We start from the raw sequence: 144,179 nt of genomic DNA, 5'->3' as shown, positions 1-144,179 counted from the left end.
CAATTCATTAAGAAAAGAAATCTTTACAATGTGAACAATTTCTCAATTAATTTGCGGTTTCTCTATTAAATTACAGCGGAAAACAAAATCAATTTGCATCATCTTTTGAAAAAAGTGACATATGATCGGCTGCTAGCATCTCCCATTTTGTATAAAAAAAAAAAACAAGCACTACAATTTTCAACTTGCAAACCAAAAATTAGTATCCAAACAATGTTCTTAACTTCAATGCGACTCCTCTTCTTTTATGTATTCTTTGTGTGGCTTAAAGCTTCACTAGCCACCAACATTTTAGGAAATGAGACCCATGTTATAGCATTGCTTCAGTTTAAAGAATCAATATCCAATGATCCATATGGAGTTTTAAGCTCATGGAATACTTCAAGCCACTTCTGCAACTGGCATGGAATCACATGCAGCATTAAGCATCAAAGAGTGCAACAGTTGAGCCTTCAACAATGTCAGTTGCATGGCACAATATCTCCATACATTGGAAATCTCTCTTTCTTGCGAACTCTCAACCTTGCAAGCAATAGCTTCTATGGAGAAATCCCCGGGAGATAGGTCGTTTGTTCAGATTACAACAACTCTACCTCCCGGATAACAAACTGACAGGAGAGTTTCCTGTCAGTTTGGCTAATTGCTCGGAGCTAAGGCTTCTAAACATGTCGAATAACAGTCTCTACGGCCGAATACCAATGGAGATTGGAACTCTTAAGAAGCTTCAAAAAATGTTGAGTCTTAACAAGAATAACTACTCTGGAGAAATTCCATCTTCCATAAGGAATATCTCTTCTCTAAGTATTCTTCCTATGGGTTATAATTACTTAGAAGGGAAGATACCTGAAGAAATTGGAAAATTAAAAAGCTTATCAGGTTTTGCCATTGGTGCCAATAAACTGTCCGGGGAGCTTCCTTCCTCGCTTTACAATATGTCGTCGCTCGCTATTTTCTATGCTGCAGATAACCAGTTTCAAGGCTCTCTTCCATCCAACATGTTCTCCAACCTCATCAATCTGCAAGAGATTGGCATTGGAGGGAATCAAATTTCAGGTCCAATTCCAACTTCTATTTCGAATGCATCTTCCCTTCAACTTTTTTATATTGGCTATTGCCGTTTTGTTGGAAAAGTTCCAAATCTAGGAAACCTGAAGGATCTTTATTGGCTAAATTTAAACTACAACAATCTTGGTAGTGATTTAGCTCTAGACTTGGATTTCATAACATCTTTGATTAATTGTACTGAATTGGAAAGTTTGGTTTTGAGTTCCAACAATTTTGGAGGTGTTTTACCCAACTCCATAGGGAATTTATCAACTCAACTCACTGAAATTAGTCTTGATTTTAATCACCTACATGGAACTATCCCTGAAACTATATGCAATAACATAAACTTCATTACCTTGAATTTGGAATATAACCACCTTACCGGGTTTGTTCCAAATTCTTTTGGAAAGTTTCAGAAAATGCAACTATTGAGTTTGGGTGCAAACCACTTATTGGTGACATACCTTTCTCCTTGGGTAACCTCACTCAACTGGTTGAAATAAGAATTTCAAATAACATGTTTCATGGGAAAATTCCACCAAGTATTGGAAATTGGCAAAACTTGTTGTACTTAGATTTTTCAGGAAACAATTTTAGTGGTGCTATACCAGTGGAAGTTTTTAGCCTTTCATCTTTGTCCACAAATCTGAACTTATCTCATAATTCACTGAATGGCACTCTTCCTGTTGAGGTTGGAGCTCTTGGAAACCTTGGAACTTTGGATATCTCCAATAACTATCTATCTGGCCAGATTCCTATGACTATTGGAAAGTGCACAAGTATGGAATATTTAGACTTACATGGTAATTCTTTCAGTGACATGATACCTTCATCAATAGCTTCATTGAAAGGCCTCTCTCATTTGGATCTCTCGCAAAATAACTTATCCGGATCAATTCCAACAGATATGCAGAGGCTTTCTTTTCTAACATATTTGAATGTGTCTTTCAATATGCTAGAAGGGAAGGTACCATTAGAGGGTGTATTCAAGAATGCAACTGCAATTTCAATTGTTGGCAATAATAAGCTTTGTGGAGGTGTCTTACAGTTACATCTTGCACCATGCCCTGCCAACGTTATGGCAAGAACAATCACCATAATTTGAAGCTAGCCATAATCGTAATTTGTGTGGTTGTATGCCTTACTTTGCTTTCAATTGTTGTTGTTTTCTTGAGCAAGAAGAAAAAAAGAACATCATCTTTGACAGCATCAACAAGTCAGCCATCAATGGTGTCATACCAAATCCTACATCATTCAACACAGGGGTTTACTACCAGTAACTTGATTGGATCTGGTAGCTTTGGTTCTGTGTATAAAGGATTCCTTGAATCTGAACACAAGTTTGTCGCCATAAAGGTGATAAACCTTCAAATGAGTGGAGCTCACAAGAGTTTCATTGCTGAATGTAATGCTCTAAAATTTATCAGGCATCGAAATCTGGTGAAGATTTTAACATGTTGCACGAGCATAGATTATAGCGGCCAAGAATTTAAAGCATTAGTGTTTGAGTACATGCCTAATGGAAGCTTAGAAAAGTGGTTGCATCCTAGTGCTGAAATCACAGATAGGCTATATACATTAGACCTTACTCAAAGACTAAATATTGTTATCGATGTGGCATCTGCATTACATTATCTTCACTATGGATGTGAACAACCTGTTGTTCATTGTGATCTAAAGCCAGAGAATGTGGTTCTTGATGATGACATGGTTGCTCATGTGACTGATTTTGGATTAGCAAGGCTTCTCTCAATGACTAATGGTGATCCTCATAATCAATCTAGCACAACTGTGTTAAAGGGAACTATTGGATATGCTCCTCCAGGTATAATCTGTTTCATCCAATCTTATAAGGACTTTTTTAGTTTAAATTTTTATTCTCTCTTTCCATTTTCAATGTTTTTAAAATTGTGAAAAGGAAATTCTAAATGAGGAAGTGAAAGCGAAAAACATAATCTTATTGTTTTCACTTTTTAAATGTGATATTGGCATGTTGTTTTCACAGAGTATGGAATGAGTTGTGAGGTGTCAATGCAAGGTGATGTGTATTCTTTTGGAATTCTAGTATTGGAAATGGTGACCGGAAGGAGGCCAATGGAAGAAATGTTAAAAGATGATAACAATCTTCATAACTATGTGAAGATGGCATACTCACACAATCTTCTAGAGATTACGGACTCAACTCTTTTGCCAAAACAAATTGGAGAAGAAGAAAACTACACAAAGAAGCTAACCATGTGTGTATTTTCTCTAATTAGAGTTGGACTTGCTTGTTCAGTTGAATCACCGAATGAAAGAATGAACATGGCAGATGTCACTAGGGAGCTAAACCTTACCAAAGATGTATTTCTTCGAGATTGATATATAAATGAATGCTACTAAATAAATCTGTTCAATAACAAATAGGGAAATGCAAAGTTTGCAACTTATTAATAGTAGATTTGTATGTTTTTGGTTGGAATTTCCTTTATTTATCTGTAGATTTGCCATAACTTTTGTCTTCATTGTCAACTTATTAATAGTTCCATCTTTATTCAACTCATGAATTATGATAGTGTATTGGAGCATTTTCAATTAATTAAGCCTTTTTACAAACATAGGAAATTTTCAGCCCAATTATTTGCTTAACTTTCAACAATAAAGTTTGCATTAAAGCACTAGGTTTTGCATAAAATTTGAATCTCAAGATGCATCTCCAAGCACAAATAAAAAATAAATAAGCCAACTTGTTCTATGATGCTACTCTAGATTTTCATTCGTATCGTCAATAATTCTGAGCTACAAAACTGCCAACTCCAAAATCTTTTTCTCCATTGAAAAAAAAAAGAAACCACTAGATGAGAATGAGGCAACTGTTAAGCAATGATCTAAAACAAAGGAATCATATGTGATTTCGCAACCAAATCAATGATGGTACAATGATATATTTTCCTAAAAACTCGGTTCGCCAACGAAATTCTACTTTTTTTCCTCAAACCTTGTGTCGTGATGCTTGAGCCTGAAGATTCTGGTTGTCTTCCAAGAGCCTGTCGTATTCGAGTAGTAGATCCGCGGCTTGTTTTTGAAGCGACTCAACGTGAGCTTCGGCAGTTTCGACTCTTTTGTCCTTCTCTTCGGACTCCGCCTTTATCTTCTTCAAACTCTCCGAAAGAGTTGAAATTTGTTCCTTTAGCTGCTTTATCTCCTTGGAAGCTTTATCTTGCTTTTCCTTAAGCAGCACGTTTTCTTTCCGAAGGCTCTCCAGTTCTTCTCTAGAAGCTCCTGCATTACTCCGTAACTTACTAAGCTTTTGCATATAATGGTGGACACGATCAATTATGAATCCAAGGAACAATGTAAAACCTGCAACATCGAATTATCGCATACATGCAGATTCAGCTTTGTAACAAAATGTCAATATATATTTAACTTGGCGAAGGTTAAAAGATGAAACTTTGTATGCTGTTGAAAATCAAAGAACCAACCATGAAAATGGGAATTTCATCAAGGATTCAGTTCTAAGCAAGTTTCTGGCTATTGAAAAGTATAACTTTGGCTTTGTCCACAACTCCGAAGGAAATCAGATAGTGACTGAAGTTTTTGAATGTATAGTGATAAACTGAAGATTGATGGACTATAATTGGTAATTAAAGGATCAGCAAGAAAAAGAACATACGTGTAGCCAAACTTAGAATGAAAATATAGATGATAAGATTGAGTAAGAATCATGGCTAATCAAAATGATCATGAAACAAACAGAAACATTACTAGTCCTATAGACACTTTAGTACATCTGAAGACACACCTAATTCCTTATTCTTTTCCTGCCCAACTAATACACAAACATTTGGTCCTATGTCTTACCATAAACATATTCATAAGATTTACACAACAAAAGAAGTAGGAGCTCTACTCAATGCCTACAAATTGGTACTTCCATTTAGGGAAATGAGTTCTCAGTGAAGCATGGAACTACAAGGTACATCTATGCGCAAAAGTAGCAATTTAAGAACTATCAATTCAACTTTAAAATTTCGAATCCAATATGCTTTATGAGAAAGCATTCAGCAGTTAATGCTCCCAACATGGTAACAACCGGTATCTACATGTCTTACTAGGGAGTAGGGACCAACTAATCTGGTTCAGGGTTTAGTCACAATTAAGGCTCTTCGTCCTTCAAGGGAGTGTGTTTAGTGGGGATCAAACCCAGAAGCTCTTCCCACGTACCCATCTTGCATTGCCAACTAAGCCACACCACATTGGTATGTTCCCCACTCCTTTAACCACACTAGTTTATCCACCAGGTCCAAAACCGATAAAAACGACTGTGTTGAAGCACACCCGCATCAATAATCACCATGAGTATACCTTCACTACCACCACTCTTTTCATTTTTCAAAACTAATGCTACAATAGATTCTACTTTGTGTCACCATCTCATTCAACTTGTAAATACCAGTACTACTTATTCCATCAGATTTAGTACCACTTAGTACTTAACAAGACAATTATTATTGTCAATTCTATTGTGACTTGTGTCAGTATAATTACATGAATATTCAAAACAAATTGAAGAGAAAACATCAACAATTTATAAAAATTTGAAGTATATGCCGTATACTTCGATAATCAATGAATGAACACACACCAACATAACAGAAGATCCGACTTTCCATTTACCAAGTTTGATCCTAAGGCAAGAGGCTTGATCATATTTCAATTATTCATCAAGCTTTTTCAAGTTATTCAGTTACCTTAGTCCTAAATTCTCAGTATCACAGCTTAGGCAAAGAAAAGCTAAACCAAGTTTGAATACAGAACCAACTAGTTGAATTTAAGGAAATCCTCTCACAATCTATGAAGTACTACAATACACAGAGTGGAGTTTTATAGGAATCACATTCAACTAGGGAACAAAATAAGCTGCAATTGGTTTAATTTCCTTAAAATTCAACCACAAAAGAAATGTGCCAAATTTCTACACAGCCATTTTTAACCATGGAAGCCCTTTCTTTTAAGGTATTGATACCGATGTAGATTACTTAATGCCGACTCCAAAAGGAGCTTCCTGTTCTTCCTATTCTCTCTCATTCAAACATTTTCCATATAGGGCTATGTTAGGCCTGCGACAGCCAAGGTAAAACTTCGTCGCACCCCAATGCATGGACACTACTCAATGACGTCTTTGATCTATGTAGTCGACCCCACCTAGTGGGAAAAAGCTTTGTTAACTAGTCACTTATGATAACAACTACAAAAATGCTATTTGTACACCAAAATCAGCCACTAATATATTTGTGTATAAATATATGTGTAATTTAATTTATTTTCAACATGTATTTGTATTCCAGCATGTATTTTATACTGGTGACGGACTTTTTTCGACTGATTTTTGTATACATGTAGCAAAGTCCTAAGAACTATGTGTGTTAGACAAACAAACAAACAAACAAATAGGATCACATGAGCTAAAAGAACAAGAAGCAAGAATGTTCATACCCATAAGTGAAGCTTCAAGCACATGAGTCCTCCAGAGAACTTGATCCATGGGTGACATGGTACCAAGCTTAGCACCTTTATTCTGGATCTTGACAATACTCATGAGGCTTGAAATCAGAATAACAGACATTGTCCCAGCAATTGTCTTCACTGTAGCTGGACCCTTCCCCATCTTCACTTGTTCAATTGTCTTCATCACAAGCTCCCTCAATGGCCCAACTTTCACTAACAAAAGAAACCCCATCACACACTCCACAAACAGAACCATATACAACAACTGAATCATTCTCTTTCTTTTTCTCTATAAACACACCAACCCCACTGCAAAGAAATCAGAGAAATGGAAGGAATCTACTACCCCAACAACCACATATACTTTCATTAAAAGGTACCCTTTATGCCAACCAATGAAAACAAGAAGGAAAGGAACACATGCGAGTTCAGTGAGTTAGTAATGTATGAACACTTGTCTGATTAAGGAGTGTATTGGGTTGCAAAAAGGGTTTTGCTTTGTTTGAAGGAAGAGGAGAAGAATGAAGATCATGAAGTTGAAGCGCTTAAGAAGTAGGAAGAGGCGTGTGAGTCACTGTGTCGCACTCAAAAGGTAAAGTACATTACAAGACAAGGATAACACAATTTACAACAAAAGAGAGACCAGTCTGGGATAAAATAAAATAATGGAATTTAAAATACAAAAAAGAGTTGAAATTATTTTCAAATTTGTTAAAAATTCAAAACATATTCAAATGTCACAAAATTACACTATTGGTAAATGTATACTCTGAAGTCTGAAACAAATTAGAAAATATGATTTTGGATGTCGTGTTTTGAAATAATAATTAGAAATGTGATACATTATTCTTCTCCTTATTTTAAATTTACTAAATATAAAATTTATTTACCACTTATAAAAATAGCATTTTTTATTTTTTTAATTTTAAAATATTTTAGATTATTTTATCATTAACAATTTTAGAGAATATTTTTGTCAATGGCTTAGTAATTTGAAAACAAAAATTTTCAATTTACTTATGAGAGCGCATTTGAATTTCCATTAAAATTTAAAAAAAAAAGTTAAAATTATTTTCAAATTTGTTAAAAGTTCAAAATATTATAACCTTATAGAAGTTATATATTCTAAAAAATTATAGAAGATTTTGATGTTGTTTTGTTTTCTATTATAATTTAAGAAAATGAGATATTACTGTTCTGAAAATTTAATATTTTATATTCAGTGATTTTTTTTTTTTAGAGAAAAATCTAAAATAGTCTCTGACAATTATTTCGAGAGACAACGAGGCATTTGATACAAAAAAAAACTCAATCCGGCCCCTGACAATTATCTCGAAAAAACAACGAGGTCTCTGTGCAAAAAAAAAAGATCACGAGTCGAATTGGGTGTTTTTTTTTTTTTGGCCTCGTTGTCTTTTCGAGATAATTGTCAGAGGTCGGGTGGAGTATTCACTCTTTTTTTATAGCTTTTTGTCAATAATAAAAATAGATGGACTATACATCTATATAATTTTCTATCCAAATTCATTTAAACTGCCCAACACAAAAAAAAAAACTCAATTCCATTAAATGAGTGTGTATTACACGTGCCTAAACCCCCGAAAACGTTTAACATTCATTCGCGCATTTACTATGAAACAGCGTTCCTTCTTCAATCTTGAAACTGCTACTTGAGAACTTCGAATCTCGCTCAAAATCTCTCAAAGTTTCATAGCTTTTTGTCAATAATAAAAACAGATGAACTACACATCCATATAATTTTCCATCCAAATTCATCCAAACTAGACCAACACAAAAAAAAAACCAATCCCATTAAATGAGCATGTATTACACGCACCCAAACCCACGAAAACATTTAATATTCATTCGCGCCTTCACTATGAAACATCGTTCCTTCTTTAACCTTGAAACCGCTACTAGAGAACTTCGAATCTCTCTCAAAATCTCTCAAAACTTGATCGTTTTCTCTGTGAAAACTACTTCTACTCAAGAATCGCGAGAAGATTTCGAAAGGAAGAAGAAAAAACAAACAAAAACAACAACAGAGATTGCGAAAGGTATGATAAATTAAAAACTACTATTCATTTAAAATCTCGCAATTTCGCGTTTCTCCTAGTTGCATTTTAGGTTTACTGAATTGAGTTGCTTTATTTAGTAGATCAACTTATTCTTAATCGATTTTTTTTTTTTTGCGTAATTAGGGCATAGGAATGGAAATGTGTTCTTATTTTCATTCAATTAAGTGGAGTTGGTCATTTTGATTCACTTGATTGTTAGTGTGTTCAGTTAAGTCATTTTGCAGGCAAAAATGCTTTTGTTGCTGATTGAATGTTTATCAAATTTATTCAAAACATGAATGGTGTTCTGTTCAGTGGAGTTGGTCATTTTCATTCATTTGATTGTTAAGTGTTCAGTTGAGTCCTTTTGTATGCAGAAATATTTTTCTTGATGATTGAATGTTTTATCACGTTTTATTCAGAACATGAATGGTGTTCAGTTCAGTGCAGTTGGCCATTTTGATTTACTTGATTGTTAGTGTATTCAGTTGAGTCCAGGGGCAGAGCTAGAAGAAATATTAGAGGGAGGACAAAAATATTTACACAATAAAATAATACTAAAATAAAATTTTAAGGGGGGCTAAACTGAAATTTACATATAATTTACATGTAAAAAAATTAAAATTAGGGGGGCGATTGCCCCCCTTTTTATGTATGTAGCTTCGCCCCTGGTTGAGTCCTTTTGCATGAAGAAATATTTTTCTTGATAATTGACTGTTTATCACATTTTATTCATAACATAAATGGTGTTCAGTTCAGTGGAGTTGGGTATTTTGATTCACCTAATTGTTAGTGTGTTCAGTTGAGTTCTTTTGCATGCAGAAATACTTTTGTTGCTGATTGAATGTTTATCACGTTTTATTCAAAACATGAATGGTGTTCGATTCAGTGGATTTGGCTATTTTGATTCACCTAATTAAAAATATGCATACTTATGCTTGTCGGTGTATTGAGTGAAGTATTGACCAAATTTTTTTGTGCTTACAGAAAAAATAAAAAAGATGATGATGACAAAAAAGCAGAAGTCGTGCTATAATGTAAGCATATGTACACATTAAATATATTTATCCCTTTCATTCAAATAAACTAATTCCTTTCAATTGAAATTTAGGAAGAAATTGATGCTTTCAAACTCAAATATGGTCCAAATATTATATTGCACAAACTGTACAAAATCAGAAATCAAGTGATTCGGGCATCTAAAGCAATAAGATTTCCAAAGCCATCTGCTGCCCTCTCCATCCCTTATTGTAAATTCACATCTGGGGATATAGATAGTAAATAAGATATACTTTATTTAACTGGTTGTAGTTAACACTATTTTGTTTAACTTATTTAAAAAAGCAAACACGGCTTCTTTCAATGTATATAAGTGAATATTAATGTAAATGTTATTAAAAATCTAATGTTAATGTATATATCTGATTCAAGATGGATTAGTCCTTGTCCTGTTGGTATGAGATATTAATGTATATATCTGTTAGAACTGTCTGGCTGTTGTTTTGTTCCATGTTCACAGTGAATGGAATAAGGGTATTTATCAAACATTAAGAGCCCCAAAACACAAATGAACCGAAATTAATACATTGAATGAACCAAAAAAGTGCATATATCAATATAGCAGAAAGATCATTTTAAAAAAAAATGTTGCTATCAGTATTTAGTTTTAGAAACATTTGAACTCTTTGACATAACAGAATAAATTGACTATTCAATAAACAAAAAAGTGACTATTCAATAAAGAATTTCAAAAAGCTAATATCAAACACACACAAAAGTGACTATTCAATAAAGACTAACACTAGTCAGAAGTTAACCTTCCTATAACTTCAGTGAACCGAAATTTGCTCATACATCAATGGAAATTTATGTTAATAAAAACTGAATGATTGGTAATTTTTGCTCAGTCTGATTTCAGTTTCCTCGTTGGTTTCGATGGTGCGACGCACAAACATGCTTAGCTCCCTGTGTTGTTTGAGCATCTCTGTCCAATCTGGAGAGCAGGGGTGTGAATGATTCAAAACAACTTTGGAAATTGTCCAAAGACCGACGTCCTTCAACATGTGTACATAGATCCTGGCTGGACAGTTTATGCTGGCTGAGGAATTTGTCTTCAGAGTTGGAAATATCTTAGATTTCTACCTCCCCTCTCTGCTGCATACGATTAGTTGATTCTTAATCTCGTCTCCCTTCCGAGTCGTGTTCCTTATTTCAGTAGAAAAACCGACAAGTTTAGAATAATTTTTGTAGAACTTTCCAACTTCTTCTAGTATCTTGAAAGTCATTCCGACCTTTGGGGCAATTTGTTATCCACAACACACCTGATCTGCATAATGAACAGAACATGCATGTTATTATGGTGAAACAATCATATAGTACTAAATGAACGGAACATTATCTATTATATAAATTTAAATTCAAACAGCTTTCTGCATAATGAACCAAACACGTTATTATGGTGAAACAATTGTATAGTACTAAATAAACGGAACATTATCTATTATATAAATTTAAATTCAAATAGCTTTCTGCATAATGAACCGAACACGTTATTATGGTGAAACAATTGTACAGTACTAAATAAACGGAACATTATCCATTATATAAAATCAAATTCAAAACACGTATGTCTATAATTTAGAGATTATCAATACAATTCAATTCAATTCAATTCAGAACACCTGCGTCCATTCAATTCAATTTAGTAATTACATTCTATTCAATTCGATTAAAAAATAATCCAAACCTCGTCACCTTGATTCGTTTCAGAAGAATAATCCAAATCGCTCTCATTCAACTTATTTGAAGTTGAATCATTCATTTTTTTTTATTCAGAAGATAAATACTATGTGCAGATCGAAGAAGAATGGGAAGAAGATAAATGCAACGTAAGCAAATTGAAGAAGAAAACGAAGAAGATGGACGCGAGCAAAAAAGAACGACGAAGCTTATTACGTTGAATGCAATGCAAATCGATAAAGAAAACGAAGAAGAAGAACGCGAGCAGAGAAGAACTAGGAGAGCTTTACGTTGAGCAGAAGGTTTAGGTTGCAGCAGAGAAGGTTTACGTTAATATATTAGAGCGCGTGTATCACAAATGAGTTGGGGGTGGGGGAGGCGCGTCTAGCCAAAACTGCTTGGATAGCTTGGATGTATTTTTTGCATGGATGTAGAACATTATTGTAATAAAAAATATTTTTAAAACATAAAATTTAAAAATTAAATTTTAATTATGTATTTTGTATGCACTTTATTTACCAAAGAAATCGTATTTTTTAATATTTTAATAAATTTAAAAATATTTTTAAAATATTTTTATTGTTAACAATTTTAGAGGATATTTTTATTAATAATTTAATAATTGAAAAATATTTTTTTTAATTTACTTATGATAGCATATTTGAATCTTCATTTAAAAACAAAAGATTTTTGTAGTTTTCACTTTTTTTTTTCTTCTTTTAGCCACGGTTCTACTTTTTTAGCAGCATCGTCGTCCTCCTCCTTTTAGCTCTTCCATCGATAGAAAATTAGTACTAATAGCAGAGAGGAATATGATTGCTAGTATAATAAAAAGAGATCGTAAATATTGGTGATTAACAATGATAATAAATATGCAATAATTAGCAGATGTTTAGTGTTTGAATCTTCAATAATCCATGAGTTTTCATAAGACGAAAAAATTTTATTTTGTCTTTTTATCTTTTTTATTTTTTCAGATAATTATTGTATTATCCTTTCGTTTATAGAGAATCAAAAAAGAAAAAATTCTTGGTATATAGGTAGTCTATTTGATACATATTTCAAATGTTCGTGATATAAAGATATTAAAGATTATTTAAAAGTTACTATTCATATTTTTAAAATATTCAATTTAATTTGACATATTTTTATTTTATTTATCTAGTTACTAAATTGGGTTTTATATTATGGGTTTAGAATTTTTTATTTTAATCTAATAAGAGATTATAAATATTTTATAAATGATTGTAGTTGTAATTCAAATATTAGAGGTGTGAAAACTCTCCTTTTAATTTTGTGATGAAACCATAATGTAGACAAATAAAATTCAGTGAATCCCTCTACTGAATAAAAGGTTGAAAAGTCCCTTCGATTTAATTTTCAAATTATGGCATGGACAAATTAGATTAAAAAATTTCTTTCTTGTTACGTCAAAAAATTAAGTAAAAAGTAGAGTAATTTTTTTTGTATTCAACTTTTAGTCTGTCTCTTTTATTTTCTATTTTAATTTTAATGTATTTTTTTATTCTGTTTAAATTCTTGTGTTTTTGTTTACACTTTTTTCTTATCACTATTAGCTCTCCTTTAACAACTTTCATTCTCCTATTCAGCATCTCATTGTTGCTCATATGTTCTTTTTCTAACTTGTCACAAATACATGAACAATATTCAAATAAATAAATAAACAAAATAAAATAAACACCCCCTACTAATTCAAATCATAGAACTTAAAAATGTTGAGACTACTTTTTTTTGGCTCATTTTTTAAATTGTTCTTTTATCAAAAAATTTCTTTTCACATTATTTTTTTTTTAAACTAAACAAATTCCTAGACATCTTAAATTCTAGAATATAAATTCTAGAAATACTCCCCTACTAATCTCAACATTCGAATCAACGACCACAATTAATTTTTTTCCATAAGCAAATAATCACATTTAAAATATTCTACAAGATGATAAAATTGAAAAAATTAAACAATTCAACAAACAACACTTCATCCACTAAAAATATAAGCTATTCATGTTTTTCAACCATCACTATTAGGATATCAATCAAAAGACAACAAATATTTTCAAAGTGTTGATTTGACTTCTGTCGATAATTTTGTTAAGTTGGATCTCATAGTTAGTATTATTGACGCATCGAGGCGTGACAACGACGATCATCCCTAAAGAATGATTGACATGGCTAGTGGTGGAGGTCGAACAAAAATAAAAAAAAAAGAACAAAGGTCAAGAGTATATTTTTTTCTGAATTTTTTTCGTTAATTTTTGTAATCAAATTGCTTCCTTATAAAATTACGTAGCTGCAATTGCGATGTATTTATCTCGTAAGTAATCAAATTGCTTCCTTATAAAATTACGGCGTCGTTTTAGAGTGAGAGGACTAATATGTCCTGTTTTAAAAAGTTACACGTTTTGTTGTGAAAGGACTAATACGTCTTCTTTTCAAAAGTTCATCCCACGTGGCAGCCCATAACGGCCACGTCAGCACCACGGAAGCCACGTCACCGTTTTTTATCAGGGCAAACGGAGCGACTCTAACGGAGGGGTAAATATGTCCACTTTTTCAGAGGGTCAGGGACATTAAAGTATTTTTCAAACCTTAGGAACAAAAATGTCCGCAAAAAAAAAGGTCAAGGACGGATTTATTCTTTACTCTTATACCTCCTGAATTTTTTGATGTTAAATTTTGTTTCTTTAATTATACAACAATTCAAACTTTTGCAACAAAAAATTAAGAACTTAAAGGTTTAATACTATTTTTTATGTTTGAGTTCCTCCATTCATCTTGGCACGCAGCTAAATTGTTTTCTTGTAAGATTAAGTACCCATCATATATTCATCTTTTAAGAAGCAATTCTCATTTATTAAAATTGTTTTAATCTTCAATTTTTTTTTTAAATATTCATATTGAATTTTTTATTTGTAATTTTAGTTGTGTTATTCTATCTTTTTAACTCTTATACTGGTAAAGTATAATAAAAAAAGTTTGTGAAAATATTTTTTAAAATATTAAAAATATAAAATAGGGTAAAAAACGTAAATAAGCCAAGGGAGCTGAGAAATTACGTAAATCCGTCAAACTGAAAATTACTTCATAAATGAGCCAAAGTACATTACTATATAATTCGAACCAGGTTAGTTCGAACTACGAAAACACATAATTCGAAACCAAGGTAGCTCGAATATTGATGGAACAAGTGATGCATGTAATTCGAACCTAGTTGGTTCGAACTAGGATTGAGAGTAATTCGAACTAGGTGAGTTCGAATTACACGTTTGGACGCTTCAGCAAGTAATTCGAACTTAGTTGGTTCGAATTAGTCAAAGTTTGCCTCGAATAGTAATTCGAATTATGCTGTTAAAAAATTAATAATTTATTAAAAAATTTATTAAAAAATTAATAATTTAAAAATTAAAAAATATATATTTTATTTCATACGTTAAAAAAAAAGCTAACAAAATATTTAATTACGAGACTTTTTTAAAATATTAATGAGCTATCAATTCGAATTCCATACAATACTTTTCTATCCATTTTTAATAGCTCATGAATATTTTTTAATAATTTTTTTAATAAATTTTTTTAAATTATACTACAAATAATATTTTATCCTATGCAAAATAATTTTAAAAAATGGCTTAAAAAATGTTAGGAGTACTATAAAAATTTGTAATGTTCTAATAACTTAGGTAAATACATGAATGTACTCAAATTTTAAATAAAATATTCTACACAGTCAATAATAATTTAGAAATGAAAGAAAATATTTTATTTCATACAAAATAATTAAAAAATATATTTTATTCTATACAAAATAATTTTAAAAAATGGCTTAAAAGATGTTATGAGTACTATAAAGTTTGTAATATTCTAGTGATTTAGGTAAATACATGATAAAAATATTTTTTCTTTAATTTCTAAATTATTAGTGACTATGTAGAGTATTTCTTTAATGTCCTAAGTCATTAGGACATTACATATTTTTATAGTACTTCTAAAATTTTTTAAGCCATTTTTTAAATTATTTTGCATAGAATAAAATATTTTTTTTGTGGTATAATTTAAATAAATTTATTAAAAAATATTCATTAGCTATCAAGAATGGGCAGAAGAGTATTGTATAGAATTCGAATTGCTCACCATATAATTTGAATCATTCGAACTTCCACATGCGTAATTTGAATCATGTAATATCTCACCATATAATTTAAATAATTTTATTAAAAAATTATCATGAATATTTTTTAATAAATTTATTTAAATTATACCACAAAAAAATATTTTATTCTATGTAAAATAATTTAAAAAATGGCTTAAAAAATGTTAGAAGTACTATAAAATTTGTAATGTCCTAATGACTTAGGACATTAAAGAAATACTCCACATAGTCACTAATAATTTAGAAATTAAAGAAAAAATATTTTTATCATGTATTTACCTAAATCAATAGAATATTACAAACTTTTATAGTACTCATAACATCTTTTAAGCTATTTTTTAAAATTATTTTGTATAGAATAAAATATATTTTTTAATTATTTTGTATGGAATAAAATATATATTTTTTAATTTTTAAATTATTAATTTTTTTAATAAATTATTAATTTTTTAACAGTATAGTTCGAATTACTATTCAAGGCAAACTTTGACTAATTCGAACCAACTAGGTTCGAATTACTTGCTGAAGCGTCCAAACGTGTAATTCGAACTCACCTCATTTGAATTACTCTCAATCGTAGTTCGAACCAACTAGGTTCGAATTACATGCATCCCTTGTTCCATCAATATTCGAGCTACTTTGGTTAGAATTATGTGTTTTTGTAGTTCGAACCAACCGTAATGTGCTTTGACTCATTGTAAAACAATTTTCAATTTGGCGGATTTACGTAATTTCTAAGCTCCCTTAACTTATTTACGTTTTTTACCCTATAAAATACAAGTTACAGAATATTGTCACGAAAAAAAAAAAAAAAAAACACTTTAGGTATAAGTCATTCATTTTAGATTGACGAGAGATCTATAAATTTCTTTTCTGTGGCAAGTAGCTGGCATTTGTTTTTTAATTTTGAAAAATGGATCATGAGCTTTAAGGCTTTATAAGTCCTTATTATTTATATCCTTATAAAATATATTTTTTTTCTTTTCATTCATTTTGTATTTATATATTATTATAATTTTTAAAAATTTTATTGTAGTTATTTATTTTGTAATGAATATAATTAAAATTTTAATAATAATTTTAAATTAAATATTTTTATAAAATTTTATATTTTTTATTATAAACTTTTTTTTGTATTATTATAAATAATTTTGTAAAATTTAAAAATTATTTAAAAGATATTATGAGTATTATAAAAATTTATAATGTATTTGTTATGAACTTATTAGATAATAAAAATGTAATTATATAGACACGTATTATTAAATTAATTTAATTCGATTTAGCATTGGTTTCGTATAGATATAAATTGAATCAATAGACTTTGATTTATTTTTTTGTGTATCAAAATACAGTAAATCGAAACAATAACTTCAATTTACTTATGGTGTATCACATTCAGTAAATCAATATTACTTGTTTCAATTTATCTTGTGAAATCTCTTTTTTCATAAATCGAATCTATTTAATTCGATTTACTAATAATTTATCTAAATCGAATCAATTATATCGAATCAATTATATAGAGTAGGTGTAAATTGAATTCGATCTACATAAATACATTAATAAAATGAGACATTTATATGTGTTTTTGGTTTTAACACATTAATATAAAATTAGATGCTATTTTATTTATTGATGTAAATTACCAAAAGATTATTATTAACGTGCATTTGTCTTCGCTCTTCATACTAGAGTTTATATATATAGAGAGAAATATATATATATATATATATATATATATATATATAAATCAATTATTATATATTAAAATTAATTATTAATATAAAATATATATTAAAAATAAATTAAATAATATATATTTATATAAAAATATATTAATGATTAATTTTAATATATAAATAATATTTAAAAAAAAATAATGAAAGTAAAGAACGAGAGTTGGAAGTCAATGCAGAAAAGATTGTACACAAGAAATCGAATAGCAGGGACCAACTAACACACCGACAATAGCCACATCCCGCAATACAATCTATCCTTTTCTAGTTCTAGGTTCTAAACTCCCAACGCCTCAATTAATTTACCTGCTAGGCCCGCCACTAGTGACTACTCAGTCCTCACTATGTCGTCTTCTTTTCTTTTATTTATTTTTTTTTTTTTTTGATTAGGCCATGACTATTTTTAGAGGTGTTTAAGATCCATCTCAGTCTGAGATTCGATCCGAATTCAAAATATATTTTGTCGGATTTATTTTTTTTATTTAATATTTTTTTTTGAAAGTAGAGAACTCAATACAGTACAGTGGAGCAATCAAACAAAAACAAAATAAAACAAACAAATTACAATAAACGCAATAACATTAAAAAAAACCCCTTATCATTTTCGACATTGCCATCAACAACTAAAAGGGTCCACACCTCTCTACTCGTTGTGGCTCAACACAGTCATGTGAGTGATTTCTTCAACACTTTTGCTTTTATTCTGAAATATCATTTTATTCTTCTCCAGCCATATGTTCCAAACTACCGCACAAAAGCATCTCAATCGTTGCTCTTTATCCTCTTTCCTCCTTGGCCCCTCCGTCCAACACAGAAAATGTTCCTTCATTGTCCCTGAAATAGACCATTGTTGGCTAATCATCGATAATCAAGCACTCTACACCTGCCAAGCAAATTCACAGCATAGAAACAAATGGTGCACATCAGCACATGTTCCGCACATTTATTACATAGAACACAGACGTTATCTTCCTGGTTAATGATCCCTAGCCGGCTTAATCGTTCTTTTGTATTCACTCTACATACCAGGACAAACCAAGCAAATATCTCTACTCTAGGTGGAACCAACCCTTTTCAGATGGTCTTTGTGAAGCTGTAGCTTGTCACCTCATCGGGAGTGTCGCCTCCTGCAAAACCTGAACAAATGAGTTAGTTGAATAAACTTCTTGTCTATCATATTTCCATACTACCCTATCCTCTCTGTTAACTACTAGTTGCACAGGTCTCAATGCCTCATGTAATTGACCCAGTAGTCCCAACTCCCATTGAAAGAGCTCTCTCCTCCACTGGAAGTTCCAAATCCAATCTAGCCCATCCCAAAATCCACAATCCCCTATAACAGACCCACATTGGTTTGAAACAGAGATGAGCCTGGCAAACCGCTCTTTTAGAGGCCCACAAAGCAGCCAAATATCCTCCCAAAACCGCGTATGCCGCCCATCACCAATCTCCATAGACAACCCTGTAACCATCTTATCCCTTATATGGTCATTCATTATTTGTAACTGGCAGATATCCTTCCACGGTCCTCCCCTAGTAGGTAGCACTTGGGTTGACAGCAGCTCATGAGGATTCAGATTATAATAGGAACAAACCACCTTCTTCCAAAACGGGCAAACCTCCTTAGCAAATCGCCACCACCACTTAAACAACATAGCTGTGTTGCGAACCATAGTATCCCCAACTCCCAACCCGCCTAGTTTTTTGGGGCCAGTACCACGTCCCATTTTACTAAAGCCATCCCATTACTACCATCGTTCTTACTCCACAAGAACCTTCTTTGCAGTGAAATCAATTTCTCAGCAACAGCTTTCGGCAACTTGAACAAACTCAAATAATACACAGGCAGACTGTTTAATACTGATTTAATCAACACCAACCTTCCATCTTTATTCAGAACTTTAGCCTTCCACAGACTTAGTTTCTCCTCCACTTTGTCTATTATAGGCTTCCAGGTCTTCACCAACCTCGGATTTGCACCTAAGGGAATACCCAGATATTTGACTGGAAGGGACTCACCCTTACACCCCAACAACTGGCACATATTCAGGGTCCACTGTTCTTCACAATTTATCGGAATCAAGCTCGATTTGTCAAAATTAATACTGAGACTTGACATCAACTCAAAACATCTCAATAGTTGCCTGTAATTCTTGATAGTGTCCATCTCTGGTGGGCAGAACAGAATTGTGTCATCAGCAAACTGAATATGTAACAGCGCTATACTATCTCTGCCAACCACCAAAGGTGATATACGCCCATTCCTGACTGCCTCTCCCACCAATCAATGTAGAACATCCACAACCAGTACAAATAAGAATGGAGAAAGCGGATCACCTTGTCTCAGACCTCTTTCCATCTTGAACAGCTTAGATGGCAACCCATTCATCAAAACCGACATAGATGCTGTGGAGACACACTCCATCACCCAAGATCTCCATCTATTGCCAAACCCCATCTTTTGCAGCACTATGTCCACAAAGCTCCACCTGACTCTATCATATGCCTTTTGAAAATCTAACTTGATTATTGCTGCCTCCTTTTTCCTCAGTTTGAGCCAGTTTACCGTTTCACATGCGATGAGCGCCCATCATGTATTTTCCTGCCCCTTACAAATACACTCTGGGTTTCTCCTACCAAAGCTGGCATCACAGGTCTCATCCTCCTAACCAAAACCTTGGAGATAACCTTGTAAACACATCCAACCATGCTGATAGGTCGCAGATCTTTAATCACCTTAGCTCCAATGAACTTAGGTGCCAACGCCACCCAAGTGATGTTAGAGTCTGTCGGCAACCTTGACGTCTGAAAGAACCCCATCACTACAGCCGTGAATTCAGGCCCAATCTCACCCTAACACCTATTGACAAAATTCATGTTGTACCTGTCGCACCCTGGTGCCTTAGAGGACTCACAATCCCACACAGCTTCTCTGATCTCCTCAGCTGTCGGCAGCGCCTCCAGATTTACAGAATCTTCCTGCTCTATCCTACTTACCAGACCATCTCTGACGTTCATCATAGGAGACTTATCCTAGTGATATAACTCTTTGTAGTATTCCTTAATAGCAATTTTTATTTTAGCTTGGTTCCTGACTAGCCTACCATTGATTAACAGTGTATCAATCCTATTATTCCTCCGTCTTGCTGAAGTTATGTTGTGAAAGTATCTTGTAATTTTGTCCATCTCCTTTGCTTGCCTAGACCGGGACATTTGTTTCCAATTGACTTCTTTTCTGACATACCACCTCTCACAGCAGGTAACCAGTGCCTTTCTTCTAGCCTCCATCATTCCGTCATACACCCCATTGCTTACCAAATCATCAATCTTCTTAATTTCTTCTTCAAAACTCGTAATCTTCTTGTCCATATTCCCAAATTTAGTCTTATGCCAATTCCCTAACGGGACCGTCAGAGCCTTCAACTTGTCCGTGAACTGCATCTCCCACAATCCTCTCCACTCCTCCTTCACGAAGCTAAGGAAGCCTTCATGTGTAAACCATGAGTCTAGGCTTCGGAACAGCCTTGGCCCTACCCTCTGGCTCATGTAATCTAAGATGACAGGACAGTGATCTAATAAACCCCTTGGTCCACCGCGTATCTGAGTCTCAGGAAACTCTTCCAACCACTCCACGCTAACCAGAGCTCTATCTATACGACTGCAAGAGCGTCCCCGAAACCATGTGAACTTGCGATCTGTGAGCGGCAGATCCACTAGATGCATATCTTGTATCCAACTCCTGAATTCTTCTGCCGACCTAGGTAGAACATCAGTACCTTGCCTTTCTTCCACATGCACTATTTCATTAAAATCTCCCATGTAGCAACTAGGAACCTGATATAACCCAGCCATGTAACTCAACTCTTCCCACACCTGAAGCTTCGCATCTCTATTATGTGCACCATAGACCAAGAAAATATCACAATTATTATTATTCTTTACCAGGACCCCTTCAACACACAACCATCTCTCCCCCTTATAACATTTATTCTTTTTAAACACTAATTCATCCCATATTAATAATAGTCCACCTGCTACACCATCAGAGCCTACAAAGTCCCAACCTGCACCACCTTGCCCCCAAAGTCTTGTAAGATCAAATCTGGTCACAACCTGTTTTTTAGTCTCAATCAAACCCAGCATATATAATCTATGTTTTTTCTTTAAATCCTTCACCATTCTTACCTTGCCATCACTCCGTAACCCCCTAACATTTTAAGAGCTAAATATCATTTAAAATTCTTTTTTTTATGTAATATTATTTTTGAGTCGGATTTGAATTTTGTTTCAAGTCTTTCAGTCCAGTTCGAAGTTGCTTTTTATAATAAAAAATATATATTTGAATTAATTAGTAATGTTATATTATACTTTTATAATTCAGTTAATATTTTTTATATTATACTATATTATTTTTGTTTTAAAATAGTTTATTTTGATATAAATATGATATAACATTTGTTAAATTTATTTTTTAAAAATAAAATTTTATTATTTTAATATATAAAATTTATAAATTTGTATATACTTATATTCTATTGGGTTGACCCGGATTAACTCAGTTTCTTTCGGGTCAAGTTAAAGTAGACTCATTGCCTTTTTAGAGTTAGATATAGATCTGTTTAAATCCAACATGATTCGACCCGATCCATGAACGCCTTAACTATTTCATATAACATGGTTACATAATTCCTTTTTTTTTTTTTCAGTTGTAGTTCTCTTGTTTTGCATTGTAGTATTTTATATTTATTATTTAATTTCACATTATGTTTATTAAAATTTTATATATGTCAATTAATGCTTCTAGTATTGCCATGTTGATATTTTTTATAACTATTTTAACCTTAAGAGAAACAAATAAAAGTTGAAGATTGTTAGATAATTAAATAAAAAATATTCAAAAATAGTATAAATACAACATGTTAGAACATTAAAAAAATTCGAAATCAAATTGAATTGGAATTAGAACTAAATTGCAACCTAACTTAAAAGGCTATAGAAACTACATGAATGCAAGAGAAAATTATGAAAACTACATGAATGTAAGTTTTTAGTATAAGACACCAAATTTAATAAGTCAAAAAAAGATTAATAAAATCAACTCACAAGATAGTGAGGCTAGTGAGCAATCTAGAATAGACGTGCAATTTAAAGCAAATTTTACAAGTTTTATCGTGCCACCTATGTATATGACTAAGTATTAGTTATTAAAAAAATTATTATTTTATTAAAAAATTTTGCCTATATAAAGATATATATTTTTATATAATGATCATCTCTCCATGAATCAAAATGCTTAGTGTTTGTTTCAAAAATTCTCTCTTATATTCTTATGATTGTTGGTGAGTTTGAGAGATAAAAAATATGATAATGTTATTTATGTAAGTGAGTGATTTTGAGGCCAATTAAGTGTGAGTATTATATATACTTACATTTGGTATCAGAGCTAGTTAATCTAGCATCTGGTATTTGAGAGTTTATGAGGTGTGGGATAGTTCTCACATAGTTGTTCATTCATAGAGTTGGTATTGCAAACACTTTTAATATTGTGTGATCTAGTTCCTAGTTAGATGAAAAACTTGATTATAATTATTGGAAGACTTTGATATCTATCCATTTGAAGGCCCAAAATCTGTGAAATTTCATTGAACTGGGTTTGCAAGAAGAAGCAGATGCTGCCCAACAGAAGAGAGATCAATTGGCGCTATCTCAAATTCATCAAGGAATAGATTATACTTGGCAAAATAACAAATGCCAAAAGTGCAAAAGAAGTATGGAACACGTTGAAACTGTCATACAAAGGCATAAATAAATCTTAGAAAGTAAAGCAACAGTTTTTGAGAAGAGAATATAAAAGGTACGAGATGTTTAGTGAACTGTTGGGCAATATTTTACTCGTGTTACAGATCTTGTTAATAAGATGAGAGTCTATAGAGAAGATATGCCTAATAGCAAAGTGGTGAAAAAAATTCTTTGCACCATGCCAATGAAGTATGACCATGTGGTGACTACGATACTAGAGTCCCACGATATGGATACCCTGATGATTGAGAGTTACAAGAAACTATGGAAAGTCACATTAGTAGAATACTAGAGAAGTCATGAGGAAGCCCTGAAAAGTCGGGTGAATTTAAACAATGTTGTAGAATCAAGTCGTACACAAAAAGAACGAGGTCATGGTTTCAATTTTCAAAATAGAGGTAGAGAAAGTTTCAGAGGTAGAGGTCGTGGCAATTATAACCAAGGAAGTGAGGTCGAGACAATTTTTATCAAGAACGAACCAATTTTAACTATTTTCATTGTGGAAAGTATGGACACAAAGCAGTAGATTGTAAATTCAAAATGATGAATAATAATCAAGCGCACGTTGCAAAAATCAGCATCAGAATACTGATGATAATCTAGATACTCAAACTTTATTTTTTACAAGTAATTCATGTGTTAAAGATGAAAATATCTGATATTTGAATAATGCTTGCAGTAATTATATGTCTGGTAGAAAAGAGTTTTTTTTTTTTCACTAGATGATTCAGTTAAACTATTATTAATATTTGGCAATAGTACAAAGATCTCTATTGAAGAAAAAAAGCGAATACCAATTAGATTAAATTATGGTTCTCTGAGTTATATTCTGATATTTTCTATACTCCTGAACTTGACTATAATTTATTGAATATGAGACAGTTATCTGAAAAGGGATATAAGATGATAACATATCATGGATATTGTACTATATTTGACAACAGTGGAAGGTTCATAGATAAAGCAAATATGACTTCAAATAGAATGTTTTCATTAAAAATTCAACATGTTAATCTCTCTTGCATGAGTTCTATAATACTTGATGATAGCTGGTTATGACATATGCGATTTGGGTGTTTTTATTTTTCTAACCTAAACTACCTGTCAAGAAAAAGACTTATTTTTGGTTTACCACGAGTTCATATTTCTAATTGTGTTTGTGAGATTTGTCAACTGAAAAAGAAGTACAGAGATCCATTCCCTACAGAAAAGTCATGGAGAGCTAGAAAATTACTTGAAATTGTGCATTCAGATCTTTGTTTTGTAGAAATTCCAACAACGGTGGTAGCAGGTACTTTATCATTTTTATTGATGACTTTAGTAGATATATATGGATATATTTTCTGAAGCAGAAATTAGAAATATGTGATATTTTTAAGATATTCAAGGCATCTTTCGAAAACAAAGTCGCTGTAAAATCAAAATTCTCATAATAGACAAAGGGACAGAATATCTTGCGTATTCAGATTACTTTAAGCAACTTGGAATTCAATGCCAACTAATAACCATATATACTCCTCAACAAAATGGAGTTGCTAAAAGAAAGAATAGAACCATAATGGATATGGTCAGATGCATGCTCAAGTAAAAACAAATGCTTAAAAAATTTTGGGCAAAAGCTGTCGCAACAGCAGTTCATATTTTAAATAAGTGTCCAATGAAGAGTGTTTCATTCATCATTTCAGAGTCTTTAGGTGTATTACTTATGCCCATGTACCATACCAGTTAAGGAAGAAGTTAGATGACAAAGACGAGAAGTGTATTTTAATTGACTATTGCATAGAATCAAAAGCATACAAATTGTATATCCAAAATCAAAGAAGGTGATCATTAGGAGAGACGTGATATTGGAGAGAAAGGTGTAACACCCTACCACACACAGAGGTTTATGCTTAAGCCATAAAACAGAGGTGGTGTGGTATTACGACCTCTAAAATAAAATATATATATATATTAATAATAATGAAAAGGAGATATATACTAGGAGCCTTGAAAAACGGTAAAAAAATCACAAAATAAAAAGCACAATGCTCAGAAATACGGATTACTTGTGTGCGAAGAAATCTAAAGATTATAGATATAAATAAACAGAAAGTGGGAACAGAGGACCAAAAGTACAGAATAACAAGCTCCTAACTCAGCCTGCGAAGATAAGGCTGGCCGGAGAATATTTATATATGTATATACATAATCCAAAATCCAAAATACATAGCCAAAATTCTATCTCTCCATAAACCTCTAGGAGGAGCAAAATAAACAAGTGTATAAGAAGAGATCTATATACACTACAAAAAAAAGGCTATAATATAGAAATTTGTTAACGGAAGTTTTAAAAAACTCCTGCAAATTTAAATTTGAAAATAAAATATTTTCTTTTATTTTATTAAAAAATTAATTAACGGGAGTTTTAATTTTAAATAATAGGATTTTTAACAATCCCCTTCAATTAAAAAAGATTCGTTAACACAATTTGGGAGACGCAAAATCCTCTTCTTCATGCAAAACCCAATTCCCTTCTTCCCACCCTTTTCTACCCCCACTCTTCTAACATTGTAACTGCTTCGTGCTTCACATTTTTTCATTGGTTGCTGTTGTTTGCCATTGTACCTCTGCTGCTCGTGTTCGTTTTGTTCTGCTGTTCGCGTTCGCGTGTTGCTACTGCTGTTCCTATTCGCATTCCGGTTCAGTTCGTGTTGCTGGTGCTGGTCGCGCTCCATTGCTGCAGCTGTTTGCATTCATAGTGGCAGCTGTGCTTCTATGCAAAGGTAACAATTTGATAGCATATACATATGGAAATGATTAGGGTTCATACACTGATTTTTGAATTGCATGTGTGGTAGAAAACAAAAGAGGGATTTGTTGCGATGGTTATACAGAGCTTTGTTTATTTATGTTAATGTGTCCTCCATTTAAATGAATTGTTGCTTGAGTCTCTCTTCAATGCTGACTCTGAATCAGTGTTCTGTTTTTTCATTTTTTATAAATTTCATATTAAATCGATAGAAGTTTTTTCAATACTTTCTAAATTTTTAAATTTATTGAGTACTATATACATACTCTTATTAGTTTTATCGACAAATGGTTTGAGACATGTACTGAATTAAGGTTGGTCTTAATGGCAAGGCAGCACAAAGAGGTCTATTAAATAGAACTAAAAATGATAAGTTGATAACATGCATGGTTAATGTAAAGTGATAAATAACTTAGTAATAGTGATAAAAGATTTGTAGAATGATAAGACAAAAACTTAAATGAGTTATATATTAATATTCAGGAGATTATTTTAAACTCCCAATTATTATTGAATGTCTAATTGTTTATCCTTCGAAACCTTAGAAAAAGTTGGAATTCTTATACTGTGATTAGTAATGGATATTGGTGCTATAATAATTGGGCATAGGTTTAAAAGAAACTTAGTAGAATATAATCAAACATATATGGCTTTTATTTTCTTGTTTTCTTTGCATCCACTTCTGTAACACTCTAAAATTCAAATTCTTATGCTCGAGTCATAATTCAATGATATTACGGTGGTACGACTCTCAGGTAGATTTTTAATACATATTTATAAGTATAATTGAAAGGAGTATTAATCGAGAAGCCTAAAAAGAGTAAAAATAAAATCACGAAGTCGTGTCACTCACGCATCGACAACTAAAAGATAAAGCATGAAGCCAAAAGCGATATAAGGAATAAGCCATAAAGGAGAACGAGAGAAGGACAATATATAGATATATAATATAAGTACATAGCCACTAGTCGCGACCCACAAAGTTTAGGCTGGCTAGAGTACAGTATGAAAGTAGTTGACAACAGTATCTCCTAATCTCTCCCAAAAGAAACATAAGAGCCTCTATAGGCAAGATCAAAAGAGTTCAATACATAATATAAACTTTTCAAATAAAGGTGGAGAGATTCTAAGCAAAATATAAAGTAGAGAATATAAATTTCATCGCCATCTCTAAGATGAACCACAGCTCACTTCTGAGCACCTGGACCTGTATCTGAAAAACAAGAGATATATACGGAATGAGAACCCCCGACCCATAGGCTCCCAGTACGGTAAAAGTGCCAAATAAATACAATGCATTGTAATAAAAACTCACTAAGTATCCTAAACTCCCGTTCACCAATATTCACCCTATGTTCTCGCTAATCCGTAAACAGGCAACTGTCATAAGGGAATGCTAAATCTAAATTATATCTTTCATGCTTCTCAACTCTCTCTAACACTCCAACGAATCAGAGTCAGAGTCATAAACAAAACTATCACCAGTTATTCTGTCTCAGCAGTTCTATATCGTTACATCATATCCTCACCTGGAGCAAGTGAAATCACTTCACTGCATCTACCCAGGGAGCCCAATTCATCTCATTCAATAGTCATTGTCATTATTCAATTACATCATCAACTCATCTCATCAAGCACAGCCCTCAGCGTCCACCGACACCAGCATGAGGGACCTCTCAATTGTACAAACACAAGCAATACAGACAAGTAATACACAATTAAAGTACAAGTAGAGCAAGTAGTACATAATCAGGTAGCATAGCATATATGATATAGCAATCCAAAACAAATAGGCAAACCCAAACAATTCAAACATATGCAAATAATGTATGCCTGCCCTATGCTGATGAGTCTCATCTATCGGTTATAAAGCCAACCCGACAAGTCATGGTAGCTAACCATTGGACTGTCCCTCTGTCGTGCATCCCCAACTCGAGTTATTCTCAATCATAAACATGATCATAATCATAATCATACAACACTCACACTGGTGTTTATTCACGGGGGCGAGCTCATCCGGAACTTTCAGTGTCCGGCCACACTTATGACATAGGTTCAGTAGAATCTCGGATCTCAACCTGAAGCAAGTGGAGCTGATCCAATGCATCTACCCAAGGAAATCTGAGACTCAGATAGTTTCAATATCAAATCATACTCGACTGGGAGCAAGTGGAGGCTAACCACTGCATCTACCCCAAGAGTCTCAAAACTAAACCTGGAGCAAGTGGAACGAACCACAACCCTTACTACTACCAAGGCGTCACAATCTCTGACCCGGAGTAAGTGGGACGAACCACGACCCTTGCTACTACCCAGGCATCACAATCTCTTACCCAGAGCAAGTGGGATGAACCACAACCCTTGTGTCCACCCGAGGAGCCTCTATACTAACCAACCTGGAGCAAGTGGGGTGCAACCACAACCCTTACTACTATCTAGGAGGTACGTTCTCATATGCCCAGGAGGAACCAAAGAGGGGATCCTAACCTCCCACCATCTCGCTGGGGGCGATTTTACAATACCAGGAGGAATAAGGAAGGGGATCCTCCCCTTCCTCCATCTAATTGAGGTCGCACTTCCGAGAAAGAGAGCTCAAGATAAAACAATCGTTCAAGCCATACTTTCATTTTCACCCATAAATCAATATTTATCATAGCCATCCGGCTCATGGTATATCCCATAACCAGCCAATAATTATTATCAAATACAGCCCTTTGGCTCACGGCATACACCGCACTTCCATCATCACCCTCAGCAACTCATACAATCATCATTTCTCATCATTCATCATTAATTATCCCCTTACTTCGTCCACAAGTTACCACATCTCCTAGCCTCTTCTCATCACTAGGCATACTATAAGTATTTAGGACATAAAGGGTGAGAATGGAGACTTAAAAGTCTAAATTTTGGCTTGGAAACTCAAAAATCAACTTTGGAGTGAAAACCGGGTCACGCGTGCACGTCGCCCACGCGCGCGCGTGGGAGGCAGCAAGATACAGCGACACGTACGCGTCTCCCACGTGCACGTGTGGATGGGAGAAAATCCAAGTGACGCCTGCGCGTCAGCCACGCGTACGCGTGGGTGCGTTTTGTGCCTCAGGCACAAAACCAGCACAACTCAGGCACAACTCTCGAGAAATTTGGCTGGGCAACTGATTTAGCTCATAGACGCGTACGCGTCGGCCAGTCGCACATGTAAGGAGTGAAAATTTGAAAACTACGCATGCATGTCGGCCACGCATACGCGTGGGTGTGCGTTCGGCCAAAAATTTTACTAAGTTAAAAAGCTGCAGAATTCATTTTTAAACCTCAAATTCCCACCACACATAACTTCTTCTGTAAATTTTTTTTCAACCATTTCTGAACTGTTGGAAAGATCTTTGAATAGGCTTTCATAAAAATCCATTTTTGAAGAATTCCGAACTCCGTGGACCGAGTTACGGACCGCCAAAGTTGGTCAAAAATCAGTTTTTACCCAAAAATAGAAATCACCAATTTTTCTAATGTTCACAAGCCAAATTCATTTTCACCCATCCAAATGGCCACAATCCAACCACATTCATATAATTACACTCAACCAAACCAAACCTACCTCCTCTACACAATTTCGTCCAAAACTATAAAATTCCACACCTCAATTCTTTAGACCTTATTATTCAATAACCAAACCAATTATTCACACATTCAATAACTAAAATCCATCCAATCTCTTATATCATTACACAATACACATATCAACTTATCTTCCTTACCTCTTTCCGGCCTCCGGCCCAAAATTTACGGCCTCCGGCCCAAATTCACAATTTAAAAGCATATTCCACAAACCAATATTCATTATTCAATTTATCAAATTTTCAACACACCAAACATACAAATTCACACAATTCTCAACTCAATCATCAATTCTCATTACATAGCAACTATGCATATTAGTAAGGATGGCAATACCACCTGAACCCGCGGGTACCCACCCCGTCCCTACCCGCTCGGGGCGGGTTTTTAGTGGGGCGGGGTCGGGTTTAGGTAATACCCGCCCCTACCCGCCCCGCTATATATATAATATATATAATTTTAATATATAATATGTATAATATATGTAAAATAATTAGTAAATAATTAATAATATTGTATCATATTTAAATTTTTACTTTAATTTATGTTATGTATGTGATGATGGTTATATAAATTTTGAAATTTAATTTTATTTATTGAATTTTAATAATTATAGGGGCAGGGCGGGTACCCGCAAGGGCGGGGCAGGTATTCGCAGGAGTGGGTTAGGGTTCAACGTTTTACTACCCGCAGGTAGAAGAGGGGCGGGTTCCATGCAGGTTGTTGTACGGTGGGGCGGGGTTGGGTAGAGCAAAAACCCGCCCCTACCCGCCCCGTTGCCACCCTACATATTAGTACCAACCATTTGCACAATCCAAACTTAATCCTAGGGGCATCTAGCCTAGGAATTCTCATCACACCACACGGTACTTAAATGAAACTTAAATCGTACCTCTTGTAGCCAAAATAATTGAGCTTCTTCTTGGGAGTCTCCACCAACCTCCCAATTGTCCACAAAAATCACCAAATACACTAACATAACCAATTTCACATATATACATCAACCTAGGGTTCATGAAAATGATAAATCACAAGGGTTGGAGGGTTTCTTACCTTAACCCACTGAAGTTTGTGATGAATATCACCCATGGCTCATACTAGAGCACTCCTAAACAACAAAAATCACAAGATTTCCTCAAAACCCAAACCAAATTCGAATTTAAAGAGAAAAATGAAAGCTGGACAGAGGACAGTGGGATACTCACCACAAAACTTAGATAAAACTGTAGAGGATGAGAAGAGCAACGCGTGGCCATAAACGGCTCGTCAATCGGAGCTCCGTAGCTCAAGTTATGTGGTTTGAAGATTGAAATTGAAGTTGGAACCTTCCCCTTTCACCTCTCTTCTTATTTCAGCGCCCCACACCCCCTTCTTAGGGTAAGTGAGCTGAAATGCTCATAACTAATGTTTATATATGTTGGGTCTTAGGCCCACTTGGGTCCGATTCACTTATTTTTGTCCGTTGGTCTAATTTTGGGCCAAAACCTTTAAGATTAGAGTTTTAAATCGCATTTTAAATATTTCTACATTCCCTAATTATAAATCCTAATTTCTTAACCTTATTCACTTATAATTAATTTTCTCAAATACAGTACCAGACAGATCTCAGCCGGTACTGCCGGTCAAAATTTCAGTGCGCGTTTTTACGCAAAAAACTATGTTTTTCAGCTCAGAAAAATCCACTGAGTCCAAATATCATATTTAAATTATCAAATTCCGATTGCTAAATTTTCTAACCATATTCGCTCCTATTTAATTTATTATTTAATTAATTACGGTTTGACTGAATTTTACAACTTCACTGGTATTTGGCTAATTGAAGTTGATAAGAGTGGTTGGAGGGTCTTGATAACTTAAGTTAGTTCAATCCATTTGAAATTGAAGTATTTAAAAGCACTCTATATAGTAGCATTGATTAGTTTCATGCATGATTCCTGATATTGTACTGATTCAGTGTTATGTTTTTTCAATTATATGCATGACTCCTGATATTGTATTGATTAGTTTCGTGTTGCATATAATTGAGTCTATTAATTTGTTAGGTGTTATTGAATTTTTTGAACTTGATATTTGGCTTGTTAAAAAGTGAAATAATATTTAGCGATTCTAAACTCATTTGAAACAGAGAATGCTTCATGCTTCATTAACTTGGACCTTCGTCAGTTTCCAATTAAAATCTGATGAGAAAATTTAAAACAAATCTAATCTTGGAAAATTTAAAGCTTTCAATTTTTATAAATTACCATTTTTTTTCTTTTTCCCTCCTCTAATCCTATCATGATGTTTTAGACTGGTAGAAATTATTTTTTTTACTATTCAGTATCAGTTTCTACCTTCTACAATAGTAACATACTAAATTTTGAGGATATAATATTAATGCGTAATCACTTTTGTAATCTTCATTTTTCTTTTTTAATAGGAGATGTGTAAGAGAAATAAAGAAGTTCGTAAGAAGCAAGCAATTTCTCATACTGGTGGCTCGAAACCCATCTCAAGAAAAAGACATGAAATAGTGTAAACCATCACTCATTTTTTATTTTTACTAAATTATCATATGCTCTTTAACATTTTTTAATATTCTTTTGCATAGTTTTTAGAAACTAGACGAAAAATTAGCCGTAGAGAAATGTACATAGAAACTCATAAGAAGAAAGATGGGTCGTTTGTGACTGATGAAGCAAGGGATATAGCGGTAAGTTGTACTTTTTGGTCTATTTTAGTAAAAAGTGTAACTTCAAAAACTGCCAAACTTTAATGTTATTTTGTTAAATTTTTGTTGTTTAAATCTCAACTGTAAGAACAAATTGAAGTACTTATGACTCAAAATGAGAAAGATGAATCTGGACCATCTACAAATGATGCTATTGGAAAAGTGTTTGGAGAGGAGCATTCTAGTAGGGTGCGATGCATGGGAATGGGAGCAACACCTACTAATACTTTTAGAAATGCCAATCATCCTAGCCAGTTAGCTAATTCTTCAACTTCAATGTCATCTACTACTAATTACTCCCAAACTGATTTTAAACGTTTAGAGTCTAAATTTGATGGGACATTGATTGCATTCAAGGCTTATTTTCTTGCTAAAGAAGGAAGAATTCCTGTTGAACTTACTAGTATATTTGACCATAGAGCTCAGGTAAATTGCCTTCTCTTGTCGATTTTATGTTGCACTAATAATTTTGAAAATTATGATAAATGATAACTGTTATATTATGCTAATGTTCTAGCATGGTATTAATCTCGTATATTCTAACCTTACATCCCTACTCTTACTAATTTGTTGTTCAAGTTTTTGACACAAGGAAAGGTTAATGCCTTTTTAAATTATTTTTTATTTGAATTGTCGTTATAGTATCATAGATGTGGCAATTTTTATGTTGACATTTCTATTTTTAATTTATTTTAGGCTAATAATGTTAAGAACGAAACTATTACACCAACAACAGGAAGAACATCATCAGACGGAAGCAATGAAAATCGTGAAGACATTGTTTAGTATTGCTTTAAAGATTGATTAGTTGTGTATTATTGCACATTTGTTAGGGTATTATGTTGCACTTTTTTACTAAACAAACTTATTCAAGTAGTGAACTCATTAGTGGTAGTTATGAGTTTATATTATTTTAGCTTGTTTAATTTTAAGGATTAGACATATAGGATGTGTTTGTTTCCGAGAACAGGACAGGTCGACAAGACAAGACACTGAGAACAGGACACGACAAGACACTGATGGACAGAGACACAAAATTTTGTGTTCTTGTATTCTGTTTGGCGATAAACTAGAACAAATTATGAAAATCTAATTTATTCTCATTTTTTTCATTCAAAAAATTTGAGATGAAAATTATAATAATAAAAAATATAATTATGAAAAATTAATAAAAATAATGAAAGAAAAAATAAAAAATAAGTTGTGTCCCTTGTTAGTGTCTCCGTGTCCTTACTGTCAGGATGGACACAAAATACACTAATTCAGTGTCTCTGGACACATTGTCTCTATCCATATCTCCTCTGCCAAAAACAATTTTGTGTCTCTGTGTCCCTGTCTTAGTGTACTGTCTGTGTAAACAAATGTAGCCATAAAGACAGTGAGAATTCAGATATTATGCATTTTATTATAATATAAAAAGTTATTATTTATTTTAATGGGTTATATTTTAGATTTATACTTTAAAGAATTTTACTTTATTAAATTTTTCATTCTAATTAATATTTATAAAATAAGAAAAAACTATATATATCATAATAAATCTTATTTTGGTGTTACATTATAAATTGCAGGAGTTCACAACTCCAACAAAATAAAAAGTTATTTTAAGTATAAGATATTTGCGGGGGTTTAAAACCCCCCACAACCTGAATCAAAACTGCTGCAACATAGAACCGTTGGAGGTCTTTAGAAATCGATGCAATTTAGTTGAAACTGCCGCAAACAGCGGAGGGCAAAAAACGGCTACAATTCTGAGTTCAAAATAGCGTGGGTTCCAAAAAAACTCCCATAACTTATTGCAGGACACCTAACTGCGTCATTTTACTAAACCTCCGTTACACAACTTGCAGGGGTTAAAAACCCTGCAAAACAAAAAAAAAAAACTCCCGCAAATTAGCGCCTTTTTTGCAGAAATATACATATATCGACAGAATAAAAGAAACCCCAAAATGGATCCACTTCGCTGCAGAAGCTTCAGACGCCTACCAAGGTGCCTCTTGACCTGCATCTGAAAATAACAATATAGTATGGGATGAGAACCAGAGGTTCTCAGTATGGTAAAGGTGCCATGCACATAAGATATAAGGTTCTGGGAATGCCAGAGGCAATCCTAGAACGCCGACACTCAGATTATGAAGCTTAAAGTACTAAACAGAAGCCATAAAAGGGGTAGTTATCTAAGGAGTTCTAAACCTAGCTTAAACTTAATCTTAACACTAAACATGTCCACCTTTCTTCCGTTCCTCCATCTCTAGTGAGTTTACAAATACAGACAAATAGACAATTACAAGCACATGTAAGAGACAAGTAGTACAAGTAGCAAATATAACAATTAACATAATATATTCAGTTAGGCATTCCCAAGTAATGCATAGCAAATAAACAAACAAAATGCACATGATGTATGCCTGTCATGTGGCTGATGAGGCTCATCTGTCGGTTATCAAGCCAACCTGACAAGTCCGGTTTGCTAAACCCTTGGACTGTCCCTCGATGCGCATCCCCAAGAGTCTATGCATAGCTTTTTCTCAAATATATAAACTCGCTCAATGGGGGTCAACATCCCCGGGAATTTCTAAGTGCCCGGTCACACTTACGTCGTAGGGTCAACAGAGTATCGAATATCAACCTGGAACACGTGGTGGCAAGCCACGGTATTTTATCCAGGAAAACTCGTATCTCAAATAACATTAAATGCATAAGCCACATAAGTATTTATAGTCATCCATATTCATTACATAATCGTTCGTCATAGTCATGGCATCATATATCCCTCATGCATACATATTTCTCTCATATAATTCATCACTTTTAACCTTTACTTCATCCCCAAGTTACCTCTATTTCCTAGCTCCAACTTATTACTAAGCTTATCATTATGTTCTAGGGCTAAAAGGGTAAAAATAGAGGTTTGGAGGTTCGAAATTAAGCTTTAAAACACAAAAACTCATTTGCTAAAAACAGGGGGGTCACGCGTACGCGTGGGCGTGCAAACGGACCATTACGCATACGCATCCCCTCATTACGCGTACACATGCGCGCCTAACAGAAGCACACGATTGCGCATGGGAGTTTCGCGTGCGCATGCACCTCATGTCACGCGTACGCGCGGACATGTATCCTGGCCCACTACCCGTATGCATCGGGTTGTTCGCGTACGCATAGGAAGGGGGCAGTGAAGACAGTTCGCGAATGAAGTGTATGCGTACACAAAAATTCCATGTCACGCGTACGCGTGGGCGTACGTTTTACCAAAAATTTGACTAAGTTAGAAAAACCTGCAAAATTTTATTTTTAATTCCAAACTTCCGACGCGCATAACTTTTTTGTTAAAAATCATTTTTCTCCCATTCTTCGAATGGCATAAACTTCACGGACTCAATTTTCATATAAAACAAGTTTGAAACAATTTGGGGGCCCGGAAGCCAAGTTATGGCTCGCCGAAATTCGGCTAAAAGCCAATTTTTACACAAAATCTCAAAACCTCCATTTTCTTTAAAACTCAACTTTAATTCCACTTACCATACCTATAACCATCAACACAACATATCCTTATCAATACCACAACAATCTTCGCATCCTACCATTTCTCAACTCAACAATCTCATACATCAACCTCTCAAATACATCAACAAGATTCTCATTTTACCCATCCAATATATATATACATACAAATATCATTATCAAATCATCATTCATCATTCATCCAACAAACACCAAATCTATATCATAATCCTATGGTCATCTAGCCTAAGTTTTTACAGAACATTATATATTAAATATGCGAAACCTAAACCATACCTTGGCCGATTTTCACGTAATGTCCAAGGCAAATCACTAAAGCCAACACAGACCCTCAAGCCCAAAATCACCAAAGCACAAGCATCCAACCTCCACCAAGTTCCAAGGCTCACAATTCAAGCTCTTCCTCTCCCCCCCCCCTTCAATGTTACAGCGTGAATCTCCTTTTGGGGAAGAAGGAGATGCTGAGTCTTTAATTAATGAGGCCTTGGTTGGGCCCGGTTTGGATCCAATTCGGCCCGTTCGGCTCAATCTTGGGCCAAATTCTTTGAAATTAGTGTCAAAATTCTCATTTTAATTAACTATATCCTAATTTAATATAATATTCATATTTTTAATTTTATTTATTAAAATTTAATTTATTGACTAATTATTTGCTAATTTAACGGAGTTTACAAAAAGCATGTGGGATTGGAACACAAAGACAGAAAAAAACTGATTATAATTTTAAATACGTGTGATGAAATAGAAGAAAGGCAACCTGATACAACTGAACAATCAGAATCATCTAGAAGATCGCAAAGAGAGCGAAGACTACCTGCTAGATTAGCAGATTATGAAGTTGGCATGACAACGACCCGTTTGATGAAGAAATAATAGATTCTGCTCTATTTTCTGATTGTGAGTCGTTGAACTTTGAAGAAGCCTCTAAAGATAACAATTGGAAGAAAGTAATGGATGAAAAGATTCATGCCATTGAGAAAAATGACACATGGGAGCTAACAGATTTACCAGCAGATAAGAAGCCGATCGGGATAAAGTGGGTTTATAAAACTAAGTACAAACCCAGCGATGAAGTTGATCGTTTCAAGACAAAAATAGTTACAAAGGGAAACAAACAAAAGTCAGATATCGATTACTTTGAAGTATTTGCTCCTGATGCTAGATTAGATATCATTCATATGATTATTTCACTCTTCAGCATTTCTAAATGGTAATTTAGAAGAATAAATTACGTTGAGAAACTTGCAGGATATGAAGTTCTTGGAGAAGAAACTAAAGTTTACAAGTTGAAGAAAGCTTTGTTCGGGTTAAATTAAAGCAAGCACCAAAAGTGTGGTACAAGAAGATTGATTCTTATTTCACTCAGAATGGTTTTAAAAGATGTCCATTTGAGCATACTCTTTATATCAAGTTCGTTGAATCTGGAGATATCTTGATTGTGTGTCTTTATGTTGACGGTTTAATTTTTATTGGCAACGTTTTGAAGATAATTGCAGAATTCAGGGAGGCTATGATAAAATACTTTGAAATGATGAATATGGGCTTGATGTCTTATTTTCTTGGCATTGATGTTCTTCAAAAGGATGATGAAATTTTTATTCTCAAAAAAAAAAATGCAAATGATATTTTGAAAAAATTTCAGATGGAGCACTCAAAAATAATTCCTACTTCGGTCGAAGAGAAGTACAAGTAGCTGAGAGAAGATAAAGGAAGAGTAGTAAATCCTACATATTATAAAAACTTGATTAGAAGTCTGAGGTATGTAATTGTAACTAGACTAGATATTGTGTTTGACTGTTTGGAGTTGGTTTGCTTAGCAGATTTATGGAGGATCCTTGTACCGACCATTTGCAAGCTGCAAAACAAATTCTTTGAAATAACCAAAGTACTTTAAATGATGGTATTTATTATGAAAATACTAATAAAGTGAATCTTATCGGTTACACTAATAGTGATTGAGTTGAAGATATAGAAATAAGAAAAAGTACTTCAAAATTTGCATTTCATCTTAGTTTTGGTACAATTTCATGGTCATAAAAAAAATAAACGAGAAACAAAGTATTCCAATAACAATATTTTTCAATAGCAAGTCAACTATTGCACTTTGCAAAAATTCAGTATTTCATGGAAGATCGAAGCATATTGATATTCAATTTCATAAAATTAGAGAATTGGTGAATGAAAAAGAAGTTGTAATCGAGTATTGTCCTACTAAAGAACAAGTAGTAGATATTTTTTCAAAACCATTGAAAACCGAATTATTTTTCAAGTTAAAGAAGATACTTGGAATAATTAATTCTATAAGCTTGATTTAAGAGAGGCAATGTTAGATAATTAAATCAAGAACATTCAAGAATAGTACAAATACAATATGCTAGAATATTGAAGAAATTCGAAATCAAATTGAATTGGAATTTGAATCAAGTTGCAACGTAGCTTAAAAGGTTATAGAAACTGTATGAATACAAAAGAAGATTATGAAAACTATATGAATGCAAGTTTCTAGTGCAAGGCACCAAGTTTGACAAGTCAAAAGAAGATTAATAAAGACAACTTATAGGATAGTGAGCAATCTAACAATTTGAAGCAAATTATACAAGTTTTATTGTGCCATTTATGTATACAACTGAGTATTAGTTGTTAAAAAAATTATGAATTCTGCTAGGAAACCAAGAGGAGTATAGCCAACAACAAGCCAACAAGTATATTTAAACTACATTCTATATTAATTAATTATCATTAATTATTAATTATATAAATTATATTTTTAAAAAATATAAAATTAATGATTATTAATTACTTCTTTTTACTTTAATTCATCTTTTACCATTTATTACATAAATCCTAATTTCTCTTTTAAAAGAAAAACGTCAGAACTAAAAAAATACCAAAATATAAGATAAAGAATCATCCAAATCCTAAAAACAAACATACAAAACATAGAAAAAAGAATTATCTACATTCTAAGAAAAAAATATACAAAACATAGGAAAAAGAATCATCCAAAACTAAGAAAAAGAATCATCCAAAATTTAGGAAAAAGAAACATAAAAAGCTAGTTAAAATAATCATTTAAAACCAAATAGGAAAGGAGAAGAAGAAGAGCCGCATGGTGACCAGCGATGCATCTTGGACGGTGTTGCATGTACCGTGGGAGACTCGTGGTGGCGCGTTGCAAAGAGAAAGCCACTGATGCCGGGCATGGCGAGGGGAAGAGTCGCCATGGATCGGAGTAGTTGATCGCGTGTCGTAAATGGAGGACCGGCGGTGGCTGCGTCACAACGGGACGGTGGGCGATGGCGTCGACGAAAGAAGAACGGTGATGGAACGTGTGGAAGAGGCCGCACAACGCGCGAAAGACGCGACGGTGGTTAGTGGACGGCGGCGTCGAAAATACGGGGAGACGGCGGGTTTGAGGAGGGAAAGATTTAACTGTTTCCAAATGAATGAAAATGGATTAGTTTTTTATGAATTGTTTTTATTGTGTATTATAAACGTGATTATGATAAATGAAGAAAGAATCTTTTCTGAATTTTGATTTTTGATTTTTAAATTTTTATTTATTTATAAAGTTTAAATTATAATAGAGTTGGCTTATATTGACTTGTAGGAGAGTTGTTTCCCTATACTTTTTCAAAAATTATTATTTTATTGAAAAATTTTGCCTATATAAAGGCGTATATATCTATGTAATGATCATCTTTTTATAAATCAAAATGCTTAGTGTTTGTTTCAAAGATTCTCTCTTATATTCTTATAATTGTTGATGAGTTTGAGATATAAAAATAGAAATATTTGGTAACGAGAGAAAATTAATCAAAAACAATCATAACTTGTCTTATTTAGTATTCATTAATAATTACGACAATTAATGAATGCTAAATAAAGTAAATTCTGACTTTTTTTTCTCTTCTTAACATTACTAATAAAATATAATATTATTTATGTGAGTGAATTATCTTGAGATTAATTAAGCGTAAATATTATATTTACAAACATAAATTTTGACGTTTAAATAAGTTACATATACATAAAACTCAACTAATAAAATGATAAAGTATGAGTCAATGAGTTATAGTTCAAATGGTATAATATTTCCATAGTCAACTAAAAGGTTGGAAATCCGAATCTCTCTTCCGTAAAAAAAAAAAAAGAAATTATAAAGTATAGACTCAATTTTTATAAAAATTCAGTTAGTCTAACTTAATCAAATCGGATCAAAACTCTATTGTTTTTTCTTAGTCATATACAAACAACAACAACAACAAAGCCTTGTCCCACTAAGTGGGGTCGGCTACATGAATCAAACGACGTCATTGTGCTCTGTCATGTATCATGTCTACAGAGAGACCGTTTACATGTAGATCTCGTTTGACCACCGCATGGATAGTCTTCTTAGGTCTTCCTCTGCCTTTCGCCCTTTGTCCATCTTCCATCTCATCCACCCTCCTGACTGGATGTTCTATCGGTCTTCTTCTCACATGTCCAAACCACCTGAGACGCGATTCAACCATCTTTTCCACAATGGGTGCTACTCCAACTCTCTCCCTTATATCTTCATTCCTTATTTTATCCAATCGCGTATGACCACTTATCCATCTCAACATCTTCATCTCTGCCACACTCAACTTATGTTCGTGCTCCCCTTTAGCCGCCCAACACTCCGTACCATACAGCATAGCCGGTCTTATAGCGGTGCGATAGAATTTACTTTTAAATTTTAAAGGCACTTTTTTGTCGCATATAAAACCAGATGCACTCCGCCATTTTGACCAACCTGCTTGGATCCTATGATTTACATCTTGTTCAATCTCTCCATTATCCTGTATGATGCACCCAAAATACTTAAAATTTTTAACTTTTCGTAGGATGTTTTCTCCAATCTTCACCTCTATATTGGGATTTTCCCTTCTCAGACTGAACTTGCATTCCATATATTCCGTTTTGTTACGGTTTATGCGCAGACCATACACTTCTAGAGCTTCTCTCCATAACTTCAACTTTTTATTTAGGTCTTCCCTTGACTCTCCCATAAGGACGATATCATCGGTAAAAAGCATGCACCATGGCACAGCTTTCTAATATCTATTTTTGCTGATGCAGTAAATTTTGAAGCTTTCTAACATTCTGTCCTTATGAAATCCTTAGTTTATTTATTTATTATTTATGATTTTTTAATTATGACATAATTAACGTGACGACGTAAATGATTCCACCAACTTGCTTGGCTCAAATGCCCAACAAACAAAATTAAAACGGTCACACACTGCCTCACTAAATCCAAACCATACAATCATACACAGCTGAGAGACTTCATTTCATTTCATAAGATTATAATGTGACTAACCCCATACCTAATTAAATTTACTTCTTCCAACCCCAAATGCCCAAACTCAATCACTCATATGTTATTATTTTTTATTTATAAAAAATATAAATTCAAATAATATCTATTTTACTTCATAATCAGGCGGCATCCCATTTAAGCATTAGCGTAATTTTAATTTTTCAAATTCTTACTTATGATATGAATAACTCTATTTTTAAAAAAAGTTGTTTGAAATGAATAAAGTATTATTTTTATTCTAAATATTTGAGTAATATATATATATATATATATATATATATATATATATATATTATTTTTTCGTGTTATTTGTATCACAAAAAATTTTAAAAATAATTTAAGTTGTTTCGTTCTTAATTCTTTAAAATGTTACTAATGAAGGTGGTGAGATATATAGTAAATTAGTGTTAAATTCGTGCAATACACAAATTTACATTAAATTTGATATGATAAATTAAATAATATTTTATAATTATAAATTTTTAATTTTAATATAATATTATTATCGTTATTATATAATAAGTGTATTGAATATATTATTTTATATTTATTCAAAGTAAAATGTAAAGGAAGTAGTATGAAATCTATAATATTCTTAAACCATAAGAAAAGAGACCTGAAAAAATAAGAACATATATAATTGTATTAGTAGCATGTCAAATTTGCACTAAACTTTATATTAAAAGACTAAACAAAGTTTATCGATAATTTAGTATTTTACTAATCTCATTAGATAAACAATTGCTATATGATGCTGTGCTCCATATTACACATTTTATTTCAAGTCTGAAAGTGTAGTTATAGATAAATTAGTTATATCTATGACAAATAATTGGACAAAAGTGTAAATTATAACATATTACTAAAATGAAAATGATATTTGTCTTACCTAAATATTATTAAAAAAATTTTTGAATACAATATTTGTTGTTGATAACTTTGGATTGGTGTCTTTGTCTAGAATTAGAACGTTCAAGTCATTGCGACTCTTAACTCTTGAGAAAGTAACGTAAAGTTGCCCATAAGTGAACACTAATTTTGACAAGTAAAATTCTACATGTGATAATGATTTACCACATAGTAAAATACCTTGATTTTTCAATATTTTTCTCCTCTTATATAGTATCCTGTCAGCCAATGATACCCAAGTTGCATTCCAAATACGATTTGATTTGCTAACATTATTAAATATTAGTAGCATAACAAATAGTTTTCTCAAAATTGATGACCAGACCTCATTAATAGCTGCAATGATTTTTTTATCATTACACAGTAGTTCCATAGAATAGAAAGCATCTTGAAAGTTAGGATATATAATTTTATTAACTGTTCTAATAGACTTATATGTTGTGCAATTTTTTTGAACAGTTAACAAAATTCTCATATAGTAGATTTCATCTATATCCGATGGAACATAGTTTAACCTCCTGATAAAATACCTTCTCTTGCGTAAATGTCATTCCCTTTCTATCATAAACAAATTGATTTGGAAACTCAGCATACGTTAAAGTTTGACATGCTTCAAATTTTTTGTTGGCTTTTATATCCATGCTAAGGACATTGTACCTTTTTCTTTCTCTTATTTCATGATTTTCTCAAGATTGTCATCATCTTTAAATATGATATTTTGCTTTCCAAGCAAATAAAAGGTTAATCTCATCACTAAAGGTCATCTTTGATAAATATCATAAGCCAAAGTTCTCCACATAGCCTCACGTGCAAATAAATACCCACAATTATAAAATTGTTTGATCTCATAATAATCTAAACATCCTCTTCATTAAAAACTTCCTTTAAAACCTCAACTGCCACCTTAGTTGAATCTAAAGGCTGTGTTTGGTTTATGTGTAGTTTGAAACATAGACATAAATATATAGACATTGAAGACATAGACACAGTGATACACATATTATTTTAATTTGTTTGATAAGTAAGCACAAGACACAACAATAAATTAACTCTTTATAAAATGTCAACATTGTCCTTACCACAAAATATCACCACCACTATCACCATTTTCTCTCTGTCACTGTTTAAACAACCATCTCCGCTTTTCTACTACCATTGACAACTCTTGAACTAATAAAAGAAATTAATCAAATAAAATAACCCAAAATATTTAACAAATGGTCCTAACCAGCCTCTAATAAAATACAATTTGTTTTTAAAAAAATAAAGAATACTTCATCAACAAACAGTCCTAACCATTTGTCTCCAACAACACCAAGATCTTCCTTCCATCTTCAGTTTGAAGATCTATTTTAAAAATGATAAAAATGATGAAACTCTTGAACAAGAGAGACAAAGGCGGAAACAAATCGAGAAAATGAGAAGAAGAATGGCAGATCTGGAAGTTAACGACATTAAAAACGATGATAGATGCGATATGGAGCAATAACAATGGCGGATTTGGGCATAAACAAAGGTAAATACAACAAGAAGTAGAAGAGGCAGAAGAATAGGTGAAGAAGAAGAAAAATAAAAAAAGAGATTAGGGGAATAGACAAAAATAAAGAGGAGAAAGAGAAAAATATGTAACTATCCTGGAAGAGAAATAGACCATGATGAAGAAAAAGAGAAAGATGGAGGTGAAAAGATGGAAGAGTTTAGATTCACTGAAAAAGAAGATGAAGTGGGAGGAGATGAAGTAGGAAAGAGGGTAGTCTTAGAAATTTTATAAAATTAGTAAGGGTGAAATTATCCAAAAAAATGATATAATTTGTGTCCGCTTTTAAAAATCTGTGTCTCACCATTTGGAAGAGACACAAAATACACGTATTCCATGTATTCTTGTGTGTAACCGTGTCTCTTACTTTTTTGTGTCTCATACAACAAACACTGGACGTGTGTCACCGTGTCTATGTCTTTGATAGACATGGACAATAACCAAACGGGCCATTTATTCACGTACTTGAATAAATATTTGATAGCATTTGACTTATTGCAACTAACACTCTACGTTAACATGCGTTTGATAAGACATCAGCAGATATGCGTTGTAAGAAACTACATTCCTATTATCCATATGGACTTCTTTCTTCTCAATAACTACTCTTGTGTCTTATCTTCTATATGATGGGTATCCACTATTATTGATAAGTGTGGTGTTATTAAATATTTTAGGATAATATTTGGTATAATATCCATCTTTTATGCAGGGAGATTTTGAGAAAGCTCTCTGCCACAAGGTCCATGAATCATATATGTAAACACAGTTCTAAACAATTTTGGGTAGCGAACAGAATTGGACAACTCTAACAATATTAATCGATTAATTTAATTGTGGTTGTTATCTTATGGTCTCCATTCAACCACAAAAGAATATGAGTATGTGGGAGACCTTTTTTTAGAATTTTACTATGTACATCTTTTATAACAAAAAGACAAAAAAAAAATAATATGTTATAAATAAATTATCTATTTTACGTATGTGCTTTAATAAATATATAACTGCATAAATAATTTAAGAAAAAAATTTTCTAAATAAGGTTAGATGATGATCAATACCTGTATCTAGCACTCCGAATGAAATTTCTTACTTAAGATCGGAGATTATCATGTCAAGCTTAATTTTAAACACTGTATATGATATATTTAGTCGGTCTTCAATCTTTAAATTTCTTGAAATATTAATTCTACCAATTTCTTGCCAATTCGGGTTACATGTCATTGTGATAAAGAAGTCTGGATATCCATATATTTCTTATAAAATTGTCAGAATATCTTGACAATTATTAAACATGTATCTTATGTCACCAGTGAAAGACGCAGATAGCTAAAATGACACATTTACCTGCTATAAAAGCACGAAATTCACTCCCTAACAATTATATCTTGAATTCTAACTCCTTGTATATGCTATATATCACTCCTGATCTTATTTAAAATTTAATTAATTAATTAATAGCTTTATTTTACGCTTCTTTCAAAATAATGGCATGAAAAAAATTGAGATTGAATATTATTTTAAAATATAAAACTCTTTTAATCTAATAAAAAAATAGAAATTAAAAATAATTTTTGAGTTTTGTTATAAATTATATCTATCATATTATTTGTCGTTAAAAATAAAAAAATTAATTACAATTTAAAAATTAATAGTCTTATAAATTATGTAAATATCTAAAACTAACAACTTAAGAAAGTGTATTTAAAATTTTAAAAACTAACGTAAATAACTTAAAATTTAAAAAATAACGATTTAAGTAAAATAACTTAAATAAATAACTTAAAATTTAAAAAATAACTCTAAGCAAATAATTTTCAAACTTAATATATAAACGCTACTTCAGCAAAAAATCTTTTTATTTGTATATTAAAAACTAAATATCTAATCATTTTAAAAAATATTTTTAAAAATTTAAAAGCTAACCACCTAAGCAAATAATTTAAAATTTGAAAAATAACAACCTAAGTAAAACAACGTAAATAAATAACTTAAAATTTAAAAAATAACCACCTAAACAAATAACTTATAATTTATAAATAAAAATTTAAAATTTTTTAATAATAATACCTAAACAAATAATTTTTAAATTCAATGTATGAATATTATATCAGTATAAAAATTTTTTATTTATATTATTATAAAAATAAAGATATTACATATGACAATATTAATATACATGAAATTATTGTTGTGAATACATTTAAAAAATAGATAAAAGAATAATAATATTTAGAAAAGGAAAATATTTCGCATATTATGATCACCACTCCGCATCATCATTGTGTTCTTTTATATATATATATATATATATATATATATATATATATATATATATATATATATATATATATATATATATATATTATAAAGGTATATAGAAAAAATTATTATAAAGGATGTTAAAAAGATTTAATTATTGAAAAAGATTTTTAATATTAAAATTATTTAGAAGGATTAATTTTATAATATTTAAAGAAAATTATCAAAATTTTTTTGTGAAGAGATAAATATATCTTTAGATTATTTTTTATTTATTTTTTTTGTAAACATTTTTTTTTTAATTATTTATCATACTCAAATCCTTATTTTTCATCTATAACTCATAAAGATATTTGTTGCTACCAATCACAAAACGTAAGAATTAGGAGTATACTAATATTTTACTATTATTATATAATATTTTTCTCGAAAAATCTCTTTCTTCAATTATTTAAGATTTAGTCTTTGAATCAAATGTAATAATAGGTGCTGATCTAATTGGTCTCTTTCCTCTATTACCCTAGGACTTGCTTGTTTTTGAAGAATCTATAACTTCTTACTATTTTGTTTTGTAGAGTAGTCAACAATTAGGAATAATTAATCAATATTAGTATTTTTTTTTTCTTGACTAGATCAATTCTAAGGTATAGAAGTGGAGTGAGTTTAGGAAACTTGATTTTTCTGTGAGTGAAAAAAATGAAAAAAAGAAAACAAGAGAAAAAAAAAGATAAATTATGGAATAATATTATTTTTTTAATTTTTAATTTTTATTTTTATTTTTAATAATATATAAATTAATCCTTTTTAATAATTTTAATATTAATAATTTTTCTTATTAATTAAGTTTTATTAATGATCCTTTACAATAATTTTCTCATATATATATATGAGCAGATTTTTCTTTATTAAATTGCTGAAAATTTTAAGATTTAACACGATATATATTTTCCAACAGTATTTTTACTTGCATTAAAAATAAAAGTAACATTAAATTATTTTTAATACATTTAAAAAAAATTAATTTTGATTAAATATAAAATAATTTTACATCGTACATTTAATTATACAACGTAATTACACAACTATATAAAAAACTTTAGCTGCGTCAAAATGAAACTCCAAAAATAATATCTAAAAGTTTTAAGAGAGTGTACATTAAGTACTAACAAGTAACAAATAACAATTATATGACTTGGAAGGGACAGAAACATGAATGGTGGCTTCCATGAAATAATTTCTTATTTCTTCAATCCTTGTCAATTTTAATTTAAATAAAATACTTAATTAATGCCATATCATGTATGACTTAGTAGACAGAGAAGTTGGAAGCAGAAAACATATATTAATTTTCAGAGCATTTCCGGTGGCTCCGATCAAAGAACGCTTCATAATCCTCTTCCTCTCTCTTTTTTCTCACAGCGTCACAGACTCTGATCCTTCGCCGGCAGCCGCCACGTGTCTCTTCTGCTCTGCACTTTCTGCGGATTCTTTTCCAAGCTTGGTTAGAAATGGCAGTAAGTTTTTTTCCTCCTTCTATTTTTGTAAATATATTTTCATTTTTATTTTTAATTTTTGTCATGGTTTTGTCATGTTATATGTGTTTATGATTGCTGAGAAAATTGTACAAATTGGTCACTGAATAGAGGGAAATTCAATGTCTTGCATTATGTTATTGCTATGGAAGGTGAGGTTCTTCTTCTTCTTCTCCTGGTTTGTTTTTCTGTGACTGTTCATCTTCTAGACTTTGATATGGTTGACCAGACAAGATTTTCTTGGTCAATTCGTTTCATCTGCAGCCAAATCAACTATTAGCAGCTTCAGTTTTTCGTTCTGCTTCTTAGAAATTTCAAGCAATTCAATAAGATTCTTATCATGCAGAGTTTTCTTGGTTTTTCTTTGTAGCTAGTTCCATGAATCATGCTGCTTTGAGAATTTAGCTTGTAGCCTTGTGTGGGTGGATATATTTCTTAAAATTCAAAATGTTCAAAGATATGGATCATGTACCTAATTAATCAAGGAAATGTTATACTTTTATGTGTAGTGAATTACTAAATTGGATATTTGGATCTGTCAAAGATAAGAGAGAACAAGCAGCTAGTAGGGTTGTATCCATGAGTTTGGTCGAAACAAGTTATCCTTAGTTTGGAGGGAGTTCTGCTCTAGCCTGATAGGACCACTTAGGAAGCAAAGCTTTCCCTTCCGAGTTAGAGCGTAGCCGGTCGCATACCCATTGGACTTGAACCAAAAGCTTCTGGTTAAGCTAGCAAAACCTCCCGCTAGCTGAGCAACACACTCGGACTCGGTGGTGTTTGTTCTTATGCTTTAAGAATAACTTTGATCGGCTGAAATGTTCACCAGAAATACTAATCATTAGACTTGTTAAGAGAATTAAAATATCATGAGTGAAAAAGAAGCACTCAACTTCCCGGCTTAGGTTTAATAGAAAGAGAGAGAATTATTTATTTTAGGTTTGAAATAATCATTTTGTGCAAGTAAAATCGGGTTGTTGATTTGTAAGGTTGCATGTGGTAAAGTGCATAAACATTCATCTTATTTGTTCTGATATGAGGGACTATGTGGTAAACAGCTACAGCCATCGTTATTTAGCTTATAAGAAATTAAGAATTTAAAACTTTTGAGGATATATTTATTGTTGTTAAAAAGCATCATACTGATGCAGCCATTTCATGGAGTCATAAGAGCACATGAGTGAGAATAAAGATGATCAAATTGAAAGACTCAAAATGTTTGATGATACAATACAAAGAGTTATCAATGTTGCACACACAAGTGCAGTGAGGTTTCTGATTCCCTAAGCAGTGTGCAGAAGGGAGTTGTATTTGAGAATGTTAGATAAAAGGATTGCTTTAATTGTTCAATCTTTGATCATCTCATTGTTGCTCCCTGCATGTTTCTCACCTCAAAGCTGTGTTAGGCTTAGAATTATTATTCTTGTTGAAGTTTGATCAAGGTATCTCTGAGGATGAATTGGAAAGAAATGTTTAGAATATTGGGCCAACCATTCATAAAAATTGCAGTTGATAACAACTCTTTCATGCATGCTACAATGTTATTTAAGTAGACAACCATGTAAAAATGTAAGATGTTAGATAATATAATTGGATTATATTGTAGCGATAAGAATGTCACCTTGGTAAGTGGATATGCTTGCTATGATAGGATTAGGAATGAATCCATCAGAAAGAAAGTTGGTGTAGGACCTCTTGTTGACAAGATGCTAGATTATTGCCTTTGGTATTTCGGTCATGCAAGGAAATTGAGAATGCTTATAGAAGAACTGGTAAGAAAAGTGGATCAATTAAAGTATCCCAATAGTCAAAGGTAGAGAGAAACCAAGAAAAGTCGTAGAATCGTAGCCAAACAATTAATAAGAACTGATATTCAAATGATCTGCCCTACAAACACGATCTACACTTTACAACAGTTTAGCATGACTTGTGATCCTTGTAATTATTGGGGAAAAGCTCTCCAATTGTAATTAAGAGTATTAGCTTTCAGTACTTAGGGAACTTTCGAGGTTAAAGTTCTCAATGATCTCACAATTGTTTCTTAACATAAACTAATATCAGAGCATCTTTGGATGAAATCATTGTAGATTGAAATTGAAAACCACATTTATATGCACAGTCTAATACTGGATCTATTTACTTTTAATTGTTACTAAGAGACTAAGAATATAAGATTGTCACGAGTTAGTCAAATGGGGACAAATACAGTGTAAATTCTTCCAATCTGTATGATCTTTGTGTTCTCTATAAACTACCCTCATGTTGAATTATTAAGTCTAGTTTCAATTTGATTTGACTCCTGAAATATCAAAATATCATCTTTGTTGCCAGGAAAATGGAAAGAGAATTAAGTGTTGGTTAGAATTGGCTTTTTTGAGTGAAAGAAATACTCTTTTTTTCATAAATAAAGTATTTTTATTCAAATTAAACCTGTCTGGATATATCTTTTTAAAAAAAAATTTTTATTAAAAAAAAACAGAAACAAAAGACGTTTTTATACTTAAAAAGCTTTTTTGAAAAAGTCTATACAAACGTAAAATAGCTTTTGTCTATTAAATATTTTTTTCAAAAAAATAAAAAATAATTACTTTTCTCAAAAGACAATCCACAGTGACCCTCTGCTATTATTTTCCACATTTGATAACTCTAATTCATCTAGATACCAAACCCAAAAGTCATATCCTTGGTTTATTCAATGAAACTGTACTTGACATACTTCTTTTTTATGTCTGAATTTGATAGCAACGATCGCATGTACCAAAATTTGGCAATTGGGAAAGTGGAGAAAATGTTCCATATACAGCTTATTTTGACAAGGCTCGGAAAGATCGAACTGGCACGAAGATGATAAATCCGAATGACCCTGAGGAGAATTCGGATTTATCATTTTATAATTCATCATCTGATCAGCTACCTCCGGCCATACCCGGAACTGATTCAGAGCATCCATCTGGAAAGGGATCTAAGACATCCACACATGAGTTACAGAAGAGCAAGGAAGACAGTGATGCTAAGCCTTTTGTTGACTCTCCTGCTCGTCAAGCAAGCCAGGGAGTAGGTTCTGCCGATAACCGAAGAAGACCTTCTAGACAAAGTACTGGTTCTGAGTACAGCATCGAACGTTCTCCCCTTCATCGTCAGGCTAGAGCCCCTGGAAAGGATAGTCCATCATGGGAAGGAAAGAATTCCTATGATAGCAGCCATGGAACACCAGGAAGATCCCGGTTAAGACCAGCTAATCGGGGCGATGAGACTGTTGGTTTTTTTAGTCCTGTTCTCTCTTGGTCACCATGCATGGCATGAAACTTAAAAGCTTTCATATATATTACACAATTTGTGTTATCTTTACACATAAAAAATGGGACATCGTGCTAACTCATACCATTGAATGGGGTATGAGTCGTCATGGTGTTCCACATGGCATATTTACACACACTATTTTTGAGATTACATCAAATCATCAATGATTGATCAGAGCTTTTATGCAATGTTTTGCTTCACAAAATTTTCTGACTTCTAGCATTATGATGCGGCAGCCTGACAAAGGAGCAGCTGTTCCGAAGTTCGGCGAGTGGGATGTTAGTAACCCTGCATCGGCTGATGGCTACACTCACATTTTCAACCAAGTGAGGGAGGAGAGACAGGGTGGAGCTGGAGTTACGCCAGGCACACCTAATCAAAGACCACACTTTATCAAGAACCAACCTAGCAATGACAAAGCACAGGTATGCAACGGATTAACCTCTTCTAGAGTGCACAAATTGGTTAAATGTTATGAAACACACACACTTTGCTGAGTTGTCGTGTCCGCGTGTCAGACACATTTCGGACACACGTATCGACGTTCGTCTACTGTATCTAACTGTGTTTTAATAAAAAATAAAAAATTATTCTCCGGACACACTTGAATACACCTAAATACCAGTGTGTCCAATTTTATTCTTAACATGTATTCTTGAAATGAGTTTAGAAATAATATATATTATTTATTAAAACAAAAAAAAATTTAAATACTTTATTTAAGGGTAAAGTATACTTTTTGTCCCTGAAGTTTGGCAAAAGTTTCAAAAATATCCTTAAGTTTTATTTTGTTTCAATTTTGTCCCAAAAGTTTTCGATTTTCATCAAATATACCCTGACGGCTAAATTTTCAAAAAATTTAAGACCAATCTAACAATAATGCATGAAAATTATGCTTGATTTGCTTGTGTTGAGGGTTGTTCTTATGAAATTATTATTGAATTGGTCTTAAAATTTTTAAAAAATTAGCCGCCAAGGGTATATTTGATGCAAATCGAAAACTTTTGGGACAAAATTGAAACAAAATAAAACTTAAGGATATTTTTAAAACTTTTGTCAAACTTTAGGGACAAAAAGTATACTTTACCCCTTTATTTAATTAAAAGAAGATATTAAAAGCAATTAAAAAAATATTTTATATTTTAATATCAATTAAATATCAAAATATCATTGTAATTTATCTAAAAAATATTTTATATTTTTATATATATCGTGTATCCGTGTCTTATAAGATTTTAAAATCGTGTGTCTGCGTGCCATGTCATGTCCCGTGTCTTTATTGCATCGTTGGTTAAATGAGATAGTGTTGAACAACCTTGACTAACAAATTCCAATGTGTATGCTACCCTTTATTACCAACGTGTACACTTTAAAGAAGTCAAGTCTAGATGGAATATTATGATACATAGATGGATAGGTTTAAAAATATTCACCATACTAATGCTTGTTTTTGTACTTGTTTGCTGCTTCAGTGTTGCTGCTTTTGGTGGAGCAACAAATGACCCCATGAATGTGTGAATTATTTTCTGAACAGAGAAGAGGCTAAAGAAAAAGAACATAAAAGTGTTTTCAATGATCATGAGGTGTGTGTAGCACTTGTAAATAATTCAAGGCTCTCTCTCTTCCGACATGATTGAAGTGCATTTATCATACTTTGCGCCTATTTTTCTTGCTTCTTTTTTCACCCACTTTTATTCAGTTGTCAATCTAAACACAACTTGCTTTGTATGCAAAAGATGGTGAATTTTCTTTCCCTTTTTTTTATCTATTTTTTTATCTTATTGTGGTGCTAATTTATGGTTTAAAATATAGTTAAGTTTATTTATCTGAGAAGAAGTGATGTATTTTGATTTGTAACTGGCGACTCGAGTTCCAAAGTATTCAAGTTGGTGTTGAGCTTCTCTATGCAGGTGTTAACTGTTAACAACTTAAGTTCATTTCTATTTATTCAAAAGCACAAAATTACCTCATTTTGGTAAATTAAAAAGCCTAACTGCTTATACTTGCGACTTTTAAAAGTTAGGAGTGCTTTTGAAAGCACTAAGAGAGAGCTTTTTAAAGTTGGTTTGTACTTATCAAAATTAAAAAAAATCTAATATAATAAATATTCAAAATTGTTGCGATAAGGATAAAAATGGATGACCATGAGCAGATCATATTTTCCATGCTGAATGGCTACATTATCAATGTCCTTATATTTAATGATAGTTGAAAATTATAGCCTCCTTGCATGTATAAATAGACATCCTCAGTGCATGATATGTACACTACAAGCAATAACAAAATACTATTCTCCCTTCCTTTTCATACAAATCAATCTTATTTTATGCTGCAATTAAATACTCTTCTTCTTATATTTCTACTACAATTCTTTCTCTTCTTTTATTTTATAAGTATTTTAAATTCTATTTTCTATTACTCTTTACATATAATATTAATAGCAATATTAACCATCTTTATTATATTGAGATTGCAACAATAAACAGATGCGATTCTCTCTCTCTTTATTTTTAATACTTCTTTCTATCTTTGTATATATATACACATTACAACATATAATATTATTATATATATATAAATTATTATTGGGCTAATTATTTTAATACTAGAGTCTTCTATTTGTACATCTCTATTATATATCTTTTATTTCACAACACGTTATCAGCACGAGACTCTGATCAAATTTTTAGGAAGACTCAGGTAACAAATTTTCATTATGTCGAAGCTCTCTCATCTTGAATTCAATGCTCTTGATATATCTGGAAACAATTATTTATCATGGATATTAGATGCTGAAATCCATCTTGATTCAATGGATCTTGGAGATACCATTAAGGCTGAAAATAATGCATCCCAGAAGGATAAAGCTAAAGCCATGATTTTTCTCCGTCGTCATCTTGACGAAGGATTGAAAAATGAATATCTTACATTAAAAGATCCTGCAGATCTTTGGAAAGACCTTGAAGAAAGGTACAATCATCAGAAAACGGTGATACTTCCTCAAGCCCGGTATGAATGGACGCATTTGCGTTTACAAGATTTTAAATCTATAAATGAATATAATTCTGCAATGTTTCGGATCACCTCACGAATGAAATTGTGTGGGGAAAAAATAACTGATCATGATATGTTGGAGAAAACTTTCTCAACCTTCCATGCCTCGAATGTGCTCCTGCAGCAGCAGTATCGAGAGAAAGGGTTTAAGAAATATTCTGAGTTAATTTCTTGCCTTCTTGTTGCCGAACGCAACAATGAGTTGTTATTGAAAAATCATGAAGCGCGCCCAGCTGGCGCCGCCCCATTTCCTGAAGTAAATGCGGCAAATCATTACCCCAGAAGAGGTAAATGGCAAGCTTTTAATAACAAGAAAAATTATGGAAGGAAAAAGAATTATGTTCAAAAGAGAGGATCTCACCAGAAGTGGGACAAAGAAAAGAATATCGGGCAGAATAAATCAACCGAGGAGAAGTGTTTCCGCTGTGGTGGAAAGGGCCATTGGTCACGTACCTGTCGTACCCCAAGGCACCTAGTCGATCTTTACCAGGCATCTTTGAAAAAGAACGACAAAGGAAAGGAAACAAATTTTGTTTCAAATGATGCTGAGAACTCCACCACTCATTATGATGTATCTGATTTCTTTGAGGACCCTGAAGGAAATATTGGCCATTTGATCAATGATGGAATAGTTTAATATGTGAAATTGTGAAGTATCTATGTAAATAAATAATGTAAAAAATTTATTGTTAAAGTTTTATTTTCTATGTATTTAAGTTTCAAATGTGATGTACATAAATAATGAAATATTAATATTTATGAATTTTGAAATTATTAATTGTGTCAAATTTTAAAATAAAATTTCAGTATATGACATTATTTTATGTACAGTGTTTCTTAGAAAAATAATTCTGATCAAGTATTCAATTTAACTATGCATACTACTCATTTTATTATTATTTGTTTTTTGAAGAATGGCAAGGATATGTAATGAAGATGTATGCCTTGCGGATAGTGCAAGTTCACACACTATTCTCAAAAGTGATATATATTTTACCCATCTTGTGCCAAAAGAGGAATATGTTAACATTATTATTGGCTCAGGCAATGTGATAGAAGGCTCCGGAAGAGCTATAATTTTGTTTCCTGGAGGAACAAAATTTATAATAAATAATGCACTATTATCTACCAAGTCTCTGAGAAACTTGTTGAGTTTCAAAGATATTCGCCGAAATGGATATCATGTTGAGACGATGAATGAGGGAAATCATGAGTATTTATGTATAACAACTCATGATTCAAATAAGAAAGTTATATTAGAAAAATTACCCTCACTTTCATCTGGGTTGTATTATACCAAGATTAGTGCAATTGAATCACATGCCACTATAAACCAGAAGTTTACTAGCGCAAATGAGTTCATAACTTGGCACGACCGATTGGGTCATCCGGGAACAACCATGATGAGGAGAATTATTGAAAACTCTCATGGACATTCACTAAAGAACCAGAAGATTCTTAAATCTAGTGAATTTTGTTGTGCTGCATGTTCTCAAGGGAAGTTAATTTTAAGGCCATCACCAGTAAAGATTGGATTTGAGTCCCCTGAATTCCTAGAAAGGATTCAAGGTGATATATGTGGGCCTATTCATCCACCATGTGGATCTTTTAGATATTTTATGGTCCTGATAGACGCATCTTCGAGATGGTCACATGTGTGCTTATTATCTTCTCGCAACCTGGCGTTTGCAAGATTACTGGCTCAAATTATTCGATTAAAAGCACAATTTCCAGAAAATCCAATCAAAGCAATTCGTCTTGATAATGCTGGTGAATTTACTTCCCAAGCTTTTGATGCTTATTGTATGGCCAATGGAATAAGTGTTGAACATCCAGTAGCTTATGTTCACACACAAAATGGGTTAGCAGAATCACTTATTAAGCGCCTCCAATTAATTGCTAGACCCTTGCTTATGAGAACAAATCTCCCAACCTCGGTTTGGGGGCATGCTATTTTACATGCCGCAGCACTTATTCGTTTGAGGCCAACGAGTTATCATCAATTCTCTCCTATACAATTAGCTTTTGGCCAGCAGCCAAATGTTTCCCATTTAAGAATATTTGGGTGTGCGATATATGTTCCCATTGCACCACCTAATCGCACCAAAATGGGACCCCAAAGAAAATTGGGGATATATGTTGGATATGATTCTCCCTCTATAGTGAGGTATCTTGAGATACAAACTGGTGATGTGTTTAAAGCCCGGTTTGCCGATTGTCATTTTGATGAATCAAAATTTCCAACATTAGGGGGAGAGAATAAGTTTCCTGAAAAGGAACTTAATTGGAATGCATCATCGTTGATGCATTTAGATCCTCGATCAGAGCAATGTGAACTAGAAGTTCAAAAGATTGTACATTTGCAAAGAATAGCAAATGAATTGCCTGATGCATTTTCCGATACAAAGAGGATAACCAAATCTTATATACCAGCGGAAAATGCCCCAATTCGAATTGATGTCCCAGTAGGACAAGTAGCTACTGAAGCGAATTCACGCCAGAAGCGTGGCAGGGCGGAAAATGTCCCAATTCGAATTGATGTCCCAGTAGGAAAAATAGCCACTGAAGCAAATACACGCCAGAAGCGTGGCAGGCCTGTCGGTTCTAAAGATAGAAATCCTCGAAAGAGAAAAGAGGTAAATACTATTCCTGTTGAAAAAGACATAGTAGAGACACCCGCAGTTGTCCAAAATTCTGATATAACGCCAGAAGACGTTCAGGTACCTGAAAATTGTGAAAATGACGAGATCTCGATAAATTATGTCTTTACAGGAGAGAAATGGGACCGAAATAAGACAATTGTCAATGAAATATTTGCATATAATGTGGCATTAGATATCATGCATGAAAGTAAGGATCTTGAGCCAAGATCAGTCGAAGAATGTCGACAAAGAAGTGATTGGCCAAAATGGGAAGCAGCCATGAAGGCTGAATTAGACTCACTTGCAAAACGTGAAGTCTTTGGACCTGTAGTCCGTACACCTGCAGATGTAAAACCTGTTGGATACAAATGGGTATTTGTGAGAAAACGAAATGAGAAAAATGAAGTTGTGCGCTATAAAGCCCGACTTGTGGCACAAGGTTTTTCACAAAGGCCCGGTATAGATTATGAAGAAACGTATTCCCCAGTAGTGGATGCGATAACATTGCGTTATTTGGTCAGTTTATCTGCATATCATAAACTGCATATGCATTTAATGGATGTGGTAACAGCCTATTTATACGGATCATTAGATCGGAATATATATATGAAAGTCCCCGAAGGACTAAAGATATCTAAACCATCCAATGAATATTCGCAAGGGTTATACTCAGTCAAATTGCAAAGATCTTTATATGGTCTAAAGCAATCTGGACGAATGTGGTATAATCGTCTTACTGAGTATCTGGCCAAAAACGGATTCAAGAATGATGATATCTGCCCGTGTGTTTTCATAAAGAAAACTGCTTCTGGATTCATTATAATTGCTGTGTACGTTGATGATTTAAATATCATTGGAACTCCTGAAGAGATTCCAACAATTATAAAAATTCTAAAGGAAGAGTTTGAGATGAAAGATCTTGGAAAAACTAAATTTTGTCTCGGCCTGCAGATCGAGCATATAAAAAGTGGGATCTTTATTCATCAAACAACATACACAGAAAAGATCTTGAAAAGATTTTATATGGATAAGTCACATCCATTAAGTACCCCAATGATTGTAAGATCTTTAGATGTGAAAAAGGATCAATTCCGTCCTAAAGAAGAAAATGAAGATATCCTTGGTCCTGAAGTACCATATCTTAGTGCCATTGGAGCGCTAATGTATCTTGCTAATAATACGCGACCTGACATATCATTCGCGGTGAATTTACTAGCAAGGTATAGTTCCTCTCCAACCAGAAGACATTGGAGTGGAATCAAACAAATTTTTCGATATCTTCATGGAACGGTTGATATGGGATTGTTTTATCCCTATGGATCCAAGTCACAACTAGTTGGCTATGCAGATGCCGGATACCTGTCTGATCCACATAAAGGGAGGTCTCAAACAGGATACCTATTCACATATGGTGGTACAGCTATATCATGGAGGTCCACGAAACAGACGATTGCAGCAACCTCCTCTAATCATGCTGAAATACTGGCGATTCATGAAGCTAGTCGCGAGTGTTTTTGGCTAAGGAATTTGATTCAATATATTATGTCATCATGTGGACTGATTGATCATAAGATAGCTCCAACTGTCCTGTTTGAAGATAATACAGCATGCATTGCTCAACTTAAAGGCGGATACATCAAAGGTGATAGAACAAAGCATATTTCTCCCAAATTCTTCTTCACTCATGACCTTCAAAATCAAGGGACAATTGATGTCCAACAGATCCGTTCAAGTGACAATCTGGCAGATTTATTCACAAAGTCACTCCCGAAATCCTCCTTTGAAAGATTGGTACATGAGATTGGGATGCGCCGATTTCGAGACATTAAATGATGTCGGCAAGAGGGGGAGACTGTACTCTTTTTTCCTTGGTCAGGTTTTTTTTCCCATTGGGTTTTTCTTGACAAGGTTTTTAATGAGGCAGTCCCCATCATAAAGGATATTGTACTCTTTTTCCTTCACTGAGGTTTTTCCCACAGGGTTTTCCTTTAGTAAGGTTTTAATGAGGCAATAATCCTTAATGGTCATCCAAGGGGGAGTGTTGCGATAAGGATAAAAATGGATGACCATGAGCAGATCATATTTTCCATGCTGAATGGCTACATTATCAATGTCCTTATATTTAATGATAGTTGAAAATTATAGCCTCCTTGCATGTATAAATAGACATCCTCAGTGCATGATATGTACACTACAAGCAATAACAAAATACTATTCTCCCTTCCTTTTCATACAAATCAATCTTATTTTATGCTGCAATTAAATACTCTTCTTCTTATATTTCTACTACAATTCTTTCTCTTCTTTTATTTTATAAGTATTTTAAATTCTATTTTCTATTACTCTTTACATATAATATTAATAGCAATATTAACCATCTTTATTATATTGAGATTGCAACAATAAACAGATGCGATTCTCTCTCTCTTTATTTTTAATACTTCTTTCTATCTTTGTATATATATACACATTACAACATATAATATTATTATATATATATAAATTATTATTGGGCTAATTATTTTAATACTAGAGTCTTCTATTTGTACATCTCTATTATATATCTTTTATTTCACAACAAAAATTACCATTATTAATTATTAACACCAGATTTTATTTATTTTTCCTCACATATTTTCTGTCATTATATTGTCATTGAAATACTCATATATTTCTAATTTCTCAACTCTAAACCCTAAACCCAAATTCTAACACAATCTTCATATATTTTTTTATTTTCAACCTAATCTTCATAATTTCAACACAAATACATCTCTACCACGTATTAAGTATGAACTTCTATCTATTTATATTATTTTTTGTGCATTGTTTTTGTATTTTTTAGTAGATGTTTGTTTTTCTCTGTTCTTTAAAACGTGAAGAAGGAGACCTAATTTATGGAAACCAATCATAAAATTTTCGTACACCAATTTCATGAACATTAGTCAAAATTATAATAACAACATATATACATATGTAAATATAGATATATAATTTTACTTGAGATATGTGTTTCATTTTCTGTGATTTGTAAAAGTGAGTCAATATATATAGATGGATAATGGACGTATCAGTACTAACATTGGATTACATACAAGTTTTATTATTGACTAATGATAACTCCATTTATATTAATATAGAGAGTAAATCAAATAAATATTTAAATTATTAGTCTCTAAAATTTGAAAGAAAAAATATTTTTTGTTATAAACATGTTTATTATAATTTTAATTTTTAAAAGCTGTTTTACCAAACACAATTGTAGTGCTTGTGCTTATTAAGAGCTATTTTTAACGTGATTTTACCAAACTCAAGTGCTGCCGCTTTTAGAAAGCTGTCTTTTAAAAGACAGCTTTCATAAGCTATTTTCGAAAAGTAAAAGCTTTACCAAATCAAGCCTAATAAGCATAAAAAATTTATAAACAACCTCATCATAACTAATATAAAACTCAACTAGAAGAACCAATTTGCATACCAGGTGTGTGTCCATTGTTCCTACCACTATTATTCAAATCATGATTCCTGTTTTGATGCTGCTGTTGTTGCTGCAATTGATCTTCACCATGATCAGCAATTCTAAGTTTCTTTGGGAATTTGGCCAAGCTCTCAATAGGTGCAATCTTATTCCGTATGCTGAAATCAATCATGTCTTTCATGAAGTTCCCAACTTCTGATAATTGAAGGCACCTAACATAGCTCTTAGCAAACCCCGAATAATCATCAAGCATTGGAACTTCCAATTTCTTAGCCAATTCTTGTGTTACTGCAACCAACTTACTGCTACTTTCTTGAAACTCCTCAGCAGCAACATTATTGTTGTCATTATTATTGGCTGCGAAATCCCGGAACTTTGATATGGCATCGCCAATTTGATTCACATTAGGAACCAAATGCCTTCTGCTAATGAACACTTCGTGGCGCGTCACGCAGAATTCCCAAGAACATATCTTGATGTAAGGGGAGAAGACTATTCGAATGGAACCTTCGTGGACGACGTGAAACTTGTGGAACAAGCTTTCTCTTCTTGCTTTCTTGCAGACCAGAACAATGTAGCCGGAAGGGTCTCTGAATTCGCAGGGAATGTCGGTAAAAAGCCTCTCTTCCAATAGTCCACTTTCATATTTCACCATTAAAAGCCTTGGAAGAACATCAAAACACACTTCATAGCCATTAACAGGATTCTTCTTGCATATATCACATTTTTTCATACCACCAAGGGGAAAATTGGCTCTGGTTTTTGTTCTTGGATACAAGGAGAAACAGAAGCTCTTCTTACCATTCGGAGCGAAAAACTCGGCCACAAATCTCTTCCAGAAGATAATGTTGTTGTCGGCCGGCCGGCGCTGCTGGCAATGGACAAATTCTTGCATCTTTTTTGCACAAACTCCGGATTGATAGATTGGAAGAATGTTTTTTTGTTGTTGGAATTGCACTGGAATTTGTGGCATTGGCAGTTGTTGTTGTTGTTGAGGCAAACCCCTCAAGAATTGTTGTTGATGGTTCAACATGTTGAGATTTGCAGCAGTTGAAGCTACTTCTTTAGTGGGTTGCATCGAGATTATTTTCTTGTTGCTGATAAAAGAAACAAATTTATGGTCAGAACAATGGGTTGATTTGTTTGTGTTCATGTTTTCTGAATTGTATTGTGGCAGAGTTCTTTATCTTTTTTTTGTTTTGATTCTAAACTTTGTGTTCAAAAAAGATTTAGATCGGAGTTGATTTAATTTGTATATAAAACAGTGTTTGGAACTTCGCGACTGGATAAATTTGCTAGCATTTAGCGGGAATTGCTTTCATCTTTTATTAAAAATTTAATTAAATCAAATTATTTTAAGTTTTAAAATAACTTCAAAGTCAAATTCACCCGGTGTGTTTGTAATTTTGTTTAAAAAAAATCTAATGATAAGATAAAATATTACGTTACTTTAAATATCAGAAATTAATTTTTGTTTTTCAGATTTCTTGGGATTTGCTTCCTTTATTTATTTAAATCCTATCAAAATTATAAGTTTCCATAGGAATTGATTTAATATAATGTGAAAGATAAAAATTGATTTCATCTATTTTCGTAAACCAATTCAACACTCCTTTTCTTTTTATTTGGTTCGATTTTTATTTTTTTTCAAATCCAAATTAACCCGCTCCGTGAACCCTCTTAAATTATATGTTATATCACAGTTATATTGAGTTTGTGCGTGCTAGCATATGTGAGTGTATTAAACTAAAATTAACGGAAAAAAAGAGATATAATCTAAAGGAGAATAAAAGGACTTAGGTTCAATTTGAATAAATAGTTTAATTAATTTATTTTAAAAAAATAATTTAAATAATAAATGATTATATTAAAAAGTCACAAAAAAAATGACTATATTAAAAGTAGTTTATAAATAAGTTATTTTGTGTTTGGATTTTTAATTTTAAAGGTGTTTATTTTATAGAAATGTGATAAAAGATTTGTTTGAGTGAACTTCCAAGAAAAGATTTTTTTTCGAGTTATCTTTTTTTAAAAGATCTTATGGAAAAGTAAAAGTAATTTTATATTTGGATATCTCATACAAAAAGATCTTTTTATTTATCAATTATGTTTGGGTATAACGATATAAAAGTACTTTTTATTTATTTATTACATAAAAAATATCTTTTTTTTTTAAGGAAAAAAGATTTAAACAAAAAAGATGTAAATTATAACTTCTTAAAAAAGATGTTTTTTTTTATTTTTCTAGTACTTTTATTTCTACTACTAGAAATTTGCTAAACACGCTAAAAAATTAAAAAAAAATTGTTTTATTAAGAAAAGATATTTTTTTATTAAAATAATAGCGTTCAAACAAACCAAAAAATAGTAGTATTATGAGAGAAGTCATTTTTTTAACTTTTCTATAAATTCCTAAATAGCTTTTTAAAAAGTTACAATTTAGTTTTAAAAATTCCACAAAATATTAATACTATTATTTTTCATAAATTAAAAAATTTTAAAAAAAATAGTTTTGAAGCTTTCTGAACGAAGCATACTATTCTATTGACTTTTGATAGAGATTTCTTTTATTCTTTTGGATGTCTGAAAATTACCTTTCTTAAAATATTGTCTCGGCCTCCTTTTAATTTTTACCATCATTGTTAATGGAAAATGGAAAAATTTTTGGTTGATTTTCTTTAAGTCATAGCGCTGTCAAAGTGACAAGTAGTGCATCACGGTGACAATTTGGTTGCAATGGTTTTATTGATTTTTTTTTTTTTGGTGACTAAATGGTTTTATTGATTGATATACTAAGAATGCATCAAACAGTATATCTATATTGAATCAACATAAAACAACTCTGATGATTAGGATTGAAATTCTATCTTTTTATCATTACAATAAAAAAAGATATCGATTTTAAAAAGGTCAATTTTAAGTTTTGTTTAAATGAATGTAGCATGAAACACTTCATATATTTTTAAATTTTTTGTTTTCATTTTAAATATAAGTAGAGATGATGGACAATTTATATCTTCGGATATTTAGCCTATCCAACTTAATTGTGACGGATAATTATTCAACCCGTGCAAAGAAAAATTTTAATTGAGGTAAATTTATGTTTGGAGCGAAATGAGATCGAGGTATAGATATATCTTTCATATTTTTCCGGTGTGTATATATAAGTTAATAGAAAAACATTAATTTAAAAGGTTATAGGACAGGGCAGGTATATTATTCGTAGAATTAGGGTGAAGTCTTTTTATTATGCAAAGGTAGTATCAAATAAAATGAATTTTAAAAGAATAAATTCTTAATAGACATTGAAAGATTCTAAAGAGTTATGGTTATGATTTTGATTTTTTTTTTCCAATACTTATTATGGTTATGATTTATATTACATTTTCTTCAAGTATTCATAATATTTTGAAAAATAATAAATTCTTAATAAAGTAAATAAAAAACTGATCATATATAACAATAGAATCATAAATGATAAAATTTTATAGTATAAAATAATACTAAATAAAAGAATACTAAGAATACTACAAAAAATTATAGAATATTTTTTTATTTGACATTATAAAATTTATTATTATAATTCTTATTCACTATTTATTATTCTAATTTGTTATAATCTGTATTATTGTTTCTATTGAAAATGATAAATTAAATAAAAAATTAATCATAAATAATAAAAACATAACTAGTAAAAAGTTAGAATCCAAAACAGTAAACAAAATAAGATTATTGAGAATTATATATTATTTTTAATTTAATAAATAAATATTAATTTTTATTATAATAATAAAAAATTATAACAAACTAAAATAGAGTTTTATAAAAAATACTATATAAAAAATATACTAAAAGAAGTATAAAAAAAATTAAATATGCTAAAAAATAATATTATAATTTAATATTATAATTTTTTATTAATTAACTAATTATCTATCAAAAGTGATTTTAATTAATATTATCCAAATAATTTTATTTTATCAAAATTAATTTTAGTATAGAATTGTCAAACATAAATCATGTTGGCACAAACTTACTTCTATCCAAAATCAATTTTACAAAATTATTTTTATTGTAGTTTAAAAAGTTAGATGAGGGTATTTTTGAAAATAAATGTTATTAAAATTTCAGTCACTATATTTAAAAAAATGTTTTTTTTTTTGGTTTAATCCCTTGTGTTTTTACTTTTTTGAGGTATTAATGGGACAGACATTTTATGTCTTAAGACTAAAAATTTAATTCTAATCTTCCAGTCTCAGTCCCAGTCCCAAACTCTCTACTAAAAATACTACCTTATTATTTTAAAGTCTATTTTATTAATACCAAGATTAGAGGTGTTCGGTTAAAACCGGGTTTGATGTGACCTAAATCTCACTCGAAATATATATTGGGCCTATTTGTTAGATCCGAACCTGATCCTAAACTCGATGAAACCTACACACTTTCGGGTTATAATTATACCGGATGAAAACTGAGCCGTTAACATTATATTATATTGATACCTTCTTGTAAGGTAGCATGTAAAAATACACAAATTTTCAAAACTCCAACCATGATTTGACATGGTAAAATTTATCTAAAAAATATAACAAGAATCAACCATTTTCCAAAGTTAAAGCATAACCACAATCAATACTAATATTGTTTAATAATACCAAATATTTAAGTCAATACAAATAACACAATATTATACATTAGTCTAAAATCTTATGCATTCTAAACATAAAACATTAATTTATAGTCTTATAACGACTAATAACACAAAATTTAAAGTTTGCAATGCTTAAGTTCTACATAAAAATAGCCATCATCCATCAATAATAACACAAAATATTAATTGTGTATGATGACTAGACCATCATACCAGAATCCGAATGACCCGATCCCAATTTTTCTCACTTCCCAAATTTCATTTTTTTCCCAGGTCAATTCCGAATCACTTCGAACCTAGATTTTTATGGTCCAAAATCTTTTGAGACCGGACCAGATCTTCGAATCGGACCGAACGTGCACATCCTATAAAGGAGAATGAAAAAGATTGTTTATTGTAGTTGCTATTTTGATGGAATTTTCTATTCTTTCGATATTTGGCTTTCAAATTTATAGTTGATCATGGACCATTATTATTAATTTGATACTCTTTATTATTACTAAACATATATACTAGAGAAAATAGTAATTAAATTTATTTTCTTAATTCATGATGCTATATATTACAGAATAAAAGGTATCACCATAGTAATTTGGTCATAACGATTTTATTTTTTTTATATAATTTAATCACAGAATAAAATAAGACACTGAGAATAAAATACAAAAGATAGAAGTATAAACTTTTGTATTTTTATATTGTATTTGATAATAAATTAAAACAAATTATAAAAATATAATTTATTCTTATTTTTCATTCAAAAAATTTAATAAAAAATATAATAATAAAAATATCATTATAAAAAAATAAAAATAATATAAAAAATAAAAAATAAAATTTATTTTTTGTTAGTGTTCCTGTATTTTTTATGTTAGAATAGATACAAAATACATTAATTCAGTGTCTTTAGACACAATATCTCTATCCATGTCTCATCTGCTTAAACACAAATTTATATCTCCGTATTCCTATTTTAGTGTCCTGTCCCTAAAAACAAACGCAACCTTACCGTGGCTAATTTTTTTTGTTATGGAAGTAGAAGTGGTGATATACTTTAACATTGTAATTTTTGGTGTTTTTCAAATCTGTGGAAGTACATAAATCGGAGGGTCCGATTTCTGTACCTCAAATTTTTTAATTTTTTTAAACACAAATCGGACGGTCCGATTTGTGTACTCTAAATTTTTTTGATTTTTTAACATAAATCGAACGATCCGAGTACAGAAATCAGACGATCCGATTTGTACTCCGTACATTAAATCATCCCACATTTAAAAAAAAAACCATTGTTAATCCAATATTAAAAATAAAAAAGTGCCTTATCGTATGCAAACAATAGACTTTACCTTCAACTTTTTTAGATCCGGCTCTAATAAAATCAAGAATAACAAAGAAAAATATGTATGCAAACAATAGATTTGTTTGTGTAAATTTTTTAAAAAAGATTTTTTTAATTATCTTTTTTTAAAAAATCTTATAAAAAAGTAAAAATAATTTTATGTTTGGATATTTCATACAAAAAAATCTTTTTATTTATTAATTATGTTTGACTATAACATAAAAGTATTTTTTATTTATTTATTACATAAAAAATATTTTTTTTAAAAAAAAATTAAAAAAATGTGAATTACAATTTTTTAAAAAAGATATATTTTTTATTTTTTTATTTTTTTTATTTTTACTATTAAAAATTTAAAATTGTTAAGCACACTAAAAAATACAAAAAATATTTTTTTATTAAAATTTTTTTTAATCAAAATAACGACGCCCAAATAAGTACAATATTTCCCAACAAATTACCAGTTTATCACTCTTGTCATTTTTTTGTCTGTTTGCCGTGGTTTTTGGTTGGTTTTTGAAATTGTAAAATAACAACACTACCCTCACTTTGATTCTCACTTCTAAACTCCAAAATCGAAGCCAGTCCCGAATCAGCGCATGGTTTCCGTGTCCATCACCTAGCGGCTTCTTACGCAAACACCTTATTCGACTTTGGCATCACATCCAGTCATTCAGGTAATACATCTGAAACTAACTCCTCATAAATTCTTGAAAATTTTGGATTGTATTTGTGCAGTTACTTCTACCTGCGTTAGTTTTATCCACGAGTAAGTTTAATGTTCTTCTCACCAATGTTCTGAAAACCAGCAAAGAAAACGGTCCAATCCAGCGTGCAAAACCGTAAAATTAAAAACCGCTCAAGAACTGCTGAACCGGCCGGTTACCGGCAGGTCGGACCGGACCGGAACCCGGCCGGTTCACAGAAAACGACCTCGTTTCCTTCCTTGAAAGGGAAAAAGTTGCGCGTTATACCCCATTCCCCCCTTCTCCAACTCCTTCCTTCATCAAACCCTAGCCTCCACCAAAGAAAGCAAACCCTAGCCTCCACCAATAGTTGTCGCCGTCTGTCGGAGTGAGAGACTGCTGCCGCCGTCCATCGCACTCAAGAACTTCCGTCTTCGTGCTCTCGGGCCTCTCGCCGGATCCTCCACGTCGGGTGCTCGCATCTCGCCGTTCTCCTCTCTCCGCCAGTGAGTGCTCGAGCTGTGCGTGTTGGTTGCTGCTCGTCGTCCGTGGTTGTCTCTGCTCGATTCTGCCTCCCAGCCTCACTCGAGTCTCGTCTCAGTCACTGGCATCTCGTGGTTCGTCTGTCTCGTCGCCGGCGGTAGAAGCAACTCGTGGGGTGGTCGTCGACTCGCCGTCGATCGTTGGTGAGTCCCTGCACCATCGCTTCCCTGTTCTCTCTTTTCAGATTTCCCTTCTCCCTGTATTTTTGTATGTTGCTGAATTGCTAATCAAATTTGCCTTGTTGCTAATCTAAATGTTGCTGTAAATCGGGACTTTACTTGGATTTGTTGAATTTGTTGCTGTAACTTGAATTTGTTGCTTCCCAGTCACAGAATCAGAACAGAATACTCAGTCAGTGCTTTGTTGATTGGTTTTGCTTACTGCTTCTAGGCTTTGAAATCAGTTTATGATAACTGTGATGCAATTATTTAGTTGGATAACTGATGTAATTATTGAGTTCAAGAGATTGAGTTTTTGATTTGCAAGGTGATTTTTGGTTGATTTTTTATTTAATTTGGTAATGATGTTTATGATTGGGGTTATCTGATTGTAGGCAGAATTGTGTTGTGTTGAATGGCTGAATGTTGTAGGCACTAGGCAAAATTGTGTTGTGTTGAATGGCTGAATGCTGTAGGCAAATATGGTCTTGTGTTGTGGTTAAGAACATGCTGTTAATTTTCATTGTGTTTGGGTCCTGCTTTAGGTTAAGAACATGGTTAATGCTATTGTTGAATGATTAACTCTACTGCTACTGCTGGGCTGTACTCTATTTGATTGTTTTTTTATGCTGTATTGAAAAAAATTATGCTTAAACTTTGATAATTCTTTGTTAATTTATGTTAAAATGATACTAAAGCATGAGTTTATATGAATGATTAAGTCTTCTCTGTTGTATTGAACTGAATTTATTTATTAAATTTTTTAGTTAAATTTAGCTAAGTTGTATCTTGTTTTGAACTGATTAAAATGAATGATGGAATTTTTATTATTGAATTTTTATTGTTACATCTTGTTTCCATTGAAAAAAAGAAACTAAAAGGAGAAGAAAGAAACTATAGAATATTAAGTTAATTCCCACAAATTATAAACTGTTAATATCTATTTTTGTACAATTGTTCTCTCTGTTTTAGATGTTGAGTATTGCTAATTTCTGAAATGTTAGTGCTCAATCCCTGCACATTTGGTCTATGTTCACTTATCTTTTCAATCATTTGGTTGCCAAAGAATCAAGGAGTTTTAATTTTTATTTATTTTTTTAATGAGTTTCAAGTCAATAAAATTATTGAATGTGACCTCTATGATGTATTGCACATAAGATGCTTTTCCATTCAAATTTAACCTTACATAAAGGACATATATATTTGGTAACAATTGTAATTAGAAGCTTTCAACTGGTACTTTCTCATGTTTTTAGAGTTTTGTATATTTCTAATAAACTTACCTGTATAAAGCACCTTATAATTTATTTATTATTCTATTCTAAAACGATTTATCCGGTTGAACCACCGGTTGGACCGGTTAGACCAGTAAACCAGTGAACCAATGACTAGAACGGTTTGATGACCGGTCTGGTTTTCTGAACCTTGCTTCTCACAGTTACTTTTGCTTTGATTTCATTGACATGCATACACCTCAAGCTTTAATATGTTTTGAGCCATAGTATTAAAATGTTTTGAAATTTCTACTTGAAACTTTATTAGGGAGCAGCTCAAAGTTAGGAGTGGAGTAGCTCAAACTTTTATCTTTCATTTGTATGGGGTTTTACTTTTACCTTCTTTTGTTGATGCCTGCTGATGAGGAAATATCTGAAAATCAAGTATTAAATTGAGGTAGGGAATCAATGGCGTGGAGAGGAAATCTTTCAAAGAACATAAGGGAGCTTCGGTTTTTGATGTGCCAGTCATCACCTGCAAGCTCATCTGCAAGGTTATATTATTTACATTTTCTTATCTCTTGATTTGATTATGTAAATCTTATAGATAGTTAAGTAGTAATGAGTGTTCTTTATTTTGTTATCTTCAGGACATTTGTGGAAAAGAATTATAAGGAACTGAAGACATTGAACCCAAAATTGCCAATACTGATTCGCGAATGCAGTGGAGCTGAACCCCAGTTATGGGCAAGATTTGGTATCATCATTCTAATGTCTCATTCTTTTTCTTCTTATTATTATTTGAATTTAATTTTGATAGTGTAGAGTAGTTTGGTATCATCATTCTAATGTCTCATTCTTTTTCTTATTATTATTTGAATTTAATTTTGATAGTGTAGAGTAGTTTTACACATGCATCCAATCACATAACCACGTCAGTAATAATAACTACTTTTTATATTGACTGCAAGAATGGTCTTCTAAAAGAACAGATATGTGAACGACTCACTGTTAGTGCATCAAAATTAAACTCTCTCTATATTTGAATTTATCACCCTTTGATATGCTTTTCTGTTCTATATCATCATCAATGAGCCCTTCTATCCCCGTTTGTTCATTGGCACAATATACATAACTAAATATTAATATACAATACTTTTCGCTTTTATCCTGAGTCAAGAATTCTCAACTTTCTTGCTTACACACTTAATGTATAGTGAGGCTAAAAGTTTTAGTTGTACTGGTCTTGCACAAAGATCAATCCACACCAACTAGTCCAATTACAATCACAATTAGCAATAATATTCACCGTCAATGAATTGTTCCTTTAATGATCATCTTTTACTAACATTGTACTCATGGGCATAATAGGACTAGATCACAGAAAATATGCTCGAATTTAGACTGAAATTGCAAGAATAGTAAAATGTGCATGCCTCTTCTGGAGGCCAAATCTCTTCTATAGTTGAGTATTCAAGAAACTTAATACTCTCCTAAGTCTGGTTCATTTCTAACTTCTGAGATATTCCCCTCAATACCCCTCCCCTTACCACTTCTAAAATATTCACCCTCCTCTGTCTAGTTGGTAGAGTTAGTTTCTATTTTCTAAATCTATCCCCATAGAACCTTGCCCACAATTCACTCTTCATCCTGCACACTTGACAATTAAAATTGAATCCCAATAGTCTATGGCTAGGTATCTATAACTTCACCTGAATACCTGATACACAAATGGAAGATTTTAATAACTTGGTACATAGATAGTATCAGAATAGGTAATTGCAGAAATAAGGAAGAAGTCTCACCATCCTCATACCTTCACTTTAATGAAGTGCCTCTTTTTAGTTGGAAATGCTCATGTGGTCACTTCTCCTTGCACCGCTATATTCCGTATCATGTGGCATGCTTGGTTAATATTTAACTAGCTCTTTGATTTACTCTTCCATTTTGGTGAGTTACCTCATTCCTACCGACCTGTTTCCCTTGCAACTCAATTTCGATGGTTGATGCTGTCATTTGTGACATAAATATATACCACATTTGAGAGAATAATTTTGTGGGGTTGGGTTTTATGCCTTTTGAAACCCCTGGGATGTTCAATTTGTGGGTAAACAAACTGTTGTTACAAAACATAGTTTACATCTTCCTAATGACAAAAACTACCCCTTATTGTTCAATTTTAGATTATTTATTGAAAGAAAACATCATATTATATTCTTTTCTTAAATATCGGTTGACATCCTTCATCATGTAATGTGAACAAAATAGGTTTTTATAACAAATTTGATCCAAGTCAAGAACCTAATGTAAGGAGCGATTTTTGCTCTTGCTAAGGCCCTGCTTATGTTCATTTTTTTTTAATTAATAATTTGATATTGATATAATTGCTATGTAAAATGACTTGGTTAACTACCCACATTCCACCAAATGTACACCAGATATTAGAATTTATGAAGAGACCTGCAATTCCATGCAAAGGCATCACCATACCTTTGGGGAAAAATTGCTGACATGGAAATAGAGATAACAAATTCCCAGTTTCCTACCCTTTTTTTTCCTGGATTTTGAGGGCATTAAAGAGTGCTTAAAGAATCCACTGACATAGAGAATGTGTATAAGAAATAAATCCCCATATTTCAGCGTATCTATTGTTCATCTATGTCTATCGAACATCTTGATTATTTCTTGCATTATTTTGAAATGAGCACCTCTTTATGGCGAGCTCTCACTTTGTTCAATTTGTTAATGCTAGACTTTGGTGTTGAGAAAGGCATCAAATTGGAAGGCTTGTCTGAGGCACAGATCTCCAAGGCACTTGAAGATCTGGTGAAAGCCGGAGAGATTTTGAAAGCTTGATATTGCTGCTTCTGAACTGTTTGGAATGGAATAATGCTCTCATGCTATACTTCTAATTACATTTGCTTATGGTTTATAATAAACCAGAGTTTTACCATTATTTCTAATTGTAATTTATCCGGTTTCATTCGGTCTCTATGTGCATCTTCTAGTCACTTCAAGTATGCCGAGGGATTCATTCAGAACTCAGATTTATTCTATTCACTTTGACTTTGGTTCTTATCAATAGTCTTTCTTGGTGAAAGATTGCATTGCCAGAGATGTTTTGTATTTACTGTAACAAGTGCAGAAACCGATTTTTGTATTGTTTTCCCCTTTGAGTTTTTTTCTGCCATAAAGTTTTCAAAATTGATCGTTGTACACCATTAGCCATCACTCCCATCAGCCCCCAGCTACTATTCATTAAATATACATTTTGAGTTGAAAAAAATACTTACATTTAGTAAATGTTTTTAAGACTTTTTTTTAAAAGAAATTTATTTAGTTTAGATACATATATTTGTATTAAAAGCAAATATGAAATTATGAGAAGTAATTAAGCATTATATGCTCGTTGGATTTTTTTTAAATAAATAAAATAAATATTATAATTATTGATATATGTAGTTTTGAGAGTATTAATAGTTTTTCATATTTAATCTTATCTCGTTTAAGGTGTAAACGAGATAAATATGATTGTATCTTGTTTACATGATACGGTACGTACACGTTTTTGCGTATCATGTCTATAAACGCGATGTCATACATGTCTTATCTCATGTTTATAAACGCGATGTCATACATGCCTTATCTCGTTTACAGTGTAAACGAGTTATGGCCGGTGTAAATCAGATAAGACTGAGTCTAGGTCGTTGACATAGTAAATGAGATATAATAGGACAAACATCTAGCTTCTATAAAAGGACTAGCAAACTATTGATATTCTTCACAAAATTATCAAATCTTCTTTCTCTTCCGTTTTCCTTCCTAGAGCTTTGGAAAAAATGTCTAATAGTAGTGGTTTTTTTGTTATGATGGTTTATCCCAATTGTTAGATGAGAAACAGTGACAGCAGGGTGATATTTGAGTGCGAGAGTCCGACGCTTTTTCGAAGTAGAAGAGTGGATTCGTTGTCAAAACTAAAGAGTATGATATTGTCGCACGTTGGTGGTATGGAGCCAAAAGAGGTTGGTCGAGTTGGGTATAGGATGCTAGCGTCGATGGGGAATGAGGTGTTTCGATTTCGTCTGTTTTGGCTCGATGGCGACGAGTATGTGCGCCTTATGTTTGATGTGCATGGGAGAATTATGGTTGAACAAGTGATGGAGCTTTCAGCGGAGGTTCGTGACATTGGTGGGGGCGGTAGTGGTACCTCAGACTTCGTATCGGATGACCCTCCTCTCGCACCACGTCCGTTGCACTGTGCAAGTCCGGTGCAGGACATGGAAGTTGAGGGTGAGGATCGGACGATGACTACGTTGCCGATAGTGACGGAAGTGGTTCATCTGAGGGTGATGATGAAGATGAGTTCATACCAGAGACTCCCGTTAGGGGATCACGTCGATACTTGTTGCCAACTCCCAAACCAATCCCGGAGTTATCATCTGTGCCCAGCTACTACCACACATTGGACTTGGATGCGATGTATGAGAAAACTCCGTACTCGAACACGGGGCCGAGGATTACAACATGGATGGTAGTGTGGAGTTTAGGGTTGGTCACAGATTCAGGAGTAGAGAGGTAGTGGTGCAAAGTGTGAAGAATTACAGCATTCGGCGAAGCACAAAGTATCGGGTAGTTGAGTCGGACCGGATGAAGTACCACGTACGATGCAGGCATTTCACGTACGGTTGTCCTTGGACCCTCCAGATCGCCCTCCGACAGAATCTCGGATATTGGCGAGTGTTTTAGGATTTTAGCTCGTCTTTAAAATCGCTGTTGTCATTCTGGTTAGATTTTAATTTGATGATACTTAAAAACTTTAGGGAGGTGCATAAATTTGGCGGACCACATACATGTCTAGCCCCCACTATATCGCAGGATTATCGGCAGTTGGACAGTCACCTCATATGCAGACTCATCTTGCCGCTCATACAGTCAAGTCCATCAGTTTTCATCCTTGTTCTACAAAGTACACTGAGACAAAGCTATCACTTCAAGCCGCCATACAGAAAAGTATGGATGGCAAAACAAAGATAATTGCACAGATCTATGGTGATTGGGAGGAGTTATACAATAGGATGTCACGGTTGCTCCAAACATTGCAGAGTTGTTGTCTAGGCACGTTATGTGACTTGAGTGCTGTGCCATACTATGATGGACACGTGATGGTTCCGGACTGCAGTTAGTTTGACAAGGTTTTCTGGTCGTACCCTCCATGCATTGAAGCGTTCAAGCATTGCAATCCCTTTGTCTTAGTAGACGACACGCATTTGTACGACAAGTATGGGGTGATGTTGCTAATTGTAGTTGTCCAAGACGGTAACAATAATATCCTACCTGTGGCTTTCGCCATTGTTGAGTCTGAGAGTATGGAGTCATGGTCGTTATTTCTATCCAATTTGAGGCGCCATGTCATACCGCAGGAAGGGCTTCTCATTATAGCTGACAGATTCCAAGCAATCAAGGCTGCGCTTAGAGTGGATGATAGCCTATGGAAGCCTCCTAGGGCATTTCATGCATCTTGTGTTAGGCATATGACTGCGAACTTTTTGTCTCAGTTCAAGTCAGCTGAGGGCAAGCGATACCTCATTAATGATGCCTATAGTCCTAGTAGTGCTGGCTACAAGTGGTACATGGATGCTCTGAGGACCTTATCGCGTGATATGGCTGACTGAGTCGGGAGATTTAAGAAGGAAATATGGCTGCAACATTGTGATGGTGGACGTCGGTTTGGTCACATGACAACGAGACTTTCCAAGTGCATCAATGCAGTGCTGAAGGGAACAATGTATCTACCCATTTCAGCTATAGTGAGATGCACCTACGAGAGGTTGCAGCAGTTGTTCGTCCGTAAGAAGCGGTGTGCAGCCAGCGATGTCCGTCGTATCACAATGTGCTGCATGGCACAAGGAATGGTACGTCCATACAAGTACAGCGGACCCCCACGAAAGACCGCTGCACCTCCCAAAGTCCGCCAACAATGGCAACCACCTAATGTGCACCTGATTGTTGAACTTGTCGATCATCAGATATCTACCGATTAGCAGCATGATATAGCACTTGGTGTACTGTCGGAGGGTGGCCGGATCGGTGATAGCTGGCATCTACCGGACCCGGTCCCTAAACTAGGTCATTTTGATGCTGAACGACTCCTTCCTCTGCGCACCCTACTGCGCTGGAAGGGGCGGTCTGACTCCTAGGAGCTCCTCCACATACTCCCATGTCAGCCGCTGGTGTCAAGTCTGGAAGTCACGCAGGCACCTATCCACTGGCTCTCCGTCTGTGCGTAACCCAAGGTGGTACGCAACATCCTGCAGGGTGATGGTGCACTCATCCCATGGCAGGTGGAAAGTGTGGGTCTCTGGACGCCACCGCTCCACAAATACAGTGATCAGGATGTTGTCAAAGACAAAGTCGCAGAGTTGCACTGTATCACCAACCCGACTTCCCTCAGGTAAGGGACGATGCCATCCGGGGGTGCAAGTGTATGACTAACTTGCCTAGGCAATAAAAGGCGATGCCTTTGTTTAAAAGTAAAAAAGTTACAAATACAATACTTTAAACTAATTTCTCTAGCATGTTTAGATTTATTCTAAAAAATATAATATGCAACTCAGATAACCATCAGATAAACATCAGAAAAAATAGTATTTATAATTCCTATTTGCTAACTAACATACTTATCAAATTTTCACTATGAATAAACTTGATTTCTGCAAAATAAGTTGTCAACAAGTCTTCCCTATGAATAAAAAGTTCATTATGAATTAACTTAATTACTTATAAATATCTTAATCCATATTTGTCAACTAACATACTCTGTGTTACCTAAATATCATTTAATCTATCCCGTCTATTCACTAATTAAAAGACAATCAATTATTAATTTGAACCATAAAAAATAGCACCAACCTCAAAGTCAATGACTCCCGTAATGTGTCAGTATGCGTTCAACCAATTTATATCAAAGTTGCGTGCCATAATGTACCAGAAACTCAAAAATATCAATAAACTAACCTAAGGATGGAGAGAAATGTGAGAAATGTGGATCAAGAGTGGGTCAGACGATCTGTTAATGAGTTGCATTTATAGACACCAACTTTCCTTATCTCGTATGTAAATGAGATAAGTACGACCGTATCTCGTTTACACTGTAAACGAAATAAGGTATGTATCACATCGCGTTCATAAATGTAATATATAGAGACGTGTGCGTACCTTATTGTAAACGAGATAAGGTTAAATATAAAAAATCGTTAATACTCTCAAAATTATATATATCAGTAATTATAATATTTATTTTATTTATTTTTAAAAAATTCTATACTCGTTAGTAAATTATATAAAATATTTTTATGAGTATATTATGCGAAGAGTATGTGATGTTTGTTACAATCTCATATTCTTTTAAATAAAATGGTACTATATTAAAGTGAATTCTAAAAAAAAAATGTGTTAAAATCATTTTTAATATATTTTTATTTACAATATATTTTAACAAATGATAAATACGTTTTTCACTCCCAACATTTATATTTGATTTTAATTTTGTTTATAATCTTTGATTTTTATTTTACTCCTAATTTTTCAAATAGGAGCATATAATATAAATATATAACATTTGATAATATATCTCCTAAGTACAACATTTAGATTTATTTTTTTGTGTCAAATTCACACACACACTTAAAATTAATAATTCATTGTATAAAATTCAACTAACTTTAATTTTATAATTTTAAATAATTTAAAAAATAAAACAAAAACACATTTAGTACACTTCTCAATTCTCATACTTACGGACTCAAACTCTCTCTTCTCTCTTCTCTCTCACTGTTACTAGAGTCTCGTCTCCTTCACACTCGCCGGCGTCTCGTCGTTCGTTTCGTTTTGTCGCCGGCATTTCAACGTCTCGTGGCCTTTCCTGGGCTACTCGTCGCCGGCGACAGAGGCGTCGCTCGTCGTCTTCTGGTTTTGGGTCCTCGCCGTCGCCGAGTCACCGTGGACCGTCGTGGGGTCGTCGCGTGCTTCGTCCCTCGTCGTCTTCTGGTTTCGAGTCCTCCCCGTCGCCGAGTCTCCGTGGACCATTAGTGAGTCCCTGCATCATCGCTTCCCTGTTCTGTCTTTTCCAGATTTCCCTTGTCCCTCTATTTTGAGATGATGTTGAATTGCTAATCAATTAGTTTGCCTTGTTGCTGATCTAAATGTTGCTGTAAATGATGAATGAAGTAGGATTTGCTGAATTTGTTGCTGTAAGCTGAATTTGTTGCTGAAAATATCACTCAGATAATTTTTTTTGTTGATGAAAAATCATCAATGAGTTGAATTTGTTGCTAATTATCGTCGCTGTACCTTGAATTTGTTGCTGTCTTACTGAAATAATCACCTAGCTAAATTTTTTGTTCATGAAAATTATCATCGTTGAATTTGTTGTTAAAAATTATCAATGAGTTGAATTTGTTGCTGTAAGAATAGATTTGATTCTTAGTATTGATTGATTTGATTCTTATATAGGCAGTATTGGTCAAGCTCCAAATTTGTCATATGAAGATATAGATGCCGACTTTAGATCACTCTTGGACTAGATTTACTTCTCGAGTTATGTTTTGCTGTATGTTTCTGTTCTGTTTCATCTTTTAATGTGCTTGCATTAGTTAATCTTTTTGCCAACTAGTATTCTAAGATTAGCTTTTAACAAATTAAGGTAGATAGCGCTAAAGAGACCTTTTTTAAATGAGTGCTCTTAGAATACTTGTTGGTAATCATTGTAATAATTTTCTTAAAATTGTTCATTTTATAATAATTGATTCAAAGAAGTTGTACCAACTTGATCTTGATAGAATACTTTGTCCACGTTTTAATTTATACTCGAAGTTTGCACACTTTTTACCCTCTCGTTTCAATTTTTTCTCTCGATCCTGTGATTTTTTTCGCCTCTTGTCATTTATCTATTCAATTCTGGAGATCAATTCCCTCTCTTTTCTTGGATCAATTCCTCTTGTCATTAATTGAGGATTTTTGCATTAGATTGAGAAAGATCAACTTGTGCAGATTTCTTGTTTTGATTTATTTTTCTTTTAAAAATTTGTATTCTTTGCTGTGCTTTTGATGTAGAGTTTTTCATTTCCCCTTCTGATGTTTTGTGTTGTGTGCATTTGTCGAAGCCTTCATTGTCCAGATTGAGCTGTTCTTGACTTCCACGTGAAAAATACGATTTATATGACTTTTCTTTGCTGAGACTAACCTTGCTTTGTTGTGAATACTAACTAGACTATGAAAACGGATTAGTGAAGGAAGGGTTGTTACCTTTATATATTTATGACCCACCTGAGGATTCCAATCAGCAGATTGCATCTTGAATTTTCCAGTGCATACCATAGATTATAATTTTGCTTGATACTATATATGCCATCATAGTTAGAATCTTCCCATGTTGCTGTACTTATTGAAAGCCTGCAGATTCTTTTCCCATATATTTGTGTATGCAAAAGCTGCAATAGATTATATTCAACTCAGCATTTTGATACTTCATTGGAAACTGTTTAGGCTTTGTCACAAATGTGATATGTTGAATTTTTTGTTGCATATCCTAGTGAGCAACATCATGAATATGGTTGTTTACTTAATGTGAATCTATTGCAGATCTTCTGGGCATTTTCAATATACTTGGAGGCTGTTGCAATACTGCCCCAGTTGGTTTTGTTGCAACCAAGTGGAAATGTGGACAATTTGACAGGGTAATATATATTCTTTCTTGGGTATGTGTGCTTCTGTTTATGTTAGTTTCCTCTCTAAGATTTGCCTTATGATTTGGTTGCTTATACCATGAACATCCACCTTTATGTTTGTCGTCACCGAACAGTCACATCAAAAGGGTTTAATTTCCATCTCATTGCTAGGAAATTAAGTCCCTGGAGAGTGATGTGTTATACATTATTTTACCTCTACTGGATCTCTATTTGGGACAAAAATTTTCAATGCTACCTTATCATATATCCTCTTTCTTCTCCTGAAGAACACCATCCAGCTTCAGTATTTCCTATTTTGCCTACAGTTTTGATGCTTGCATAACTATTTGAATCAATTTAATTTGAGCAATTAGCTCTAGAAGTTTAGGTATTGTTATAGCCTTATTTTGAGGAACTAATTTGAATTTTAGCGAGTAGCTTCAGATATTATGCACACTAGAAGAATAATCATGAATGAATCCAAAATGTGTTTTGCCATACTTGTCCCGTTTCTTTTTTTTTTATTGTGCCAATTGAATGATAAAATGTTCAATTTTATGGATGCATGTTCAAGTTTTTGTTGTTTAGTAGATATAGATACCATAGTTACAACAAGAGTTGTTTTTCACTTTTTATTGATTTTTGCTTTACGGCTCATACAGCGAACCATTCTTACCCTAATAATTGTTTTGAAGTGGAGTTAAATCTCAATTTGGTCCCTGAAATTTAGTCCGATGCTCAAAATGACCCCCACAATTTTATTGGCCCCAATTAGAACCCCCAAATTTGCAATTGTGGCTCCAACTTGCCCCTGCAATCATCTCCGTCACCAGAATGCTGATTTGATGCAATTGCATGACACGGTGGATACTACTTAAACGACGGCGCATTGGTTTCGCGTCCAAACCATTTGGAAACCACGTCATTTCAATTTTTTGTGGGTTAAAACTCTCTTTCCATTACGACGATCATAAGTTGCGAAACATCAATGAAACCTTTACACTACGTGGTTTCCAAAGGGTTTGGCGCGAAAACCAATGCGCCGTCGTTTAAGTAGTGTCCACCATGTCATGCAATTGCGCTAAATCAGCATTTCGGTGACGGAGATGATCGCAGGGGCAAGTTGGAGTCACAATTGTAAATTTTTGGGTTCTAATTGAGGCCAACGAAATTGTAAGGGTCATTCTAAGTATCAGGCCAAATTTCAGGGGTCAAATTGAGATTTAACTCTTTAAAGTGCATTTAAAGTTTCTTTCCTTTCGGGCTCAGCCCGTCTCTATGGCAAAAATATTAACATCTCAGTCTGGAAAAAAAACCACCTATGCATTGAAGAAAAGAAGGAAAGCTCTTGCAGACTATGCGAACTGCGAAGCTCAGACAGACAAAGTCATCATCGCAGGCTCGGTCGCCATTCATCGCAACGGATCGGCGAGGCTGCTCTAACGTCATCTGAAACAGATGCAGATTTTCAAAAGGGCACAAGAAGAACCAAATCACGACTGCAGAGCAAGTAGAAGCACAGAACACCCTGGGAGGAATTGAATTGAATCGAATCAAGGGAAATGAGGATAGTTGGGTTGTCCGGCGGAATCGCGTCTGGGAAGAGCACCGTTTCCAATCTCTTCAAGTCCCATGGGATTCCTGTTGTTGACGCTGACGTCATCGCTCGTGTTCGTTATTTATTCTAAATCTTTTTCTTGTGATGTGAGTGTTCTTGTTTGAGTTTTGCTTTTGAACTGAATAAGATTCTCAAGCTCAGTTAATGTTTGGAATTCGCAGGATGCTTTGAAGAAAGGTAGCGGTGGATGGAAAAAAGTTGTTGCAGCTTTTGGGGAGGAAATCCTTCTTGAAAATGGAGAAGTCAATAGACCCATGCTTGGCCAGATTGTTTTTTCCGATCCTGATAAGCGCCAATTTCTCGATCGGTTATCAAATCTTACTCTTTTTCTCTTAATTTACATGGAATTTTTTAACAATTTTGCATATGTGGATTGCTCAAAGCTACTTCTTTTAGTATTTATTTTACGTGCCCTGATCCTAGATTTTTGGTTAATTCTCTTTCTAAGGTTAGAGTAGGCTAAAGTTGAAGACTTTATAATTCGTAACCGACAGCTAGTATTTTCAATTCAATCATTCCTAAAATGCATCATTTTTAGGATTAGTTTGTTGAATTTTATTTGAATTTCAGTTGTGATCATGTTTTAGATTATTGGCTCCCCATATATCCTCTGGAATCTTTTGGGAAGTTGTGAAGCTGTGGCTGAAGGGATACAAGGTTATTGTTCTTGATGTCCCCTTGTTGTTTGAGGCCAAGATCGACAAGTTCACAAAGCCAATTATAGTTGTGTGGATTGATCCTGAAACACAGAAAAAGAGACTCATGGGGAGAGACAAATCAAATGAGGAGGATGCTGGAAACAGGATCAATGCTCAAATGCCACTTGATGTGAAGAGGAATAAAGCGGATATAGTGATAGATAACACTGGATCACTTGATGACTTGAAGGAACAGTTTCAGAAGGTTCTAATTGAAGTGTCAAAACCCTTGACAGGGACTCAGTTTTGGCATTCCAGGAATGGAGCCTTGGTCATACTTGCTTCACTCACTTCGGGTCTTGTTTTGTGTATAAAAGCACTTTCATAGTCACTTATGTTCTTTAGGGTAGCGTTTGTTTTCGAAGACAGGACATAGAAACATGGACAGTACATATTTAGAATGTGTTTGGAAGCAGAGACATGGATACGGAACACATTGTCTCCGGGACAGTTTTTTATATTTTTGTGTCCACTCTTCTACGAAGGACAACGATGGACACGGAATTTGGAAGAGTGGACACGAACTTTTTTATAAATTTTGTTTTCCTTTTTGTCCATAGATATTTTTTATTATTCCACTATTATCTCTTCTTATTTTTCCTATAATTAGTCTTAAAATTTTTGAAAGATAAATATTATTAAAGGTAAAATTGATCTTTTAAAATGCTAAAAAATAATTTATAAATTGTAATTGATTTTATATAATTTAAAAAAAATCAGTTTTTAGATAAAAAAAAATTAGTTTTCTAAATAAAAATAAATTTTTATGTGCAAAAACTATTTTTTCATGTAAAAATGATTTTTTTTTAAAACTGATTTTTTATTTAAAATTAATTTGGCTGATTAACCTAAACAAAATTTTTTATTAATTAAACTCAGATCTATTTTTTTATATGTATTCCTACGTATTAATAATAAATTTAAAAATAAAATAAATATATTTATAATTTTTATTTTAATATAAATACTATTATATGTTTTTTTATTAAAATTTTTTGTCTCTTTAAATATTTTTTCAAGTTTCGTCTGTACTCCTATGTACTCTCATTCTCTATTAAATTAGTTTGTACTTGATGTAGAAAATTTGGAATCATATGGTTATTTTAGTCATTTCATATAATATTTTAGTCTTATCCATGTGTATCCAAACATAATATTGGACATTACATTAGTGTCTTGTACATCGTATCCAAACACAATACACAAACAATAATTTTTAGTGTCTCCGTCTTATTGTCTCTGTCTCAGTCTCATGTTCTGTCCTGTCTTTGAAAACAAACGCAGCCTAGAAGATTAAATTTAAATTTGTAATTTAGCATTTTAAAAGATGAATTTAGCTGTCAAGTACTGCTATCTTTTTTGTGGCAGTTTGACTAATTTATAATTATGATGAGGTTGACCACTGTTTTAACATTGATAATAATGAGAAGGTGCAACAGGGAATTGACCAAAAAATTATAAAGAATTATAGTCTTTGATCCTAGTCTACTCTAACCTTAGACAGAGAATTGACTAAAAATCTAGGATCAGGGCACCTAAAATAAATACTAAAAGAAGTAGGTTTGAGCAATTCACATATACAAAATTGTTAAGAAATTTCATGCAAATTAAGAGAAAGAGTAAGATTTGATAATTGAGAAATTGGCGTTTATTGAGTGGAAAAAATAATCTGGCCAAGCATGAGTTTCTTGACTTTTCTATTTTCATGGAGCATTTTCTCCTAGAAACTGCAACCAATTTTTTCCATTCACCACTACCTTTCTTCAAAGCAACATGCAAATTTCAAACATTTGTGAATTCCAAACATTCACTAAATTTAAGAATTTTATTCAGTTCAAAAACAAAACCCTAACAAAAACACAGGCATCACAAGATAAAAAAAAAATAGAATACATAACTCACACGAGCGATGACGTCAATGTCAACAATTGTAAACGGTGCTCTTCTAGGACCTGAAAACAAAAGACGACGACCTGAGGAGTTGCTTCTGTCGTCGGTGACGAGGAGGCTAAAGAAGACCACGAGACATTGAAACGCAGGCGAGTGTAAAGGAGACATGATACGAAACGTATCTAGATTAAGATAAAAAATTAAAGAAAGGGACTTCTCTACTTTAATTTGATTTTCTGATGCAATAATTAAGGTATGTTTATACCTAAATTTTTCAAAAAAAAATTCATTCATCAAAATTAAAGAAAAAAAAAGTGATTACTAAATTTTAGAGAGTTTTAATACTTTTTAAGTTTAAAATTCTAACACATAAATTCACTAAAATAAAAATGGGTCAAATCATAACTGGGCCTAAAATAAACAAAACAAATTAAAATAAAATAAATATAAAATAAATACTAAGAAAGTGATGTCTATTTAATTTTTGACTAACGAGAATCCTCAATACATCTTGTAAATAGTAAGACGTTTGACTTTCCATAATTGTTAATAATTGTCTTGTCTAATTCTTGATGCATCTCCTAAACAAATGGTTTAGCCATGTTTACAAAATCTTCTTTTATTCTCTTAGTTGTTGTTCTTGTAATTAAACCAATTGGTAGGGGGTGATCGCGGATCGGGTTGGTTCAGATTTTGGGTAAAATTAGAACCGAACCAATTCAATTGTAATTAGTTCGGTTTGGCTCGAATTTACGTTTTTTTTGTGTGTGTATGTACCGGAACCAAACCAAACCGATTAGGAACAGATTGGTTTGATTCGGAAAATTAGGTACCCAATAAACCAGAAATTCATAAAAAAAAATTAAAAAAATAAAATTTTTATCTTGAAAATTCTGTAAATACAATAAACATGTAAAATTAATAGAAATAATCTATATGTTAAATACCAAACACATTAAATCCAAACATATTTAAAGGCATATATATTTTAAATTTTTATTTTTTATTTAATTAACACATGGTCGGGTCCACGTATTGGTTTAGATTTCGCACCCTCAGAACCGTTACCTGAACCAATTACTAGAGAGAGTCATTCGTTTAGTTTTGATTAGACCTGATTATCTATTAGTTTTAAAACCAATTTAATTTGTTCAGTTCGGATTCAAACGGGTAATCGGATACCCAATATCTATGATCACCCCTACCAATTAGTATATGACAGTTTTTAGTTTGTCCCACAAAATTCGTATTAAGACAGAATCGAGTGAGGCTGAGAGAGACTCAAATGGGTAAGTGGCAGTGAGAGAGAAGAGAGTTTGAGTTTGAGAATTGAGAGCGCAAGAAAGTGAAATGTTCCTTGAGATTGTGAAAGAGAAGTGAGAAAATTCAGTTAAAATGAAGGACTCCTTTGATTTTTTTTCTAGGTTTTTAGAATTTTTTTTAGTATGAATGACTCATGGGGAGCATTAACAAATTGAAACAATTTTTTTTAGTGTGAATAAATAATTAAATGTGTTTTTGTTTTATTTTTTAAATTATTTAAAATTTAAAATTATACCATTAAAATTAGTTAAATTTTAAAATTTGATTAATTTAAATATGTAGTTTTTGTGGAACACAGGAAAAAAAATATTTAAGACTTTTATAAAATAGAATAAATTTTTTTTTTATTTTCACTAAATTATAAGTTTGTTAATAAAAGTATTGATATGATATATATTTTTTAAAAAAATTAAATGTTGATATGAATAATATAATTTATGTGTCATTTTGTTATTTATCTATATTTTTATCGTATCAGTATATATGAATTTATTATCGTATCAAAACAAACACTTTATAAATTTTTTGTTTTTAAAATTCTTTCTCTACCAAGTCACACATTTCATGAAATTAATTAATTAATTAAGTATTTTTAAAAACTAATTTGACAAGAAGTAAGAAAATATTTCATTGAAGTCATATGCCTCCAAGTTCTATGTCACAAAATTGGTAATAAGTTAATATGCACTTAATAATTATATTGGAATATCAACTTATACGTTATAATTTCTCAAAATGGAGTGTGTTTAACGAAAACAAAAAGTTATTAATGAATTACTTATAATATATATTGTTAAGTCGTTTGGGATTTTAATTTTTTTTCTCGCAATTAATAATGATTAGAGCACGTGAAGTTTGTAAAAGTGAGCAACTGAGCATATCTAAATATGTTAATCAACAATTTTTTTTTAAAAAATATTTGATATTATCTTATACACGAGTACAGATTCTTGGAAAAGTAAAAATATGCTAGTGCTTAGATCTTAGATGGATTCTTGATTTTGAAATAAAATAATGATTGTTTGAATAAAAAACAAATAAAAAATTGAGTTTGAGAATTTGGGGGTAGAAATAGGAATTTTATCCTAATTTTATTTGTGGTTTAACCCGATTCGTATTTTAAAATAGTGAAAATTTAGATGTAGTTAATTTTACGTGAAGTTGATAGTTAAGAATCGTGAAATGATTTAACTAATTTGACTAAATTTTTATTTAACAGTTCTCAATTATCAATTTTACGTGAAGTTAACTGTACCTAAATTTCTACCTTTCAAAATTCTCAACACTATTTTATCCAATTCTACCAACAAAAAAATTAAATTTTTTTAGTAAATATAAAATTTAATTATTTTATATTTCATATATATTAATAAAATAAAAAATAAAAAATATAATTTAAATTAAAATAAAAAATATAATTTTTTTAAAAAACTTAACATAAAATTATAAATAATATACATTAAATTTTTAATAAAATTAAAATAATACAAACAAAAATAAATATTTTATATTTTTTCTAATTCCAAATTTTTACAATTTTATTTTTTAAATAATAAACATACTAAATTAATAATTTAAATAATTAATTTAATGATTACTTAAAGCTTAATGGTTACTAAATTAATGATTCCTTTCAACTTTAAATGCGTCACTATTTATCTAATTTTTTTAGTCTTTTTTTCTGGGCCACTGTTCCTTCCAAATTTTATCTTTTTATGATAAAGTATTTAAACTTGTCCTTTTAATTTAGGTAGCATTTTTTTACGAGGCCTGCTATACATACAAATTTTTTGGCTTATAAGTCTTGCAAGTTGGTACAAGCCCAATAAAAAATATGCATTACACTTTCACATTTAAGAGTAAATAAATGCACGTTATTCAACCACTTCCTATTTTCAAAGCGCGCTACTCACCATGCATTATAAACGACTCTTCTTCTTCTTCCTCCATGAAAACGAGTTTCTTGCCAAATTTGAAGATAATGGAACTTTAGAAATACACCTAAACGATTACAGAAATACACTCAAATGATTACAGAAATACACCCAAAAAATTACAGAAATACACCCAAACGGTTACAGGAATTCACCTAAATGATTATAGAAATACACCCGATTACAGAAATACACCAAAAGGATTACAAAAACTACACCCAGAGGATTTAAGAAATACACCCAAAATTCGTTGAAGTACACCTTATGCATAATTCATAACTCTTTCTCTTTCTCCTCCTCATCTTCTGCTGCTTCTTCTTCTTCAAAAACGATTTCAGAGTTTGATGTAAAAAAACAATGGAAATCGAGAATAACGAAGAAAGAAAACAGAGAGAAAAGCACGTAAATGAAGAAGGAGAAAGAAAAGGTAAGAAACGAAAGAAAAGAAGAAGAAGAAGAAGAATGTGTAGCAAGAAGAAGAAGAAGAAGGTGCAGCGAAAACGTGCAGTAACGGTTGAAGAAGGAGAAAGAGAAGAGGAAGAGGAAGAGGAAGAAGAACGTGTAGCAAGAAGAAGAAGAAGGTGCAGTGAAAACGTGCATTAACAGTTGAAGAAGGAGAAAGAAAAGGCAAGAAACGAAAGAAAAGAGGAAGAAGAAGAGGAAGAGGAAGAAGAACGTGCAGCAAGAAGAAGAAGAATGTGCAGTGAAAACGTGCAGTAATGGTTGAAGAAAGAGAAAGAGAAGGCAAGAAACGAAAGAAAAGAAGAAGAAGAGGAAGAGGAAGAAGAACGTGCGCAAGAAGAAGAAGAAGATTCACTTGTAAAGACTTGTATAAAAAAACGCTTGTATGTAGAGAATTTCTCTTTTTTTATTTATTGTTCTTAATTTTTATTTAAAAAGTTTAGAGAACCAACATTATTTCAGGCCACTAATTTAAAAATCAGCCAAAAAAGATTAACATAAAAAAAATAATATCCAAAATTAGTTGGAATAAAAACATTCAAAACTCACATTAAAAAAAAGCATTTGAAAGTGAAATAAAATAAAATTAATTTAAAGTATAACATTTAGGATTTAAGATTTAAGATTTAGGAATTAGGGTTAAGAATATAAAATCTAGTGAGAGTGTTTGTGATGCGATTTGGATCGATTTTAAGTAAAAAATTCATCTGATCAGAATATTAATTTTATTTGCGGTACAGTTTGGATTTGATGAGTTTTTTTAAAAAATCCGATCCAATTTTAAATGGTTTGAATTTGATTGGAATTGCGATTTTCTAAATTAAAAAATTAAATATGTATAACAAGTTTTAACATTAAATTTTAAATAACCAATAATGACATAACAAGTCTCAATAATATGTTGAAAAATCAATAATAATATAACAATAGAAATAAAATTATAAGTTAGTTAAAATAAATAAATAAATATAATTTTAAATATAAAATATTTATTAAATAATAATAATACATTAATAATATAAAAAATATAACAAATTAAACATATTACAAGTAAAATTATAAATATAATAAAATAATAATATTATAGCATATTATGCGGTTGGATTGGATCGGATCGGATCGGTTTTTACTTTTTAGAAGTAAATCCAAAATCCGATCCGATCCACGTAGTTTGAAAAAATAGAATCCAATCAAATCCAATTAGTGCGATTTTAATTGATTTTTAATTTGAACTCTCTAAAATCTAAGGTTCTGAGTTTAAGATGTAGGGATTAGAATTTAAGTTTCAAAATTTAGGGTTTAGGATTTAAAATTTAGAGTTTAAGATTTAAAATGATAAGAGAAAATGGCAGCCAGCGGTGGCAGAGGGACTGTAGCCGGCGACAAAAGTGGTGGTTGTGGGTGATTTTGTGGTGTTGAGGAAAGGGAAAAAAAAAAAGTGAAAAAGGGTAAAAAAACAAAAAAAGAAAAAACCGAAAAGAGTAACCTAATATACAAGTATTTCGTGTTAATGTTGGATATAAGGAAGGGCGCTTCCAAATTAAAAAAAAAAAAAATTGTCAATAAATTGGTTATTTTGTTTGTTGGCTAAAATTGGTTGATAGGAAATTAGCTCCCCAGTTGGATTGTTTCTTATTTATGGTGAGTTTTTTTAACCTCTTATTCTCTTTATTTCAACCTTTTTTTTTTCTCTTTGATCGTTGTATATTTTTTTATTAGTAAACATTATTTTTATTCTTGAGAAAAAATATTATTATAATAATTAATAATCAAATTAATTATTTACTACTTTATATATTTATAATACATTTAAAATAATAAAATAACACACAAAATATTTTAATAAACATTTAAAATTTGTATATATATTTTTCTTAATACAAATAATTTTTTAACACATCTAAAATAATAAAATAACATACAAAATATTTTTGATACATATTTAAAATTCGTGCTTATATTTTTTTAACATAAATTATTTTTTAACACATTTAAAATTATAAAATTACTCACTAAATAATTTTTTAATACATCCAAAACTTATCTAAAAATAATTGTGTTTATTATTTTTGTTAAATAATTATATACCATATTTAGAATCGAAAAAAAATTGATTTTAATAGTATTATTTTCTTTAAATGTTATCCTTCACTCTATCTTTAAATTTAATATTATGTATTTTACTTTTTTAACACAAAATATTTTGATACACATCCAAAATTTGTTTAAATCTGTGTTTATATTTTTCTTAACATAAATAATTTTTTAACACATCTAAAATAATAAAATAACATATAAAATACTTTTGATATATATCCAAAATTCGTAGTTATATTTTCTTAACATAAATTATTTTTTAATACATCTAAAATTCATCCAAAATAATTATATTTATTATTCGTGTTAAATAATTATATACCACATTTAGAATAAAAAAAATTGATTTTGATAGATTATTTTAATTTTAATTTTGTTAAAATTTAATTTTAATTTGTTGTTTTTATTTTATTAGATTTAAATTTAAATTTGAATATTCTAACTAAAGGAGATATAATTTTAAAATTTAGATATATGAGAGAAAAAAATTGAGATATAATATCTAAAAATAATTATTATAATTAACTTTTTTAAATTTTTATAAATGTTGACTAATTAAAGAATAAATTTTGATGGATATATATCTAGTCGTACTGATAATATATTAAGAATGCGGATAAAGTATAATAGAATATACTATAAATCTGTATTTTGCTCTATCTATAAACAAATTCTATTTATAATGAGTTGGATAAATAACCTTATCGATCGAATTGGGTAGAATTGAGTACTCACAAACAGGGTACATAATGCCAGCCGTTGATGAAAAGGTGGGGCATTAGTGACATTATTGTGTAATGAAATGAGGTCTCTGAGCTGTGTATGGTTTGGATTTTTTAAGGCTGAGAGTGATCGTTTTTCGGTTGTTGGGCATTTGTGGCAAGTTGGTGGATTCACGTCGTCACGTTAACTATGTCATAATTATTTAAATGAAAAAAAAAACTATGTCATAATTATAAATAAATAAAATAAATTTATAATTTGCTACATTAACTATTATTATTAACTTTCACCAAGTCAACTAGTGTAAGATTGATTAAAGTGGTTAAGTATCTTGGTCTCTCAACTAGTGGTAATATTGAAAGAAAAAAAATTATTGTTGAAAAATTTCTATGTCTATATGTTTTATTCAAATTTTGTTAATATTTAAAAAAATATATAAATATTTTAATGTCATAATTATTATATTAATAAAAATTAAAAATAATAAAAATAATAAATAAACAAAGAAATACAAAGTATTAGAAGTAAAGTAAATTATAGAAATTAAAACAAAAAAAATTAAAAAAAAAAGATAAAAAAAAGAAATATAAACGTAAAAGAGAAAAATACATAAAAGTAAAAAAATTGTATTAATAAAAACAGAAAAAAAAAAATAAATTACAAATGTTTGAGTTAGGAATTATTTAAAATTTTTAATTTTTATTTTGTGAAGAGCTGAGAATAGTTTGAGTTTCTAAGTATTTTTTAAAAGAATTGAACTCTCTTACAATATTAGCCTAAGACCTATTTATAGACTTCCTATGTCAACTGACAATTATACTCAACACTCTATTTTTCGGCCAATTTAAATTATTCTGTGTAACTATTCCTGCACTTCTTGCTTGATGTCAATTTAAAAAAAAAAATAAACTGTCAAATTACCTAATTTAATTAAAATAAATATAAATATTATATACAAAAATATTAACCTATAACTAATATTTTTTTCATAATCTTCTTAAAAAAATAATATTTTTTTTGTCTAACACCATCATCAAAAATAGGACTCAAATATTGATGGTTCAATCGGCACCTTTAACTAAGGCCATAGTTAAATTCTTAAGAACGTTAATCTCAATTAAATTTATTGCATTCCATTTGATTCTTCTTATTTTTTTTTTTTTCTTTAGCCTATAATTTGGTGGTTAAATTCCCATAAAAAAAAATAAAAATATTTGGTCGTTAAATCAAATCTCTTACATCTCATTTGTGTAATAACATTAAAAAACAAACCTGAATCCACGCAACACTCCAAGTGGTTGCACATGTTAAGACACTCTTCTTCAACTTTTTCTTTAGATGGGTTGAATAATCTCTAATTTTAAGTATTACAATATATATACACATACAATTAATTTAAATTCATCGAATAGTCAGCTCACTTGTCCGCTTAAATAAGTGTAAAAATTCGAATTTTATATTATATATGCATCAATTTATTAGCCAACAATAAACCCTTAAATAAAGTTAGTCGAAATCAAAGTTTTAACCCAAAGATGGTCTTTTAAAAAGCAACAAATGCGTTATAAGCAATGATGGACGTTGGTCCCCGACCCTAAAAGACTTTCAGCAAATTTTAATATTGTGAAAAAGTTTATGATGTTGAGTTGGTTGTTAACTTTTATACAAGGAACTATTAATTTTAAGTTTGTGTGAATTTGACACAAAATTGGATCTAAAAATTGTACTTCGCAGGTATATTATCAAATGTCATATACTTATATGTTCCTATTTGAAAAATTAGGAGTAAAATCAAAATCAGACCTTACAAAAAAAATTAAAATCAAATATAAATGTTGAGAGTAAAAAAGGTATTTATCACTTATTAAAATATATTGTAAATAAAAATATATTAAAATTGACTTTAAAACATTTTCTTTAGAATTCACTTTAATATAGTACCAATTTATTTAAAAGAATATGAGATTATGAAAAACGTCACATACTCTTCGCATAATATACTCACACAAAAATAGTTTATATAATTTACTAACAAGAGTATATAATGCTTAATTGCTTCTCATACTTTCATATTTGTTTTTAATACAAATATATGTTTTTAAATTAAATGAGTTTCTTTTTAAAAAAATATGTTTTAAAAAAAATGTTTTAGGGTTCATGGAAGCATCAATAAGATTAAAGCAAAATTTTTTAGAGAGAATAAATAACCAAATGCATTTTTGTTTTATTTTTTAAATTATTTAAAATTTAAAATTATAAGATTAAAGTTAGTTAAATTTTAAAATTTGATTAATTAAAAAAATAGTTTTTATCAAACATAAAAAAATGATATTTAGATCTTTTTATAAAATTAAATAAAAAATATTTTAATAAAAATATTAATAAATATATATATTTTTTAAAAAATTAAATACTAACGTAAATAATATAATTCACATCGTTTTATTATTTATCCACAATTACGTTCAAATTTACTATGCTACTAAAATAAATACCTAATTATTAAGTGCATATTAAGTATTGCCAATTTTATGGCATGGAACTTAAGAGTCACATGAGTAATGAGTTCAATGAAATATTTCTTACTTCTTGTCAAATTATTTTTTAAAACTACTTAATTAATTAATTTCATGAAATGTAATGACTTGGTAGACACAGAATTTTGAAAACAGAAAACTTATAATAATAATAATAATAATAATAATACAAAGACACCGGGAAAAAAAGTAATGGTCAAACATTACCGGTGGCTCCGGTTAACGGTTGATAAACCTCTCTCTCTTGTAATTAAGCTCTCTCTCCTCTTTCTCACATAACTCAGCGTCACAGGCTCCAGCTCTGATCCCTCACCATCGCTGTGTCGCCTTCGTTTCTTCGCCGGCCACCGCCGCGTCTCCGTTCTGCTCCGTTCTTCGCCTTCTCCACCTCGTCTCCAGTGCTCCGTTCTTCTCTTCGCTCAATCACCGCCGCATCTCCATTTTGCTCCGTTCTCCTCTGAACTTTCTGGAGATTTTCCCAAGCCTGGTTAGAAATGACAGTAAGTTTTTTAATTTTTAGTTTTTGTCATAGTTTTTTTACGTTCTATCTGTTTGTGATTGCTGAGAAAATTGTACAAATTGGTTAGGAAATTTCTTTTTCCTTTTTCCTTTTTATTTTTTATTTTAATTATATAGAGGAATTCAATGTCTTGCATTATGTTTTATGTTTTTGCTATGTTAGGTGAGTTTTTTCTTATTCTTCTGTATTTTGAGTTTCTTTTCATCTTCTAGACTTTGAGATGGTTGACCAAATTTCTTGGTCAACTCGTTCCGTCTGCAGCCAAATTAACAATTAGCAGCTTCAGTTTTTCTGCAATTCAATAAGATTCTTTTGCCATGGATTATGCTGCTTTAAGAAGTTAGCAGCCTTGTGTATAGGGGTGGATATATATCTTGAAATTCAAAATTTTCTGGGGTATGGATCATCTACATAATTAATCAAGAAACTATAATACTTTGTACTTGTAGTGAATTGCTAAATTGTATATTTGGAGTAGTCAAAGAAAAGAGACCTCAATCAGCTTTGAGCGCTGTGTGTGAGTATGTTCTTCTGCGTTTTTTGGTTGAAAGTTGAAACAAGTAATCCTTCATTTGGAGGGACTCCTCTACTCTGGCTGGGTAGGACCACTTAGGAAGCAAAGCTCTCCCTTCCGAGTTTTAATAAGTCTTATATGCATAGGAATTGAACCTAAAATCTCTGATTCACCTAGCAAAAGTTTCTTCCAGCTGAGCAACATATACATTGGTGTTTGTTCTTATGCTTTAGTCTTACGTTTGAGTTAACAGACTAACTTTGATCAGCTGAAATGTTCACCTTAAATACTGAGTACTGACCCTTAGACTTGTTAAGGGACTTAGGCTTAGTTTGGTAAAACTTTTATTTTTCAAAAGTAGCTTGTAAAAGTTAATTTTTAAAAGATGATTTTTTTAAGAAGTGTAGTATTTATGTTTGGTAAATTAAATTAAAAATGACTTTGAATAAACATAAGCAACAACAATTACGTTTGGTAAAATAGTTTTTAAAATTTAAAAATACTATAAGAGACATAAATTTAAGCGTCAAATTTGAAAATTAGTTAATATATGAGGTTATATTAGACTTTTAAATTTTGAAAAGCACAAGCCAATTTTGAAAAGTTCCAACTTAGTGCTTTCAAAAGTATCCTGATCTTTTAAAAACTGCAAGTACAAGCACATAGTCTTTTTTATTTACCAAACACAAAATAAGAAGCTTGTGCTTTTAAAAAGCACAAGCACCTCTTCGAAAAGCTTTACCAAACCAAGTCTTAGAATACCATGAGTAACAAAAAAAAAAGGAAATCTCAACTTCCCTGCTTACGTTTAACAAGAGAGACATTTTATTTATTTATTTATTTATTTTAGGGATGAAACAACCATTCTCGTAAGTGAAATTGGTTGTAAGGTTGCAGGTGTTATTCCCTTTGGTGCGATAACTTGCCAGACTCCAATACCTGAGAATATTACTTTGCAGGTGGCATCTGTTCTGATGGAAAAAAATAGTGAAAATTGAACTTGTGGGATTCAGACTTAACTTATGTTGCAAATATGTATTAGACTATTAGTTAACATAAATAATGGGGAACTAAGCTTGATCACTATAAATTGAACTAAGAAATGGCTAAAAGCATCATTTTGATTAAATAACAGAAAACAGTTGTAGTTGAAGTTCAATCAATATGTTTTATGTCTTCTAAGTTATGATTCGTAAGGCAGAAAGGGCTTAAGTTTAGTTCTTCTTTGGAAAATATGTGGATTAGTTTTGGCGATCACGGTAACATGGCTAGAAAATTGAGACTTTGGGCATCCTATAATGCCCAAGCCCTAACAATCACCTAGTGTAGAAAAGATGCTAGAATATTGCCTTAGGTAGTTTTGTGATACGAGGAAACCAATAAGTAGGTTTGGAAGTGATTCAGGTTAACTTGTGAGCCAGCTCAAGCTTGACTCGTTAATGGCTTATTGGCTTAATAAGTTTCGCTCATGAGTTTGTGAGTTGAGCTTAGACTTGAATTTGAGCTCATATATTAAATGAGTTCAGTTTGAGCTTGGGTAAGTTCAACTCATTGGCTCGTGAGTTGGCTCGATTATATATATATATATATATATATATATATATATATATATATATAAAGATTTACATAATATGTATTACCTTTTTTTATTTTTAATTTCTAATAGTATGTCTGCATAACTCTTTTGATATATATATATATATATATATATATAGACTATGTGAAGAATTTGGTGCACAAAATTCTTCCCCTAAAATGCCCTTTGTGATATACAACTTATAAAAAAAATATATTTTTGCCATTTCGAAGACTTGAATCTAAAATTTTTTAGTTAGAATATTACATATTTACCATTTTAACTAACCTTATATTTGTTATTACTATATTTATTTGAAAGGCGGTTAATGGGCATGTTAGTGCCTATTGATTAATATGCTAGTAAAATATAATTATGATTGAGGTCTCGTATCATATATATTAATAAATATATATAATTGATAGTTTTTTAATAAGTTATAATTCATAGCAATTATGTTCATGCTATTTAAGCCAGCTTGTGAGTTCAAGACAATTCATGAGCTTTTGGTGAGTCGGCTTGAACCTTACAATTAGGCTCAATTATTGATTAGTCGAGAGCTGGTGAATCAAGCTCAATTTTTGTGAGATGAACATGAACTTAGCCTTGATCGGCTTAATTTGACTCACTTTCACCATGCTGACAAGGCTTGTAGAAACCCTTGGTAAGAGAAGATCAGATGGAAACATCCCATACAGTAGTCAAAGGTAGAGAGGGGCCGAGTAAAGTTGTAGCTGAAAAGCTTAGGTTCAAATTATTTGCCTACAAACATGGTGTACACTCTGGATTAGATTAACATGACTTGTGATCCGTGTAGTTAGTGGCAAAAAGCTTTGCTATAAGATTATTAGCCTACAGTACTTAGGGGACTTGTGAAGCTAAATTTCTCTACGTTCTCTTGACTTGAGCATGTTTGAATGAAATTATTATAGACTAAAAGTAAAAATCGTATTTATATTTATGTACACAACCTAATATTGGCTGTGTTTACTTTTCAATGTTAGTAAAAGATTGTCATGACTCATGAGTTGGTCAAATGTGGACAAATGCTGTGTAAATTTCTTCCAATTGTATCTTTGTGTTCTCTTATAAAGTAACCTTACATGTTGACCATTTTTTGCTTCAATTTGATTCAACTCGCTAAAGTACCATTTATTGCCATGAAAAGAGAAAGAGAACTTGTTATTTGGTATTTCTGCTGCTATTCTTTATACTTAACGTACTTCTTTTCAATGTCTCAATTTGACAGCAACGTTCTCATGTACCAAAATTTGGCAATTGGGAAAGTGGAGATAATGTTCCTTATACAGCTTATTTTGACAAGGCCCGGAAAGGTCGAACAGGCACAAAGATGATAAACCCGAATGACCCTGAGGAGAATCCGGATTTATCATTTGATAATTCATCATCTGATCAGCTACCTCCGGTCAAACTGAGAGCTGATTCAGAGCCTCCATCTGGAAAGGGATCAGCGAGATCATCAAATGAGTTACAGAAGAGCAACGATGACGGTAATCCTAAGCCTTTTGTTGACTCTCCTGCTCGTCAAGCAGGCCATGGAGTAGGTTCTGCTGATAACCGCAGAAGACCTTCTAGACAAAGTACTGGTTCTGAATACAGCATTGAACGTTCTCCCCTTCATCGCCAGGCTAGAGCACCCGGCAGGGATAGTCCATCATGGGAAGGAAAGAATTCCTATGATAGCAGCCACGGAACACCAGGAAGATCTCGGTTAAGACCAGCCAATCGTGGCGATGAAACTGTTAGTTTTCTTAGTCCAATTCTTTCTTGATAACCATGCATTATATGAAACTTTAAGAGCTTTTGGTATATATTACATGAGTTGCATTATATTACTGGGTTCACATGTCATAGTGGATGGAGTGCGAGTCTTTAGGGTGTTCCACACCATGAGTACACGTAATATTTTTCATATTATATCAATGATTCATCAGTCATCAAACTTCCAAGATTTCACCTCTCTTTTTATACGTGTTAGCTTAACAAAAAATGCTGAGTTTAAGCATTCTGATATGGCAGCCTGACAAAGGAGCAGCTGTTCCAAAGTTTGGTGAGTGGGATGTTAGTAACCCTGCATCAGCTGATGGCTATACTCACATTTTTAACAAAGTGAGGGAGGAGAGACAGGGTGGGGCTGGAGTTACTCCAGGAACACCTAACCAGAGACCACACCTTATCCGGAACCAACCTAGCAATGACAAACCACAGGTATGCATGCATGCAATGGATTAACCTCCTCAAAAGTACACAAATTGGTTAAGTAGGTTTGAACACCCTTCAATCAATAAATTCCAATGCGTGTGGGACCTGCTAAATTATCCAAGGATGTGTCTTGGTTTGTGTTTTTATTTTCGGTATTTTTTGTTTTAAAGATTTTGTGAAAATAATTGTAGAAAAAGAAAACATGCTTTTATTTTCACAGATTTCTTTCACAAAATCCTAAAATTAGAAAGCACAAAGCAAATAAGCCTGTTGAATCTCATTTTTCTTTTCCAACTTACCGGAATGTTATGAGACATAAATGGATAAGTTTGGAATATTCACCATACTGATCCTTGTATTTGTTTGTTTTTGCTTCTTCAGTGTTGCTGCTTTTGGTGGAGCAACAAATGATCATTTGGATGTGTGAATTATTTTCTCAACAGATAAGAGATCAAAGGGGGAGAAAATAGTGTGAATGATCATGAGGGGTGTGTAGCACTTGTAAATATTCAAGGCTCTCTCTTTCTCTGTCCCTGCAGGGAAAGACAAAGTAAATGGTCAAATTAGTTCCTGAAAAATCACTCATTCTCATTGGTCCCTGAAAGATTTTTTTAATCAAATTCGTCCTTTAAAGATTTTAAATTAGTCATGCTAGTTATTCTGTCACATTGTTTGTTAATGATGTCAAAATTTGCTAATGTGACACGTTAAGTAACACCCTAACACACACCTAGAAGTCTTAATTGACTATTAACATGATTAATTTATAAAATTAGATAAAATCAATTCCAATGCCTTAAATTCTCCCCACAATTAGGTTTTGATTTGATCTAATTTTATAAATTTATTATGTTAATAGTCAATTAAGACTGATAGGTATGTGTTGGAGTGTCATTTAATGTGTCACATAAGCAAATTTGACACTATCAACAAACAAAATAACAGAATAACTAATATGACTAATTTAAAATCTTTAAAGGACGAATTTGATTAAAAAAATTTTTTAGAGACCAATTTAAAAAACGAGTGATATTTCAGGGACTAATTTAACTATTTACTTGAAAAAGACATGATTGAAGTGCATTTATTATACATTATGCATATTTTCTTCCCAACCCTTCTCTCCCCCCCCCCCCCTTTTTTTTCTTTTTTTTCCCCACTATCTTTGATGGTCAATTAAACACAATTTGTATGGAAAAACGGTGAACTTTCTTTCTTTTTATCTTATTCTGTGGTGTTAATGTTATGCTTTTTAAAGTAGAAATTAATTGTATTTACATGAGACATGAGAGATTATTTATATAATTTTTTTCTAAAGAACTTATGGGTTTGTTTATGTAGTAAAATCATGTATCTAAGTTTAAAATTGATAGACAGAGACATGTAAATTATTATATCTCTAACAAGTCTCATGTTATTTTAGAATATTAATTTTGTATGGGTATTTTTTCTCTCTTTTCTATTTGTTTTAATATTAAAAAAAGAAATATTGCAAATACATTTCTTAAACTCTTTTTTTGTATACTTTAGACATTATACTTGGAAATTTTAAATTAGCAATTTAAATCTTTTAAAGGAATTTAATTTTAATGTACAAGAATTTAATTTTAATGTATTGTCAGTATAAAATATATATATATTAAATTACATATGAATACATCAGCAAAAATGATAATTTTTTTATATTAATCATATAAATAATTATCTAAAAAAATATAATTAAATAACTATAATTTATAATGTTTGTGCATAATTAAACTTCTTTTGAATTTATCGACTAGGAACAGAGCATATTCTCAAATTGTATGATAGAATTAATTTTTGAAAATTTCAAAAGTAATAAAAAATACGAGAATCGTTTAACCCATAAATTGCTTGAACCAATTCAATTTTGTAGCGATTAATTGATCAAAACTAATAATACAAAAAATATTTATAAAAGATATATTTTTATAGATCAGTGATACTATATGTACAAATGATTTTGTAACTAATTTTAACCAAGTTAGCACAAACCTAATGAAAAAAGCGTACAAGTGTCATCGCTTTTTATTTTTCGTATTTTTTCAGCACAAAAACTTATTGATATAGCACTAAAATTTTTGTGCATAGTACAAATTTATTAATATAACAAAATTTTTTGTACATAGTACATAAATTTTTGTTGCGAATGTATTTTGTTAGTTGGTTGAGTCAATGTTCTGACATGTGATCCTTCAAAATTTTTTGCATTGTGCACAAAAATTTATGTAATGTATACATTTTGTTGGTTGGGTGTCAATGTTTTGGATATGTGGTATTTCAAAAATTTATAATTTATGTATTGTATACCAAATTTTTGTATTGTGCATCAAAATTTTTGTATTGTATATTAAAAGTTTCATATTGTGCATATTTTGCTAGTGCATCAAAATTTATGTGATGTGAGTCAAAATTTTTGTACTCTAATTTTTTAAACATATATAAGAGAAGAAGAAGAAAAAGACAATACCAATGATGTTAATGAAAAAGGATGAAGAGGAAAAAAAAGGAAGAGAAGAAATCAAATAAGAGAAGAAGAAGACGTTGAAGAAGAAAAAGAAGAATAAGAAGGAAAAAAGGATAACATTGAAAAAGAATAAGAGAAAAAGAAGACGACGACGACAATGATGATGACAACGTTGTTGTAAAAGAAACGCGCAGAAGAAATGCAATGAAAAAGAAGAAAATGAGCTCTGAAGAAATGCAATGAAAAAGAAGCAAATGATGACGGTGATGACTTTGAAAAAGTGCGTATAACAAGCACACTAGATTGGGACTTGGTTTAGAAATCGTTTGACTGCCTAACTTGTGCTCTAAAAAATAAAAACACATTTTAAGATTACAAATTGAAAAAATTTATTGGCAATACAAAAAATTTAGGTTTTCAGTACATTTATTTTTTATTTATTAAAAAATTAAAGTTTTATACTATTAATAATTTTATCATATGCCATACATGTATTCGTAAGACACATTAACTAATTCCATTGAATAAATTACCATTTTCATAAATTTTGTGAACGCTGACAAAAGTACCATCAAATAAAGAAATTAATGTTGTACCCATGATAAATTGGTTCGGTGTGACAATAGTACCCAAACTCTAATTTTATGTTGACTTTTTAATAAAATTTCTAAATTATCCTCATTCTTTACCTTCTTTTCCAAATTCTAAACATTCACAACTCTCACTCTTCTTCTTCCTTCACCGCCGCTGCCAGCTACCATCCCTATTCGAAACCCTAATCTGACACCTGATGTCTTTCTCCAACGAGCAATGCTCCCACACCTCAGCAATTTGCAAAAATTAAAATGAAGCCAAATTTTGAACTACAATCAAATTCAATACCAACTGAAGAATATTCAAAGATCATAAATCATGCATCAAATTGAACAATTTAAAAGTCAAATAAATACCTTTGATTTTGCTTTAGAGTCAACTGAGGAAGTGACTAGCAGCATTGAATGACGCTCACAAGTGCGAAACGAGTGAAAAACACACACACGTGCGAAACGAGAGAAAAACACGCACACGTGCGAAACGATCGAAAAACACAAAAAAAACACACACACACTTGCAAAACGAGCGAAAAATGCACACACGTGCGAAACGAGCAAAAAACACGCACACGTGCGAAAAACACAAAAAAAACAACACACACACACACACACACACCCACACATGTGTGAAACGAGCGAAAATCATACACATGTGTGAAACGAGCGAAAAACACAAAAAAAAACACATAGACACACGTGCGAAACGAGCAAAAAAAACACGTGTGAAACGAGCGAAAAACACAAAAAAATAAAAAAAAATAAAAAAAAATATCACAAAAAAACACACGTGAGAAACAACCAGAAAACACTCACACGTGCAAAACGAGCGAAAAACACACCAAAAAATGCACTCGTTCGAAACGAGCGAAAAATACACCCGTGCGAAACGAGTGAAAAACAAAAATAAACACACACACACATGTGCGAAACGAGCAAAAAAGGCGCACACATGCGAAACGAGCGAAAAACACACACTTGTGAAACGAGCGAAAAACATACACACACATGCGAACCAGAAAAAAAACACACATGTGTGAAACGAGCGAAAAACACACGCACCTGCGAAATGAGCGAAAAAGGCACACGTGCGAAACGAGCGAAAAATAGAAAAAAACACACACACACACACACACACACACACGTGTGAAACGAGCAAAAAAACACACATGCGAAAGGAGCAAAAAACACACACCTGTGCGAACGAGGAAAAAAAATACACACGTGCGAAACGAGCGAAAAACAAACACACATGCAAAATGAGCGAAAAACACGCACACGTGCGAAACGAGCAAAAAAACACACACAGGTGGGAAACAAGTGAAAAAGAAAACACACACACGTGCGAAATGAGCGAAAAATTCACACGCGTGTGAAACATGAGAAAAACACGCACACGTGAGAAACGAGTGAAAAACACAAAAAAAAACACACCCACACACACCCACACACGTGGGAAACGAGCGAAAAATACACACACGGGCGAAACGAGTGAAAAACACAGGAAAAACACACAGACACGTGCGAAACGAGCGAAAAACACACACGTGGGAAACGACAAAAAAACACGTACACATGCGAAACGAGCGAAAAACACACAAAAAAAATATGAAGTGAACAAATTAAAAAAACCACTAAAGAACACACACACGTGCAAAGTGAGCAAAAATACGCACATGTGCGAAATGAGCGAAAAACACAAAAAACACACACACACACCCCCTCACAGTGTGAAAGGAGCGAAAATCATACACACGTGCAAAACGAGCAAAAAACACACAAAAAAACATATAGACACACACGTGCGAAATGAGCGAAAAACACACACACACACACACACACGTGCAAAACGAGCAAAAAATACGGACACGTGCGAGACGAGCGAAAAATACAAAAAAAACACACATACACCCGCGCGCGTACAAGACGAGTGAAAAACACACAAACGTGCGAAACGAGCGAAAAACACGCATACGTACGAAACGAGCGAAAAACATGTACATGTGTGAAACGAGAAAAAAACCAAATAAAACACGCACACAGACCCACAGACGTGTGAAATGAGTGAAAATCATACACAACTGTGAAACGAGCGAAAATACACGCATACGTGCAAAACGAGCGAAAAACATAAAAAAACCACACATACACATGTGCAAAACGAGCGAAAAACACACACACGTGCGAAACGAGTGAAAAACAAAATAAACACACACGCGCGTGTGAAACGAGCAAAAAACACAAACACACGTGTGAAATGAGCGAAAAATACACACGTGCGAAACGAACGAAAAACGTACACACGTGCGAAATAAGCGAAAAACACGCATAGGTGCAAACGAGTGAAAAACACACGCACGTGCGAAACGAGCGAAAAACACACGCGTGCGAAAAGAGCGCAAAGCACACACGTGCGAAATGAGTGAAAAACAAACACACGTGTGAAATGAGCGGAAAAAAACACACACACAGGCGCGAAATGAACGAAAAAGAAAACAAACACACCCACACACACGTGCGAAAAACACACACAAGTGCGAAATGAGCGAAAAACACGCAAACATGCAAACCAGCACAAAACATACACGTGCGAAACGAGCGAAAAATAGACACACGTGCGACACGACCGACAAACACAATAAAACAAAATAAATAAAAGAATCACAGAAAAAACACACACAAGTACGAAATAAGCAAAAAACACGGGCACGTGCGAAACGAGCAAAAATCACAAAAACACACATACACACACACGTGTGACACAAGCGAAAATCACACACACGTGTAAAAGGAGCAAAAAACAGAAAAAAACACATAGACGTACACGTGCGAAACGAGCGAAAAACACACACACAGACACATGCGAAATGAGCGAAACACACGCACACGTGCGAAACGAGCGAAAAATACACACGTGCGAAATGAGCGAAAAACAAAATAAACATACACACGCACACATGCGAAATGAGCAAAAAACACGCTCACGTGCGAAACGAACGAAAAACACACATATGTGCGAAACGAGCGAAAAACACATACATGTGTGAAACGAGCAAAAAAAACACACACGCACCCACAGGCATGTGAAACGAGCGAAAATCACCCATATGTGCGTAACGAGCGAAAAACACAAAAAAGAAAAAAACAAAGTTAAAACAATTAAAAATCACAAAAAAACACACACATGTGCGAAAACGAGTGAAATACACAAAAAAAAGAACCACATGTGCGAATCGAGCAAAAAAACACACGCGCGCGTACGAAACGAGTGAAAAATGCACACACCAGCGAAACGAGCGAAAAATACATACACGTGTAAAACGAGCGAAAAACACGCACATATGTGAAACGAGCAAAAAAAAAAGCCCACACACACCCCCACATGTGTGAAACAAGCAAAAATCACACACACGTGCGAAACGAGCGAAAAACACATAAAAGAAAAAAAAAAGTTAAAAAATTATAAGATCACCAAAAAAACACACACATGTGTGAAACGAGCGAAAAACACACACGTACAAAACGAGCGAAAATCATAAAAAAACACACACGAGCGAAAAATACACACACGTGCGAAACGAGTGAAAAACAAAAATAAACACAAAAACACACACACACACACACACACACACACACACACACACACACACACACACACACACACACACGTGAGAAACAAGCAACAAACAAGCACACGTGCAAAACGAGCGAAAAACACATATGTGGGAAACGAGCTAAAAACACGCAAACGTGCAAACGAGCGAAAAACACAAAAAAAAAAACACACATACACACACACACACACACTTGTGAAACGAGCGAAAAACTCACACGTTCAAAACGAGAAAAAACACAAAAAAAAAACACATAGACACACTTGTGTGAAACGAGCAAAAAACACGCACACGTGCGAAACGAGCGAAAGACAAAAAAACACACACACACACACACACACACACACACACGTGCGAAACGAGCGAAAAAACACACACAAGTACAAAACGAGCAAAAAACACGGACACATGCGAAACGAGCAAAAATCACAAAAACGCACACACACATGTGACACGAGCGAAAATCACACACACGTGCAAAACGAGCAAAAAAAAGAAAAAACACATAGACGTATACGTACAAAACGAGCGAAAAACACACACACACACATGCGAAATGAGCAAAACACACGCACCCGTGCGAAACGAGTGAAAGACAAAAAAACACACACGTACGAAACGAGCAAAAAACACACATGTGCGAAATGAGCGAAAAACAAAACTAAACACACACACGCACACGTACGAAACGAGCAAAAAACACGCTCACGTGCGAAACGAACCAAAAGCACGCATACGTGCGAAACGAACGAAAAACACATACATGTGTGAAATGAGCAAAACACCCCCCCACAGAAGTGTGAAACGAGCGAAAATCACCCATTACATGCGAAACGAGCAAAAAACACAAAAAAAAAAAACAAAGTTAAAAAGATTAAAAAATCACAAAAAGCACACACATGTGCGAAAACGAGTGAAATACACGCACACGTGCAAAACGAGTGAAAAACACAAAAAAAAGAAACGCATGCGAAACGAGCGAAAAACACACACAAAAACATACACAGGTGCGAAACGAGCGAAAAACACGCACATGTGCGAACGAGCGAAAAACACACACACACGTGCGAACGGGCGAAAAAACACACGCACGTGCGAAACGAGCGAAAGACAAACGCACGTGCAAAATGAGCGAAAGACATACGCACGTGCGAAACGAGCGAAAGACTCACGCACGTGGGAAACGAGTGTGAAACGAGCGAAAAACACAAGCACATGGAAAACGAGTGTGAAACGAGCGAAAAACACACGCACGTGGGAAACGAGTGTGAAACTAGCGAAAAACACGCACATGTGTGAAAGGAGAGAAAAACCCAATAAAACACATACACGTACAAAACGAGCAAAAAATACCAACAAAAAGAAAAAAACAAAGTTAAAAAATAAAAAAATCACAAAATAAAACGCACGTGCGAAATGAGCGAAAAACATGCACAGGTGCAAAACGAGCGAAAAACAAAAAAAAAACACACACGTGAGAAACGAGCGAAAAACACACACACGTGCGTAACGAGTGAAAAACAAAAATAAACACACACACACACACACACGTGAGCAAAAACACGCACACGTGCGAAACGGGTGAAAAACACGCAAATGTGCAAACGAGTAAAAAACAGAAAAACAAACACAGACTCAGACGTGCGAAATGAGCAAAACATACACGTGCAAAACGAGTGACAAACACAAAAAATTAAAAAAGTAAAATAAAATAATCACAGAAAAAACACACATAAGTGCGAAACGAGCGAAAAATACGCACGTGCAAAACGAGTGAAAAACACACACAAGTGCGAAACGAGCAAAAAACACAAAAACACACCCCCCATACACGTGCGAAACGAGCGAAAATCACGCAGACGTGCGAAACGAGCAAAAGACAAAAAAACACACACAAACACATACAAACACACTCGTGCTAAACAAGCATAAAACACAAAAAAAACACAGAGACACACACGTGCGAAACGAGTGAAAAATACACACACGTGCGAAACGAGCGAAAAATACGCACACGTGCAAAATGAGCGAAAGACAAAAAAAACACACAAACACATACACACACACTCGTGCAAAATAAGAGAAAAATACACGTGCAAAACGAGCATAAAACACAAAAAAAAACACATAGACACACACGTGCGAAACGAGCGAAAAATACACACGTGTGAAAAATGAGCGAAAAACATGTAGATGTGCGAAACGAGCGAAAGACAAAAAACACACGCACACACAGACATTCGAATCGAGCGAAAAACACGAAAAAACACGCGCGCGTACTAAACGAGTGAAAAACATACAGACGTGCGAAACGAGCGAAAAACATGCAGACGAGGAAAAAACACACACACGTGCGTAACGAGTGAAAAACAAAAATAAACACACACACACATACACGTGAGCAAAAAACACGCACACGTGCGAAACGGATGAAAAACATGCAAACGTGCAAACGAGTAGAAAAAAAGAAAAAAAACACAGACTCACACGTGCAAAATGAGAAAAAAATACACGTGCAAAATGAGTGACAAACACCAAAAATAAAAAAAATAAACTAAAATAATCACAGAAAAAACACACACAAGTGCAAAACGAGAGAAAAATACGCACATGTGCAAAACAAGTGAAAAACACGCACAAGTGCGAAACGAGCAAAAAACACAAAAACACACACCCCATACACGTGTGAAACGAGCGAAAATCACACAAACACGTGCAAAACGAGCAAAAAAACACAAAAAAGACAGACACACACGTGCGGAACGAGCAAAAGAAAAAAAAACACACACAAACACATATAAACACACTCGTGCGAAACAAGAGAAAAACACACTCGTGCAAAACGAGCATAAAACACAAAAAAACACATAGACACACACGTGCGAAACGAGCGAAAAATATACACACGTGAAAAATGAGCGAAAAACATGCAGACGTGCGAAACGAGCGAAAGACAAAAAACACACGCACACATAGACATGCGAATCGAGAGAAAAACACAAAAAAAACACACACGCGCACGTACGAATCGAGTGAAAAACATACAGACGTGCGAAACGAGCAAAAAATACGCAAACGAGCGAAAAACACACACATGTGTGAAACGAGCAAAAAACACAAAACACACACACACACACACCCACACACGTGTGAAACGAGCAAAAACCACACACACATGCGAAACGATCGAAAAACACAAAAAAGAAAAAACAAAGTTAAAAGAAATTAAAAATCTCAAAAAAATACACACATGTGCGAACCTAGCGAAAAACACGCATATGTGCAAAACGAGCAAAAAACATAAAAAAAATACACACGCAAACGAGCGAAACGAGCAAAAAACACGCACACGTGCAAAACAAGCAAAATACACACACGTGCGAAACGAACAAAAAACATGCGGACGTACTAACCGAAAGAAAAACACGCACACGTGCGAAGAAGCAAAAAAAACCACACACACGTGCGAAACGAGCGAAAAACACACGCATGTGGGAAATGAGCGAAAACACACACACACGTGCGAAACGAGCAAAAAGCACACGCATGTGCGAAATGAGCGAAAAACACACACGTGCGAAATGAGAGAAAAACACGCACACGTGCGAAACGAGCAAAAAACACAAAAAACTCACACGCGCGCGTACGAAACGAGTGAAAAACACACAGACGTGCGAAACAAGCGAAAAACCCGCAAACGTGCGAAACGAGCGAAAAACACACACATGTATGAAACGAGCAAAAAATACAAAAAAACACACACCCACACACGTGTGAAATGAGTGAAAATCACACACACGTGTGAAACGATAAAAAAAAATAAAAGCAAAAACAAAGTTAAAAAAATTAAAAAATCACAAAAAACACATATGCGAAACTAGCAAAAAACCAAGGTTCTAAAAACTGGACCGGACCGGCCGGTCGAACCGGTTCCACTGGGAACCGGCAATGCAAGCGGTCCAGTCCTCTCCCTATAACCGTTGGTAGGAAAACCACTGAAAAACCGTCAAACTGGCCAAGAACCGGTCGGTTGGGCCGGACCGGTAACCGGCAGGTTCAGAGTAAACGACGCCGTTTTAAAATTGTTAAAAAAAAAAGAAACGGATCATCCACGCATGACCCAAACCCCCCTCCCCTCTTCCCCCAATCATTCATTCATTCATTCATTCATGTACTGGAGAACAGAGAACTCTGATCGAAGAAACCCTAGTCGCCTAGCCCTCCATCGTCGCCGGCTAACCCAGGTCCTCAGCGCCGCCGCCGTCCCAGGTCCCCAGCACCGCCGCTTCTTCCTCTTCCTCGTGTCCGGAACCCAGTAACTCGGCAGGTCCTCTTCGGCTCTTCATCTTCGCTGGCTTCTCGGCACGGACTCAGGTTAGTGGCTTCTCGTCTTCATCTTCACTGAATTTTGGTCTTCTTCTTCAATTTTTTGGTTCTTCTTCTTCTTCACTGAACCCTAGTCTGCTTCGGTCTTGGTTTCAACTGTTTCAAGTTTGGTTCTGAAGGTTGGTTCTTCAATTCTTCTTTTGGTTCTGTCTTGTATTTGCTGGTTGCTAATGGTGAAATTTTACAAATTTGTAAATTTTTATGTATGGTTCTGATTGTATGGTTCTGTATGTATGGTTCTGATGGCAGTTGCTGATAGTGTTTTACTAGTTCTGATGGCTCCTAATTTGTTTGTTGCAATATTGTTGAATGCTGTAGGCAGAATTTAGATATGGTCTTGTTGAGGATTTTTTTTATTTTTCATTGTGATTAGTGGCTTGTTAAGTTGTTGTTGTTATTATGCTGCTGTTTTGTTATGGCACTGTGATTGTGTGATATTTAGAAGATGGAAGAGCAAGAAAAAGGATGCCCAAATAGAGAGGGTGAGCTCTATTATTGATGATTTTGAAAGAGGAGCAGGACTAAGAAGATTCTCTTATGAAGAGATTGTCTTTGCTATCAATGATTTTTCCCCAAACAGGAAGTTAGGCCAAGGTGGATTTGGAGCAGTGTATAGAGGCTACTTTGCTGATCTAGATTTGGTTGTTGCTGTTAAGAAGATATCAAGTGTTGTTCACAGAATGGGAACAATGTGTTGTTCACAGAATGGGAACAATGTGTTGTTCACAGAGATATCAAACCAAGCAATGTGATGTTGGATTCTAGTTTTGAATTTGGAATTTGTGATTAATGACTTGTTAAGCTGCTATTGTTGTTATGCTGCTGTTTTGTTATGGCACTGTTGTTGTTATGCTGCTGTTTTGTAATGGTTGTTGCTGAATGCTAAAAATGGAAATCAAATCAAATGCTGGTTGTTGTTGAATGAGTAGGATAGCTACTTGCCAATGCCATATATAAATAAATTGATAAATGATGATGATGGTAGTGGAAGGAGAGTCAAAGTGTATAGGTAGTTGGTGATATGTTATGCTTGCTTATTCTCTGAGGTGTTAAGTGATCCTGTTAACCCTCAAAGTCAAAATTTAATATTTAGATATTTTTTTTACTATTTAATTTTTGAGTTTGTATTTTGATAAGATCATATGAATTTGGTTGATAATTTTTTGTGTAGTGTTTTAAATTTGGAAGATATTTTAGGGTGTTTATTTATAATTTATTTATTATTTTATTCTAAAATGGTTTTTCCGGTTGAACCACTGGTTAGACCGGTTAGACTAGTGAACCAATGAACCAGTAACTAGAACGGTTTGATGACCGGTCCGGTTTTCAAAACCTTGCAAAAAACACACATATGTGCAAAACGAGCAAAAAACAAAAAAATACACACACAAACGAGCGAAACGAGAAAAAAAACACGCACACGTGCGAAACGAGCAAAAAACACACGTGCGAAATGAGCGAAAAACATGCAGACGTGCTAACCGAGCGAAAAACACGCACATGTGCGAAGAAGCAAAAAAAAACCCATACACGTGTGAAATGAGCGAAAAACACACACACGTGCGAAACGAGCAAAAAGCACACGCATGTGCGAAATGAGCGAAAAACAAACACACACGTGTGAAATGAGTGAAAAACATGCACATGCGTGAAATGAGGGAAAAAAACACACACACACACACACAGGTGCGAAATGAACAAAAAAAAAAAATAAACACACCCACACACACGTGCGAAAAACACACACGTGCGAAACGAGCGAAAAATACACACGTGAGAAGCGAGCAAAAAACAGGTACACGTGCGAAACGAGCGAAAAACACACACGTGCGAAACGAGCGACAAACACAAAAAAATAAAAAATAAAATAAAATAATCACAAATAAAAAAACACACACCCACATATGTGTTTTTGCTCGTTTCGCACGTGTGTGTATTTTTCGCTCGTTTCTTGTTTGTGTTTTTTTATGTTTTATTTTTTTTGGGTTTTTTGCTCGTTTCGCCCATATGTGTGTTTTTCGCTCTTTTCGTACGTATGTGTTTTTATATTTATATTTTTATGTTTTTCGCTCATTTCGCACGTGTGTGTCTTTTTTTTTTGTATTTTTTGCTCGTTTGCATGTGTGTGTGTTTTTCGCTTGTTTCGCACCTGTGTGTATGCGTTTTTTCGCTCATATCACACGTTTGTATGTTTTTCGCTTGTTTCGCACGTATGCGTTTTTTCGCTCATATCACACGTTTGTATGTTTTTCGCTTGTTTCGCACATGTGGGTGTTTTTATCGTTTCGCACGTGTGTTTTTTTATTTTTTTTGTGTTTTTCGCTCGTTTCGTAAGTGTGTGTGTTTTTCGCTCATTTCGCACGTGTGGGTGTGTGTTTTTCTTTGTATTTTTTTTCTCTTTTTGCACGTGTGTTTTTTCCGCTCATTCTGCACGTGTGTGTTTCCTTTGTTTTTTTCACTCGTTTCGCATGTTTAGTGTTTTTCGCTCGTTTCGCACGTGTGCGTTTTTTATTTATTTTCTATATGTTTTTCGCTCGTTTCGCAAGTGTGTGATTTTTTTTCTATTTTTTGCTCGTTTCGCACGTGTGTGTATTTTTCGCTTGTTTCTCGTGTGTGTTTTTTTATTTTTTATTTTTTTGTATTTTTCCCTCGTTTCGCACGTATGCGTGTTTTCGCATATTTCACACGTTTTGCACATGTGTTTTTTCTATTTTTGGCCCGTTTTCGCACAAGTGTGTATTTTTCGCTCGTTCTCTCGTGTGTGTTTTTTTTATATATTTTGTGTTTTCCGCTCATTTCGCACGTATGCGTGTTTTTCACTCATTTCGCACGTGTTCATGTTTTTCGCTCGTTTTCGCACGTGTGCGTGTTTTCTGCTCGTTTTCGCACGTGTGCGTGTTTTCAACTTGTTTTCGCATGTGTGGGTGTTTTTCGCTCGTTTCGCACGTGTGCATGTTTTTCGCTCTTTTCGCACATGTGTGTTTTTTATCGTTTCGCACGTGTGTGCTTTTTTTATTTTTTTGTTTATCGCTGGTTTCGTTCATGTTCGTGTTTTTCGCTCATTTCGCACGTGTGCATGTTTTTCGCTCGTTTCGCACATGTGTGGGTGTCTTTTTTCATTTTAGTGTTTTTCGCTCGTTTCACACGGGGTATGTGGTTTTTTTTGTGTTTTTCGCTCGTTTCTCACGTGTGTATTTTTCGCTCGTTTCACACATGTGCGTTTTTTTGTTTTTCACTCATTTCGCCCGTTCGCATTTTTCGCTCGTTTCGCACGTATGCGTGTTTTTTGCTCATTTAGCACGTGTCTATCTTTCGCTCGTTTCGCACGTGTGTGTGTTTCGCCTATTTCACACATGTGCGTGTTTTTCGCTCGTTTTGCATGAATGTTTATTTTTCGCTCGTTTCGCACGTGTGTGTGGTTTTTTTTCGTTTTTCGCTCATTTCCCACGTGTATGTGTGTGTTTTTTTTCTTTTTCGCTAGTTTGACACGTGTGTGCTATTCGCTCGTTTCGCATGTGGGTATTTTTCACCCGTTTTGCACGTGTCTGTGTGTGTGTTTTAATTTTTTTTTGTTTTTCACACGTTTTGCACGTATGCGTGTTTTTCGCTCATTTCGCACGTGTGCGTGTTTTTCGCTCGTTTCGCACACGTGTGGGTGTCTTTTTTCATTTTGTGTTTTTCGCTCGTTTCACACGGGGGTGTGTGGTTTTTTTGTTGTTTTTCGCTCATTTCTCACGTGTGTGTTTTTCGCACGTTTCGCACGTGTGCGTTTTTTTGTTTTTCACTCATTTCGCCCGTTCGCATTTTTCACTCGTTTCGCACGTATGCGTGTTTTTTCTCATTTAGCACGTGTCTATCTTTCGCTCGTTTCGCACGTGTGTGTGTTTCGCCCATTTCACACATGTGCGTGTTTTTCGCTCGTTTTGCATGAATGTTTATTTTTCGCTCGTTTCGCACGTGTGTGTGGTTTTTTTTCGTTTTTCGCTTGTTTCCCACGTGTATGTGTGTTTTTTTTTCTTTTTCGCTAGTTTGACACGTGTGTGCTATTCGCTCGTTTCGCATGTGGGTATTTTTCACCCGTTTCGCACGTGTCTGTGTGTGTGTTTTAATTTTTTTTGTTTTTCACACGTTTTGCACGTATGCGTGTTTTTCGCTCATTTCGCACGTGTGCGTGTTTTTCGCTCGTTTCGCAAACGTGTGGGTGTCTTTTTTCATTTTGTGTTTTTCGCTCGTTTCACACGGGGGTGTGTGGTTTTTTTGTTGTTTTTCGCTCATTTCTCACGTGTGTGTTTTTCGCTTGTTTCGCACGTGTGCATTTTTTTGTTTTTCACTCATTTCGCCCGTTCGCATTTTTCGCTCATTTCGCACGTATGCGTGTTTTTCGCTCATTTAGCACGTGTGTATCTTTCGCTCGTTTTGCACGCGTGTGTGCTTCGCCCATTTCACACGTGTGCGTATTTTTCGCTCGTTTCGCATGAATGTTTGTTTTTCGCTCGTTTCGCACGTGTGTGTGGTTTTTTTTGCGTTTCTCGCTCGTTTCCCACGTGTATATGTGTGTGTGTGTTTTTTTCTTTTTCGTTAGTTTCACACGTGTGTGTTATTCGCTCGTTTTGCATGTGGGTATTTTTCACCCGTTTCGCACGTGTGTGTGTGTTTTAATTTTTTTGTTTTTCACACGTTTTGCACGTATGCGTGTTTTTCGCTCATTTAGCTCGTGTGTGTGTTTTTTGATCGTTTCGCACGTGTGTGTTTTTCGATCGTTTTACACGTGTGTGTTTTTCGCTCATTTTCCACGCTTATGTGTGTGTTTATCATTTTTGTGTTTTTCGTTTGTTTCGCACGTTTGTGTTTTTCGCTTGTTTCGCACGTGTGTGAGCATTTTTTTGTGTTCTTCGCTCATTTCGCCGTGTGCATGTTTTTCGCTTGTTTCACGCTTGTGTGTTTGTTTTTTTATTTATTTTTTTGTATTTTTTTCTCGTTTCACACGTGTGTGTTTTTTTTTAGTTTTTCACTCGTTTCGCTCGTGTATGTGTTTTTCGCTTGTTTCGCAAGTGTGTGTATGTGTGTGTTTTTTATTCTTTTTTGTGTTTTTCGCTTGTTTCACACATGTGTGTGTTTTTTATCGTTTCGCACGTGTGTTTTTTTTATTTTTTTGTTTATCGCTGGTTTCACACATGCGCGTGTTTTTCGCACGTGTGTGTATTTTTCGCTCGTTTCGCACGTATGTGAGTTTTTTGCTCGTTTTGCACGTGTGTGTGGTTTTTTGTGTTTTTTGCTCGTTTCGCAAGAGTGTGTGTGTTTATTTTAATTTTTTTGTATTTCTCTCGTTTTGCACGTATGCGTGTTTTTCGCTCATTTAGCACATGTGTGTGTTTTTCGCTCATTTTGCACGTGTGTGTTTTTTGTGTGTTTTTCGCACATTTTGCACGTGTGCGTGTTTTTGATCGTTTCACATGTATGCGAGTTTTTCGCTCGTTTTGTACGTGTGTGTGGTTTTTTTGTGTTTTTCGCTTGTTTCTCACGTGTATGTGTGTGTTTGTGTTTTTTGTGTTTTTTCGCTAGTTTCACACATGTATTTCTTCGCTCGTTTTGCACGTGTATGTGTGTGTTTTTTTGTGTTTTTCGCTCCTTTCGCACATGTGCGTATTTTTCGCTCGTTTTGCACTTATGTGTGTTTGTTGCTTGTTTCGCACTTGTGTGTGTAATTTTTTTGTTTTTCGCTCGTTTCGCACCCATGTCCCTGTGTGTTATTCTTTGTGTTTTTCGATCTTTTCTCGCGTGTGCAAAATGAGCGAAAAACCTACATATGTGCGAAACAAGCGAAAAACACAAAAAATAATAATAAAAGCAAAAAAAACACACATACAAAACAAGCGAAAAACACACACGTGCAAAACGAGCGAAAAATACAAAAAAATACACACGTGCAAAAGGAACAAAAAACATAAAAAAAATAAAAAACACACGTGCAAAACGAGTAGAAAACACAAAAAAAATACACACATGCGAAATGAGCGAAAAATACACACGCATAAAAAATGAGCGAAAAATACACACACGTGCGAAAAGAGCAAAAAACACAGACACGTGCGAAACGAGCGAAAAACTCGCACACGTGCGAAACGAGTGAAAAAGACAAAAAAATAAAAAAATAAAAAATAAAAGAACACATACGTGCGAAACGAGCGACAAACACACAAACGTGCGAAACGAGCGAAAAACACGCACACGTGCGAAACGAGCAAAAAGCACAAAAAAATACACACACACAAATCCACACGTGCGAAACAAGCGAAAAACACAAAAAATAAAATATAAAAAATCACACACACGTGCGAAATGAGCGAAAAATAAAAAAAAACATACACGTGCGAAAAACACAAAAAATAAATAAAAAACCAAACACACACGTGAGAAACGAGCGAAAAACACGAACACATTTGAAAAGAGCAAAAAAGCACAAAGAAAAACACACACACGTGCGAAACGAGTGAAAAACAAACATGTTTGAAACGAGCGAAACACACAAAAAAAATATGCAGGCATGTGCGAAATGATCGAAAAACACAAAAAAACATACACACACGTGCGAAACGAACGAAAAACACACACACATGCGAAAAGAAGGAAAAACAGAAATAAAAACACATAAATGCGAAACGAGGAAAAAAACACACATGTGCAAAATGAGCAAAAAATACGGGAATGTGCCAAACGAGCAAAAAACAAAGAATGAAAGAATAAAAAAACACACACACACGTGCGAAACGAGCAAAAAATACGCACACGTGCGAAACGAGTGAAAAAGACAAATAAAAATACACACGTGCAAAACAAGCGAAAGATACGGGCATGTGCAAAAGGAGCGAAAAAAATACAATAAAAGAATAAAACAGAACACACACGTGCAAAACGAGTGAAAAACACAAAAAAAACACACACCCGTGTGAAACGATTGAAAAACACGCACACGTGCGAAACAAGTGAAAAACAAAAAAAAAAATAAAAAACACATGTGCGAAACGATAAAAAACACCCGCATATGCGAAACGAGCGAAAAACACACACACGTGCCAAATGAGTGAAAAACACGCATATGTGCGAAACTAGCGAAAAATATAAAAAAATAATAAAATTAAAAAAACACACACGTGCGAAACAAGTGAAAACACCCACACGTGCAAAACGAGCCAAAAATACAAAAAAACACAGACACGTGCGAATCAAGTGAAAAACATAAAAAAATAAATAAAAAAACACACACGTGCGAAGCGAGCGAAAAACACTCATACTTGCAAAACGAGTAAAAAACACAAAAAATACACACACACACACACGTGCAAAATGACTAAAAAACACAAAAACCACACACACGTGCGAAATGAGCGAAAAACACAAAAAAAAAAACACACACATACACACGTGCGAAATGAGCGAAAAACACACACATGGTAAACTAGCGAAAAACACAACACAACAGAAACACACATGTGTGAAACGAGTGAAAAACACGCAAAAAAACACACATGCGAAATGAGCGAAAAACACAAATAAAAACACTCACACACATGCGAAACGAGCAAAAAACACACACATGCAAAACGAGCAAAAAACACAAAAAATAAAAAATACACATGAGAAACCAGCAAAAAAAACACACACGTACGAAACGAGCGAAAAACACGCGTACGTGCAAAACCAGCCAAAAACACCAAAAAACACACGTGCGAAACGAGCGAAAAACAAAAAAATTACACACACACACACGTGCGAAATAAGCGACAAACACACATAAGTGCAAAATGAGAGAAAAATATACACACGTGCGAAACGAGCGATAAACACAAAAAAACACACACACACACATACACGTGCAAAATGACCGAAAAAAAACACACGAGAGAAACCAGCGAAAAAACACAAAAAAAAAACACAAACACACACATACACGTGAGAAACAAGCGAAAAATACAAAAAACCACACACACGTGGAAAACGAGCGAAAAACTCACATACATGCGAAATGAGCGAAAAAACGTACACATACAAATTGTGCAAAAAACACACAAAAAAACACACGTGCGAAACGAGCGAAAAACACACATGTACTAAATGAGCGAAAAACACGCATACGTGCAGAACGAGCAAAAAACAAAAAAAAACACACACACGTGAGAAACGAGCGAAAAACACACACACATGTGAAACGAGCGAAAAACACACAAAACACACACACATACGCGTGAGAAACGATCTTAAAACACAAAAAAAATCCACACACATGTGCGAAACGAGAGAAAAACATACATTCATGTGAAACGAGCGATTAACACGCACATGTGCGAAATGAGCGAAAAACACACACATGCGAAACGAGCGAAAGACACACGTGCTAAATGAACAAAAATCACACATACGTGCGAAACGAGCGAAAAACACACATACGTGCGAAACGAGCAAAAAACAAAAAAAATTAAAAAACACCCACACGTATGCTAAACCAGCGAAAAGAAAAAAAAAAGCACATACATGCGAAACGATAAAAAAAACAAATGTGCGAAACGAGCGAAAAACACAAAAAATAAAATACAGACACATACACACGTGCGAAACGAGCGAAAAACACACACACATGTGCGAAACGAGCGAAAAAGATAACAAAAATAAATAAAAAACACACGTGAGAAACGAGCAAAAAATGCAACAAAACGCGAAACGGCGAAAAACACACGTGTGAAATGAGCAAAAAACACGAACACGTGCGAAACAAACGAAAAAGCCCAAAGAACATCACACACACGTGCGAATCCAGCGAAAAATACAAAAGAAAATAAAAAAACACCGACATGTGAGAAACGAGCAAAAAACACACAAACGTGCGATATGAGCAAAAAACATGCACACGTGCGAAACGAGCAAAAAATACAAAAAGAGACACGCACGTGCGAAATGAGCGAAAAACATAAAAAAATAAAAAAACACACACACGTACGAACGAGCAAAAAACACACGTGCGAAACGAGCGAAAAAAACACGTACGTGCGAAACGAGGTAACGAGCGAAAAACACACGTGCGAAATAAGTATATGTGCGAAACGAGCGAAAAACACAAAAAAAGGAAATAAAAAAACACACGCACGAGAAACGAGCGAAAACTAGAAAAAAACACACACGTGCGAAACGAGCGAAAAACATAAAAAAATAAATAAAAAAACACACACGTGTGAAAAACACCGACACATGCGTACTGAGCGAAAAAACAAAAGAAACACAACACTTGCGGAACGAGCAAAAAATACACGTGCAAAACGAGTGAAAACACGAAGATGTGCAAAAAGAGGAAAAAACAGAAAGAAAAACACACCCACACGTGAGAAACAAGCGAAAAAGCACAAAGAAAAACAAAAAAAACACGTTCAAAACGATAAAAACACCCAATTGTGCGAAACGAGCGAAAAACAGGCAAACGTGCCATATGAGCGAAAAACACGCATACGTGCGAAACAAGCAAAACATACAAAAAATAATTAAATAAAGAAAAACACTCATAGGTGCGACACAAGCGAAAAACACACACATGCAAAACGAGCGAAAACTACAGAAAAAACACACACGTGCGAAACAAGTGAAAACCAAAAAAAATAAATAAAAAATACACACGTACGAAATGAGCGAAAAACACTAACACGTATAAAACGAGTAAAAAACACAAATAAACACACACGTGCGAAAAGAGCGAAAAATATGCACACATGCGAAAAGAGCGAAAACACAAAGAAAAACACACACACGCACGTGCGAAACGAGCGAAAAACATGCACACGTGCGAAAAGAGCGAAAAAGACAAATAAACACACACACGCGTGCAAAACCAGCAAAAATACGCGCGAACAAAACGAGCAAAAAATACGCGCACGTGCGAAACGAGCAAAAAAAGAAAAAACCACACACAGGCGTGCGAAACGAGCGAAAATACGCACACATGCGAAACGAGCGAAAAACACGTACACGTGCGAAACGAGCGAAAAACACGTACACGTGCGAAACGAGTGAAAAACACACACGTGCGAAACGAGAAAAAAACACGCACACGTGCGAATCCAACAAAAAGCACAAAAAAACCACCACATGTGCGATACGAGCGAAAAACACACACGTGCGGAACGAGCAAAAAATATAATAAAAAATAAAAAACACACACGTGCGAAACGAGCGACAAACACTGACACGTGCAAAACGAGTGAAAAACACAAAAAATAAATAAAAAACCAAACACACACGTGAGAAACGAGCGAAAAACACGAACACGTTTGAAAAGAGCGAAAAAGCACAAAGAAAAACACACACGTGTGAAATGAGTGAAAAACAAACAAGTCTGAAACGAGCGAAATACACAAAAAAAATATGCATGCATGTGCAAAACGAGCGAAAAACACAAAAAAACATACACACACATGTGAAACGAGCGAAAAACACACACGTGCGAAAAGAAGGAAAAACACAAATAAAAACACATACATGCAAAACGAGGAAAAAAACACACATGTGCGAAATGAGCGAAAAATACGGAAATGTGCCAAACGAGCAAAAAACAAAAAATGAAAGAATAAAAAAACACATGCACACACGTGCGAAACGAGCGAAAAATACGCACACGTGCGAAACGAGTGAAAAACACAAATAAAAACACACACGTGCAAAACAAGCGAAAAATACGGACATGTGCGAAACGAGCGAAAAAATACAATAAAAGAATAAAAGAAAACACACACGTGTAAAACGAGTGAAAAATACAAAAAAAAACACATGCCCGTGTGAAACGATTAAAAAACACGCACACGTGCGAAACAAGCGAAAAACACAAAAAAAATATAAAACACATGTGCGAAACGATAAAAAACACCCGCATATGCGGAACGAGTGAAAAACACACACACACGTGCCAAATGAGTGAAAAACACGCATATGTGCGAAACTAGCGAAAAATATAAAAAAAATAATAAAATAAAAAAAACACACACGTGCGAAACAAGTGAAAAACACACACACGTGCAAAATGAGCCAAAAATACAAAAGAAAACACAGACACGTGCGAATCGAGTGAAAAACATAAAAAAATAAAAAAAACACACACGTGCGAAACAAGCAATATCACATACGCGCAAAACGAGCCCAAAATACAAAAAAAAACATAGACACATGCGAATCGAGTGAAAAACATTAAAAAAATAAATAAAAAAACACACATGTGCGAAACGAGCGAAAAACACTCACACTTGCAAAACGAGTAAAAAACACAAAAAAATACACACACACGTGCAAAACGACTAAAAAACACAAAAAACACACACACGTATGAAACGAGCGAAAAACACACACATACACACGTGTGAAATGAGCGAAAAACACACACGTGGTAAACTAGCAAAAAACACAACACAACAGAAACACACACGTGCGAAACGAGTGAAAAACACGCAAAAAACACACACGTACGAAATGAGCGAAAAACACAAATAAAAACACTCACACACATGCGAAACGAGCAAAAAACACACACACGCAAATCGAGCGAAAAACACAAAAATAAAAAACACACATGAGAAACCAGCGAAAAATACACACACGTACGAAACGAGCGAAAAACACGCGTACGTGCGAAACCAACCAAAAACACCAAAAAACACACGTGCGAAACGAGCGAAAAACAAAAAAATTACACACACACGTGCGAAATGAGCGACAAACACACATAAGTGCAAAACGAGCGAAAAATACGCACACATACAAAATGAGCGATAAACACAAAAAAACGCACAGACACACATACACATGCAAAACGGCCGGAAAAAACACACGTAAGAAACCAGCAAAAAAACACAAACACACACACATACACGTGAGAAACAAGCGAAAAATACGAAAAAACCACACACACGGGGAAAACGAGCGAAAAACTCACATACATGCGAAACTAGCGAAAAATGTACACATACAAATTGTGCAAAAAAACACACACGTGCGAAACGAGCGAAAAACACACACGTACTAAATGATCGAAAAACACACATACGTGCAGAACGAGCAAAAAACAAAAAATAAAAAAAACACACACATACACACACGTGAGAAACGAGCAAAAAACACACACACATGTGAAACGAGCGAAAAACACACAAAACACACACACATACGCGTGAGAAACAATCTTAAAACACAAAAAAAAAATCCCCACACACGTGCGAAATGAGAGAAAAACATACATTCATGCGAAATGGGCGATAAACACACACACGTGCGAAAAAAACGAAAAACACACACGTGCGAAACGAGCGAAAGACACACGTGCTAAACGAGCGAAAAACACACATACGTGCGAAACGAGCAAAAAACAAAAAAAAAAGCACATACATGCGAAACGATAAAAACACACATGTGCGAAACGAGCGAAAAACACAAAAAATAAAAAACAAACACATACATACACGTGCGAAACGAGCGAAAAACACACACACATGTGCGAAACGAGCGAAAAAGATAAAAATAAATAAAAAAACACACGTGAGAAACGAGCAAAAAACGCAAAAAAACGCAAAACGGCGAAAAACACAAAAAAAAACCCACACACCCCGTGCGAAACGAGCGAAAAACACAAATGAAAAAAGACACCCACACGCGTGCGAAACGAGCGAAAAATACACACACGTGCGAAACGAGCGAAAAACACGCACATGTGCGAAACCATCGATAAAAAAAAATAAAAAAGCACACACGTGCAAAACGATAAAAAACACACATGTGCGAAACGAGCGAAAAACACCCACACGTGCGAAACGAGCAAAAAACAAGAACACACGCAAAAACGAGCGGAAAACACGCACACATGCAAAAACGAATAGAAAACACGCACACGTGCAAAAACGAGAGAAAAACACGAACACGTGCGAAATGAGCGAAAAACACGCACAAGTGCGAAACGAGTGAAAAACACAAAAAAAATAAAAAAATAAAAAAACACACACGAGAAACGAGCGAAAAATACACACTTGGTGCGAAAACGAGCCAAAAATATAAAAAAACACACATGCGCGAAACGAGCGAAAGACATATAAAAAATAAAAAAATCACACGTGTGAAATGAGCGAAAGACACACACGTGCGAAGTGTGCGAAAAACACGCATACGTGCAAAATGAGAGAAAAACACAAAAAATAAAAAATAAAAAACACAAACATGAGAAACGAGAAAAAATACACACACGTGTGAAAAACGAGCGAAAAATAGACAAAAAATCACACTTGCGAAACGAGCGAAAAACATAAAAAATAAATAAAAAATGCACACGTGCGAAACGAGCGAAAAACACTGACACATGTGAAACGAGGGAAAATACAAAACAAACACACACACGTGCAGAACAAGCGAAAAATACACGTGCAAAACGAGCAAAAAACACGAACACGTGCAAAACAAACGAAAAAGCCCAAAGAAAATCACACACACGTGCGAATCCAGCGAAAAACACAAAAGAAAATTAAAAAAACACCGACACGTGCGAAACGAGCAAAAAACACACAAACGTGCGATATGAGCAAAACACATGCACACGTGCGAAACGAACAAAAAATACAAAAAAAGACACGCACGTGCGAAATGAGCAAAAAACATAAAAAATAAAAAAACACACGTACGAAACGAGCGAAAAACACACGTGCAAAATAAGAAAAAAAATAAGCATATTTGCGAAACGAGCGAAAAACACAAAAAAAGGAAATAAAAAAATACACGCGTGCGAAACGAGCGAAAAACATAAAAAAAATAAATAAAAAAACACACACGTGTGAAAAACACCGACACATGCGTACTGAGCAAAAAAACAAAAGAAACACAACACTTGCGGAACGAGCGAAAAACACACACCTGCAAAACGAGTGAAAAACATGAAGATGTGCAAAAAGAGGAAAAAACAGAAAGAAAAACACACCCACATGTGAGAAACGAGCGAAAAAGCACAAAGAAAAACACACACATGCAAAACTAGCGAAAAACACAAAAAAAAAAATAACACGTTCGAAACGATAAAGACACCCAATTGTGCGAAACGAGCGAAAAACAGACAAACTTGCCATATGAGCGAAAAACACGCATACGTGCGAAACAAGCAAAACATACAAAAAATAATTAAATAAAGAAAAACACTCATAGGTGCGAAACAAGCGAAAAACACACACGTGCAAAACGAGCAAAAACTACAGAAAAAACACACATGCGAAACAAGTGAAAACCAAAAAAAATAAATAAAAAAACACACACGTACAAAACGAGCGAAAAACACTAACACGTACAAAACGAGTAAAAAACACAAATAACACACACGTGCGAAAAGAGCGAAAAATATGCACACATGCGAAAAGAGCGAAAACACAAAGAAAAACACACAAGCACGTGCGAAACGAGCGAAAAACATGCACACGCGCGAAAAGAGCGAAAAAGACAAATAAACACACACACACGTGCAAAACCAGCAAAAAATATGCGCGAGCAAAACGAGCAAAAAATACGCGCATGTGCGAAACGAGCAAAAAACAGAAAAAAACCACACACAGGTGTGCGAAACGAGCGAAAAACACGTACACGTGCGAAACGAGCGAAAAACACGTACACGTGCGAAACGAGCGAAAAACACACACACGTGCGAAACGAGCAAAAAACACGCACACGTGCGAATCCAACAAAAAACACAAAAAAACCACCACATGTGCGATACGAGCGAAAAACACGCACGTGCGAAATGAGCGAAAAATACAAAAAATAATAATAAAATAAAAAAACACACATACGAACCAAGCGAAAAAGACACACGTGCGGAACGAGCAAAAAATATTAAAAAAATAAAAAACACACACGTGCGAAACGAGCGACAAACACTGACACGTGCAAAACGAGTAAAAAACGCAAAAAAACACACACACACACACGTGCGAAACGAGCAAATAACACACACCCATGAAAATAGCGAAAAACACACACACACACACACCCACCCACCTATATACACGTGCAAGACAAGTCAAAATCACAAAAACAAACCACACACGTGCGAAACGGGCGAAAAATACACATAAGTGTGAAACGGACGAAATACAAGCGCACATGCGAAACGAGCGGAAAACACAAAAAAAATCAGACACACATGCGAAATGAGCGAAAAACACACACGTGTGAAACAAGTGAAAAACACACGTGCGAAACGAGCGAAAAACACACATACGTTCGAAACGAGCAAGAAACACACACGTGTTTTTTTATTTTATTATTTTTTTATATTTTTTGCTCATTTCGCACATATGCATGTTTTTCACTCATTTGCCACGTGTGTGTGTTTTTCGCTCGTTTCGCATATGCGGGTGTTTTTTATCGGTTCGGACATGTGTTTTTTTATTTTTTATATTTTTATGTTTTTCGCTGGTTTCGCACGTGTGCGTGTTTTTCAACCATTTCACACGCGCGTGTGTGTTTTTTTTTGCGTTTTTCACTCGTTTCACACGTGTGTATTTTCTTTTATTGTATTTTTTTGCTCGTTTCGCACATGCCTGTATTTTTTGCTTGTTTTGCACGTGTGTGTTTTTATTTTTGTTTTTCGCTCTTTTCGCACGTGTGCATGTTTTTCGCTCGTTTTGCACGTGTGTGCGTATGTTTTTTACTCTTTTATTGTATTTTTTCGCTCGTTTTGCACATCTCCGTATTTTTCGCTCTTTTTGCACGTGTGTATTTTTTTCTCGTTTCGCATGTGTGTCTTTCGCTCATTTCGCACGTGTGTGTTTTCTTGTGTTTTTCGCTCATTTCATACGTGTGCGTGTGTATTTTTTTGTATGTTTCGCTCGTTTCGGACATGTGTATTTTTCACTCGTTTCGCACGTGTGTGTTTTTCTTTGTGCCTTTTCGCTCTTTTCACCTGTGTTTGTGTTTTTCGCTCGTTCTACACGTGTGCGTGTGTGTGTTTTTAGCTCTTTTCACACGTATGTGTGTGTATTTTTCTTGTGTTTTCTTGCTCGTTTTGCATGTATGAGTGTTTTTTGCTCGTTTCGCACGTGTGTGTTTTTTATTTTTTTGCTCGTTTCGCATGTGTGTGTGTTTTTTGTATTTTTCGCTTGTTTTGCACGCGTGTGTTTTTCGCTTCTTTCGCACGTGTGTGTATTTTTTGCTTGTTTCGCTCGTTTCGCACGTGTGTGTTTTTCGTTCGTTTCGCACATGTGGGTGTTTTTTTATCGTATCGCATGTGTGTTTTTTTATTTTTTTTATTTTTTTGGTGTTTTTCGCTGGTTTCGCACGTATGCGCATTTTTCGTTCGTTTCTAACGCGCGTGTGTTTGTTTTTGTGTTTTTCGCTCATTTCGGACATGGCTATTTTTCGCTCGTTTTGCACATATGTATGTGTGTTTTTCTTTGTGCTTTTTCGCTCTTTTCACACGTGTTCGTGTTTTTCGTTCGTTTTGCCCGTGTGCGTGTTTTTCGCTCGTTTCTCACGTATGTGTTTGATTTTTTTATTTATTTTTGTGTTTTTCACTTGTTTTGCACGTGTGCGTGTTTTTCGCTCGTTTCGCACGTGTGTGTGTGTGTGTTTTTTTATGTTTTTTGTTCGTTTCGTACGTGTGCATATTTTTCGCTCGTTTTGGGTGTGTGTGTTTTTTTTGTATTTTTGCTAGTTTTGCACGTGTGTGTTTTTTTAGTGTTTCGCATGTGTGTGTTTTTATTTTTGTATTTTTTCACTCGATTCACACATGTGTGTATTTTTCGCTCATTTTGCACGTGTGAGTTTTTTTGTGTTTTTCGCTCGTTTCGCACGTATGCGTGTTTTTCGCTCATTTCGCACGTGTGTGTGTTTTTCGCTCGTTCGGCACATGTGTATGTTTTTTATCGTTTCCCACGTGTATTTTTTTTCCTTGTGTTTTTTGCTGGTTTTGCACGTGTGCATCTTTTTCTCTTGTTTCGCACGTGTGTTTTTCGCTCGTTTTGCTTGTGTGTGTGCTTTTTTTTCATTTTTTTGCTCGTTTTGCACGTGTGTGTTTTTCGCTTGTTTCGCACGTGTGTGTGTTTTTCGCCTGTTTCGCACATCTGGGTGTTTTTTATCGTTTCGCATGTGTTCATTCATTTATTTCTTGTTTTTCGCTGGTTTCGCACGTATGCACGTTCTTCGCTCGTTTCACACGCGTGTTTTTGTGTATTTGTGTTTTTCGCACATTTCGGACATGGCTGTTTTTCGTTCGTTTCGCACATGTGTATGTGTGTTTTTCTTTGTGCTTTTTCGCTCTTTTTACACGTGTTCGTGTTTTTCGCTCGTTTCTCACGTGTGAGTTTGATTTTTTTTTATTTTTGTGTTTTTCGCTCGTTTCGCACGTGTGTGTGTGTTTTTTTGTGTATTTCCTTCATTTCGTACGTGTGCGTATTTTTTGCTCATTTCGCACGTGTGTTTTTTTATGTATTTTTCGCTCGTTTCGCACTTGTATGTGTTTTTCACTAGTTTTGCACGCGTCTGTTTTTTTAGTATTTCGCACCTGTGTGTGTGTGTTTTTTTTGTATTTTTCACTCGATTCACACATGTGTGTGTTTTTCGCTCAATTTGCACGTGTGTTTTTTAATTTTTTGTGTTTTATGCTCGTTTTGCACGTATGCGTGTTTTTCGCTCTTGTGTGTTTTTCACTCGTTTCGCACATGTGTGTGTTTTTTATCGTTTCGCACGTGTTTTGTTTCTTGTGTTTTTCACTGGTTTTGCATGAGTGCGTATTTTTCTCTCGTTTTGTACGTCTGTGTTTTTCGCTCTTTTCGTAGCGTGGGTGTATTTTATCATTTTTGTGTTTTTCGCTCGTTTCACACGTGTGCATGTTTTTGCTCGTTTTGCATGGGTGCGTAGTTTTTTTGTGTTTTTCTCTTTTTGCACTGTGGGTTTTTTTCTCGTTTCGCACGTATGTGTGCGTTTTTTATTCTTTTATTGTGTTTTTTCTCTCGTTTCGCACGTGTGTATTTTTCGCTCGTTTCGCACGCGTGGGTGTGTTTTATCATTTTTGTGTTTTTCGCTCGTTTCGCACGTGTCCGTGTTTTTGCTCGTTTTGCACGCGGTGTGTGGTTTTTTTGTGTGTTTCGCTCTTTTCGCACGTGTGGATTTTTTTGCTTATTTCGCACGTGTGTGTTTTTTTATTCTTTTATTGTGTTTTTTCGCTCGTTTTGCACGTGTGTATTTTTCGCTCATTTGCACGTATGTGTGCTTTTTTTTTGTGTTTTTTGCTCGTCTCTCACGTGTGTTTTTGTTTTTTTATTTTTTTGTGTTTTTCTCTCGTTTCGCACGTGTGTTTTTCGCTGGTTTCGCACGTGTGTGTTTTTTTTGTGTTTTTTGCTCGTGTCGCACGTGTGTGTATTTTTCGCTCATTTCGCATGTGTGCGTGTTTTTTGCTTATTTCGCACGCGTGTGTTTTTTCGCTCGTTTCGCACGTGTGTGTTTTTTTGTGTTTTATGCTCGTTTCGCACGTATTTGTTTTTCACTCGTTTTGCACGTGTGTGTGGTTTTTTTGTGTTTTTCACTCGTTTCGCATGTGTATATGTGTGTGTGTCTTTTTCTGTGTTTTTCGCTATTTTCATGCGTGTGTGTTTTTTGCTTGTTTCGCACGTGTGTGTTTTTTGCTCGTTTCGCACGTGTGAGTGTTTGTCGCTCGTTTCGCACTGTATGTTTTTTTATTTATTTTTTTATGTTTTTTGCTCGTTCCTCACATATGTGTGGTTTTTTTGTATTTTTCGCTTTTTCGTACGTGTGTATTTTTTATTTTATTATTATTTTTTGTATTCTTCGCTTGTTTCGCACGTATGTGTGTTTTTCGCTCATCTCGCACGTGTGTTTTTCGCTCGTTTCACACATGTGAGTTTCGCACGTGTGTTTTTTTATTTATTTTATTTTTTGTTTACGCTGGTTTCACACGTCTGCGTGTTTTTCGCTCGTTTCGCATGCGTGCGTATTTACACTCATTTCGCACGCGTGTATGTGGTTTTTTGTTGTCTTTTTCCCTCGTTTTGCACGTGTGGATTTTTCGCTGGTTTCGCACGTGTGTGTATTTTTTTTATTCTTTTATGGTGTTTTTTCACTCGTTTCGCACATGCGCGTATTTTTTGCATGTTTGCACATGTGTTTTTTGTTGGTTTCGCACGTGTGTCTTTTTATTTGTGTTTTTCGCTCTTTTCGCATGTGTGCGTGTTTTTTCTTCCTTTCGCTCGTGTGCGGGTTTTTCGCTCATTTGGCAAGTGTGTTTTTTTTATTTATTTTTTGTGTGTTTTTCGCTCGTTTCGTACGTGTGTTTTTTTTTTGCGTTTTTCACACGTTTCGCACGTGTGTGTTTTTTTTCATATTTTTCGCTCCTATCGCACCTGTGCGTGTTTTTAACTAGTTTTGCGCGTGTGTGTTTTTTTATTGTTTCGCACGTGTCCATTTTTTTTGTATTTTTCGCTCGTTTCACACATGTGTGTGTTTTTCGCACATTTTGCACATGTGTGTTTTTTAATTTTTTTTGTTTTTCACTCATTTCGCACGTATGCGTGTTTTTCGCTCATTTCGCACATGTGCGTGTTTTTCGCTCGTTTTGCAGATGTGTGTATTTTGTATCATTTTGCACGTGTATTTTTTTGTGTGTTTCACTGGTTTTGTACGTGTGCAAGTTTTTCTCTCGTTTTGCACGCGTATGTTTTTTACTCGTTTCGCACACGTGTGTGTGTTTTATCTTTTTCTGTTTTTCGCTCATTTTTGTGTGCGGTTTTTTTTTTGTTTTTCGCTCTTTTTGCACGTTTAGGTTTTTTCGCTCGTTTCGCACGCGTGTATGTTTTTATTCTTTTATTGTGTTTTTTCGCTCGTTTTGCACGTGTGTACTTTTTTTGTATTTTTCGCTCGTTTCTCACGTGTTTTTTAATTTATTTTTTGTGTTTTTCGCTTGTTCGCACGTGTGCATTTTTTATTTTTTATTTTTTCGCATACGTGCGAAACCAGCGAAAAATACAAAAAAATAAAAAAATACACATGCGAAACGATAAAAAACACCCACATGTACGAAACGAGCAAAAAATACACACACGTGCAAAACGAGCGAAACAAGCAAAAAATACACACATGTGCAAAATAAGCAAAAACACACATGTGGAAAAGGAGCGAAACAAGCGAAAAATACATACATGTGCAAAATAAGCGAAAAACATAAAAAAGCACACATGCGAAACGAGCGAAAACACACATGTGAAACGATAAAAAACACCCACATGTGCGAAACGAGCAAAAAACACACACATGTGCAAAAGGAGCGAAAAACCAAAAAAAATACACATGCGAAACGAGCGAAAAACATAAAAAAAACACACGTGCGAAACTAGCGAAAGACACTGATACATGCAAAACGAGCAAGAAAAACACAAGAAAAACACACGTGCGAAACGAGCAAAAACACGAACACATGCGAAAAAAGCGAAAAAGCACAGAGAAAAACACACACGTGCGAAATGAGCGAAAAACACACGTGTGAAACGAGCGAAAAACACAAAAGCAAATATACACATGTGTGAAACGAGCAAAAAACACGACCACGTGCGAAATCAGCGAAAAACACGACCACGTGCGAAACAAGCGAAAAACACCAAAAAAATACACACACGTGCGAAACGAGCGAAAAACACAAGAAAAATAAAAAAAATAAAAAAACAAACACACGTGCGAAATAAGCGAAAAACACAAAAACACACACAGACATGCGAATCGAGCAAAAAACACAAAAACAAATAAAAAAACACGCACGTGAGAAACTGGCGAAAAAGCCGCACATGTACGAAACGAGCAAAAAACACACACGCGTGAAACGAACGAAATACACGCACACGTGCGAAAAGAGCGAAAAACACACACGTGCGAAACGAGCAAAAAAAGCACACGTGCGAAACGAGTGAAAAACATAGTAAAAGAATAAAAAAACACACACGTGCGAAACGAGTGAAAAACAAAAAAAACCACACACGCATGAAAAATATGCACACGTACGAAATGAGTGAAAAACACAAATGCACACGTACGGAAGCAGCGAAAAAAACAAAAAAATAAAAAAATACACGTGCAAAATGATAAAAAAAATACTCACATGTGCGAAACTAGCGAAAAACACACACGTGCAAAATGAGCGAAAAACCTACATATGTGCGAAACGAGCGAAAAACACAAAAAATAACAAAAGCAAAAAAATACACATAGAAACAAGCGAAAAACACACACGTGCGAAACGAACGAAAAATACAAAAAAACACACGTGCGAAACGAGCGAAAAACACGTACACGTACGAAACAAGTGAAAAACACACACGCACACGTGCAAAACCAGCGAAAAACACAAAAAAATAAAAAAACACACGTGCAAAATGATAAAAAAATACCCACATGTGCGAAACGAGCGAAAAACATACATGTGCAAAAGGAGCGAAAAATCTACATATGTGTGAAACGAGCGAAAAATAAAAAAAATAATAATAAATGCAAAAAACAAACACGTACGAAACAAGCGAAAAACACATACGTGCAAAACGAGCGAAAAATACAAAAAAACACACGTGCAAAACGAGCAAAAAAATAAAAAAAAATAAAAAACACACATGCAAAACGAGTAGAAAACAAAAAAATACACTCACACGTGCGAAACGAGCGAAAAATACGCACACGTGCGAAAAACACAAAGAAAAACACACACACGCGCGAAACGAGCGAAAAACTCGCACACGTGCGAAACGAGTGAAAAAGACATAAAAAATAAAAAATAAAATAAAACACACGTGCGAAACGAGTGACAAAGACACAATGTGCGAAACGAGCAAAAATACGCACACGTGCGAAACGAGCGAAAAACACAAAAAAGACACACACGTGCGAAACGAGGGAAAAACAAAAAAATAAATAAATAAACCAAACACGCACGTGAGAAACGAGCAAAAAACACGCACACGTGCAGAACGAGCGAAAAACACGAACACGTGTGAAAAGAGCGAAAAAGCACAAAGAAAAACACACACACATGCGAAACGAGTGAAAAACACACGTCTGAAACAAGCAAAACACAAAAAATATACATGCACACGTGCGAAACGAGCGAAAAACACGCGCACGTGCGTAAAGAGCAAAAAACACAAATAAAAACACACACGTGCCAAACAAGAAAAAAAAACATGTGCAAAATGAGCGAAAAATACGGGAATGTGCAAAACGAGCGAAAAAATAGAATAAAAGAATATAAAACACACGCACACACGTGTGAAACGAGCGAAAAACACGCACACGTGCGAAAAGAGTGAAAAACACATAAAAACACACACACGTGCAAAACAAGCAAAAAATATGGGCGTGTGCGAAACGAGCGAAAAAAATACAATAAAAGAATAAAAGAAAACACGTGCAAAACGAGTGAAAAACACAAAAAAAACCACACACGCGCATGTGAAACAATTGAAAGACACGCACACGTGCGAAACAAGCGAAAAGCACAAAAAATAAAAAATATAAAAAACACGTGCGAAACGATAAAAAAACCCCATATGCGAAACGAGCGAAAAACACACACACGTGCCAAATGAGTGAAAAACACGCATATGTGCGAAACGAGCGAAATATATAAAAAATAATAAAATAAAAAAACACACGTGCGAAACAAACGAAAAACACACGTGCAAAACGAGCCAAAAATACAAAAAAAAACACAGACACGTGCGAATCGAGGAAAAACAAAAAATAAATAAAAAACACACGTGCGAAACGAGCGAAAAACACACACACGTGCAAAACGAACCAAAAATACAAAAAAAAACACAGACACGTGCGAATCGAGTGAAAACATAAAAAATAAATAAATAAGCACACACATGCGAATCGAGTAAAAAACACAAAAAAACATGCACACGTGCGAAACGAGCGAAAAACACGCACACATGCAAAACGAGCGAAAAACACAAAAAAAACACACATACACACGTGCGAAAGAGCGAAAAACACACACGTGGTAAATTAGCAAAAAACACAACACAACACAAACACACACGTGCGAAACGAGCGGAAAACACAAAAAAAAACCACACACATGCGAAACGAGAGATAAACACACATACGTGCGAAACGAGCGAAAAACAAAAATAAAAACCCTGACACACATGCGAAACGAGCTAAAAACACCCACACATGCAAAACAAGTGAAAAACACAAAAAAAAAACACGTGAGAAACCAGCGAAAAATACACACGTTCGAAGCGAGCGAAAAACACGCGTACGTGCGAAACCAGCGAAAAACACCAAAAAATAATAAAAAAACACACACATAACTGCGAAACGATAAGAAAATACACACATGTGCGAAACGAACGAATAACACACACGTGCGAAATGAGTGAAAAATACGCATACGTGCGAAACGAGCAAAAAAACAAAAAAATAAAAAAAATACACACGCGAAACGAGCAAAAAACATCACACGAGTGAAACGAGCGAAAAATACAAAAAAAACACGTGCGAAACAAGCAAAAAAATAAAAAATAAATAAAAAAACGCACACGTGAAAAACATTCACACATGCGGAACAAGCGAAAAATACAAAAAAACATGCACGCGCAAAAAACACGTACGTGCGAAAAACAAAAAAATACACAAACGTGCGAAATGAGTGAAAACCACAAAAAAACACATACACACGTGAAAAACGAGCGAAAAACACGCACACATGGAAAATGAGCGAGAACCCCAAAAAAAGCGCACACGTGCGAAAAGAGCAAAAAACACACACGTGAAAAACGAGCGAAAAATACGCGCACGTGCGAAACGAGCGAAAAACACCCACACGTGAAAAACAGAGAAAAACCACACCCATGTGCGAAACGAGGGAAAACACGTACACGTGTGAAACGAACGAAAAAGACGCACATGTGAAACGAGCGAAATAGACAAAAATGAAAACTCCCACACACGCGTGCGAAACGAGCAAAAAACACGCACACGTGCAAAACGAGCGAAAAACACAAAAAAAATAAAAAATAAAAAAAACGTGCGAAACGATAAAAAACACCCACATGTGCGAAATGAGCGAAAAACACCCATATGTGCGAAACGAGGAAAAAACACAGAAAAAAATAAAGAAGAAAAACACATACACGTGCGAAATGAACGAAAATTATAAAAAAATTAATAAAAAACACACGTGCTAAACGAGCCTAAAACATACACGTGCAAAACTAGCGAAAAACACAAAAAATACACACACGTGCGAAACGAGCGAAAAGCACAAAAAATACACACACGTGCGAAACGAGCGAAAAACGCGCAGTGCGAAACAAGCGAAGAACACACGTGTGAAACTAACGAAAAACACAAAAATCACACACACACATGTGAAACGAGCGAAAAACACACACGTGCAAAACGAGCAAAGAACACAAAAAAATTAAAAAAATACACGCGTGAAACGAGCGAAAAACACTCACCTAAGGGAGAGAAAAATAAAAAGAGAATAAAAAGAGAACGTGTGATGTCTAAAGCATATCTACTAATAGATTAAGTATGTTTTAATGCATGGACATATTTTTGGTGTCACCTATGCTGTGTATATATCTTTTCTTTCAAGAGGTTAATTTGTTAGCCACTATATCGGAGTAGGGTACGCAATCCTTTTCAACTTAGCAATCCATAGAAACACCTCCAAGACAATGCCATGTGATCCCTTATCACTCCTCAAAAATAATTTCAGTTGGAAATTGATTTAAAGGTTCCCTACTTTCCTTAGCATCCATATATACCAAATTTCTTGAGGTCTAAAGCAACACAAGTCATTTGCATCCTCAAGTATCCTAACTGAAATATTTATCATACAAGTTCTTTGAAAAATCAATACACAATATGGGTTTGCGCATTCCAAGTATTAAAAGGGCAGCAAAAACAATTTCCAAGGGGCTTGAAGTACCAAAAGGTTACCTTGCAGTCTATGTTGGAGACAACATGAGGCGATTTGTATTCTGATATCATACTTAAACCAACCTTTATTTCAAGAATTGTTGAGTCAAGTTGAAGAATATGGATACGATCATCCAATGGGTGGTCTCACAATTCCGTGCAGTGAGGATGAGTTTTTAAACATCGATTCTTGCTTGAATGAGATGTAGATCATGCTATTAGTATGTAGATAAATTAGTTAAGTAGTTGAGAGATATTTATACAGATGGCACTTCATTCTCTGTCTTGTGGAGACTTTCCATCATGCTTTCAATCCAATGGAATTGTAGAGGTTTTTTTCTGAACGAGAAAGTAGTTATGAACTTGTGGCATGATACTGTTGCAACTTAAAACACTTGTTGCTATTGTTATATTCAATTCTCTAATGAATTTAACTTGTTCAAATGATATACTGAACAAGTAAATATAGATCATCAATCTGACAAAATTATAAGCAAGTGAATGACTGAATGGCTCTTACAAAAATTGAGCTCCAAGGGAAAATTGAGAACTGAAGTTTAGAAATGCATCCTCACTGCATGAAATTGTGAGACCTCCATTTGGATTATCATAACTGAATTCTTCCTTTTTGTTTGAGTACATACACTGCATATAGTTACTAAGGACTTCCTTGAGAAATAATATTTGATAAGATGGGTCTACCGTAATATGTACAAGGGATCACAAGAAATCACATGGTATTGATAGAAATCTTTATTAATGCACAAGTAAAACCTAGTTCTTGCTCTTGCAATGTACTGTATATCTCTTCCATTAGTTGGTAACATCTCACGTGTCTTAGGTGCTGATAATGAAATCAATAAATGATGATCAAGATTCAGGACCTTATCTATGGGTTTGTTAAACAAAGTATTTATATAAACTTCACCTTTCAAGGGCAACATAATGTGGAACTTCTCAAACTATGGGAAACATGATGCAACATTAGACTTAGTTTGCATAGATGCCTCTTAAGTCCATTTATCTATAGCTTTCAACTTCATAATAATTCATCTCAGAGATATATACTAGTTGGCTGTTACACCTTAACATGTAGGAGGCTATGATCTATTATTGGCCATTGTTTGAGACTCTAAAACAGCATCACGTGATTTCATATGCATGACCCCATCTTTTATCCCCCTTCAACAATCATTTCTCTTGCCTTCAGAAACAACACAACACAACTCCCTGGCAATCTGAAGATCAATACTTGAACACCTTCTTCTTAAGCACTAGAGCTTTCCCTTGCTCTTTCCATTCCCTACATACACAAGAAAAATGGGGAAAGGCATCATTCTCAGCTAAGCAAGCAATTTCAAAATTTGTTTCAAAATTCGTACAAGTCCCAAAGGGTTATCTTGCAGTGTATGTCGGAGATAATCAAAAGCGTTATGTGATTCCCATTTCATATTTGAACCAAGCTTCATTCTAAGAGTTGAGTGAAATTGAGGAAGAGTTTGGATATGATCATCTCATGGGAAGTGGATATGATCATCCCATGGGAAGTCTCACAATTCCTTGCAGTGAACATGTATTCCACCAACTCGCATCTCCCTTGAGTTGAGATTGATGAAGAATCTCAAAATGAGACTGATTAACATAGATTAGCATACATGTTATAATAGATTAGTATAGAGAATTAGAATGACAAATTCAAAGAGTATGTGTTCTATACTTTTTTTGTGCAACACAAATTAACAATGAATTCAATCACTCATATCTATGACATCTTTCAATTCTCGAAGCAAGCCTATGTATGTTGCCTGAGAAAAACCAGATTCCAGTACGAATAAATTTCAAGCATGAGAAAAACTAGATTTGATAAATTTCATATTGTGCTAATAGAGAAAGAAAACTCTATTGTGGAACTAGGAGATCCTTCACCATTTCAACTTCATATCATCAACTATACCATCAAACTTCAATATTCTAGAGTAAAAAATAACAGATGACATCATTTCACAAAGTAAGTGTCAAGCATACCATCATATCCAATTTTATAGACTCATAGGGACTAATATCCTTCATCACAATTCGATTTCACAAGGCCACATATATTATTACATCTCAATATTGTTGGATAGAAAAAGCCAGATATATCATACATCGCCACAATTTGATTTTGCAGTCATATAGAACAAACATATTACTCTTCCACACATTTCATTTTTCTAGGCTCACAAGAATAATGAACATGATCCCACAATTTTACCATCAAAACAAATCATTGCACAATTATTTTCAACGGACAAAATTTTAATTTGATGTACTAGTAAGTGAACAAAAAAAACATCACAAAAGAATTGAAATGACTCTGCAACTAAGTTGCCATGCTGTAAAGTCCATCACAAATTGATAATGAATTCAATCACTCAATTATTTTCTGTTTATATATAACATCTTTCAATTCTTGAGCAGCTTATATATGCAAAGTTACTTGTAGTGAGAAAAGCCAGATTTCACGGTTCAATATTCTAATAAATTTCAAAACATAAACAAGAACACATCAGAGAAAGAAAACTCTATTTTGGAGCCAAGAGATCTCTCACCGCATTTCAACCACATTGGAGCCAAACGATCCTTCACCATATTTCAACGTCATAAGGTCAATTAAACCATCAAACTTCAATGTTCATGGGTCAAACAAGCCAAATAACATATACCATCAAACTTCATCATATCCAATTTTTTTGGGTCATAGGGACCTTCATCACAATTTCATTTCGTATGACCACACATCATTGTATCGGATTTTATCGGGTCATAGGGATTAAGATCCTTCATCACAATTCAACTTCATAAGGCCACATATATAATCATGTATGAACTAAGATCCTTCGTCACAATCCAATCTCGCAGGGCCACATATATCATCATTACAATTTTATCGGGTCATAAGGACTAAGATCCTTCATCATAGGGTCACATATGTCATTACTTTTCAATGTGATTGGACAGAAAAAGCCAACTAAATTACCCTTCCACACATTTCATTTTTCTAGGATCATAAGCATCATCAACATTATCACACAATTTTACCATCAACAAATCATTACGCAATTTTTTCAAGGGACATCTTATTTGATCCATATAGTAATAAAAATCGTCGCAAAAGAATTGAAACAACTCTGCAACTAAGTTTGTCATGATGTAAAAGTCAGTCCTATATCATTCTGCAACAAATGCATTTCTCAAACACTCAAACATACATTGTGCAAGGTAGAATTAAAATAAATTCAAAGTCCAGAGTTGCATCCAAATGATAAAAATAACAAAGAAAACAGTCCATCCCTAGAACTATCAAATGGCAAAACTCAACTGTCCTTAATAACAGAAAAATAGTTGGGGGAATGAAGAAAAACCAACCTTTCCAAAACTAACTCATCCCCAAGATAATAAAAAAATAACACCAATAATCGAAAGCAAACCTTTTTCTTTTTTGGACATGAATATATTCCATAAGAGCAACGATTTGCACACAATTTTGTAAAGCACAAATTGATAATGAATTCAGTCACTCAATTATTTTCTGTTTGTCTGACATTTTCAACAAAATAATTATCTCATCTTTCAACGCTTGAGCAGCTTGTGCAAAGCTACTTGCAGTAAGAAAAATCAGATTTTACTGTTCACTCTTTCTGATAAATTTCAAAGCATGAACAAGAAACATTAGAGAGAAAAAAAACAGTATTTTGGACACAAGAGATCCTTCACCACATTTGGAGCCAGAAACCCTTCGCCAAATTTTAAGGTCATAGGGTTTACTATCAAACTTCAATATTCATGGGTCAAAAAAAGCCAAATAACATCATTTTGCAACATAAGGGTCAATCATATCATCATATCCAATAAACTCAGGTCATAGGGACTAAGATCCTTCACCACAATTCAATTTCATAGGGCCACACATCATTGTATCCGATATTTTCGGGTCGGGTCATAGCGACTAAGATCCTTTGCCACAATTCAATTTCATAGGGCCATGCATCATTATATCTGAGTTTTTTGGGTCATAGGGACTATGATCCTTCATCACAATTCAATTTCATAGGACCACAAATTATTGTATCCGATTTTCTTGAATCATAGGGACTAAGATACTTTGCCACAATTCAATTTCGTAGGGCCACGCATATCATCTTATCCAATTCTATCACGTCATAAGGAATAAAATCCTTCATCAAAATGATTTTATCGGGTCATAAGGACTAAAATCCTTCATCACAATTCATAGAGCCACATATATGATTACGTATCAATATAATTGGACAGAAAAAGCCAACTATATTACCCTTCCACACATTTTAGTTTTCTAGGATCATAAGCATCATGGACATTATCACACAATTTTATCATCAACAAATCATTACACAACTTTTCAAGGGACAACATGTTATATGATCCACATAGTAAAAAAAATCATCGCAAAAGAATTGAAAAAAATTCTGTAACTAAGTTTGTCATGCTGTAAATATCAATTATATATCATTCTGCGACAAATTCTTTTTCCAAAAGGCTCAAACATACATTATGCAAGGTAGAATTGAAATAAATTCAAAGTCCAGAAGAGAGAAAATAGTGCATCCCAGAACTATCAAATGGCAAAACTCAATTGTCTGTAATTCCAATCACAGAAAAACTAACTTGTCCAAAACCAATTCATTCCCACGATAACCAAGAACTAACAACATAATAAAAAAGCAAACCCTTTTTCTTTTCTTGCACAAAAAAAGCCATCTTTACAATGGATTCCGAAGTTAAGCACCAAAATGCAAAAGATTTTCGGGAGATGGGAAAGAGAAAAGGGGGCGGGATCTTTATAAAGAGAACCAACAACAAAAAGGGGGGAATCATCCCCATTACCGAAACGTGCAGATAATAAAGTTTCTTCACTCACCATTGTTGATTCATACATTCTTTAAAACCCTAATCAATCAGATTTTGCAAAAGCACCAACAATTCTCCTCGCATTTACGGTAGAAATTTTGTTGAACCGAGTCTCCAAAATTCACCCACAGTAAAGCCTTATCACATTACTCCGTGCCCATTATTCAATGTTATAGCAGAGAAAGAAAGAACCTAGCAATTGGGAAAGAAGAAGAGAAAATAAAGAACAATGGTATCACAGAAAACCAAATTTAAGAGGAACAAGAACCGCTTATTGAGAAATCACAACCAACGTAGGAAGTGCAATTGAGGAGTGAACTTGAGAAGAGTTTCGCATTCTTATATAGGTTGTCAGTGGCGGTGGGGCTTAGTGCACTGTGTTTAGAAATTTAATAATTACATTTATAATTTTTTAATCCTTTCTAATCTTTCTTTTTTTGTTTTTTTTCTTTTGTAGGTCAATGACTAATTAACTTATGCATTTATTTAATTCCTAGAAGGTCTTTTTCTTCTTTTTTTTTTTCATTTCTTTTGAACTTATTTATTATCACAATTAATTAATTAAATGGTGTATATTTTCGTGTAAAGCACAGGATAATATATAAAATTATATAAAAAAATTTTGTTAAAAATTTAAACAAAAAATATATAGTAATTATTACTATAAATATTTTATAATTTAAAATATTAAAAATAATTAGTATTTTTAATTAATTTGAGTTAGTCGAGCCGTCATCTCATTTGTCTACTTAAGTAAGTATTTGTGGTTCGAATTCCATCTTGTGTATCGCAATTCATTTGCCAGTGATAGATCCTTAATGAATAAAACATCAATACACGGTGGATTAGTCATCGACCTGCGGAATTAGAAAATCCATTAAAAAAAACAGCATTTGTCTTTAAGCAAAACAATTTCTCATTGCTAGCAATACTTATGAAGATTTACCTTTGTTAAAATTTACTTGGGACAATTTTATTTATTGGTATCGTATTCATTTTTGAAGTCAAAACAATCATATTTTATAACATGATTTTTAAGTTTTCAAACTTATGGACTTGTATCGTTATAAAAGCTATTATATTGATTAAATTTTTTTTGTAATATTACCAGAACATCACCGTTGAGTATTAGTTAATGTGAAGAAAAATCAATAACAATTTTTGTTATTCAATAAAATAATTCATTTGATTGAAAAATAAATTAGTATTTTCTAAATATGTAAATACATTTTCTTTTAATTCTTACAACATTTTATTTGATAATATTTGCCATTAAAGAATAACAAATGACCACACTATCCTACAATATGATGTATAAAGTAATTTCTTATCTTAAAATTAATTATGATTAGTGAGATAAAATTTAAAATCATTTTTTTTCTTACCCAAATTTGAATTTAGAATTAATTAACAACTGATCATGTTTTTAATTTCAATAACAAAATAAAATAAATTAGGTGCAAAATATATAGAATTTAATGATTTCGATTATTTAAATTTTAATTACCAAAAATTAGGTTAGAAATTAATTATAACTTAATAATCAATAATATATATTAGTATGTAAATAAAAATATCTAATGTATTAATTATTTATTTTTTTGATAGGGCTAATGTATAATTTATTGAGGGTTGATTTATTGTTAAAAAATTTTTATAAACTTTGTAATATGTGAAAATAGTAATCTTATTTTTTATTATTATTTAAAAAATTATTTACAATTTTTTAAAATTATATAATTAACTTATTACTATTTTTCTACTAAAAAAATATTAATTTATACTATTTATATATTTTTTCAATACTAATAAGTAAGTAAATATTTGTACTATTATACTTATTATCCTAGATGATGACTTAAATTACTTATTTTGTATATTAAATAAAATAAATAATATCTTGTATCATAAATTTATTAAATATTAAGAAAAAAATTATGCAATAAATCATATAAATAGTCAGTACAAAAAAAAAATATTTATCATATATAATAATTTTTTATACATATAGTGTCATGTATATTTAGAATTATCTATTTTAATTATGTGAGTAATTATGGTTATTTTTACTTTTTTGTTATATTAGTAAATAATATTTAAAAACTAAAAGAAAAAAATACTTAAAAAATTTTCTTAATTTCAATAAAAAATTATCTTGTAAATATATCAAACTTTTGTATATATAATATAATATTTGTTATAACATTGACTCAAAAGAAAGCAAGATCAATCTAAGCACGTTGTTAGGGTCCCAAATTTGACTTAAGTTCATTACCTTAAATCCTAATGTAGATAAAGTTCACGTATCCCCTTTCAAATCGGCTTAGATTAGATCTCTGTTGCTAATTAGGTATGGTAATGGATACTCAGAAAGAGCATGGCGAGCTCCTTTCCCATCTTTGCAAGTCTCTGTTTTATTTTCTCTTCAAAAAACGCAAATTTTTTCGAGTATCTACAGATATTTTTTGGACTTTTTTTTTTTAAAAAAAGACATATTATAATAGTGTGTAAGTTAATTTTAATTTTTTTAATAACCATATTTGTCATAACGTAATCGATAAATTATGATAACAAATACTGATTGAATATATTTTGAGTATAATATATGTTTTATTATTTTGTATAGAATAATATTAGTTTTAATTTTTATATTTTTTATTATTGAGTATTAAAAATAAGCAGTATTTATATTATTAGTATTTTTTTACTTTCCTCAACTCTAACTACGATTAGGCCTAAAAACTCGTTCACCTCATTGAAAACAAATGAAATCTAATTAGTTTCTTTTAGGGTTAAGTATGATTTTTGTCCCTAAAATAAGGACTGAAAATTTTTTCCGTCCCCAACATTTTTTTACTTACAAAATCGTCCCCAACCTTTTTTTACTTACAAAATCGTCTCTAAGGTTTAACTTAGTTATAAAATCGTCCTTTTTACTAAAATTTTAATTTTTATTACCAAAGTACCACTAATTAAAAAAATATATAAAAAAAAAGAGAACGAGTTAAAGTGCTGGGGAAGGGAATCACGCGGGGGGGTTTCAGGGAAGAAGAATGGGAAGGGAAGGTGGGGAATGGGAGGGGAAGGGAATCTGCTGCCGCTGCTCCTCGTTGTTGGCTCCTCGCCGCTGCTCCTCATCGTTCGGTCCTCGCCGCTACTCCTCGTCGTCGATGCCAGCAGATTTGCGAAGGTGGACGTCGCACGCCACTCGCCATTTCTGCTTCTCCTCCTCGCTCGGTTGTCGGTCATTGCTGCTCCTCGCCGGTCGCCGCTGCTCCTCGTCCTCCTCGCCGGTCACTCGTCGCTGTTATTATTCTTCTGTTTCTGTTTCTATTATGTTGTTGATTCTAATTCCATTCTGCTTCTGCTTCTACTTTTATTATGTTGTTGATTTTTTATTATGATTCTTTTATATTGTTACTTCTGGTTGCTTCTACTTCTTCTTCTGGTTGATTACATTGTTTCATTGTTGTTGCTGTTCTTCTGCTTCTACTTCTGGTTAATTACATTGTTTCATTATATAGATTTGTTGATCTATTATCCATTTTTTTAATGTTTATTACATTGTTTTATTGTTGTTGCTTCTATTTCTGTTTCTATTTCTGCTTCTGCTTCTGGTTGATTTTGGGGAAGAAAGAGAAGGGTATTTTGGTCCGAATGATGATTTTAAAACTAAGTTAAACCTTAGGGACAATTTTGTAAGTAAAAAAAGGTTAGGGACGAAAAAAATTTTCACCCCCTATCTTAAGGACCAAAATCATACTTAACCTTTTTTTATATAGTGTTATACATTGGCATAATCATAAAAGAATTAACTTTACACAACTAGAAAATTGTATAATACAGACAGATTTGGTCTATATTACAGACGGATTTTTAATTACCGACAGATTTTGTCCCTATGTAAAAGCCTCGTCAAAAATTATTTATCGACGGATTTTTTTCGTCGGTAAATTACTGACAGATTTTTACCAATTACCGACAGATTTTCCCTCTGTAAATTTTTCCCTCCATTTCCCCTTGAGACAGATTTTCCGACGGATTTTTCGTCGGTAATTAGAGACAGATTTTTCGACGAATTTTTCGTCGGTAATTAGAGACAGATTTTCCGACGGATTTTCCGTCGGTAATTAGAGACAAATTTTTCGACGGATTTTTTGTCGGTAATTAAAGAATTTATTCCTAGCATGCACCTAGTTTACACACGAAAAAAGATGGATACAGACAATGAAATACTTCTCGAAGCAAGGTTCATTATGCATAAATTGTCGGAGGAGGAAATCACCTTCAAAATGGCAAATCTTCCATCCTTTGATGGCAAACCAACTCGAATGATCTTGTCAAAACGACCCTTCCTCAATAAAGCAGGAATGTCTAATCTATTTGTAGCACCTATCACAAGCACCTGAAATTTAAGTTTAGAATATCAAATAACATCATTGTAACCTGGAAGCCAATTAAAAGCATACCCCTATTAAAATGGATATTTTTAGAGATTATCAGTCATGGGAATAAAAATGAAGATCTATCAAGCTCCTAAGGGGATGGAAATCCACCTCTTATAAATAAATACAGACGAAGGCAGAAGAAAAAGATCCTTAACACGTGATGCTGCAACCCCCTACAAACATCTGGGAGAAGAACAAATTAAATATTTTTAACTTTAAAGATGAAGACAATTTTTATGCATTCAATATTCCACACTTCATGGGTATAAGTTTCATTCATTTATAGAGTAGAGCATATGATCTAGGTATGATCACAACCAGCACACTCTGATCAATGTCAGACCTGCACGCACATTTAGATCAAAACTGATATGCATGTATCTTAGGAAAACCAAATGAGTGCTTAATTTAAATTTTATCTACATCCTCATTCTCCTAAAGAATTAAATTATTTTTAAATTTGAAAGTTGAATAGAAATTATATTCCAAAGTTCTACTTGCTACTTTCTATTCAATGCGGGTAAATATCTTTGGAGAACAGGCATCACCTCTACAAAATCTATGCCATTTGCCGCAAAAAAGGCAACCCTGCTTCCCCAGCAATGGCTTTAGCTAGTAGAGTTTTACTAGTTCCTGGAGGTCCATCGAGAAGCACACCTTTTGGACAATAAATTTCTTAGTCTTGAAACTCCTCATCATTCTTTAAAATTTGTACATTCTCTCACAATTCCCTCTTTATATAATCCTGGCCAGGAAAATCATCAAAAGTGACACCAATTCTTTCTTCTGCAGATATAAATTTAGCCCTGGGCAAAAAATATAATAATATAACAGTTTTACTAATTAATATACAAATCAAAGTGGTAAATGAACTTAGATTTTTTAAGTTTTATTATCCCATGATTCCTATCTAACTACAGCAACGGTAAAGGGGTACCATGACCTAGTTTTGAAAAACAAAGCTAAAGAAAAAAAAATCTGTATTTGCACATGTTTTGAGTGCTACGTTTGAGTGGCAGGTATTTTACCTTGATATCACTTGATATGGCATTGAATGTTCCTTCCCGCTGGATTTCATATGTTGTAATATCTGAAACACTCATCAAATTAATTGCAAGAATGCCGAGTCTTATACAAATAGAGTAAAGAACAAACATAAATTTCATTCAAGGAATAGAAATAGACATACAACATGGAGTTTAGTAGCCAGCTTAGCTGGCTCATCTTTAGAATCCTGAATAAGTTTATGCAGAAAGTTGGCTGCCTCCAACTCGACATTTTGTGAAGACGCCATCTCATCCAAACCGCACAATCAGAAAGAGACACCATGACATCTCAGCCAATTAGCAATGACACTCTGACCAAATAATTCAGCACAAAAACAGGACAATTATGATGCCCAACAGTGACCAGGTAAACCCATCCAAGTGTTATATACCTAAAATCCTCCATATAGATATACTTAGGAAAATAATTAGTCAAATCAATACTACATAAGATACATAACCATAACCATTAACCATATCAAGGAATATAATTTTGAAATGGAATAAAATATTCTAAACACCTCAGAACTTTCTACTTGTTCCCGTGTATGCTAGTGGAAACATCTCAAAGTTAAATATTATGAACAACCATTTTCGTTTTTAGAATCAATGTAAGTTAGAGCAGTCCTCTTGTCTAACATTATGATACATGGAAGGAGGAGTAGTTTTTTTCTTCTTTATATTCAGACGATGTTTCAAAATGGTTTTTCTTGCTGAGGTCTTTTTACTTAGAATTTTCCATATATGTCTAATAATTAACTAATTAACAAACACCAACGTGATTAAGGTATGAGTTAGCCATTTATCTATCTCTTCAATTTCTTCCCGACAAAGTGGGGTTGGCACTACTTATTATTTAGCAATACATACAACTTGTACAAAATTTTCTCAAAGGGATGTTTGAACCTGATCAGTAGACTTATCCTTAATCCTCAAAACCTTATTTTGCAATATGATCCCCGGATAGAGCCCATGCAGATCACCCAGGGTTGTAATAACCATCTGCAAAATGAAGCAGATGAATGTAAGAATAAAATGGAAAAAGAATGTTGTATTTTAATCAAACACAAAGAGGGCATAACGAAATACCTCACGTAAGGAGATAGATTATAGTCTGCAAAAATACAAATGCCAAAGCATTGATGGGTTGGGTGGCTGCAACAAACTGATAGAAACAATCAAACATAAATATAAGTCCCACAAATTTAGGGTGCTGAAAAGATTAGATACCAATGTACACGAAATAGACTTACAAGTATTCCAATTTTTATGAGGTGGAGGACATCAACATCTCTTGTAAATAGTTTAGCTCCAAAAGGAAGTCCTGCACCAAGAATGAATGCAAGAGCCAATCCTAGAACCAAACCATCTGCAATATAATTGTTTGTTAGTCTTACAGCTAATTTAATTGAGCAAAGATTAAGATCTTTTTTTTTTAAAATAGCAATGTAAAGAACCTGTAATACTCGAGCTGCCCAGCAAACATAGATTTGGCATTATGTAAACAGAGAGGTATGAACAAAAA

At 33.4% G+C, this 144,179-nt stretch overlaps 7 protein-coding genes and 1 pseudogene across 19 annotated transcripts; 5 read left to right on the top strand and 3 right to left on the bottom strand.

The window, feature by feature from the left end:
• The first annotated feature begins 199 nt into the window (after positions 1-199).
• Positions 200-3,480, top strand: LOC112775141 (LRR receptor-like serine/threonine-protein kinase EFR; annotated as a pseudogene).
• Positions 3,481-3,764: 284 nt separating this feature from the next.
• On the bottom strand, positions 3,765-7,159 carry LOC112777494 (uncharacterized). The gene is made up of 2 exons (XM_025821879.3): positions 6,526-7,159; positions 3,765-4,389 (listed from the first exon to the last, which is right to left on the bottom strand). The coding sequence occupies exons 1-2, from the start codon at positions 6,809-6,811 to the stop codon at positions 4,019-4,021; spliced, it is 657 nt and encodes a 218-aa protein (XP_025677664.1). The 5' UTR covers positions 6,812-7,159; the 3' UTR covers positions 3,765-4,018.
• Positions 7,160-20,273: 13,114 nt separating this feature from the next.
• LOC112777978 (uncharacterized) lies at positions 20,274-21,419 on the bottom strand. Its single transcript, XM_025822355.1, has one exon. It carries the CDS (start codon positions 21,417-21,419, stop codon positions 20,274-20,276), a length of 1,146 nt encoding a protein of 381 aa, XP_025678140.1.
• A 25,501-nt stretch (positions 21,420-46,920) lies between these two features.
• LOC112775129 (RPM1-interacting protein 4) lies at positions 46,921-52,467 on the top strand. Of its 2 annotated transcripts, none has more exons than XM_025818607.3 (4): positions 46,921-47,249; positions 50,007-50,519; positions 50,801-50,989; positions 52,037-52,467. In XM_025818607.3, the coding sequence occupies exons 1-4, from the start codon at positions 47,244-47,246 to the stop codon at positions 52,064-52,066; spliced, it is 738 nt and encodes a 245-aa protein (XP_025674392.1). In that variant the 5' UTR covers positions 46,921-47,243; the 3' UTR covers positions 52,067-52,467. The 2 variants fall into 2 exon arrangements, with proteins under 2 accessions (XP_025674392.1, XP_072083037.1); XM_072226936.1 differs by having other exon boundaries at positions 47,005-47,419.
• Positions 52,468-59,709: 7,242 nt separating this feature from the next.
• On the bottom strand, positions 59,710-60,813 carry LOC112777977 (transcriptional corepressor SEUSS-like). The gene has a single exon (XM_025822354.1). The coding sequence runs from the start codon at positions 60,811-60,813 to the stop codon at positions 59,710-59,712; it is 1,104 nt and encodes a 367-aa protein (XP_025678139.1).
• A 5,407-nt stretch (positions 60,814-66,220) lies between these two features.
• On the top strand, positions 66,221-71,486 carry LOC112775128 (NADH dehydrogenase [ubiquinone] 1 alpha subcomplex subunit 2). Of its 4 annotated transcripts, XM_025818605.3 has the most exons (6): positions 66,267-66,402; positions 66,535-67,097; positions 68,655-68,705; positions 68,788-68,880; positions 68,977-69,083; positions 71,079-71,486. In XM_025818605.3, the coding sequence occupies exons 4-6, from the start codon at positions 68,795-68,797 to the stop codon at positions 71,180-71,182; spliced, it is 297 nt and encodes a 98-aa protein (XP_025674390.1). In that variant the 5' UTR covers positions 66,267-66,402; positions 66,535-67,097; positions 68,655-68,705; positions 68,788-68,794; the 3' UTR covers positions 71,183-71,486. The 4 variants fall into 4 exon arrangements, with proteins under 4 accessions (XP_025674388.1, XP_072083036.1, XP_025674390.1 ...); XM_025818603.3 differs by lacking the exon at positions 68,655-68,705 and having other exon boundaries at positions 66,221-66,402; XM_072226935.1 differs by lacking the exons at positions 66,535-67,097; positions 68,655-68,705 and having other exon boundaries at positions 66,236-66,402.
• A 4,604-nt stretch (positions 71,487-76,090) lies between these two features.
• LOC112775126 (dephospho-CoA kinase) lies at positions 76,091-80,924 on the top strand. 9 transcript variants are annotated; one of them, XM_025818597.3, is made up of 5 exons: positions 76,091-76,413; positions 77,966-78,060; positions 79,384-79,721; positions 79,831-79,976; positions 80,257-80,924. In XM_025818597.3, exons 3-5 carry the CDS (start codon positions 79,614-79,616, stop codon positions 80,693-80,695), a joined length of 693 nt encoding a protein of 230 aa, XP_025674382.1. In that variant the 5' UTR covers positions 76,091-76,413; positions 77,966-78,060; positions 79,384-79,613; the 3' UTR covers positions 80,696-80,924. The 9 variants fall into 9 exon arrangements, with proteins under 9 accessions (XP_025674382.1, XP_025674386.1, XP_072083034.1 ...); XM_025818601.3 differs by having other exon boundaries at positions 76,093-76,413; positions 79,384-79,755; XM_072226933.1 differs by having other exon boundaries at positions 76,097-76,413; positions 79,389-79,755.
• A 10,670-nt stretch (positions 80,925-91,594) lies between these two features.
• On the top strand, positions 91,595-97,393 carry LOC112775125 (RPM1-interacting protein 4). Its single transcript, XM_025818596.3, has 4 exons — positions 91,595-91,833; positions 95,193-95,705; positions 95,984-96,172; positions 96,548-97,393. Exons 1-4 carry the CDS (start codon positions 91,828-91,830, stop codon positions 96,575-96,577), a joined length of 738 nt encoding a protein of 245 aa, XP_025674381.1. The 5' UTR covers positions 91,595-91,827; the 3' UTR covers positions 96,578-97,393.
• Positions 97,394-144,179: the final 46,786 nt, after the last annotated feature.

This window comes from Arachis hypogaea, chromosome 19 (genome assembly GCF_003086295.3).
Source record: "Arachis hypogaea cultivar Tifrunner chromosome 19, arahy.Tifrunner.gnm2.J5K5, whole genome shotgun sequence".
Taxonomy (NCBI): Eukaryota; Viridiplantae; Streptophyta; class Magnoliopsida; order Fabales; family Fabaceae; genus Arachis; species Arachis hypogaea.
This window is presented reverse-complemented; position numbering and strand designations above follow the sequence as displayed.

Coding starts and splice junctions, on each gene's coding strand:
- LOC112775129 (XM_072226936.1), top strand. CDS start 47,390: ATGTCTTGCATTATGTTATTGCTATGGAAG. Junction 50,520..50,800: donor CTAATCGGGGCGATGAGACT/GTTGGTTTTTTT, acceptor ATGATGCGGCAG/CCTGACAAAGGAGCAGCTGT. Junction 50,990..52,036: donor CTAGCAATGACAAAGCACAG/GTATGCAACGGA, acceptor TTGCTGCTTCAG/TGTTGCTGCTTTTGGTGGAG.
- LOC112777494 (XM_025821879.3), bottom strand. CDS start 6,811: ATGATTCAGTTGTTGTATATGGTTCTGTTTGTGGAGTGTGTGATGGGG. Junction 4,390..6,525: donor GCTTGAAGCTTCACTTATGG/GTATGAACATTC, acceptor TCGATGTTGCAG/GTTTTACATTGTTCCTTGGA.
- LOC112775125 (XM_025818596.3), top strand. Junction 95,706..95,983: donor CCAATCGTGGCGATGAAACT/GTTAGTTTTCTT, acceptor CTGATATGGCAG/CCTGACAAAGGAGCAGCTGT. Junction 96,173..96,547: donor CTAGCAATGACAAACCACAG/GTATGCATGCAT, acceptor TTGCTTCTTCAG/TGTTGCTGCTTTTGGTGGAG.
- LOC112775128 (XM_025818603.3), top strand. CDS start 68,795: ATGGCGTGGAGAGGAAATCTTTCAAAGAACATAAGGGAGCTTCGGTTT. Junction 68,881..68,976: donor CCTGCAAGCTCATCTGCAAG/GTTATATTATTT, acceptor TGTTATCTTCAG/GACATTTGTGGAAAAGAATT. Junction 69,084..71,078: donor CCAGTTATGGGCAAGATTTG/GTATCATCATTC, acceptor TGTTAATGCTAG/ACTTTGGTGTTGAGAAAGGC.
- LOC112775126 (XM_025818597.3), top strand. CDS start 79,614: ATGAGGATAGTTGGGTTGTCCGGCGGAATCGCGTCTGGGAAGAGCACC. Junction 79,722..79,830: donor ACGCTGACGTCATCGCTCGT/GTTCGTTATTTA, acceptor TGGAATTCGCAG/GATGCTTTGAAGAAAGGTAG. Junction 79,977..80,256: donor AAGCGCCAATTTCTCGATCG/GTTATCAAATCT, acceptor ATCATGTTTTAG/ATTATTGGCTCCCCATATAT.
- LOC112777978 (XM_025822355.1), bottom strand. CDS start 21,419: ATGGTGAAGGATTTAAAGAAAAAACATAGATTATATATGCTGGGTTTG.
- LOC112777977 (XM_025822354.1), bottom strand. CDS start 60,813: ATGCAACCCACTAAAGAAGTAGCTTCAACTGCTGCAAATCTCAACATG.